Here is a 116,796-nt window from a genome sequence, read left to right on the forward strand (position 1 = left end):
AAAAGGCCCAGTGTGTCTGCCAGTGTGTCTGAAGCCTGGTGGGTAAGTAAGAGATGGGTAGGAAAGAATTTGGAAGAGGCAGTTGAGGGCCAACTCAAATAAGGATTTCTAATGACCTAGGATTTTATTTTAACTGCAGTGGGAGACCCTTGAGTTTTCTGAGCAGAGAAGCAAGAGAGATGATCTAATACATACTCTGAGAAGATTGCTTTAGCTTTGATGACGAGGGTGGGCTGGAGTTGGAGGTGAAGGCTACACAGAGAAGCAGGAAGAGTAGGTAGAAGGCTGTTGCAATTTTCCTGGAAAGAAATGAACAGATAGATACTCACCCTTTTCCTTGGGTCAAGAACTTATCTAGGTATAAGAACAGAAGGAATCCTTTTATAATGCAACTCAAAGTAGAGAAGAAAAGACAGACTTACAGGATAATGCTACTCCTAAGAGATATAAGAGGTATTAGTGGCTGTGTAGTAGTCCCTTAATTCAGAAGCCAGATATTTGGGAATTTGCTTCCTTCTTCCCCAAACTCATGAGCATGGTGTCTTAGTCAGCTTGGGCTACTACAACAAATTACCATAGACTGAGTGACTTAAACAACAGACATTTATTTCTCACTGTTCTAGAAGCTAGGAAGTCCAAGAGGAAGACATCAACAGATCTATTGTCTTGTAATGGCCTGCTTCCTGGTTTGCAGGATCTGTCTCGTATCTTCTCATGATGGAGAGCATATGTCTCATCTTATACTGGCACTAATTTTATCATACGGACTCCACCCCCATGACCTAATTACCTCCCAAATGCTCCACTTCCAAATACCATCCTACTGGGGATTAAAAGTTTCAACACCTGAATTTTGAGGGGACACAAACATTTGGCCCATAGCACATTGATCTCAGTCTGTCTCCTGCTAATTCCAGGGGGAAATCAGATAGAACTGAATGAGTGATACCCCTAACACAGAAGTGATGGAAGCTAAAACCAACTCATTTTAGCTTTAATAATGGAATATTAATAATGACTTTCTTGTTCAAGAATTGTATTTACAATAGAAACATTGTCAACCTATCAGCAGATAGAAACTAGATCTTTTAACTCATAAACAGTATTTTGTTTAGCAACACAGACTTTCATATTAATGCATTCAAGGAATGCTTTCACTGAAAAGTGAGCCAGAAAAGAGAAAATAAAGTAATGCAAAGTTTAGATAATTGTTTTAAGTTTGCATTTTTATTTAGTCTTAGGTATAGGCTTAATGGTCCAAAACCCACTGGTAACTCTATTCCATTGACACATAGCACAGGGAACTATATTCAATATCCTGTAGTAACCTCTAATGAAAAAGAATATGAAAAAGAGTATGTGTATATATGTATGACTGAAACATTATGCTGTACAACAGAAATTGACACAACATTGCAGACTGATTATACTTCAATTAAAAAATATATATGGTTCTATTAAAAAAAAAAACTAGTCACTCTATCCTACTGACTGAAACTTCTCTTGCATATCCCACAAATATCTTCATGTTCGTCTTACTGAGTCACTATGTTCTTCTTATTGAGCTACTACTACACACTATGGTCAACCATGCCATATATACCTACTGCTTTGCCCCTTTCACCATTTACCACCTAGCAGGGCAAAACCACAAACTTGCAAACACCCCACTCTCCAACTTTCTAGTGCATGGATCTTAGTTACTGACTGTAGCTGGAGAAAAATACACATCATGATGACTAGTCTCACTTTAAAATTATGATCACAAACATCAAATATGTTCTTAGTACTTCCTGAAAATCCTTCTATACTTTCCTTGTCAAAACTGGCTCTCATTCTCCTAAATTATTCATTCGCATCTTCTCTCCTCTCCTTAATGCCAACAGTTTCTTTTCACACTCAGCTGATAATTTTGCTCATTATTTCACCAAGAAAACAGAAGGAATCAGGTGAGAGTTTCTGTTAGTGCTTACCATAAAAATTTGTCAAACTACTTCCTTCTTGAAAGGTAGTATCGGTAAGTGAACTCAAGTTAAACTACTTGTGTTCAAATCCTAGCTTTGTCACTTACTAGATGTGTGATCTTGGGCAAATTATTCGACATCACTGTGTCTCTGTTTCCTTAATGTAACATGGGGACAAGAACAGTATCTACTTCATGGTGTTGTTACGGAGTTTTGAAGGAGTTAACAAATGTACAATGCCTTAAAGCACATAGCAAATGCAAGATTGGTGTTAGCCACTATTGTCACCTGTCTTTCCTTTTGTCACAATGGATCAACTATTGAATCAACACCACTCTAAGGCCAAACTCTGCACTTATGAAAAGATCCTTTCTCAAGGACTTTGTTCCTGTTGCTGTCACCTATCCCTCCTATATCATAATCTTACCCTTTCTACCGGATCATTTTCATAGACACAGTAATTATACAGTATTTCTCAGATAAGAACAGTTTTTTTTTTTCCAATCCTACATCTTCCTGCCACATTTCTCTGCAAACATGGTTGAAAGTATTGTCTCCATTTATTTTCTTTCTCATTTCTCTTAAACTCACTCCAATCAGGATGTTGTTTCAGAAACTCCTCCAAAACCACATTTGTCAAGGTCACCAATAAGCTCTGTGTTGCCAACTCCAATGCTAAATTCTCAATCCTCTTCTTAAGTAAGAATATCAATAATATTAAAAGCATTTAGTACTGTTGATCATTCTCTATTAAAACTCTTTACTTGGCTTCCACAAAAAAAGCCACTTTTTTCGGTCATCTTTCTATGTTGACGGCTATTTCTTTTCAGTCTCTTTTGCTGGCTATTCTACATCTTCCTAAAATCTAAATGTTGGAGTTTCCCAGGACTCAAACCACAGATCTCTACTCTTTTCTACTTACACTCATGCCCTAATGGTCTTCTCCAGTCCAATACTCTCAATACCAACTATCTGCTGACAACTCCCAAACATTTTAACTTTAGCTCTGACTTCTCCCTGCACCTTCAGTGGCAAACATCTAAAATTTCCAATTGAGGATCTAATATGCAATTTATATTAGTATGTCAAAACAGAATTTTCACCTTTCCTCAGTCTTTCACATAACCCCCAAATGGCCCTGGAATCATCCTGGGGAATATATATTTAAAATATCATCCTTTGTTATTTTAATTACCATATTTTGTATAGGATTTACAACTGGACTAGGAAAGCTCTATCGTACTTACCTTTGGAAATGCCTGGATATTTGGCTTTGAATCTTGGATGAAATAAGGTCAGTGGGATTTATGTGAGGTTTAAAGCCTGAAACTTTCCTGTCAACCCCTGAGCCAGTTTGATTACTGATCCTAATTACCTCCCCTCAAAATTAAAAAACAACAAAAAAAGAAATCTTCACTAGATGACGCAATTTGAGCACAATTTCTATTCCAAGACATTACAAACTAGCTTTCTGGCCATTGTGCCAGATGTTTTGTTAAATACCTTAAGTACTGCCTGCTAGTGACAGAGGTAAAGTAGGTTTGTTACTGGTTTTCACTTTTCATGATTTCAGTGCAAGAGGAGGTTTCAGAAGAAGCTATTTTTGTAATATTTTAATAGTGGTGTGTCAAGCACATTTCAGATTTGCAGTTTATAGTGGTTAATTAAAGGATTCCAGAAAAGACAATTATATGTTATTATAATATGTTGTTTTCCCTACAATTATTATGCTTAATTATGAAAATAAAATCATTGCATCATGCTTTCCTATGTTGTTTCCTCAATAAATTTAATTCTCTTCACTTGGAGTTTTGTCACGGTTTACACTCATGGTTGAATAAACCAAACTTTATTTTAATTAAATATGAGTATATATCACAAAAGAATTCCATTGGTTCTATCTTTGGTTTCATAGGTTTATGCTCTTTAAGTCAGATTTATCTCATTTAATAAAAAAAAATTTTCAACAAGGCAGAAATCTCCAGCCAGGGTAATGAGAGATTGTCCCCCTATTTTCCTTCCCAACCATTTGATGAAAGACAAGGGATTAAAGGGCATCAAACTGAGCCATGATCAGAGCAGGTACAAGGTCTTAATAATCAGGAAGTCTAGGAGCACCTCTCTCTTCTGCTTAAAATCCTACTCCACCCCTCTTCGTCTCAATAACCTTACAGAATAAAACCTAAACTCTTTATTATGATTTACAAATCCATAAAAAGCTTGACTCACTCTTCCAACTCATTTGTCAAGACAAACCTCAGGTGTTACCTCTTACCAGGAAGACTTTCCTGACATCCCCAGACTAGTGTTCCAGATAGCCCCAGGCATTCACCTATTACTGCATTTTCTACAACATGTAAACATTATCTGTTTTGGCATCTGAATGTCCTACTAGACCGAACTTCTCATGGGCTCTTTTCTGTCGCTGTGTTCCCAGACCAGTGGCTGGTTCAATGGAGGTAATAATCCTGTCCAACTGAATAAAACTGAAGTGCACTGTTAAGATCTGGCTGCTCCATGCATCGCTGTTTTTCTCTCCCATCGTTTCCTCGCGTTTAACCTGTGCTCCAATCACACTATTATCTGAAACGTGCTATCTGGAGCCTTTCAAATGGTGTACTCCTTGTCTAGAATGTCCTTCTCTGATATATTTTTTTTTTCTGGTAAACTCCTACCATCTTTTAAAAATTAACCCACAACTTTATGAAACTTAATCCACTGTGTCCTCATGGATTTTGTGCTTATTGTCATCAAGCCATCATCTCATCCTGGAAAGTTCTACAAAGCCAATACTTAATTTTTAGCCAGTATTAATTTGACCCTAATCCCTGAGAACCTGTATTTTATTGCCAATTCCTCCTTTTTCCCTCTACTCAGATCCGTATCAAAGATAAATTTTTATTTCATTTCAACAAGTATATTTAAAATGTTTAATTATATTAGCAATGGATTAATACATTATCCTTGTGAAAATAATAAACCCATTATAGATCAGGCTAAAATTTCTTTAGTCATCATTTTCAATTCTGGTCTCTTTTCTTCTCCTTGAGGGTAAGCATTGTTTTGGATTTTTTTTTTTTTTTACAATTCCTTTTTATTTGGGGGGGGGGTAGGTTTTTTTTTAATGGAGGTACTGGAAATTGAAGCAGGCACTCTACTACCAAGCTATATCCTCCCCCTTTAAGCACTGTTTTGAAATCCTTCCAGATCTTTTTTATATATTTATGTATCTCTTCATACATAAATATACAGATTTAAGTGCATATATTAGCACCCATTAAAATGTAAAGTATTATTTACTCTTTTAATTATTAATGATGTCATATTGAATTATTATTCTGCATCTCTAATTCTTCTTACAGTTTTTCTATATGCATCTATAACTGTATCAGTCAGAGTTCAGAGTAGAAAAGGCATTTTTAAGCAGAAAGAAATTTGAAGTAGGAAATCAGCATACTTCAAAAATTGTCAGAGTGCTGGTTGTGCAGGCCCTGGGCTGAGCTTCAAGGATGATCCACAGAACACTACAGAACCAAAGCCCAGGGGAAGAGACTGCACCTGGCAATGCTGAAGTCAATCCAGGGACCAGTAAGACACCAGCACCAGTGATATTACTACCAAAGCCTCCTGACATCCATGAACTGCTCTGGTCTCTGCCTACTCTAAAACTGTTTCTTAGCCCCCGGAAGCCGGAGAATGGAAACTGGAATGTTGTTGCAGAACAGAATACCCTCATGACCTATTACCAGCATAAATCCCAAAGCAGCCTCATTTCTGCCTTAAACGACATTCTTCCTTTCAAGTTTCATATGAGTACATCCAGCTGGCAGGATCTATTTTGCATTCAGAATCCTAAAGGCATGGCAGTCTTGGAGATGTCATTTTTAGCTTTCTAATCCCTACAGCATAGAAGGGGACCTGAGAATGATCAGTGGGGCCAACTCATCGCATCTATTATTACCTCGTTTCTTTCAACAGCTGAATAATATTCCACTATACCAGTATAATATAGTTTAACTGTTCCTCTGCCAATTAACATTTTGTTTCCATTTTGTTTTTGCTATTGAAAACATTATAATAAACATCCTTATATATTTCTGTTCAAGTACATGTGCCAGGATGAATATCTACATATGTATTTAGAAGTGAAATTGCTTAGTTATAGGAGATAGTTTTAAAATTAAATAGTTGATGCCAAGCTGCCCTCTAAAGTTGCTGACTCAATTATGATTCCTACTGCCAACATATGAGAGTCTATTTCCCCACACACTTACCAAATAATGAAATACTATCTTTAACTTTTAATTTTAGTAGTGTTATATTATTTTAATGTATGTTTTTATAATTGCTAATGGATGATATTAAGCATCTTTTTATATATTAATTTCCATCTCTGTTTCTTCTGCGAATACTCTATTAAAATCCTACCTACATTTCATAATGCATTTTTAATATATTTTACTGACTTTTGGGAGGTCTATGTGTATTTGGATGGTAATCATTTTATTGAAGCATATAACTTATTTGCTGAACATCTACTGGATACTAAAACTCTGATGGTCATTATGAAAAACAATGAAAAAGAAGGTATAGTTTGTGCCTTCGGGTTCAACCAGCTTACACTTTCACTGATGTGACAGGACCATCCACAAAACAGTTTTAAGTAGAAACCAATATAATATAGCAGATTATTAAATCCAAAATGAGTACTGATGACAGTAAATATTAGAGGCCAAAAAAAAAAAAAAGATCAAAGAGGATAATGCTTTACAAAGAAGGCTTTATGAAGGAAGTGGCAATTAGGTTGGACCATGAAGAATGAATAAACATTGGATGGTAGAAATGGCAGTCCTGGGAGAATTAAATGACATGAATAAAAAGTTGGAGTTAGGAAAGCACTTGCCATCCAAGGAACAGAACTGTGAGAAATGACTCAAGTAAATTCAAGCTTTAGGTAAAGTCATTGTTAGGGTAACACAATGTCCTGGGCATTGTGCCAAGCACTTAGCATACATGGTCTCAGCTGAGACATACCTTACATATACAATCTTGTTAGACACCATTTTTACCTGTGAGAAAGTTGAAGTTCAGAGAGGTTTGTGTCAAACAGCTAGTACTAGTGGGCCTGGCATTGGGGTAGAGGCCATGCCCTTTCTGTTACACCATGTTACACCATGCTATTATGGGGCAATAAAGAAAGAAAGAAATGGCATTCTAAAAGGCCTTGAATATCAACCAGAGAAGTTTGTATTTTATCCTGAAAGCAACTGAGAGTTTTGATGATTTTTTGAATGAAGAAATGTCATGAATATGTGTTTTAGGAAGATGTATCTTGCCAATTAATATCATCATCAGTTCTGCATTCAGAAGCCTCCTCCTCAGAGAGACCTCTCCTGACCCTCTTAAAGAGAGGACCCCCACTTTCTACCCAATTATTCTGCTTTATTTTCTTCATAGCATGTATAAATATCTCATATTAAATGAAATATTTACTATTTTTTGAGTGTTTGTCTGTCTTTTCCATTAGTGTGTCAGCTCCATAAAGGCAGGAATTTTATTATATCCATTGTTGTATTTCCACTACTAGGAACAATGGATAGTCGCAGGAAGTACATGGCAAATATTTATTAAATGAGTGAATGGAGAAATTGGATGGTTAAAGATATGAAATATGATGCCACGACTCTAGATATTTGTATCCAAAATATCTAAACAATGTCCTGATTTTTTGTTTTCATAAGAATTTGGTGTGTCATCCAAAAACATAATGCATACTCAGTAAAACAACTCGACTGGATTGATTAGTTCCATTTCCTTTAAAGAATCACCAAAATAGAACCGATATTTCTTATACCATAACCTACCTCCATCAGTAAATCCATTTCTACAAAAGTATGCAGAGTCCCTGGGAGAATGTTTAGATTAAGCATGTTTCAAATGAGTAATGCTATGGCAGAATTATTGTATTAAGAAAACAATGTATATTGAAGTCATTTGTCCGAGACTGCTCTGGTGGGTATAGCTAGTTTCACTGGGGAGGAGCTCTGTGAAAGGGGTGGGTGGAATCTGAGTCAGAACACTGGTTCACCAATTTGTGGTGATATTTCTTGGGTGGACCTGTCAGGCAACCAATCCAGCTTATGTCTAGTGTCTTTTTTTAAGTATTCACTCAAAGAGAATTTTCATGTCTTCCTTTAAGCCACAGATCCACAGCTGTCATCAACACTTGTTAAACAAGTTTCCTTTTAATTGCTTTCTGCTATTGCACCCAGCCCTTAAAATCCCAAGTATCACTGTGGTTAGTACATTTACCTGAGAACCACTGATCAGGACAAAAGAAGTGCAGAAGTTTCCTTTATCATTATTAACATCAACAGCCATTATATCAGCACATTATGTATAGGTAAGTGGAGATTTGCTTGCCTCAATTTCTGACCTAAATAGAATTAGCACTGTTTCCCCACTATGACTCCCATCCAAAGGTTGTAGTAAAACAACTGAGTTTGGGGGGAACTTGCAGTTTTCTCACAGCATTTTGGATTTCAGCCTTATCACATACATGCATTTGTATCTGGGATCTATAGTTTCATTAAATGATTTGAGGAGTGCTTCAGAAAGGTAACATGCAGCTTTACATCCTATGAATGAAAAGTAATATGCATGTGTGGCTGTCTCAAAGGAGAGAGAAAGAAGCGGAGAGAGAATTTTCTTCTCTCATAAAGCAAATGTTATATTGTTATTGGTGGTGGTGATTCTTATGACTCCCTTGTTTTTGTTTCACATCGTGTTCTTTCAAAAGTGCTTTCATGAAAATTGTCTTGAATCTCATCGTACCATTGTTTCATAGTTGTTCTCTGTAGAACAATATATAAAACCATAAATTTTTATCTGTAAAATGTTCATGACCTAGAATAGTATAACTATGTACAGATGTGCTATTCATTTTTAAGTATCTAACTAGATAGTTACCATGTTCATTAATACCAACCTTTTAAAAACATGCTTTTGGCTCCTAAGGAGTTTTCTTCACAATGTATGCAATATATTAGCAAAATAAACTAAACCTAATTTAAAATATCTAATGTCCCAAGAATTGAAATATAAATTCATACCTTACGCAAATATTCCTCTGAAAATGTACATCTTGAGTCAACAGTTGGACCCTCAAGACATATTCATATATTTTTTCATAATAGCCACATCCATATAAAAATGTTAGAAAGAGTATGCTCACTGTGATAGAACATACTAAGAACATTTTTTCTTGAACTAAAGTAAATATTGTGTGACTTCTTTTTTATTAAAGATGTTATATTATTTGTAACCCTGATATCTTATTAGTGACACATCTGGTCTATCAGTAAAGGAAAGAGTAATCACATACATTTAAAAGTGGAGAGAAAACAGATTGTTTTGTTTTGTTTTGTTTTGCGTGTAAGATGGTCATCACCTTATGATGGGTGGATAATTTTTTTTATTTATAGGGCACCTCCTCCTTCTGCTTCATCATTTTGACACTTATGTGAAGCCCTAACCTGAAAGATTTTCAAGAATTAATCCATTGTTTCTAAGCACTCCTAGTCACCCAGGAAAGGTTCATGCCTAATTCAGTGGGTAGCTTCTCAGGGAGGCATTAATCTGATTGCCCAGGAGAGCCTGGAGGGATCTGGACACATGGTCGATTCTGCAGGTGCATTTGAAGAGATTTTGTTAATCTTGTGGTTGCATATGGGTGTCTGATGTACAGACACCAGGTAGGAAAGAAGCAATAAAAGTGGAAGTAAAGACTTCAAAACTATATTTTATCAATTTCCTTTTTTTGTAGGGTAGTCCTATAAGATGGTATGGGAAAAATCTCAGAAAAAAAGCTGTGTTTTAAATCCTTGCCAAGGTAGTATTTAGAGTTCATGGCTAGCAGAGATGGACATTGCTCTGATCCAATATAGCACTTCATATTTGTGTGTGTTCTTTATATATAAGGATGTAATAAATAATATAGGATCATGACCATAATTTTTAAAATTATGATAAGCGTAGACATCGAGAACTTCTAAGACACTTCTATTCTCCTCCCCTCCTCTCCAGCCCCATCTGGCAAGGTCTTTACTTGATACTAACTCTGTAACTAACCACTGATCATGGGAGGGACTTAGGTTCTAAGTATAGATAACCTGGGACCAACCATCATATTTCTGAATAATAATTCCATAGCACAGATCCAGAGGGGTTTAATCATAAGCTTTAAGATAAGCTCATTGGCTCGTCTGCCCTCCTTCCTTCCTTCCTCCCTCCCTTTCTTCCTTCCTTCTTTCCTTCCTTCTTTCTTTTTCTGTCTTCAAATGTCTATTGCTACTACTGTGCCTAAATTGTGAAGCCTCTAGGGGTGAGTAAGAGGAAAGAAAGAAAGATTTGGAATGACTGTGATTTTTCTAACATATCTTTCTTACTCACATCCTTTACTTGCAGACCAGTCACAGCTTCGCGTACATCTTTGCCGCTATGGATGATTGCCCTCATTGTGTTTGGAGTGTTGGCAATCCTGGGAACTACCATAGGTCTCCTGGTTCATTTTCTGGCAGTAGGTTGGTAAAGAATACATTTTTAAAAAAATACAGTTTGTTGTAATCTTCATTTCTATTTCTACAAGACAAAGAAACGACTGCAAACAATGAATAATCTCCTTTTGGAATGTCCACTAATGACCCAAGATCCCAGAAATTAGCATTGTTAACATTTGCCAAACATTATATTACAGACATGTTTTTGAATATACACAGGTAAAAAAAGAATGTATGTCATATAGAGATGTGAATGCACAGATAGACAGGGAGAAAAAGTAATCTACTGAGATGGAATATGTGTGTTATTTTATAATTAAAATACCACACTCATTGTATGTGATGAAGAGAAACCAAAGAATATGGAATTTTAACTATTTGTTTCTTCATAACAGACATTAATATTAAAGTCTTCTCAACATAGATTTTTAAAAAAGACTTTGAAAAACATAAGGAAAGCTGCAATCATTTTTAGAAAATCATATGTTTTAACTTTAAACATTATCTTATTTGTAGCCTGCTATGAAAGGTAAGAAAATAGGCACACTTATACTTCTCATTTTTCTCCCACAATTCCCAGTAGTTTGTTACCAGTATTATTTTTACATTGTCAACAGTTATAACATTCCATTTTGATTTGTAATCATAATCATAACTACTAGTTGTTTAGTTTTGAATGAAAATATATGTACACATATATTCAAATGGGGAGTATGCTCACCATTAATCACTTTGTCATGCTTGGACTTTTTTTTCCTCCAAAGCTACATGTACTCATAATTTAAACAGTCAGATCATCAAAGCTTTGTATGAGAAATGCAGCTTCTCCTCCACTACCTTTATTTCCCATTTCTCAGAGGCAACCACTTTCACTCTGTAAGTTGATTCTTAACATTGCCAGACCTTAAATTTTCAGTTATTGGTATTATGTATTCACTTTCTGCTATGGATTTCGTACTCATTCTCACCCTGACCACATAGCTGTTGATTTGGGATTTCCCTTTAGCAACATCCTGGGTATTACTTTCAACTGTCTGTTGGGTTTGGTCCCCTAATGCCTAGATTCCATATTTCGTTTTTAATTATTTTATTCGCTCAGTTGTGGTGGACTGTATGCTCCAGAAGCTTTCAGGGAAGTTTACACTTTCAACAATTCACATGTCTGAAAATGTCTCAGCTACTCTTAACCTCAACTAATGGCACAGAATTCTGGGCTGAAAAAACTTTTCCCTCTGAATTTTGAAACTAAAGCTCTACTTGTCTTGCTTTCATAATGTCTGTCAAGAAGTCTGATGACATTTTGATTCTAGAGCTTTTGAATGAAATCTCTTCTCCTACTCCCCCACCTTCTGAAACCTTATTGAATTTTTTTCTTTGTCCCAGTATTTTGCAATTTTATAGTTAAGGTGCTATAATGTAGATATTATTTTTAATCATTGTGCTAGCATTTAGTGGGTCCTTTTAATCTAGAAATTCATGTACTTTAGTGCCTGAAAATTTTCTTAGATTATTTCTTTGATAATTTTCTACCCTCTTCACTCTCTTTCTGGAGCTCCTGTAATATGGGCATTAGGCCTCCTAAATGTAGTCTTTAATTTTCTTATCTTTTTCTCTGTATTTTCCATCCCTTATTATTTTTAAAAATCACTTTCTTGGTCATTTTCTGAAGTTTATTTTCCAATCTTTCTACTGAATTCTTCATTTCTGCAGTGATATATTCAATAGCTAAGATATTCTTTTTATTATCTAGATATTCCTTTATATAACATGTTAATATTATTTCTTACAAAATCTTCTCTGAATATAGTAATTTATTTTAATTTTTAGTCTCTTTTTTTCCAAGATTTTCTCTGCGTATTTTGGAAGTATTTCATATTAGATACTTTTCTCAAACATATGTTGATCTTTTAGCTTAGTGTCTGCTAATGTTTAAGAATGAGGATTAAAGAGCTGCCTGGAAGTCTATAAAAGAAATGCATGTTAACAAATGGCTTTAACCATAGGCTGTTCTATCTAGGTTGTTTTGTTAAGAGAAGCCAATTTACCAATATACTTGGGTATTTTCTGTTGAATTGGTCAGAATTCCTAGATGGAATGCATGAGTATATTCTGGACTACTAGCTTTCTGTAGTCAAGTTGAGGGAAAAATTCAGCACATTGATTTTTAGTATGGTGCACCTGTTTTCAACTGTGTCTCAACTTCCCTAATCTAAAAACTTTAGAAGTTGGGGAAAAAAACATTGGGATCTAGATGTTTCAACCAATCTTCTTGGTTTTAATCACATTTCCACTCCTATGTCCAAAAGTGTCAGTGCCTTTTAGGATTCTTTTAATTAAGCCTTTCACACTTGTTTTTTTTTACCTTTTTCTGGGCATAGAGAAGGAGAATTTAGAAGTGCTTTTGCTCTACTGGTTTTAAATATAAGTGCTCCCATAAATCATGCTTAAATCCTGTTTTTGCACCCAGATACCTAGTATAAAAAAAAATCCCCAAACTCAAAACTATGAAAAATGTATGTGTGTAAATTGTAGGTTTTCTTTACGGGAATAAGTTGTAAGTAATCAAATGATGAAAAAGTTGCAAAACAATTCTTTCTGCCCCTTTATTATCTTTCTCAATTCATATTTGCATTTGGACTACTTATGGAGATGGGAATGTTCATCATAAGGTATAAGAATGCCTTATAGAGTTTTCATCCATAAGGGGTTACTTTCATCTCATCAGGTACCAACAGAGTACCATAGATGTATTCACAGTGACCTCAGCATGGTGAGCAACCTCAGAGGTGTTATTAGGCTTGTTGCATAGAATTAAATTGAGAATAGGATACTCAAGAATGCATTTCCTTATTCTAGGGTATGGTTTCTTAGTCTTAAATGTCTTAGACATTAAATGTTCAGTTTATCCACTAGCTCAGCGGAAGTTCTTAATGCAGTTGTAATAAAAACCCTGTATCTTGCCAATTTATTAATTTATACTGAGGAATATTGATGGCTGCTTAATTACTTTAATAGGTAGAAATATTTAGAAATCTAAATAAAAACTGAAGTATGCATTGTGAATACTAAATTATGAAAAATAGAGTTGAACAGTTTTAAAGTCTATTTTTGCTATTTATGGTAAACCCTTATATACCACCATTGCAAAGCCTCATCTCTATGGTAGTGATCCATGAACCACAGACAAGCTAACTACAATTAACAATGTTCATTCCAAATTATTATTTATAAACAACACATTTTCAGCATTTTGTTTAAAAGTTTCTGACTTCTTTTTCCATCACCTTTCTGTAGAATATTTCACCACATTTATAATGATAAATCATATTTTATTTTAATTATGGTGCCTCCCTTCTCTGCACTCATACAGAACTTCTAGTTGAACAATTAACTTTGTCATTTAATTATATCCTTATTAGTATCTCACATAATGATTTTATCCATATGGAGCCCATCTCTTCCACAAGATGGTCTTCAAAGGCAATGCTCATATTACAAAATAATGTTAACATTTATTTACTGCTTACTACATGCTAGGTGCTATTATACAGTGTTTCTAGCATATTCCTAGATGCTTAATATCTACCACAAATTAGGAGTAAGATGTATCATATGTCAAACAGCTTAGTATCTATGAAAATTTAGGAATAAAATGTAATGAATTAGAATTGGGCTTCAGAGTCAGTCAGAGCAAGTTTTTAGCCTTGGCTCTTTTTAGTAGCTGAACGGTACTAGGTGAATTACTGAATATCTTTGAGACCACATTTCTCCTGAAAAATGGGTATACTTTACATGGTTTTTACAAAGTAACTTCATATAGGATATGTAATAAATGGTAACTATTTTTTATTTATAGTTTGACATTTGGTTATTGTAGACAAAAATATCATTTATAGTCTATTCTATCTGTCTCAATCAAGATGTTACTCTTCTTTTTGACCTTTGTCTGATACATATTTGCTCCATTATTGGTCTTATGCTTTCCACAATGCTCGGTTTATCTAATCAACTGTGCCAGAAAAATTCACAGAGTTTAGCAATATCTAATATGAGCACAATATTTACTAGCTGGTATTACTATGTAATCTATGTCTGGATTTGAAATCAACTTCATTTAAATAATTATTGGATCACTTCTTTATCTCACAGAAAACACGACCTACTATTACAAAGGCAGCTTCACAGTGCTGGATATCCCATATAATAGCAATTATGAAAGGGAGACATCACCAGAAAATAACTATCTTAGCAAAATTCTCGAGACTAAGGTAAATTAGAATTTTCTTATATTTATCTCATTGTTAATTCTCAGAAACAAAAATGTATTATTGGAATTTGATGTTTGACTTTGTGTTCTCTTTAACAGATGGTTGATGCATTTCAAAGTTCTAGCATTTACAGACAATACATCAATTCTCAAGTCATCACACTAGTGTAAGTAACAATAACAGAAAAGATATCAACCTATCAAACATAATATTGTATTTCAAGTGCCACTGTAAAAAGCGTCTATTGTTATGTTATAGTCATTAGTCAGTAAGTTAATAATAAACATTATCCTAAGCTAAATGTCAGGATAATTATTCAGTAAAAAATTGAAGCAAAGTTTGAGCTATTTTGTTGAATTCATTAGCTCTATTGAGAATGGATTATTCCTTAAATTACAGATGACTCATCTCTATAGTTTTTAAAGTTTTCATGTCCAGCAAATACTAGATAGTCCCTTAGACCAATGTTTAATGGCCTAACATTTTTATTTAACTGTAGCATAAGCATATATCCTGTTTTTTCACGTCCTTTTACTTCAAGTCAGCTAAACACCTTGGCAAACTGCCCTAGAGTTCTTTTAGGGTAGAAAAGAGCATATCTACATGAGGCTTTGACATCAGGGAAATCATTCTAGTGACCATAACAAGAACTGAAATAGCTATGTTGTGGTCTTTGCACGTGTGTTTGCAGCAGCACGGACTTGCTGAGGGAGACCTAGAATAGCAGTTAGACAACCCAAGCCCAGTCTTTGCCACTTAGTAGTCCTAGACTTTTGGGTGAATCAGCATAACGTTTTGAGTCTGCTTTCCTGTCTGTGAAATAGTGATAACAACACCTACGCCACCTCCCTCATAAAACTGTATTCAAGATCAAAGAGGACAATGTATGTGCAAATATTTGCAAATAAACACATTACTAATGAAGGCAATTATTGCTTTTACCTTCATCAATGCCACCAAACCATGTCTGCCCTTCTCCTGCTCCTGGAACTCACAGGGACTCCTGGAATTGCAGAATGGATTAAGATCTCAGCTAGAATTAACCTGGAGGGTGGTGATTTTAGTACTGGAAAGAAACACGAGGCTAAAATTAAAGGGCCCAGCTATCTCTCAAAGATGACAACAACCACCCAAAGGCTTCTGCTTTGTTTTTCCATGCATGTAACTTCAGGTATCTATAGGAAGTGTGGACCCACTGGAAGTGATGGAGAGGCTGCAGGACAGAGGTTTTCATTTTGGCTCACCTTGTTATGAAAATCAAACTTGTATGAGCTGAGTGCTACCTAGAAATATTTATTTATATGCTAAAAGGTAATCATCCATTAGAAAGATCCAAAGCGTAATAATGCCACTTCAGACACTAGCCTCAGAGCTGCTTGACAATTCCTACATGTCCATTAGCCAGCCTCTTGGGCTACATACCCATATTCCAAAACCAACCAAATCTGCCCTGAACACTACAAGTCAGGTTAATCTTCCTTAGGTTCGGTTTTATTCAACAATTCCTTTTTACTGCTACTCATTGGCTAGCATTAAAATCCACGTCCATCTGAGCACAATCTCCTAGGCACTGTTACACTGGCTGACAAGACTTGGAGGGACAGAGTGCGTAGTGTAAAGAGTCTGGATTAGGCAGTCAATTGTACTGAATCTGAATCCTAATTTAATAGCTGTGTAACCTTGAGCACATTAGGTAGCCTCTCAGAGCATCAATTTCTTCTTGCCTATAAAATGAAGACAATGACGCCCATGCTGCTGGGCTGCTGTTGAGACTAAGCGTGATAATAAATGTGGTAACATACTACCTGGAACACAGCAGATACCCAATAAGTGTTAATTAATATTATTACTATCAGTTATTCTAGAGCACTAGTGTGTATGTCACCTCTTCCATGAAAATTTCTCTGATCCTTTAAGTAAAATACAATTTGTCTATCTTCTACTTGCAGATAAGATCAGTATCTTATTGCTTCTGCCTCATTTATTATAGTCATTTGTATACATGCTTTATCTCTCCTATAGATCTGGAAATTTCTTGAGAGTAGAAGCCATGCTACAGTCACTTTTGCATCACTCAGTAGCATCTAGCCCAGTCACTTGTCTGGGCTGACGGTGCCCAGATGAATGATTGATGAATACATGAATAAATGACCCCACTTCTTATGTGATACTTCTACCCTGTGCCTCAGGCTTTTCCTGTTTTTTCAGATGTGTAAAACTACTTGTTCCCTAAACTGAATAGCTGTATACAAACTGTCACCAAGTAAACATAGGCAGATGGATGGTCCTGTGATTAACCTAAAGTGAAGGTACTGCACAAACTCACAAAGGAGCAGGAAAAGATAAAGATATAAAAGTTCAGGGAATAAAGAGGAATATGCTATTTTTTTAACCATGTTTTCAGTCCTGATCACAACAGCGTGACAGCAAATATATGGCTGATATTCAAGGCTCCCAGATCAATGAAGGAAAACACAAGAAGAAGAATTGAAAGCATCTTACGTCAAATGCTAAGGAACCACTCAGGATCCTTGACTACAGATCCTGATTCTCTTAGACTCGAGGGTAAGCTCATGTATTAGTTGGAAGTAGTACTACTTCCATCTTTTTATTCCTAACATATAGCACAAGCACCAGGCACAAAACTTATCCTTAATTTTTTTTTAATGAATAAGTCATTTTACTTCAGAGCAATAATTTGCATCCTTACCATTTAAACACATTGAAATCATTATAGTGCCATACCTTAAGATTCTGGGGGAAAGTTCTGGGAGAAAAAATCTGCTGCTCATTCTAAAGAAAATAGTAAGTCTTTGAAAAATCTTTATGAGTAATGATGTATTCTTGTATTCTTTTCATAATCTCCCATAACTTTCAAAAACAGGATATGATCTGCCATTATGAGACAGGTCACTTTTTAAAAGTTATTTTTGTGTATTACCAGGAGTCAGGTTCACCTGGGGTCTTCCTGGTCTTCAAAGGAAAGATTCTAGGAATTTTCCCCTTTAGAAGACATACAGTGCAATTCAAATTAAATAAAAAGAAGTCTCTAACATGGAACCATGAAGATGGTATTTCCATATCACACATTCATATGTAGTAAAAGAGCAATTCGAATAAACCAATATTCTCTCCTTTCTATCAACATCTTATCCTGAGATTCAAAATTATTTCTAGACCCTCCTGCTCTGGTGGACCTACCATCTTACTTCATTAGCTCCAGGGTCAGTGGACAAATGCCAGGCATTAAATTTACTATGGGCTTTTTCTTCTATTTCAGAAATCAGTAAGGTCAATGCTGAAAAGATTATCAACAATCGTAAGTTCAGATATTTTTTAATTAAAATGTGAGATGATTTAAAACACAGCAGTCAAGGTTTCTCACTCTTAGCCAAGCACAGTTCAAATTGCTTTACATGTAACTCATTTAATCCTCACAACAATCCTAGAAATAGGTATTATTATAATCCCATTTTAGAGATGGGAAACCTGAAGGACAAAGAAGTAAAATAATTTCCCCAAATTCATGTAGCTTGTAAATTTATGCAGTTTGTAAATTCATGTAGCTTGTAAATGATGGGCCAAACCAGGGAGTCTAGTCTGGTTGCAGAGCCCACAGACTTAACTGGGACATTATCTGCCTTGCACAGCTTTCATATTCTTCAAGTGCTGGAGTGTCCTGGAGATACTAGGCTGGGTATGGGGGTGATCCAGGGGCTGCTGGGGACTCTTGTGCAGATTACATTCTGTTCCTTTCAGTAACAGTGTCAGACTGAACCCCACAAGAATAACTCAGCTTATTCTTGGCTTTGTAATCAAACAGTGTCTTCCTATTCTTAATGGAGCAAAACTGACTTTCTGACAGGCTGCGGGAGACGAGCAAGGATGTCAGCTACATATGATAGAATCAAGGGAGGTTCCACTGCTCAGGAGGGAGAGTGGCCCTGGCAAGCAAGTCTCCAACAGAATGGCCGACACTACTGTGGGGCATCTTTGATCGGTGAAAGATACCTGGTGACTGCAGCTCACTGCTTTCGAAAGTAAGTTCATCATGTTGCCCACGGCTAGGGAGACAACAGCTCCAGTTTACACCTTATCCCCAGCTAATCATCAGCGCCATTCCCTTTCGTTCTCAAGTGTCCTGGTTTGAAAGACAAATTACATGACAAGCCAATCTAAGGTTTTCCTACTTTATCAGTAATAATGGGAAAAGTCATTCATTCCTGATGCTGTATTTCTCAACATGATTCTTCTCTCATCACCTTATACTCCAGACATCCCAAACTACTTATAGTCACTGAAACATATCATCCTGTTTCATATTCTTTTTCTGCTCTGCATCTGCCTGTCTCCCTCTCATTGTCTTTTAGGCAAATATGGCTCAGCTCCAAAGTCTCATCAAAAAGCTACTTCTCCTAAGAAATCTTCCATTCCCTAGGGTATGCAGATTTAAGTCCTTCTGTTTTGTGGTACCACTAATTATATACATAACCATTTAAGCAATTATAGCTGCCTGTGTTTATGTCCATCCTTCATTACATTTAAATTTCTTGAAAGCATGGACTATTTTTATTTCTACATTCTCATTGCCTTATGCAAGCATATGGTGTACAGGCTCAAACAAGAGTTTTTAAATGAGTTAAAAAATCAGATTGTATTCCTGCTAATGGGTTATAAAGCAAGGAAATACCACTAATGTCATGAAAAGACTATAATAGATGCAAGCTCTATTTCTATTCCTCTGAAATAAATACAAAGCACATTATTTTTGTTTCCTTAGGACAGAAGATCCAAAAAACTATACTGTCAGCTTTGGCACCAAAGTAAGTCCTCCCTACATGCAACATCATATTCAACGAATTATTATTCATGAAGACTACATCAAGGGTGAACATCATGATGATATTGCAGTTATACTGCTCACTGAAAAAGTTTTATTTAAGAACGATGTACATCGAGTTTGTCTTCCTGAAGCCACACAGATTTTTCCACCAGGTGAAGGAGTAGTTGTTACAGGATGGGGAGCACTTTCATATGATGGTAAGTCAAGTGAACACTTACCACATAAGGCAGAAAAGCAACAAGAAAAATTAGTGATCTAGGCACAGAATGAAAGGCATCATTTACCCCTAGATGACCAGTACTCTCAGGAAACTATTCAGGGAATGGTGCATATGAACTTATGACTTTGCAAATCGCCTTGGTTTGAAACATTACAAGGGAACCAATTTTGCTGTAGAAACTCCTTAACTTGAAGAACTTAATTGAGAAGTTTCTGGTGCAAAGATGTAAGAAGAGAGAGGACACAGAAAAGCAGCATTAGAAAGATGTTTCAAACTGTTAAGTATTTCTTTTTCATTGGTTTGAGTGAGGGTGGGCTTTTTCATCCTAATAATATGCAAATACAGGTCTTACACACAGAGGGCAAAACAAGTTTTCCATCCTGCTTTGTTACAGAGGAGCTCTTTTGCTGATAATGTTTACTTCCTTTAGGTGAATACCCAGTGTTACTTCAGAAGGCACCTGTGAAGATTATTGATACAAACACTTGTAACGCTAAGGAAGCATATAATGGTATGGTACAAGACACAATGCTGTGTGCTGGGTACATGGAAGGAAATATTGATGCGTGCCAGGTAAGGCTGGACATTATTCACACTGACCATATAGTATATAAGTAACTGCTATTATTTTTTATGTAAATCATCAACATAGAAATGATTCTATGCTTCAACTAATTTGCACTTTTACAATCCTGTCAAACTCCCTCTTGGCTCTGGCACTAAAGTAATTCTCCCCTAAGTACAACATTTGTTTATAACTGTTTAATAAACACATGTTGGACTTACTCTGAGTCAAGCACTGACTGAAGTCTTTTACAAATATTAATCCATTTAATTGTCATCACAACCTTGTGATATAGGTGCTATCGTTACCATCACTTTACAGATGAGGAAACTGAAGCAAAGGAAGGTAAATAATTTGCACAAGGTTACACAGCTAGTATGTGGGAGAACTGGCATGTAAGCCAAGGTAGGCTAGCAACACAGTCCGTACTCTTAACCACATTTCAGGCTCAGAAATTTTTAAAATACGTCTAGCCTATTTCTTTTATCTTCCTAGCCACTTATGGCCACAGTTTTGTTACTTTTCTCAGATATAAAGAATTGTACTCCAAAAATATCCCTAATACAGGTCTCCCAAAGCTTTCTGATAGAACTAGACCTTGAAACTTATGAGCTCTTGCCTTTAAGGTTCAAGTTAATCCCAAAGAGCCCCAGGAAATACATTCTGGTCAGCCACAGTTGAGGTTAAGGGAGGTGCAGGGATTTACATCACATACCTTCCTATGGTCTCTATGAAGCATGAATCACGAACTTCATCTGGGCTTATCAGTGAGTGTAAGTAAAGTATCTGGAAGTAAATTCTCATAATGATAAATACATTTTTTTAATTTAGGGTGACTCTGGAGGACCACTGGTTCATCCCAATTCTCGAAACATTTGGTACCTTGTTGGAATAGTAAGTTGGGGAGTAGAATGTGGTACAATCAACAAGCCAGGTGTCTACACGCGAGTGACTGCCTACCGCAACTGGATTGCCTCCAAGACTGGTATCTAAGGGAAACACATCTTGTAGCCATTCTTTTATCTCATTTTTGCCTACTACTCCTAAGCCTTATTTAATATTCATTTTAAATTGGTATGTATAATGGCTGTTTTGAAAGAATTGTGGTCCTAAGGGAATATTGATGAACTTTAACTTTAAGCAGACTCTACAAGACAAGAAATCTCATATTTAGTTGACAAAAGCCTAAGTAAAGAAAGTGCTCCTATCAGTCATGTACTATTACTATTTGTTTTCTATTTCATGAACCCACATCATGGTTATCTCACCACAGCATAAAGCTCATGGTTTTAGTCATTCAGACTTTCTGTAATTACGAAAGTAAATCCTTGTCTGTTGCAAGTTAAAAGGCAGCACTTGAGAGACCAGAACCAATTACCTTCCGAGGGTTGGTTTGGAACATGCTGTATCTGCCTTCATTTCATAGCTTTTGCGGAAGGCGTGTATTTGTGAACTGAATCTGGTCTGAATTTAGGCACTGACTTAGCCTCCTATTTGTAGTGGGGTCTTGATCAACTCTTGTAATCACTGAAAGAATTTCACCATCAGCAAAACAACATGTTTTCTTGCAGAGATCAGGTACGCTAATTCTTCAGTGTTGATACACTGTAGAGAATCTGTGGAGATTCTTTATTTGTAAGATACAAAAAGATATAGCTATGAACCATGAAAATGTACTTTAATTAAAACGAATTTAAAAGCAACCTATCTTTCTTCAATATGAAAATTTTCTTTTCATTTCTTTGTTTTGTTTTTGTTTGTTATTTTCTTGAGTCGTTTGCAGATGGCTTTTTCTCTGTTATTTTTTCCACTTGGTCCATGGCTTGGGAGAGGGGTCCACGGTGATTAAAAAGCTACCTCGAAGCTAGAGAGAGGCACTCAGGCAGGCCAGGGGGAAGCAGCGGGTGGGTCCTCAAAGGCCACTGGGCGTGGGAGGCTACTACTGACACTTGAGGACGATAGGTTGGGGCCCAACAGCCTGTGGGGTTTGGTCAGGTGGTCGCCCATCTTCTGGAGGAGTTTCAGCTCTGGGCCTAGGAAATGGCTCTCTAGGAAGCCACAGAGGTGGCAGGCAGAGCCCAGGAATGCTTGTCTCCCAGGCCAAGGCAGCTTCCACAGCTGGCAGGTTGCCGCCCCGCGCATCCCCACGCATGGCTCCTGGTCTTCCTGGACGAGGGCTCGGTTGCTGCGCAGGTTTTCCGTCTTCCAGAGACGCGGGGCGGCTGTGCGCTTTTCCTCGGCCAACTCGCGTTAGCAGCCATCAGGGCTTGTCCTGCATTGGGTATGGAGCACCAGAGGGAGGGAAGGAGGAGGGTAAGCTAGGTCCCCAGGTGCCGGTTGACCAGGCGCTGACAGCGGCCTCCAACCTTGGAGGAGTACGTCTACTTGATGTAGCTCATGGTTCGTTGGAGCCAACTACACACAGAATGGTATTAGCGGGTCTCAGAGGTGGACGATGGAATGGCCGAGACGATGGTTCCAGAAACAGCGGCTGGGGGCTGAGGAGGAAGTTGAGGGTGTTCAAAGTCTGGCGGGATGGTTCCGTCCTAGCAGGAGACATATCCACACCCTGTCCTTATAGCTGGCTGTTTTATAGGGAGAAATATTATTTGCCATATTCTTGGACTCACAATTTGTGGACGTGAGCATAGTGTCCTGTTTTATGAACCGTACAGTCCTCACAAGTTAAGTAACTTCAGTTTGTAATATTAATTTTTTTAACTCAAATTTACTGAAAATCTGCCTTAGAGTCTTCACAATAGTCCTTACACAGAGGATTTAAATTTTACATAATTTCCAATTACCTGGATTGTACAAAGATAAAATAATTTACCTACTGAATTTTCTCCACTCAGAAAATATGAATTTTACTCAGTCTACTGATAATCATTTTTCTATCAAATATCTGAAAAAGTAAGTACCTATCATGTGCAGCCATATAATGGAGTTGTCCTAAATTTCACAAATTTGTTTTTAAATGGTATTTTTCAGTTCTTTTCTATCATGTGTAATCCTAGTTTCCTAAAATTTTCAAAGACCAACATCTCTTAAAGAAGTCTCAGCATATTAAATTCTAGTTAACTGCCTTGATATTTAACCCACTGTCATAATTAACATCAAATACTGCATCACCATCATCAATTAAACGATAAAGCTTAACATTTAGTGAGTCCTTACTATATGCGATTCTAATAATTTTACATGTATTGTCCCAATCAATCCGTATGTCCTATGAAGTACCCTACTATTATCCTAAATTTACAGGTGAAGGAATTGAGACAGGAAGACATTAAAAACCTTGCGGAAAACTCAGAATAACATCCGCTGTACATCATTCTGCCTCAGTCCATCACAGAAATTCATAATAAGGAAGTGACTTTGACCAGAGATGTTAAGAGTTTACATTTTTGTGTGCCTTTTTATACTGGGGTAACCTTCCTGACAACTGCTCCTGTGAGCCATCTAAGAAAGAGGAAAAATAACACAAGCAATAAAACTACCTTCTTTCAGGAGGATGATGAAGGGTTTAAGTAGAAACTGGGTATCTACTCATCCGGAGGGGGCATAAAGATTTCAAAGATTTGGTTTTTGAAGTGTAGGTGGAATTATAAGTGGAGAAGAGTGATACTAGTGACCATTAAGGTTTTTATTAATTCTGTAATTACATGTTTCTAAGACTTCAGATGCAGCTTCCGCAATAGTTGAATTGTTTAACGTGAACCCTTGTCAGAACCCCATTTTGGACTTAAAATCTTCTTTGCTCCCTGTGTTTAATGAGGGCTAGAGTTTATTAATGTGGAATAATAAATTTCATTTTTTGTGAAAAAATCAATTTATTACAAATAAATGTGCATCTCAATTTTTAATGCAAAATGAAAAGAGCTTTATGGAGCCTAACTGACAAATCATTTCAGCTTTTAAATACATGTTACTTATACTATATTCCATATTTTATTAAATATAAGTTTGTTAATGACAAACTTTGTAATGGGAAGTAACAATGCAGAAGCAGCTGCTTTATATATAAAATTTTATTGGCTATTTTTTTAAGTCAAGTGCTGCCAGTCAGCATAATTTCAACTCATACTGTATTCAAAACAGATGGAAAATTCTGTGAATATTTTTAAATGATGGAGTTACCATAAACAAAAAGTTACAACTTAAAGTATATTCTAATTAATTATATAAACTGGTAACTTTAGAAAAAGAACTACTAATTTGGTTCCTTTATCTATGAAATGATAATTTAAAATTTGTTTTCTGATAGTCTTGATGTTATCATTATGTTAAGAATAGTGCAAAATTTGGCACAGGTAGTTTTGATTAGAAACATTTACCTTAAATATTTCATATAAATTAATTAAATGTGCATAACAACACTCATGCAGTTAATGTATAATAAAAAGGAAGTTTCAAATGTAAGTGTTTTGAACATTTATGGCAATGTATATTATGTATTACACACTAAAATATTGTACTTTCAAGATATGAGATTAAGAAAAGGAAACCAATGATGACTTGAAAGGATTATGCCTGGTATTCATTCAGTTTGTGCCAGAAGAACTCAAACCTCAGAGAGTTCATTGTCTGCCAAGTCTGGAAACTTGATGTCTGGTCAATAATCATCACACACTTTTTGAAAGTGTGTGTGAAAAATACAGTGATACAGTTGACTCCTGATAAAGTTTCATTCCACTGCCTTGCTAAGGTGCTAGCAGTTTTCACCACCACTACTTTTACACCATTGGTTTGATTTCACAGACCTCTTTGAAAGGGTCTTAGAGACTCTCTAGGGTCAGTAGACCACACTTTTAAAACCTCTGATCTGTGCTAATTGTTGTAAAGGGAAGTGTACATAACCAATACCCACAAAATAATCTTATCAATACATAAATAACCAAGAATAATTCATTCATATACCTATATATGACAGAAGCACGTGGAAGAGGCAACTAACTCAGAAAGGAGGTGTGGCAATCAAAGATTTATTAGAGAAAGTGCCCCGAGGATAAGCCCTATAAAATGAACAAGAGGGTAAGACTTCTTGGTAAAGGCGTGGAGGTACATGGGAAAGACATCCCAAACAGAGAAGACACACTGTCAAACACCGTAACTGAACAGAGCATCCGTGCATTAGTCAGGACAGGCTAGACTGTACCCTGCTAGCACACACCTGAATCTCCACAGTTTAACACATCAAAATTGACTTCTCCCTCATAGACTATTTCCAGTAGGATGACTCTCCAAGGCAGCTGGATCAGCAACCCGGGCTGCTTTTGCCTTGTGGCTGTGCCACGTGAACATGTGGCCTGCATGCTCCATGGCAGAGAAGAGAGAGCTGCTAGTAGCTCCACTAACAGAACTGAACAGATACCCACTAATGCTCCTGGACCAGTAACCATAACCCCTCAAACGGCCCCTTCTAACTTAAAGGGGCTGAAAAATGTGAGCGAACACTTGGATATTTTGAGACCCATATATTTCTCTGGCCTAGCCTAGTTATTTAAAACAGACCCCTGGCACTAATTTCTACTCCTGCCAAGAACAGAGAGTTTCTAAGAGTAAGTTAAGGGCTCTGTTAATCAACCAGAATGATGACTAATAGGAAGATTCATGCTGTAGCTTCTGATCAAAAATGAGTAGAAGGAGAGGTGGAGACCTCAAAGAAGGGAAAGAGAAGCAGGTACTATACAGAGAGAAGACAAGAATTACACAAATTTATTTTATTTTATTTTTAGGATGGAAGTAATTAGGTTTTTATTTATTTTTAATGGGGGTTGAACCCAGGACCCTGTGCATGTTAGACACATGGTATACCACTGAGCTATATCCTCCCCCCAGAATCAAACAAATTTATATCATAATGTTAAGAGAAAAAAGTTATACAAAACTACTATGTAGTTTGTCTCTACTGTATAAAATATGCACAAAAAAGACTAAAAGGAAATACAGGACGATTTCAACAGTTAATTCTGGTGATTTTTAAATTTTCCATAATGAGCATGGTTACTTTATAACCAAAGGAAAAGCTTTGTTAAAAATGCCAACCTAAATGGTTAATTTTAAGTCACAAGTCTGATATTGAGATGAGATATTCATTAATATGAATTCATTAGTATGAATATACTTTCCCCTACCTTAAATTGGGATGTATGGCTTGATACAAAATTTGACAAGATTGAAAATTTTGCATCAAACAGTCCTAAAAAATCATATGACTGCACAGCCACAAAGAAATGAAAAGCTATAATTATGTTTCTTTAAGCTCAAATGGGACATATTTATATGTGATACATACAATATACAGTCTTGCCCTCCACAATGTGTTACTGAAATTTATGTTAATCCAGTTTTTATAAACTGAATGTTTTAAATTACCAAAATAGCTTAGTATTTGAATAATGAATTATTTTGAATTATTTTTCTGTATAAACTATGTCTACACACATACATTTGCTTAAAAGATAGTAAGTATTTAATTTTTACCTCTGAAATCTGGACTTTTTTTTTTTTTTCTTTTGCGAGCAGAACACCTATGTTTTATCATTTCTCCCAGCAGAGGGCGTTACAACCCAAGTATCAGGCCTCACAAATTTTCCATTATTGTCAAACTTGCATAGTTACTTGACAGTTCTCATTAAGGGACAAAGTATAGTCCCACCAGGAGATAAGATAATATACAAAGGAAAAACTTCCCTTTCAATCCTTATTTCGGGTAAACAAGGAGTATAAACTGAGATGATGTGTGCATATTCTTATCAATTTGGACCAGGTATCAAAATGTATGGAGATAACTAACAGCCCAGAGGACAATTTTTAATGAGCGTGGTATCACATCTAAAGGAGGTTAAAAATGGGAAGACGCACAGATTAAGTTCTACTTTTAAAATTCACTTCTGCAAAGGACAGTATCAAGTTCCATGATAAATGTATATGTATTAAGTAATGGATTCCACTGTAGAAAACATATGATCTAGTGAAGTATAAGTGAAAGTATAAATGCACAGCAAACTCAGATGCAAGATAACTGGAGTAAGTGCCAGTTTTAGATGTTTAAACTCCATTTCACATCACTGGGTGCCCAGGAGGCAGATGTCCCTGAGGGAGAAGTCAGGGCACATCCCTGTGAGTTTCTTCTTGCACTTTGCACCCAGTGGGGTCCTGTAGGACAGCAGCTGTTACTGCAAATCCCCTGAAGCAGGGGTAGCACTCTCCACAGTTGCACCTGTCCAAGAGGTTGTAGTAAATGTAACACTCCTCCTGCTGCTGCTGCTTCTGCCTGGCCTGCCGGTGGATGGCCGCACTGCACTGGAGGGCCTGGCTGGCCAGGGAGCAGCTACAGCTGCTGGTAGGGTCCAACCCATCTGTGTGCAGGAGGGGCCTACTTGTCCCCACTGCAGGTGGACCACCAAGTATTTTCTGAATTTACATTATGTTCAGAACCATACTTATTTTTATTGAATCTGCTCAAGAAGTACAAAATATGCTCCTTGCCTACAAACTTGGGAAGTATACACTAAGAATATGAAATACTAGTGGACAAACAAGCCAGGACCAAGTTAGGAAGAGAACTTTCTGTAAGCATTCTAAGATGGTGAGATCATATCGAGATGGAATCATTGTCTCTGAATGGTGTAAATCATGGACATCATAATTGTCAGACCTGAGCTGGAATCTGACGTTGCTGTGCCCATCTGTATGACAAGTTTCTTCTTCTTTTTTTTTTTTTTTTTACTTTTTTTATTGAGTTATAGTCATTTTACAATGTTGAGTCAATTTCCAGTGTAGAGCACAATTTTTCAGATATACATGACATACACATATTCATCATTGCATTCTTTTTCGCTGTGAGCTACCTCAAGATCTCGTATATATTTCCCTGTGCTATACAGTATAATCTTGTTTATCTATTCTACACATGCCTGTCAGTATCTATAAATTTCAAACTCCCAGTCTGTCTCTACCCACCCCCCGCCCCCTTGGCAACCACAAGTTTGTATTCTATGTCTATGAGTCTGTTTCTGTTTTGTATTTATGTTTTTTTTTAGATTCCACATATGAGAGATCTCATATGGTATTTTTCTTTCTCTTTCTGGCTTACTTCACTTAGAATGACATTCTCCAGGAACATCCATGTTGCTGCAAATGGTGTTATGTTGTCAGTTTTTATGGCTGAGTAGTATTCCATTGTATAAATATACCACCTCTTCTTTATCCAGTCATCTGTTGATGGACGTTTAGGCTGTTTCCATGACTTGGCTATTGTAAATAGTGCTGCTATGAACATTGGGGTGCAGGTGTCTTTTTGAAGTAGGGTTCCTTCTGGATATATGTCCAGGCATGGGATTATGGGTCTTATGGTAAGTCTATTCCTAGTCTTTTGAGGAATCTCCATACTGTTTTCCACAATGGCTGCACCAAAGTGCATTCCCACCAGCAGTGTAGGAGGGTTCCCTTTTCTCCACAGCCTCTCCAGCATTTGTCATTTGTGGACTTTTGAATGATGGCCATTCTGACTGGTGTGAGGTGATACCTCATTGTAGTTTTGATTTGCATTTCTCTGATAATTAGTGATATTGAGCATTTTCTCATGTGCGTATTGATCATTTGTATTTCTTCCTTGGAGAATTGCTTGCTTTAGGTCTTCTGCCCATTTTCGGACTGGGCTGTTTGCTTTTTTCTCATTAAGTCGTATGAGCTGCTTATATATTTTGGAGATCAAGCCCTTGTCGGTTTCATCTTTTGCAAAAATTATCTCCCATTCTGTAGGTTGTCATTTTGTTTTGCTTATGGTTTCCTTTGCTGTGCAGAAGCTTGTAAGTTTCATTAGGTCCTATTTGTTTATTCTTGCTTTTATTTCTATTGCTTGAGTAGACTGTCCTAGGAGAACATTTTTGAGATGTATGTCAGATAATGTTTTGCCTATATTTTCTTCTAGGAGGTTTACTGTATCTTGTCTTATGTTTAAGTCTTTGATCCATTCTGAGTTGATTTTTGTATATGGTGTAAGGGAGTGTTCTAGCTTCACTGATTTACATGCAGCTGTCCAGTTTTCCCAACAGCACTTGCTGAAGAGACTGTCTTTATTCCATTGTATATTCTTGCCTCCTTTGTTGAAGATGAGTTGATCAGAAGTTTGTGGGTTCATTTCTGGGCTCTCTATTCTGTTCCATTGGTCCATATGTCTGTTTCTGTACCAATACCATGCTGTCTTCATGACTGTAGCTCTATAGTATTTTCTGAAGTCTTAGAGAGTTATTCCTCCAGCCTCTTTCTTTTTCTTCAGTAATGCTTTGGCAATTCAAGGTCTTTGAGGGTTCCATATAAATTTTATTATGATTTGTTCTAGTTCTGTGAAATATGTCCTGGGTAATTTGATAGGGATTTCATTAAATCTGTAGATTGCCTTGAGCAGTATGACCATTTTAACAATATTGATTCTTCCAATCCAGGAGCATGGGATATCTTTCCATTTTTTAAAGTCTTCTTTAATTTTCCTTAATCAATGTTTTATAGTTCTCCGTGTATAAGTCTTTCACCTCCTTGGTAAGATTTATTCCTAGGTATTTTATTACTTCAGGTGCTATTTTAAAGGGGATTGTTTCTTTACTTTCTTTTACAGTTGATTCATCGTTAGTGTAAAGAAATGCAACTGATTTTTGTACATTAATCTTGTAACCTGCTACCTTGCTGAATTCTACAATTAGTTCTAGTAGTTTTTGTGTGGACCTTTTAGGGTTTTCTATATATAGTATCATGTCAGCTGCATATAGTGACACTTTTATGTCTTCTTTTACAATTTGGATCCCTTTTATTTCTCTCTCTACTTAGGCAAGTTTCTTAAACTCCCCAAGACCTCATGTCCTTGTCTACAAAGTAGGAATGCTAATAGTACCAAGGCTTATACATACTATAACAAACATAAAGTATTAAATACAGTGCCTAGTAGATAGTACCCCCTACGCACCCAAACTATGATGTATCATTAGAGAAGCTTTCAAGGGGTTTAGGCCTTGATGGGAAGGGAGAATTTGGTCAGGTAGACAGTGTGGGTAAAGGCTGGCATTTCAGGCGAGGGGAATAATGAACTTGAACAAAGCAATGAAGGTGGCACATTTGAGCAATCTAGGAAAGAAATACACATTAAGGAGCAGAGGGATAGGACGGGGCATATGGGGTTAATTTAGAGAAGTGCTTCCCAGCTTTGGAGCCCTAAATGAAGGAGTGTGTGCACAGTTATCATAAGGAACCCTCAAATCCGTTAGTGCTCCAAACAATGCCTTATAGTGAATATCTATTACTTTCCACCTCCAAACGTGTAAAGCTGCTGTTGAAATTCATAAAATATAAATTTATTTAAAAGAGCTGTTGAATTAAAAATGGTTTAATATTTATCAAAGAATTCCATTCTTCAGGTCTCAACTTAAATCTCACTTGCCCAGAGAGATTTCTCTCATTCCACTACTTGAAGTAGTGCCCAGGCCCTCTTCACTTCCTAGCCCTCATTCTGCTTTAATTTGTTTCATAGTACCAAAAGCAATCTGGAATTATATTATGTATTTATTTGTTTACTCCCTGTCTCCTCTCTTTGACTACCTCTCAAGCTACCATGAAGGCAAGGACTTTTGTTGTATTCAGTACCAAAACACCAGCACCTAGAACAGTGCCTCTAGATGGTAGGCCTCCAGTAAATATTTGCTGAATAAATAAACAAGTCTACAAAGTACCAGTTTCAAATGCATACTACAAGGCAAATGAACTGATTACCTTATATTCAGTGATCTTTGTCTTCTTAGTGAATAATTTAAGTTAAAATAGCAACAGATTTTTTTACTTCTTCTTTACAATCATCCACTGGTCCTTTGCCTGAAATGAGAATTTCTTTTTTTTTTTCTTTTGAGAATTTCTTATTAATATTAGAGATGCCACAGAAGAATTGGCCCAATTATGACACACATAAGAGGGAAACGAGTCTTTATTCTAAAAGACTGCAGCTTAATCCGGTGAAAGAACATTGCTTTTGAGATATAAGACTATGACATGACTCTTCATTTCAGTGCTCAAATGATTAAGACATTAATCAGAGTTTCCCCTAACCTCAGACAGGTTAAACCTCTAACGTATTATTTAGAATTAGGCCATGTGTGTTGTCACTTGGATGACCAGTCATCCATTACCAGTGCATCTGAACTCCTGCAGCCTCAGCCACCACAAGAAAATGATCAAGTGTCATGAAATTGCTTAAGTGTAACAGAAACAAGCTCTGTGCATATACATTAAGCAAGCAGGCCATCAAAGGATATGTTTGATAGGAAGTTTGGTGTGATCCAAAAGACTCAATATATAGTATTATGTCAGGAGACATCTGATTTTTTAATATCGTCACATTATTTGATCCCTTGTCATGTTTATTCGTTTCTCTTTATTCTGACGTATAAATTAGATTACTACTAATTGTAGGGCACAAGTTGATAGCTCCATTAAAGTATTTTACGTCACTGAATTTCCTCTCCCAAGGATTTGACAGGGTTGTCTTAACCCATGAGAGGAGTGTGGAAATAGTGGTCATGCTGTGCTCTTCTTCTCTCAAGTCTGGTTGTTATTATTTAAACACATTACTTGGATAAATTTGCTCTGGCTATTTGGCCATGAATGAAGAGTATGCATTAATATAAATCACAGTAGTAAGCAAGCAAGCAAACAATTACACATGGAATAACTTGTTTATCCATATACTCACCTATTACTACATCAGTTATTTCTGATATGTCTGTCACTGAAAATCCTGAACACCACCTCTTACAAATCAAGATTTTTTTCAGTACTAAAGCCTTGAATAGTCGCATGTGCAACTGCTTTCCACTCACCATACTGTCTGTAAACCTGTGAAATTTGTCATGGTTCTCCTAGTAATGCAACTTCCTCTACTTTCTTAGAGCCCAGTAGATAGGATTCTTCTGTCCCACTTTTATCTCTCAATCAGTTAACTGTTAAGTTCACAAAGATTTTGTTTTTACAATTTAAAGCTATTGCTGATCTTTTTCAATAAGGTGAATAGGATTTGACTCTTGGCAGAAAGGGGATCTTAGGATCACTAACTATCTCAGTCTGGATTTCCTAGAAAACAGAACTTCGGCGAAAACTTTACGTTGGTGGGGCATGTAATTCTAGGGAAGGAGTGAGGGAAAGGGGCCAATGAGCAGGAAGGAATGAAAAGCAAAAGCAATGAGGTAGCTTACCAGTCTGGCCAGAGCCTTATACAAAGTGATTGTAGTATCTTCAGAAAGTCTGTATAAGCTACTTTGTTTCTGAATAGTCTGACCAGTGAGAGAGAGAAGAGTTCAACTACCTTCTCCTGTTTGCCTCTGAACAAAGTTCACCATATGGTGAACCAACAGTGACACATTTTTAGGTTGTACCACCACCTGGTCCTTCCAGCAGCCATGAGGAAGCTAAATCCCAAGACAGCAGTGACAGCATTCATAGCACCTACCACAGTGCATGAGGTAAGCTAGTGAACAGAAACAAGCCAGTGATACTATACTTCCCACCAGTCCATGTATAGACTTAAGTCTCACAGACCTAGCTGGGCAATCCAGTGCACCTCCAGTGTGTCTCACAAGCAAAGGAAAAGCCCAGGTGGTAAGCAAGAGGTGCAGAGTAAAGAATGAGATAACATGCTGTCAGGACTTGCTTGAGAATCCCATGAGGGACTGAGAGCAGCCACCTCAATGGGACTGGCTGGCCAAGCAGGTAGAATGTCATAAAAACATGGTTCCCACCATGAAGACATCAACAAGCTTTTCTCCAACAAAGTCTGAAATCCCTCCTCTATGGTCTGTGCTGATGTGCTAGGCCAGGTATGCCAGGAGATCGTCTAGAGGATTATCAGGACCATCCTGCAGAGAAAATTATGGTCTAAAATCAAGAGTTAAACAAAAGCTGGCTCCAGGCATAACCCAACAGAGCTGGAAGGGAATGAGCTCATGATATAGGATTGTAGTCATTATAAGAAAAAACTGGAAGCTAAACTTGTAAAAGAGGTAGGGGAACAAGTCATTCTTAATTCTTACCTGTTCAAACTATGTTTGTTAAAGATATCCAATCATTTTGCAATATGCATTAAAGTGAGGAAATGTTAACCAAAGCAAATAGTACCCCAGAGATGACATACAGATGGCCAACAGACACATGAAAAGATGCTCAACATCACTAATCATCAGAGAAATGCAAATCAAAACCCACAATGGGATATCACCTTACACCTGTCAGAATGGCTATCATAAATAAAGGCCACAACTAATAACTGTTGGTGAGGATGTGAAGAAAAGGGAACCCAGGATTGTACACTGCTGGTGGGAATGAAAACTGGTGCAGCCACTGTGGAAAACAGTCTGGCAGTTCCTCAAAAAACTAAATAGAACTACCATATGATCCAGCAATTCCACTCCTGGGTATATATTCAAAGAAAACTGAAAACATTAATTCAGAAGGATATATGCACCCTGATGCTCATAACAGCATTATTTACAATAGCCAAGATATGGAAGCAACCTAAGTGTCAATCAACAGATGGACAGATAAAGATGTGGTACAATGGAAAACCACTCAGCCATAAAAAAGAATGAAATTTTGCCATCTGCAAGGACACGGAGGAACTTGGAGGGTATTATGCTTAGTGAAGTAAGTCAGGCAGAGAAAGACAAATACTGTATGATATTACTTATATGTGAAACCTAAAGAATAAAAAAAACTAGTGAATATAACAAAAAAGAAACAGACTCACAGATCTAGAGAACACACTACTGGTTATTAGTGGGGACAGAGTAGGGGGAGGGACAAGATAGGGATAGGTATTAAGAGGTACACACTACTATATATAAAATAAACTACAAGGATACAGCACAGGGAATATAGCCAATATTTTACAATAACAATAAATGGAGTATAACCTTTAAAAATTGTGAATTACTATGTTCTACATATGAAACTTACATTAACATTGTGAATCAACTATACCTTTATTAAAAAAAATGAAAATAGTACATGTACCATGGGAAATGTGAGGTGATGAAAACTACCTGGAAGTAAGAAACAGTGAGTTCCCTTCCCGATTCTGTTACTCATATTGTGGTCTGAAAAGTTTACTCCACTTGCCTGATCTCAGTCTGCTTTCAGCTTTGTGCTGTACACGTCACAGCACTGTGAGGATTAAAGGAAACAAAGTACTGAAAATGTTCGTTACAGCAACAGGAAATCAGCAAATCTTGTTCAAAGCAGAAGCTGTTCCTGAACTGTATTTTGCCACACCTTTTTTCCTTCTCAAATATTTAATTTTACATGCAAATATGTATGCCAGTATCTCCCACCAGCTATGTAACACCAATTGGTTGGGTCTTAAAGTGGCTTTGCTCCCAATTAGTTAAAAATTCAACTGAGGTATTACAGATGTTCTCTGAAGAATGATTTTTCGTGGGCATCAAAATCTGGGCATTGACAATAACTCCTCAGTAACAATACTTACTGTTAACTGAGCATTTCCTACGTAGCAGGTGGTAAGCTAAGTGCTTAACATAAATGATCTCATTTAACTTCCTAAAAGCCCTATGATGTAGAAATAAGTGATGCTACATAATTTGTGGGGCCTAGTGAAATGTGAAAATTTGAGGTCCCTATTAAGCTTTGTCCTCTAAAAATATTTAACTACTTGTAAAACATAATAGGGATATCGATGGTACATGAGTAAGATTATAAACCAATAAACTGCAAAAATACAACTATTTCTCTCACAATAAACAGTAACAATTTATAATATAATACCTTGGTTTATTATAAAACATTTGGTGTACATTTATGGAAACTCATTTGTTAGGTTATCAAAATTTATACTTTTACTAATCTAGTTTTCAATTGGTGTAATTAAAATTAATGTCAGTGGCTCTTGGCGAGATCACAATTCCTTTTTCCTTTTTTAAAAGGCAAATGTTTTGGTTAAAAGTTTTTAAATAAACTTTTAATTTTAGACAGTTTTAGGTTTACAGAAAAGTGCAGTGTCTATACACCCGTACTGTTCTCTGTTGTTAACATCTTACATTAATATGGCTTATTTGTTATAATTAATGAACCAATATTAGTACACTATTATTAAATGAAGTCCTTACTTACATTTCTTCAGTTTTTTCCCCTAATGTCCTTTTTCTGTTCTAGGACACCATTCCAGCTACTGTATTATATTTAGTTCTCATGTCTCCTTAGGATCATTTTGTCTGTGACAGTTTCTCAAACTTATCTTATTTTGATGACCTTGATAATTTTGAGGAATACTGGACAGGTATTTTGGAGAATGTCCTTCAATTAAGGTTTGTCTAATGTTTTTCTGATGATTAGACTGCTGTCACAGGTTTTGGGGAGGAAGACCCTAGAGGTAAAGTGCCATTTTCATTACACTATTATGTGCCATCAACATGGTTTATTACTGGTAATGTTGATCTTGGTCACCTGGCTGAGGCAGTGTTTATGACACTTCTCTACTGTAAAGTTACTCTTCTTCCTCCCCTTCCCATACCATACTCTTTGGAAGGAAATTACTATTTGCAGCCTGCCTTTAAGAAATGGAGAATTATATCCCACTTTCTTGAGAATGGAGTATCTACATAAATTATTTGGAATTCTTCTGCATGAGAGACTTGGCTCTTTTCTGTCACTTTTTTTTTTTAAGCATTTACTTATATCGGTATATGCTCATGGATATTTATTTTATACTTTAAATTATAATCCAATACTTTGTTTCTCAAATTGTTCCAAATTTGACCTTTGGAGCTCTTTCAGTTGCCCTCTGTGTCCGAACTAGTTGGCATACCACCATCATTTTCTTTGTTTGCTTTTTAGTACTTTCTTTACAGAACTATAAGATATTGTGGGTGCATCTTGTGTATTTCCTGCTCTAGTCCTAAAATCAGCCATTTCTGCATGGATCTCTGGTTTCTTTTATGGGAGAATGGTATTAGAAACCAAGATCTGGGAGCTAAGTGTGCTTCTGACTATTTGGTTTCCTTGCTTCTAAACCTTCTCAGCTGAAAGAGGGAGGAAATATGTCTACATGTGTATATTACATAATAAATATGTCTGTATACATATATGTGTTATACACTATGTATACATATAATTTACTGGCAAAGTTTTTTGATGGAATGCTTGCAGTCTTTCTGACAAATCTCAGGCTGGAGAGTTAATATTTGTGCAGACTTTGCAGGGACAGCTCTGGAACAGTTGGATGAGCTGGTTTCAGCCCGGCATCCATGTGGAGACCTTTCCTGGGCCATGGTCACTGCCATTGCTACTGCTACCTGTATTGCTGCTGCCACAACTGCCACTACCAATCCAGACCAAGGTCCCATTCTGGTGACCTGCTCAGGCATGCACACATACTCCAGACAATGAGGCTAACTGCTTGTCATCTATGCTGCCCACTGTGCTGTGGGACTTGAGCCTACAGGTGTGGGCACTGCTGCTTGACAACAACCATATACAGTCACTGTTACCCAGTGTATTGCCTCTGCTCCATTTGAAGTCATCTCAATTTCATCTCTTTCTCCACACACACACACACACACACACTCATAACAATACATATCCAGAGATATATATTCACAGATGAATCATTCACTTTGGGATAGAGTTAGTTACCAGATTTAGTAAATAAAAAGATAGGAAACTTTTAAATTTGAATTTAAGTAAGTGAAAATTTAGTTTTTTTGTATAAATGTATTTCAAATATAGCTTGTCCTTGCAAATAAATAGCTCAGCTGGGTTTCAAATCTGGGCAGTACAGCTGTGAAATGTGGGAAGATGTCAAATATTGCATAGAGTATACTTACAGTAAAAAAAATTATTTATTATTTATATGAAATTCAAATTTAACCAGGCATCCTGCATTTTATCTGGGAGCTTAACTTCTTAGACCCCATTGATAGATTAATGCTAATTTCCCCCACTTTTTTCCTAAGCAGATCTATATATAATCAATGGGATGAATTTTTTTTTCAAATCTTTTGATCAAGGTTGGTAGTTCAATATCCCTCAACAAAAATAAAACAAAATGCTTCAAGATTCAAACATGTAATTTTTCCTCTGCCTCCAGTCCTAGGTTCTTGTTCTATCATATACACAAACACATACAAAACCATATACTCGGGAACATTTCCCTCCCTCCCCACCACCTCGTCATCTCATCTCTTCATCATAATGACCCACCATCTTCTTTCTTGTGGTCTGTAACATTTGTTTAAAAGGAGTGAAAAAAAAAAAAACAAAACAGAACTAAACACCACACTAAGGAAGTAAAGTAAAATAGTGTGAATCAGAGTAACATAACCTGTTTTTCTTGTCCCCTTAGATCTGTGAGGTGTCTTTTCAATATGAGTCATGGTCTTTCCTATGCTTTGTTGAACCACAGATAGTCCTTGGGCAAATGCTCTGGTATCAGTCGTTATACTGACAGAGATTTTTTCTCCAGAGCTAAATTAGCCTTAAATTGAGTCCTCCATTCCTTTGCTGCTTGCTTCTTATTATTTATTGGTTTCTTTTCAGTTGGGGGCTCAGCCTACTTGGGTATTCAAGATTGTGACTTGCAACTTATCCCTGCTGTCCAAACTACTTATCTTGATTGTATTTCATTTTAAATTGTCCATTAGATCTTTGCCATTTGAGTTTCTACACTGTCTTCTTCGCAACCTTACCTTTCTATGACATTTCCTCTTTATAGATAAGAGCGTCATACGAACTTTAGAAAATTGCCTTTCAGAAAAAGCTGGCCAGGCCAAGAATGAGTCAAACATTTTCATCAGGAAGTCAGCCAGACAGAGCCTGTGAGGCCCCCTATTCACTAGCTAGGATTTGACAGTTCTTATACCTGTGAAAATAGAGGCAAGGGTGAGGTCAGCAGTCACTGACCCCACCTCTTCACAGCCCTTGCTTAAATTTTGGAGAGGACTCATGTAGAAAACTTTTGTACAGAGGAGGCCAACAACATCTATCAACATCTCTCCCCAGGTTAATAACTGACTTAGTATAATGGAGAAAACAAATCTTTGTAAGTTAAAATCTTGGCTCTACCACTTGGCTTTACCATCTTTGTGACTTTGAGTTTGTTTATTAACCTCTCTGAGCACTGATTTCTTAATCTTTTAAAAGAGGATAGTAATACTTACCTCCAAGTGCTCTTGTATGGATTAGAGATTGGATAATAAAGCCCTTGACACATGATAGAAACTCAGTAAATAGCTTTTATCTTGGTTATTATGATCTCCTAATTGGAGATTTAAGGTTGAAAGTTGTTAATATAATATTTTCTTATACAAGTGGAAGTATCATTGCATGTTTAAATTTCAACTCTTCTCATATTTTGAATGTGTGCAATAAAATTGTTCTATGAGAAAATTAATGAAATAATGACGTGTCCTCTAAATATTCCAATAAGGCTATAAGTTATATATAATTCCATCACAAAAGAACTGCTAAAAAGATACACTGAAGAATCTTTCAGTGTTACTTAAGATCCTAGTCAGGGAAAAACCCAAAGGTATATATGTTAGCCTTACTTTGTTTTCTCATATTGATCTTCCTTGTAGCTTAACTAAGGTATTAATTAATCACATTCATAGTGTGGTAACTGTTTCATACTATAATCATTTAAAGATATTCCATGTGTGTGATTTTTGAATGCAGACTTTTAATTTTATAAATTACATAAATAAAAAAATCTAAATCTAAAGTGGTAAAAAAACAAATGAGAGTTCATGATTTAAGAAAAAATTCTGAAGAGTATGAGAATGAACGATCTTTATACCAGAACACTCTATTTCCAGTAAACTTCTTGATTGGAATTCCCTGTAAGTACAGTGATATGTCAAAGGGTAAATCACACTTGAACATGGAAATATAGGTTTAAGGAAGTCAAAGAACATCAAGCTGAGGTTCCAGATAGGGTGGGGGCAGCAAAAAAGGGAGAATAAAACAAGTGACTAGAAAAATCATACTTTTTATACTTTAGGAAAAATAGGAGATAGCGTTACTCTCCAGAAGATTCAATTCAGTATACTATAAAAAGTGCAGTATTGTGGGAAGTCAAAGATGGTAAAGTATATGTAATAATATTTTTAAAATTATGTTAAAGAGCTTTTCTCTTTTGCATTTTGTGTGTGTGTGTGTGTGTATGTGTGTGCCTGAACAACCCCTTATCATGCCAAGGACATCCATTTGCCCTGGGGTTAGAATTTTACAGGGGAAATTTTGAAAGAGAAAAATGAAGTTTTTACAATCCAAAGTAGGATTTGTTTTTAGTTGAGAGAAAACAGGAATTTTGAAACCAAAGCCTCATCAAGAAAGGAAAATAGATTCCAAATTCTTTTAGCTCCAATTACCTTTTTAGAGCCAGGCCTGGACAAGATCATTAAATTCCTTCCATATTGTAGACAGGATATTCCTTCCTTTTTAAAAATCAAACTTTAAGATTTACTGCCTCAGGGAAGGAGGTTATTTAGCAAATTGAATCTGTATTGGAGAAAAGGACGAAGTGAACACTCCATTCTTCTGACTGGGTAAATCGTGGGCCAAAAGAGACAGAGATGGGGAAAAGAAGTTAGATGTACATGTTCTCCCGTTCTGTCTTGAGGCAGAACTATAGGATGAGTGGAGAAGCAATAAAAATAGGAATGGGTGAGCCCAAGAATGCCAGGACTGTGGCAGCGAGGGGAAGCTATGAGGTTCTAGGAGAAGCCTTGTATGTGGCCTTGCTGAGCTTGATCTGGGAGGGATGTTACACAGTCGACAGAGCAAGGTAGCTGTATAGATAAATCTGAGGCTTATTTCCCATGGCCCATTCTATGGATACAAGGAGAAAGGCTGATCCCATGGACTCCAGTGATGAAAGGAGGAGGTGATGAGAGGGCCCTGGGACTGACAGAGACCTGCACTTAAGCTGGCTACAGAAAGAAGGGAGTCAGAGACCTAGAGCAAATGGCCAGGACCAGACTACAGTGGTAGGTGCCATCAGGGTGTCACTTGCTTCATAAGACAAGTAACACCTCAGATTTGATCTGTCCACGGACCAAACCAGAAAAAATCAGGGGTCAAGAGAATGCCCCATGACTCAGGTCCTCACTGCTCAGCTGCCTTAGGTCACAAACACTATTTACTCATACCTAACATACTATCTTGGAGAGGAGCAGGGAAGGAGTAAGAAACCAAGAAAAAATTATAATAAAAATGGACATTTACCTGAAGAGCACCCTTTAAACCAGCCTAATAAGAAGTTGAACTTTGATTTCAGGAAACTAATCAATTTCAGTTAGGGAGTGAAATGATGAAAGAATTTAAATGAAAAGACATAGGTATTCAACTGCTATTGCACACCACCCAGGGCAAAGGAGCATCAGGGCAAAGACGCCATCTTTGACAGAAAAGAAAATTAACCATATTTCTTTGCATATCTATATGTAGGGAGTAACTGTTGATCTCAGTACGTCTTCTAAAATAGATAAATGAAGAATGGAGGAAAATACCTAGAGTTGAATCTCAAGCCACAGTCTCTCCTTGCACCTGCCATCTCTATTCAATTATATTTATGACATATCTCTAAGTTAATACTAGCACCATCTACTAGATAGAACAAAATCAAGGACAATAATGAGTAGATACACATAGAACTCAATATTGTATAAGCATCATTTCTCAATGGGAAATTAGTCCACATCTTTTGATCATGAACACAGAAAAAACAAACAGAAAGAAATAATTTCAGATCTAAGAAAGCAAGCATCTAAAATATGAATGAAGAGGATTAGTAACTATTTTGAACCATTTTTGATTTTTATTTTAATTTTTCATAAACATTAAAATAATTATAACAATATCACTTGATCATAAATTTTCTTTATAAACCCAAAAGTCTTGAGATAGCCATTTTACAAAACAAATATTATTTTGTAAATAAGGTTTTTTATATACTTAGAAAAAGCACAATTATACCTGATTTAGACTAATTATTATTTTAGTATCTGTTTTATAGGTTATAGAATCTAAACTACAGAAGAAATAAAGAAGATAAATGATTTAACAGGATGTAAGGAAAATTGAAATAAGATTTTCAAACTTGCAGCTATAAGTTCTAGAAATCTAATATAGTTATTAACTAAATTATGAAATAGATATTTATCTGTAAGTATTAGCATAGCCAGAATTATCCAAGAATATTTATTATGTTCTAATAGACACAAAATTGTGCCAACTGCTATTTAAAGTTAATTTGAATAGACACAATTTCAACAAACCCAGCCAAGTGGATTCCTTTCCCTGAACTTCAGATGATTATCTGTCTTTCCTTTCTGTTACGGAAAATTATATGAGGACTGTGGTTTTCTCTCTGGTGTCACCTTCATTAGGATTTTATTTTCTCTTTTCTTTTAAAAAATATGTTCAAAATTAGAAGTTGCAAGAATATTAAAAGAACTTTCTTTTCTCTGTACCATTTGTAACATGCAGTCATCATGTCCAATCACCCCAATGTACGTACTGTAACGTGTATTTCCTACAAACCAGGGCATTGTTCTGGTACAGTAAAACCACCAACATCAGGAAACTAACATCAATACATTACTACCTCTCAATCCAAATATCCCATTCAAGTCTCAATTATCCTAACCACATTCATTATAGCCAAGGTACCCAGAATCACATGCTGCATTTAGTTATTTAGACTCATTCAATCTAGAAGAGTTCTCTAGTTTTTCTTTGACTTTCATGATCTTGACATTTTTGAAGACTATAGGTCACCTTTTTTCACAGGCTATTTCTCCATGTTAGCTTTTGCTTTTTTGAATATTATGAACAACTGATCACACATCCACAAAAGGGGGAAGAGGGTAGAATGTGTGGATTCAGATGAAGGCAAGTTACTAGATAAGTGTGGAAAATTCACTTCTGATTCACTTCTATTTCTTCAGTAAAATAAGTAATAAGACCAACAGCTGAGTGAGAATGAGGAGGAGGTATTTGGAAAGAACAGGTCTGAAATAATTCTGAGAAGAGTGAATAGGAATTAAATAGAGGCATATAGTATGATTATTAAACAGCACTCTGGGGCCATGTGAAGATAGCATCATGAATTTAAAGAGAGAAGAGAGTAGAGAATGTATGCAGGAGAGTGCTTATAAAGAAGGACCATGTAATCTAAACTGGGTGACAGAGGAAATGTGGACTTGATATGGGTGAGAAACCATGAAAAGGGAACAGAATCAATGGATTAGTGGGACCCTAGTGGGATCCAAGAAGTGTTGGACTCAAATAATTAGAGAGAGTGAACTGGACAGAGGTAGTAAATGCTTGATAATGTCTTCATTTCTCTCTCCTCCTTAAATAATCATATATATAGAAAATGGAGTTCTAGTTTCTACCTAATTTTCTTATATTCTTGAAGATATTGCTCTATTCTCTTTTTACAACCTCTGTTTAGAAAGGGTAAGCTGTATTTTTATATGTTTGATTTGTTAATTTTCCCCCTACTTATTGGTATTGAAATATTTGACAGATGAGGACTTTTAAAAACTCTTTATCCTATTTTAAACTCTTTAGGTCCTCCAAACTGCAGATTCATATCTTCAGTTCTTAGAAATTCTTGGTTATTATTTATTCCAATGTTGTCTCATTCCATTATTTTCTTTTAAGACTCCTATGGAGTATGTTTTTCATCTTTTTCTGTGCTTTTATAGGTGTTTCATAAGAGCATAAAGATAATAATCTTGCCATTTGTAAATAAGAAATCCTTGGACAGAGAACTTTATCATTGTTAAATGAGCCTGTTTGTTCTAGGTATTTATCAGTAGCAATAGATGGAGGTATTCTTTAGGGATGTTTTAAAGACACAAAAATTACTTAATAAGGCTAGTTTTTTAAATTACTATTATAAAATATTTTTATAATATATAATGAATTATATTTAGCTCATTAAAAGTTACCTAGTCAGAGGTTCAATATACAAACAGGCAATGGCTAGATCATATATGAAGGTGTAACTCTGACCCATTGCCTTCAGGAACTATCCCAGAAAGCCAACGCACTATCTATAACAACCAGTCCGAGAGTCCAAACAACAAGTAATCAGCCCCAAATGACTAGGACTTGATTAATAATTTGATTATTAACTGATAACTTTCTTAATATTTCCCTCCGCTTTCAACTTAGGACTAATCAGAGAAACCTAAATATATGCATGCCCTATCCAACCAAATATTATGCTTTGCTTCTAGCTAGCCCTCCTACAGCTTTCCCATGCTAACAGCCTCCAATCAGGGTATACCTGAAGACTTTTTTTTTTTTTTAACTATAAAGCTTTCCCCCTTTCTGCCTACCTTTGAGTTCCTGCCAAATACAAATGATAGTGGCTAACTCCCTTGCTATATAGCAAGCTTTGAATAAACAGCCATTATTTGTTGTCACTTGGTTGGCCTTTGTTTAATTGTATACTAGAGTTTTATATATACATATATATATATAGATGTATATATACACACATATATATATAAAAATATAAATTTACAAATATTATGTAGTATAGTTCCAGCAGTAAATTCCACTGCTTTATTATTAAAGAATTGCTTAAACATTGGTCACTAATAGAGCTAGTGAAACTGTCTCAAAAATTAGATATTATATGCAGTGTTTATGTACAAGATCTTTATGAATGAATAATTGATTAACTCATTACATCAACAATATTCACAAGTATATGCTAAGGACTGTTGTTAGCACTAGAAAGGCAATAATCCACATTTTCATTCTACTAATAAATTGATAATTTAATATATATGTATGTACACATATGTATAATACATACATAGAGGGAAACATAGATAACAAGCTATAAATGCTAAGAAAAAGAAGTAGAGGTTGAAGATAGAAGGTGATGGGGTCACTATTTTAGACAACATGGTCAGAGAAGGCCCTTCTGAGCAGAAATGTGAAAGAAATGAAAGAGCAAAACTTGAAAGTATTTGCAGCAAGAGTTTCAAAGGGGAGAGAATAGAAATTACAAACATTGAGGACAACATGGCTGGAACTGAGTGAAGGTGCAGTTGGAAATATCAGAGAAGGGCAAGATTGCATATGATCTGTATGCCAAGATAAGACTTTGAATTTAATTCTGACTGTGCTGAAAAGGCATTTGAGGTTTTTATGCAGCAACATAATCTGACTAATATTTCCATAATACCACTCTGATTGTTGTATACAGAATGGGGTCAGTTATGGAACCAGTGATGAAGTTAGGAGATAATGCAGTATTTCAGATGACTGATTATCTGATCATTGATTAGGTGGTATTAGTGAAGATGGTGACAAGTGGTTAGATGTGAATATATATTTTCATGGTAGAGACTGTAGGATTTTCTAATGGATTGGATGTAAAGTGGAGTCTAGGGTGACTTCAAGGTTTTTGTCATGACCAACTGGGTGGAGAATGGTGCAATTTACTGAGATTAGGAAGACTTAGAAGAAGCAGCTATGAGGGTTAGGGAGATTAACTGTTAAATTTTGAACATGTTAAGCATAAAATGCTTACGTGAAATACAAGTGAGTATGCTGAGTAGAGATTTAGATATGTAAGTCTGGTGTTCAGAGAAGAGGTAAGGATTGGAAGTGTAAGTTTGAGAATTATGAACATACAGTGTATCTGAAATGAAGTAGCTGAGTCAGAAAGTAAGTGAGATAGCGAAGATATCTGAGGGCTGAGCCCTGAGAACGTGCAAAATTTAGTAGCTGGGAAGAGGCAGAGGATTCAGCAAACAGTTTCTGAGTTGTTGTCCTCTAATGAGCATTTTTAAGGAGTCATGTAACTCTTGGTTGACTCATGTTTCAAGTATTAGATACAATCTACTACTACCGAATTGCACTAGTAGCTGCACTATTAGCGTAGTACACAGTAGTTTGAACATATCTCCTTTGTTAATTAGCAACAGTGTAAAGCCAAATGTAGCTACAAATTAATTACTTGGAGGTATTTACTCAATAACCTTTTGAATTAGATGTTTTAATCAAGTACTAAAGATACTATGAATAATTTAATTTATGTAATGATAAATGTCTGCTCAATCCTTCAATTCTTGAGTGCCTAAAAGCATGTCCTGCAAAAGTAGGAACTGAATAAATATTAGTTCCATGCTGTAATGTTTTATCAGTAGATACTTAATAATCACAAAGCCACTTTATGTACTAGCAAAGGACATAAAATTATTACTAAAAATATTACTAAAAACTATCTAAAAATTATTACTGTAGGGTATATTTTCCATTCATTTTCTCCAGCAGCATAAAGTGATACACATGATTAAAAACAGGTATTTCTTGAAATAAGGGTCCCACGTCCAAGCTCTTTCATCAGTATTTTTAGTTCTGACTTACTATAAGGCTTTGGTCAAACTGCATTATCCTTGTATAGAGTAGGCACAATATTTTCTTTCTACATGTTGGAAGCTGTAGGACCTGATGGGATATATGCTGTCCTCAGAGCTCTCTGGAAGAGAGTCAGGGATAATGATAGTGATGATTATAGGTGTGTTAGAAAATACCTCAATTGACCAACTGTTGTTTTTAGCATCACCTTATGATTGGCTAAAGAAAGATGGCACGTGATTAGCTTCAGACTGTCAAGAACTCTTTTGAAACCGTGGCCCATGCCTGAGTCAGATTTAAAAGCCAGGTCCTGGGAAAAGGAGGTTAACTCTGCACTGTCTGTCATGTATTTTGGATTTCAGAAGAAAGATTCCAGAGTTTCATTCTCAAATCATTTTCAATAGCTGCTAGCCAAAGAAGCAGATGCCAGTGATCACTTCAAGATCATAAACTACAAGGTATGGAAGACAATATTTAGTGGGATTAATGCATACTTTAAAATCTATGTTTTCCTCCTTATGCTCTGTTATAGTTTCCTATGCATGATCTTTCTTAAATTTACTTCTGTGTTTACATCTTAAATCTGTCCTGTTCAAATTTTATTTTCTCTACTTGAAACTTGAATGTTGAGGCATTTTCAATGTATTGCTTAGAAGTGTACTTCTAGTCAATTAAAAAATATCTTTGGAGGTTTATAATGACATCTGTTTGGTTTGAAAAGGTTAATTCAGTGTTTCTTAAAGTGCATACCAAGGATTCTTGGGTATCCCTGAGATTCTAATGGACTATTGACTTCAAAATTAAGTATCACTGTGGTTTCTCTGTGTTGACATTCGTACTGATAAAGTAAAAGCAATAATGATTAAAACTATTAACACCTTAGTGCTAATCAAGGCACTGGCACCAAACTGTACCAGGAGACATTATAATTTTTGCTTTTAAGCACTCTGGAAAAAAAAATTTCCAGTTTCACTTAAGAATGTTCTTGATAAAACAATAAAAATTAATTTTATTATATCTTGACCATTGGGTATAGATGTTCCTTAATATGCTAGGTAACAAAATGAAAAGCATACATAAACACATGCTGCATACTAAAGGACAATGGTGGTCTTGAGGAAAGTTCTTGGACATTTGAGTTGAAAGCTGAAATAGCTGCTATCTAACACATGGCACCATTTTTACTTGAAAGAGCAAGTGACATACAAAATCATGGTTATTTAGACTTAGTTCTTTTGCAGACAATTTATTAAAATTAGTAAAGTAAGCCTGTTACTTCAAGGAAAATAATAATGTGTTTGTGATAAAATTCAAACTCTCAAGTGAAAATTAGAATTTTGGAAAACTTACATAATCCCCTAAAAACTGAGTTTCACAATACTTAATACTTTTTATAATGAAGTTGGTGTTGATATTGTATAATGGAATATGTCAGCATTTGGGAGATCTGCATGACTAGGTGAACTAAGTGAATCAATACTTTATAAATAGCCAACGCATGATATTACAAAATCATACACATGAAAAGATCCACTTGTCAGGTGACAGAGATAGATGGATTTTAACATCACAAAGTACAACAATTTCATCCATATGGCTTCAGATTCTACATTGCAACAACTAACCTCTAAGAAACTACCACTTTTCCAGATTTGGTGAAGAATCAAAGAATATCCACAATTATTTGAAAAGGCTATCAAAATACTCCTTCTTCTTTCCAACTATATCTCTGTGTGAGACAGAATTTTCCTAAAACACTTCAATCAAAACAATCCATTGCAATGCAGCAAGTTCAAAGCAGATAGACATGAGAGTCACAATTTTTAAAATATAATTTAAAAAATTAAAATTTTATTTTAAATAGCTGGTTATTTTTATTTTATATTAATAAATAAATATTTTAATTTTCTTAGTTTTAATTTTAATACAGCAAATACTGATAGACCGCCCAGATAAACAGTATCTGTTTAGCATTCTCAGTCATTTTAAAGGGTATTTAGGGGTCATGAGAACAAAATGTCTTGAGTACCTTTGGTTTAATTCCTTGCAAGGGAGAAGTCAGCCATAACAGAACCATGTAATGATAGGGTGTTAATTTACTAGCCTTGAAGCTAGATTTAAAAAATATATAAACCCGTAAAAAATGTTATCTGGTATTTTACTAGTTTAGTGACTCAGTACATCACACATTTAACATAGTGATTATGCATCTGATGACTGTGCAGGTCAGAAGCTTTAAAAAGTATAATGCTAGTGCTCTAGGTAGTATTTTTTGTTTGTTTGTTTGTTTTAATGCTTATCTCCTGGTCCCAGGCATGTAACACAATCATTTCCACAATCACACTGAGGATCTCTAAAATACACATGTATTTTGATGATCCGAACTGTGTGTGACCCTGCTACAAATCCTCTTAGGTTTGTCATAGGTCACATGATTGAAATCATGGAAGCATAATTGTTTTGGAATATAAAGAGACATCAAAGATGATATAGTTCAAACTTTTTTTGGCAGAGATGGAAACAGGCCCCGAGATGGTTAGATAGCAAACAAGGTTATAATGTGACTAATTCTGGAACTAAAATCTGGTTTCCTAGTTGAATACTCTTTTCACTATATTGCTATTTATTCTATCCAGATCTACACTTTCTGATATGTGAAATCTTTGATCTTGAGTACAAAATATTGAATTACAATGTTGCAACAATTTCATAGACCTAAACTGGTGACCTTTGAAACTTTCACCCATTCCTTCAGTCCACTAGGAGGACTCAATTTTATTATTACTGTTTCAAGGTATTAAGTAAGAGGTGTGGAAGATTCAAAGTTGAAAATTCAATTTGGAACTTCAGCTTAATTTTCCAGGTAGTACTGTCCTAGTTGCTGCTACCCTATCTGTTTAAAAAAAAAATTTTTTTTTTCACTGTGCTTATTTGGGTAACATTGCTAAACTGGAGCCTCTAAGAGCTATAGATAAAAAGCATTTGAAGAGCTGTGATCTGAGGACATTCTGAAGTTTATACCTAAAGGAACATTTGAGCATTGTAATCTTCAGAATTTCCTATTTTCCTTCTCTCATTTTCTTTCTTTTTTTTATTGTTTTCTGCCCATTTTTTTCTCTTCTCTACTCCTTCCCTTCCCCATCCACAAACCTAAAATGAATTAACAATTTAAAAAATTGTTACATTTATTCAATAGCTGTATGTTGCCAGTTTTCACATATTAAAATCATCTTAGTCTGATATAAATGTATCTCTTTTGTAATATTTTTGTGCATATCTTTGCAGTAATTTTTCTTTAAAATGTATATAGCTTTCTCTACAAGGATCTTGCACATTTCTTAAGCCTATTACTAGTTATATTGCAGAATCTTTGCTTTTGTAAAAGAAATAATTTTATTATTATTTACAGGTGACTAATACTGATAGATGGATTTATTAATTTTGGTATATTTATGTTTTGAATCAAGTCACTTTGAAATCTTTTATTAATTTAGCAATTTTCCACAGCCTTAGCTTAGATTTTTCTACATAGAAATGGTATTCTTACCTACTAGCCTTTCAATAGTTAAATGTCCTTTTACAATTTCCTGCCATATTATATCATGAACATATAGAAAACTGTCAAATAATATTTAAATCCTTCATTTTAACAATAAGAAAAATCCTGACTCATAGGAAATAATAACCTATGTTAATACTAGCTCATAAAGTAGTATGCATGTTAATCTGTAATCAGTTCCTGTAATTTCTATTGAAATAGGTTTAAGGTCATCTTCTCACTTGCTACAAAATAACTGAATTCATGTAGAACTAAGAATAAATCATCCTCTTTTAAATCTTTATCAGTATATTTGATAAAATTTTAGTTATTTATAACACACTTCTGGAAATGTATAATAATGATTAAATCCTCATTTACAACTGGTCTCTATCCTAAACCAGGGTAAATAAGAAAGAATAATTTGTAATCTTTGAGATATGTCATTAAGCATAAACTTCTAATCTTGCAGTTAATGAGGCATCTAATTATAGATTTCATGAGGAAATCCTGGCCAGTCAATATTGCATCATGACTGATTGCATTCATAAATTATAGGCATAAAGAAGCTCTTCCAGTAAGAAGTACCTGAATAATGCATAGTGAGAGAGATAACTAAGGGAGTAGTACACTCACTAGAAAGGAATGAAGCAAAACACATGGTTTAGAAAGATGTGGAGGTTAATAAGCTTCAGTATTCTGTGAATTTGGAATGAAATAAGAAATTGGCCAGAGCTGAATGAGAAAAATTAGGGTATATTATTAGATGAGGAGTAAGAGTTGGGCAGAAATTGAGAAATGTTACTCAGATCAGGGCCAGACTTGGGAATAGAATCTTCAAGGAGAAAAAGTGAGGAGTCTTTAGGTGATACCCACCCCTCAGCCTGGATACTGGCTTTGATGTACCATTATCCCTGTTCTCTGTGACTAATAGTGTAGAGGCCAAAAAAGGTAAATCAGCTCCTTAAATTTTATTTTCACCCATCAATGTCACAAGTCTAGTTTAGCTCCAATTTTATATTATATCTAGTTCACAGGACCCCAGGGGAGCTACTGAATTCATTCTAGAACAGTTCCTTGGTAGTTCTAATTTGGATAGCTAAGGATCAAATTGGAGAGATATTTTTCAAAATCAGTGCCATTACCTGTTAGTAGTAAAGATGACTGTTTAGTGAAACATATGTATGTGTGTGGGTACTTTGCTGTCATATAAAATGTATTTTTACTATAGAACATATTAAAAATTTGGCAAGGGGGAAGCTGCACTAAAATGTATCAGAATCCTCATTATTGACCAGGAAAAAATTTAATGTCTACAAAGATAACTTTAGAACATGATGTAAGAGGTACAGTAGGGTGGAGGCATTAGTGGGAGTAGTCAACCCTCCAGTAGGGAGGAATATTTTTATCAATGATGTTGCTTAGATTTTGTGGTGCATGGTGACAATAATAACCACACCAACTTTAATCAGTTTTCTATTGTTTTAAAATTCATTATTAGACAATGCACCCCCCCTCATTTCCTGTATGCAGAATAGACAGCTTCTACAACCCTGATTCCAACCTTGCTGTACCACTGCTCAAACAGCAATGGAAGTTCCAAGTTATTATATACCAGAGTCAGAGTCTTACCAAGTTATCAATAAAAATTATAAGCCACTTATGAATAAGATGTATTCACTGCAAAACCTAAATCAGCCAAGAAAGTGTTTAGAGGAAATGGCTATCTGGATTTTCTCTTAAGTATAACTTATTAGAATATTCCAGTTAAGGAAGACAGGGAGTTATTAGAGTTCTGGAAAGCTAACATTTTTCATGCACACAGTATTTTTTACTTTCACCTTCGAAGTAAAAAGAGAAAAATGATCGCAGTTCCAACTCCCAGGAGTAATGTAGAAGGTAAAAACGAATTGTAGTTTGGAATGGAATGAGACAAATCAGTCAGTGAGTGTTAACTGACCACCTACTATGGGCCTATACCAAAGACCAGAAGATATCACAGAAGCAAAAGATCCAGGTTTTGGTCTTTAGGGGTTAATATCCAAAATATATCAACAGCTTATATAACTCAGTATCAAAAAAACAAACAACCCAATTAAAAAATGAGCAGAAGATCTCAGTAGCAGATCTCAGCAGACATTTTTCCAAAGAAGACATACATATGGCCACAGGCACATGAAAATATGCTGAGCATTGCAAATCCTCAGGGAGATGCAAATCAAAACCTCAATGAATAGCACAGCTAACTATATTCAATATCTTGTAGTAACTTATGGTGAAAAAGAAAATGAAAATGAATAAATGTTATGTTCATGTATGACTGAAGCATTATGCTGTACACCAGAAATTGACACATTATAAACTGACTATACTGCAATAAAAAAGGGTGTGTGTGTCTATATATATATATATATATATAATACTACAATAAAAAAGTGTGTGTGTCTATATTTATATATATATAAAAAACCTTAATGAGATATCATCTCACACCTGTCAGAATGGCTATCATCAAAAAGAACAAATAACAAATGGTGAAGAAAGGCAGAGAGGGGCAAAATAGGGGTAGGGGATTAAGAGGTACAAATTACTATGTATAAAATAAATAAGCTACAATAAGCTACAAGAATATATCGTACAGCACAGGAAATATATAGCCAATACTTTATAATAACTTTAAATAGAATATAACCTATAAAATATTGAATCATTCTGCTGTAATCTGAAACTAGTATTATAATTCAATTATACTACAATAAAAATAAAATAACATGAAAGTTAGAGGCTATTTTCATTTCTCTTTTATAGGTGAAGAAATTGAGGCACAAGAGAGAATAAGTGCCTTAATCAAGGTCACAAAGTTAGTGGTAGAACAAAATTCAGAATCAAAGTAGTCAGCACCCAGGAACTGCATCTTAAACTATCTTAAACTGTTAGAGATTTGATTAAGGAGGTAGTAATTGGGCTGGGCTTTTACAAGGTGTTCATCTTTAAGTCAGAGACAAGAATAGGGTGAACACCCCAGTGGGAAGGAGGGTGTGATGATAGAAGAGAAACTACAAAGTCATGATGTGATATATTACAGAAATAAAGTTGGGATGAATTTGATTCTTAGAGGATTTTGAATTTCATTGAGTAAATTCTTCATGAGATGGAAAATAGGGAGCCATTAAAAGATTTTTTTTAATAGTCACATGATGAAAGCCATATTTATAGACAATTAGTCTTTAATGAGCATGAAGGTGAACTGAAAGGTGAAAAGACTAAGAGTCATGGAGTTCAGTTGGAAAGCTGTTGTAACAGTCTAAGTAAGCTAGGCTAGGAAGAGAAAGGAATATACAGGCCAAAGAAACAATTTGAAAGAATAATTTTCAAAATCATTAGCTGGATACAGAGAATGGAATTGAGTCAAGGATACATTTCAAATTTTTAGTGTAGACTATTGAGGCATTGTGTTGTGTCACTGAAAAAGACAAAGAAGTTTGGAGGCACAAAGATTTGTTGAGTTTGAGATGACTGACTAGACTGTAAAACTCTCTGAGAGCAAGATAGTGTTAATTATTTTGTCTTAGCCTTACCAACATGATAGGCACAGTGCCTAGCACATAGCAGATTGTTAATAAGTATTTTTTAAATATATGATTGCATGTGGTCATGTAAGATAATGAAACAAAACTTAGTAGGCATCTATAAGACTACAATTTCAGCAAGGGAATAAAGTGGAGATACAGATTTAGGTGTTGACTGAATAGAGGAGAGTTCTATAAAGTCATGAGAATAGACTAATTCTTGAAAGAGAGATTTTTTTTTTGAAAAACAAAATTCAGAAGACCTAGTATAGGAACCTTCTACTTGAGGTCTTAAAGGACTTCCTTCAACTTAAAAATTAAGGAAAAAAATGCTTATTTATTGTTTGTGTCACAAGTCTTTTTGGATTAAATTCTGCCTGTGGAGCTTATGGTATGTTGATTAGTTTGACACATTTTTTCTTTCAGTGTAAGCCACTGAGGTACAGCTAATATGTAAGAATGTAAAGTGGGCTAGTCTGTTTTACTCAGATCCAGTATCATTTGATAAAGAACATCTCAGCCTGCTTTGTTTCAAATGAGAAACACCTAATGATTACTTCATTATACTATTACATAGCTGGAAAACAGAAACCTCCAAAACCATGAGGAGACCACCTAAAGAATGCTCTGTAAGGTAGTTTTTGAAGTCTCACTGCACTACTTAAAACTGATCAATTGTTTTAGCTACCAACAGAATATTTATCAGCAAGCACAGTATTGTGGTAATTTATATCTGAATGATAATAGACTATGTATACAACTTTGAAGCTGGTTATAATGAAGTAATTAAACTATTTGTATTGAAATACAATAATTTATCCTATTTCTAAAATATGTATTTTGCCTAAAAGTTTTTCAAACAAAACAATTAGGATCTGAGAAAAAAAATTACTGACTTGAACATTGGTGTGAACAACTCTAAGATCTACTCTTTGAGATTAAAAAAATAAACATATATTATGTTTTGATCTTCTCAGTTCCATAATTTAACGAGTACATGGAAATGATCCATGGAGATGAGTTGATCTTAGAGTGAGTGTTCCCAGTTTTTGTCCTAAGTTGTCTGGATAAATAATGTCTACTAATTCTTATGCTGTATTAGAGAAAGGCTACTGAATTTGGTCTCCTTTTCCTTCAGCCAGTGATGCATTTATTCTAACCCACAGGACTTGTTATCTCCCTTGAGGTGGTCTCTTTCTTCCATGTTATCACTCTTTGGTAGTGCTTGCACTTGGCAAGGTGTGATCCTCCACTAAATCCCCTTTATGCTCTTTCTTCAATGGTAAAGTAATACATTGATTGCCTTAGTAAGTGCAAGGTAAAACTTAAGGTCAGCCCTCAAACCCTAGGCTATTAGTAAGTATGAGGTTAAATTATTTATTTGCAATGACTTTATTTATTAAGTTCATAAATTTAATTAATTTATTTTAAAATCTGAAATTACAGAGAAATGTACACAAATCTTTTATAGAATCTATTCTAAATCTAATCTATTTTTTTATTTTTTTATTTTGGACACTGAAGAAACATGATCAATTTGGGAGTATCTTAACTTTCTCCTTGATGTCTTGGTGTAATATCCTATTGTTAATTTTTCCTGTTGATGCTTTGCCTCATACACTCGTTGTCTTTTGACTGATAATAAATCAATCAACAGCACAGTAATAGAAACAAGTGTGGTGCCTGCCCACATGAAGCAACGTGCGCTAAGGTGCTGAGAAAGCAATGAGATCAAATTCATATGTAGTAATTCACTTTTATAGTGCATGTTACTAATGCCTGCCAGCCTTCCGAATTAGCTGATAGAGTTATTCAGCCTTAGAATGAACATTCATTGAAAAATCTTCATATGCTACATTAATTAGAACCTAATACATAAATGTCTTTATTTAATACAATTAAAGCAAAGAACTAGAGAATTATGTTGCTAAAATGAGAACCATACAGACAAAAGAGTTTGGAAAACACCCCTTTTGAACTCTATTGAAAACAATTAGCAATACAGTGCTAATCCTAGGGAAAAAAATGGATTTGAGAGAAAGTACAATACTTAATACTTCTGGGCTTTATTATGGGCCAGACACTTTGTTCAGTCGCTTATACTTATTATCTTGTTTAAACTATGTACAAGTATTATCCTATTTTCTGGGGTGGGAGGGGGTGGGGACTGGGATATAGAAAGGTTAAGAATGTTCCCAAGTTCACATGGTTAGTTGATAGACACAGCATACTGGTGTACCGCCATCCACCATGAGAAAGTCATTACCTCAGAGAATAAAGGGATTCTTTTACATATTCACTAAAAGCAGAAGGGAAAAAATAAAAATAATCAAAGAAACAGAACTTTTAAAATCAAACAGATGATAATTTGAGAGAATGGTGTAGCAGGAAAGGTTCCTGAGAAAGACAATTAAATGTCTATTTTTGAGCTTTTAAAAATAAGATAGCTTCTATTGTGATCTCTGACTGTTTAAATATTACTCTATCTCTTAATTCTCACCCCCAAGTCCTATAATTCAATATGAAAATGCTGATTTTCTTAAAATAAGAAATATGTACATACTGCATGTTTCATTCCAGAACCCTCAAAGCTGGTTCTTAACTTACTTGGACATGCTTTTTGTAAGGCAAAATTTCCTCCACTTAAGCCAAAGAGTTTATTTTCTACTGTATTATTATTTATAAATATAAAGAGCTGAGAATATTTTTATGAATTTAAACAAATATCAATTATTAAAATATTAATTCATTAGTGAGAAATATTTTAATGTAAACATTAAAATCATTTAAAAGCATATTTGTACAATGTTAATTTCAAGTTAGCACAGTATTACCATATAGAAAATCAAAATAATAATGTTATAGCAGATACTAAAATTAAGAAAATTTTTCTATACCAGTTTTGTTAGATTTAAAAAATTTTTCCTTTTGGAAAAAATCACATCCCCAGAGAATGAAAGTTATTATTCCTAAGTTAAGCTATAATTTTCAATATAGTTAAAGTGACTTGATAAGTTCCTGTGAACTATTTATTCAGAATTCTTTATTCCTTCTCAAAATTATATTGTCACATGTCTCTTTGTCACATTGTTTATAACTATACAAACTGACAATCTACCTCAGTTCTTCTATTTGTAAAATGTCATGGGAAATGTATTTTATATTAATGTCTTAGTGGAATATTATAATGATAGTGTTAAGATAAGATTCATATTGTTATTTGTAGCATCTTAGATAAATGTATTCTGTATGAATAACAAAGATGCATGTTTAAATCTTTTTTTTCCCCTTTAATATCTCCTGGCTCTGATCCTTTAAAAACAGCTCTTAAAATTGTAATATTCTTCCTGCAACTTTACTTATCTTCATTACAAGTTCATGTATTCAGATTAAAAGCTCTGTGGATGAATTATCTAAAGTGACTATTTATAAATATTGAGGAATTCACATGCACTAAAATAGACTAAACTATTCCTAATGATAAGAAAGGAGAAAAAGTTTTTTTAAAATTTTTTTGGATCTTTTTGGTGGTAAATAAATTATATCAATAAAATCTGTTATCTTTAGAGCTCAAATGGACAGTATTAGAAAAGGTAATGCAGTCCCAACACTTTACTTATGAGGAAAATAAATCCCAATGAGCTAAACAGCAAGCCCATTATCATACCACCGAAGCAAAGACAAGCATCTTGGCACAGAGCCCAGGTCTGTTCCACATCGCCACACCTGATGATTCCCTCAAAGGGGAGAAGATATAATCATTTTAATGAAGTACAGAGCACCCAATGTACTCTAATGTTTTGCTGGTTTATTTTTTTTAAAACAAATTGAGGCCACACCTCAATGCTGATCATACCTTCCCAATCGGAAAAGTGTGGCCCTCTGAATCATCACCAGTTGCATGTGGTCTGCCCTCTCTGCTTGGAGCTTCTCTACAAAGGTATTGACAATTCCTCCACCTGCGGAACCAGCAGGCACAAAGTTGATCATATTCTTATCAGGCTATTTCCAGGCTGCAGACCTCGGTCATTAAACCAGTCAGACTTGTTTCTTTTCTTGTTGCCAATGACTCTCATTATTTTCCAGCCTCCCAGCTCTGACCTGGCTGATAAAGATCAGATGGTGCCTGAATAGAAGGTGCCCCAGTTCTGGGTCCATGATGTACGGGTAAGTACTCAGCTTTTCTTGGTCAAAGTTACCAGTGGTGATAGAGGTTTATGATTCCTGAGACAGGCAGGACAGATGTTGGCAGGTGGAGACTGCTTTAAAAATAAGAATTTCTCATGTGTGTTATTGTATTTTGTGTTAAAGTTTTCTTTTGTTGTTGTCTTTAAACGTTAAGAATTTTTTTAAACAAAGGTGGTCTTTTCTTTCTAAATGGTAGAAATAGAAATAACGTGCAGTAATATATTATATTACACATAAACATTTAGAAAAATCTATGCTTCAAAATTAAAATATTTAATATGGTTTATTTAGTTTCTTTAGAATGATCAATAGCTTGGTATAAATTTTTGTCTTACTTTGCTCATTGAAGTATATTCTGGAAAAAGTTGAAATATAAATGTAAGATGAGAGTCTATTAGAGTTTTTATTTCTTTAACTCTAAATAATATAAAGTATCATAGCAATAGGATTATTGCATCTATCATATGAATGAAATGATGAAATTAAAAATTATTGAATTAACAAAATCCAGACTCTATATGACATTTGAAATAATTGAACTCCAAAATAATTAATTAATGAATTTAAGGTAAATAAATTGTATTTATATTTATGTTTAGGTAACTTCAGGCTATTGTTTTTTACAGACTCAGAAATGAATAACTGATATTTGATGAGAGTGATTTAGTTCAAATTCCTATTTAGTCTAACCTTGCTTCTCAGAGGTTCTTAATCTCTCTACAGACACCAATTTCCTAAATGTTCTGCACTGACTAATGTTTCAAACTTAATCATGATTTTGTGATAATTATAATTGTGCAATCATTTGATTTTTGTCTTCAATTAAATATAGTACTTTAAGCCTGTAGGCATTAATACTGAAACAATGAGTGTTCTTGCCCTCCCTAATTTACTGTTAAATAATAGCACGAGCCTGAGGAAGACTGTCCATTTCATTCATTTAGCTTATCCCAGTGGACCCTTTCACAACAGCATGATGTAGCATATCCTCTGTATTTCTTATTAAATATGAAAAAGTGTATTTCTTATTTACCAAGATAAAGTTAGGATAAGACAAAATGTACAGGAGAAAAAACTTACTTTGATATTTAACAAGCTTCCTATAAATATATGTTAACAATTTCAGTTTTAAAAAATTAGCAAAGGGCTTGAAGTTCTCTCATTCTTTTTTTTTTTTTTTTTCCAGAAGTCTGTGGTATAGCTTTTCTATCAGCCTGGTTCTCTTCTTCCCAATTTTTGGCCTTGTTCTACTCACTCACTTTTCCAATCTGAAAGTATTGTTGCAGACATGAAACTTCTGTATTGAAGCCTCATCAGCTTTGATCCAGAGCTTATTGTTCTGGGGATTTAAAGTATCTTTCTAATTGGGATCCCAGATCAGTATTATTTTCAACACAGATATTTTAGACAGAATTCTAAAAATACAAATTGTGCCATAGAAGTAAGATAAGAAGGTTAGGCAGTGGTTCATTTAATTCATTTGTAAAGGTATTTTGTGCAAGGGATCTAGTCTCTCAAAGAGTGAATAAGCTAAATATATGATGGCTTCTTAGCAGAAGTTCTTTGTCATTGATGTGGTGGAAAGAATACTAGCATGAACTTTAGATGTGTTCTAGATCCAGCTTTGTGCTTATTTGTCTGGAAAAGTCACTTACCTCTCAAGACCTCACTTTTATCCATAAACTATAGGGAGAGTTTACACTAAAATAGATGGGTAGAGTGCTATCACTATTAATGGGACTTGAAATATTTTTTGTGGATAAGCATGAAGCTATTTTTGGTTTATTGATTCATAATTTGAGTATTTTGGTAGTAAGTTCACTTTGATTTTTTTCTTTGTTGTATTAAAAAATAAATAATATCTGATATATTGTTTTACTATATCATATATAGTAAGTGTATTATATTGTGGAGCTGTTATTTTAAATATATGATTGTGTATCACACCCCATTGTGATGTAGAACATTTCTTACATGGGTCATGGTCAAAAATATTTTTAAAAACACCCCATTACATAGCCGTAAAGTCTTTTTGAATACTTAAATTCTATGATTTCAAAAAGTTAATAGCTAATTAATATGGAGAATGTTAACCTTCTGAAGGCCTTAGAGAACCACTTAAATTATCCTAGAGTGCTGATTATTTTTTCCCTAGTCCCTATATCCGGTGTGTCTACAAGTGAGACAGGGATAAGAGATGTTACTGGCAAGTAGGCTTAGAGGCAAGAGGCAAATCAACATGCCACACACTGATGGCGTAATCTGATAAATGTTTTTTAAAAAAGTATAAACAAGGTATTATGGGGGTTCCCAGTCAACCTCATAAAAGCTTCTCTGAGTATACAGTGATTGAGTTTTCTTTTTAAAATCAAGTAAGAATTAGCTGTAGGAGAAAGAAGGAGGTATTTCTGGGATGAGAGAACACAGCCCTTGTAAAAACCCAAGACTTGACATACACTCACAAATAGATGCTGGAAGTTATCAAATGAAACTGATTAGTCAGACTATGAAGGGCCTTTTATACCAGATTAAAATCTTTGAACTTTATTGAAGAGTTGAGTAAAGACTGAAATAAGAGAAAGAAATGATGACATTTGCAATTTAGAAATGTTACAGTAGAACACCAAAGCAGTGTGGTTCTACTATCTTTTTGGTACAGTTGCAGAACTAAATGAAAGGAGTGCCAAGGAGACCATCTATGGGCATGTTGTTTCTCCTGCCAATAATCAGTGTTCCTTCTCACATTAGGTGAGACCCTATAGCCTTCCTGCCATTGTGTCTTACACCTTATTTACTCCTGAAGCACAGCAATCCTATCTAAACTTGCATAATATATGGTATATACTTCCTCCTTTTGCACTTCTCTGTATGATTATTTGTTTACAATCATGTCTCCTTAGTTAAACAGAGCTGTCTGTATTCCCAGTGACAAACACATTGCTTGGCCCATTGTAGACTGTTAATAGTCTACAATGTGGTGACTTACATACATCTAAAGTCAAAGAACAGATACTAAGAATGTAGGAAAGGCCAGGAGTAAACAAAAATTTCAAATTTGCTTTTCATTATATATTTATTCAAGAAGAGCTATGAGATACTTGAGATATACTAATTCAGAAGGTAAATAAAAAGCTGAACAATAAAAAGAATTCATTCCAAGAAAACTTACGTTGTTGGTGCTAATGAGGATTTACTGTTGAAGACGGGAAAGCATCAGACACATGCTTATGGAATAGATTTTATAGTTGCATTTATTTGGTAATTCAACAAATACTTATGATTTTAGCTTATAGTGTACTAGTGGTACACTATATATACATGCTGTATGTGCATATCTGCATACACTATTTACATTATATATACATGATATGTGTTGTGCATATGTATCATGTGTAGATACATACACATACCACATGCACATAAACAAATGCACACATAGACACATATATGAATGAAACAAACATATTCTCTCCTTTTATGGTGTTCACAATCTAAAAGAGGAGACCGGATAAAGTTGAGGTAAAGGTTTTGTATTTTTTTCCAATAATTTTCTCTAATCACTTCATTTATCTTATAATTCCTGGATTTGATGATAATGCTGATGATAATAATTGCCAGCTCTTTTAAAAAATAGATTTTCAATTCATACGATAACACTCTACAGTCGACTTTTGTGTATATTTAGATAAATGAAAGCTAAATTTGTGAAGTACATTTTGAAAACAATAAATATTGAAAAAAAATTCCTATTGTGCTTAAAGAAGCCTTGTAAAGATCTAAATTGGATCTCTCAAAATTATTCAACAAATGTAGGAAGACAACACGGAAACCAATATCTTGACCAAGAAGACAAGTCTGTGTTGCATTGGGCAGTTATTTGCAGTAGTCTTTGAAAAGGATATTGTGTCATTGGAATTCTATGGGTTTGGGTTAGAGTAATGGGTAAATATTTAGGAATGAGAAAGTTTTTCATACTCTTGAATCATGTAATCATTATATGGTCTCATTATTTATTGTAAGGCATTTGAACCTTTAGCATTTCAGGAAGCTTAATATTCAAAATCCAGCTTCAAAAGCCAATTCAAAGACAAATCAGAAATGTTTGCGTTTGTTGTTTTAGATTCTGTACAATATATTTTCTTCTAATAGTGTATAAGACTAAACTCTGACTCTTAACTGATTTCCTGTAGTTGCCAGCATTTAAAATGTACTGACTTTTCTTTAAATTATTTTATAAAGTTCTTAAGACTTTATAATTAATTGTTTATTACTGCTCAGAATTGAAAACAGGGCACTTTGAGTCATTCAACAATTTGTATTATCATTGGGTGAAGAGAGCAGCCCACATTTTAGGTATTTTATACAAAATAAAAAATGAATTAATCTAAAATATAAATTAGAAAATGTACAGTAGTATGATCTACTAGTGGAAACCATATGAAATTGCCCTTTTTATAGGTTAAAAATGACTGAATACCAGAAATTTCTTATGGTTAAAATTTGTCTAATCTATTCCAGGTCTTGTTTTACTTATCCTAGAATGTAGTAAATGGAATGACTAAATGCAACTTTAAAAGCTTTTATAAACTATCACGGCAATGTTTGAAAAATCCTTCATACTACCTAAAAAATACTGGCTTAAATACTAGAATGTCAAATACTCTTGAGCCACACATCTCCACAGGTGAGATAAAATGAGCAAGTTGGCAAGAATTAAGGTCTGAAAATAGAAAAAGTAAAATCTAGTGCAAAACAGAGTGTAAGGTTTGTCTAGAACCTATGGTAAACAAAAAAGGGAAAATAGCCCAGATAATCATTTAATCTACAAAATGTGAAATAGTTGCCTTAAGTCTTGTATCTCCCCTTCTCACACCTATTGACAAATTTTTGTACTTGCTCTGCCCTGCTTCTTCTCATAATCAACTAAACTTGAATAGGCAGAAGGACCTAAAGTGAATGAGGCCTTTGTATAATATGGCAGTGTCAAATCATAAGAGAAGCTATACAAAGTAAGAACTGACAGTTGCATCTTTGTTAAATGTTTTTAAAAATAGATTTAACAATCAAGTCAGTTATGTTACTCCCATACTGAACTCACTGGTACTTTCACACATACTTTCACACTGAACTCATGATTTCAGCCATATGTATAGACCTGAATAAGTTGTAGGGGCCTGTTAAGGATTGAGCTTGAAATATTAGCATAGATACCACCTTGAAAGGTATCTTAGCTCTCCTGTCTACTAAGTCAGTGAGGCATTATGACCCTACTACCTCTTTTCCCTTTTATCATTCATCCTTCCATAGTCATCTTTCTTCTTGGTGGTTACTACCCTCTGTTTATACCTTTATTTCTAATCTCAAACTTCAGTTGCTTTAGGTGGTACTGTTCACCATTTCTGTTATTGGTAAGGTAGAGGAAAGATCAATTCATTTTTTCTTTACTTATGTATCATATCACTTTTAAGAACATATTAACTCATGGGATAAAATGCTTGAGACAAGTACCTTCACCTTTTCACATTTTCAGTTAAGTTAACTCAAGAAATATGTCCTAAATTTTTTTTTCTCTTTGAAGGAAAGCAGACTTAGATCCCTTGCCTTTTATGACTAATCTTTTTGGGGGCAACTGCTTCTTGCTTAGGACTGTTCCTATGTTCTTTACCCTTTGGCCCAATAAGAACAGCAAAAATTAAGTGAGTATTTAATATTTCTTTTAAGTTGGTAAAACCATTCATTTCTCTTTGTTTGAATTTATTTAGCTGGTCAACTGCCATCTCCTTCTCACTGACAACAGCTTTTAAAAGAATATTAAATATTCCTCATAACTGCTCTATGTCAATATGGAAGATATGACTTATTAGCCAAGAGCTTACTCATTCACAAATTTATGGACTTCAGATTTTTTAATAGTGTTATGTATATCTATTTGTGTTGTGGGGATCTCTTTGTCTTGACTCTCTCAGGACCCTCCATTAGTTGGAAATTTGGATGGCTGATGTAGAGCTGCAGTTTATTATCAAGGGACATAGTAAGGCCAGCTGTTAGTATATTCTTACCTTACTCGAATAAGCTGAGTCAGGTACTACTGCTGATATTTGTAAGCCAGAGTTCAGATTTAAGCATCAATCTACATTCCCTCAAATTTAAAAAAAAAAAGTTTAATTCTTCCCAATTTTTTAAGTGGATTAGTAATCAAGAGTACTAATGTGCATATCTCTAAACTAATGAGGATAAAAGTTACTCTATACAACATTGTCTTTCTGGAAGTGATCTAATAAATTTTAAATGAGATTAACTTTCATTCAACAGGCTATGTACTAAGATTTGTTCTAGATGCTTGAAACCGGATTATCTACTTTAATTACATGTTTTCCATTCATTAGAATAAGTGAAATAAACATTATTTAAAATGGATTCTCCATATTAGAATTGTATTTTCTTTGATTCATGTTGCATTTGCTAATGCTAATGTTACATTTATAATGCATAACTGCTTAATTACATAGGAGAAACTACATGGAAACTAGATTTCAAATGCTGCAGATATACTTAATGAAATATGACTATTATTATGCATATAGCTATGCAATAAGCTTTTTTTCCCTGGATATAATTCCTTTTCAGAGTTTTCTCTATAGTCAGATATAATATTATAATAAGTTAATTAATGAATTTTTATGCAAATATAGAAGCAAATCTATTTATGAAAATAAAAGTAGGATCTATCAGCATATGAAATTCAACAACAGAACTCTGATCATTCTTACAAAGACAAAATTTGGTACTTACATTGTTTAAGTTATACACACAGTTTGTCAGTTTTCTTTAAAAGCTCAGAAGATAAAATTTAATCATTCTTTGTAATTTCATAGCTATGAAGTATATCTTTTTAAACTTCTGGGTATTATATGAATTTTCTATGGCAAATAATTATCAATTAACCACTTAATATATTCCTAGAACTTAAAAAAATTAAAAATAGCTACTTGAAAAAATTATATCTAATGAAATAGCATTTGGGTTGTATATTTTTAGGTCATTTGTCAATGATAAGGCAGCTCAGCATTTGAGGGGAAAATTCCAAGAATGAGAAGCTCTAAAATGTCTTCGTATGCAACACTCTAACCTACCCATTACCTCTTTCACAGATGACCTTTCAGAAATGTGACAGAAAGATTCTGGGGCATGTTAATTTTGTTTATTTAACATGTAGATTATATTGTAGATGAGAACACTGTTGATCTTCCTTATCTAGGACATTTATATCTTAATCACAGCTCCTCCCTCTGAACTGGATTGCAAAATACCACTGAAATACAGACCTTTACACCAGTCAATCAAACAGAAAGCTAAGTAAAGAACACTGGCTGCTCACTATTTATAATAGACAAGACATGGAAACAACCTAAATGTCCATCAACAGATGACTGGATAAAGAAGATGTGATATATAGATAGATAGATAGATAGATAGATAGATAGATAGATAGATAAGATATTATACTTATATATAATGGGAAATTACTCAGCTATAAAAAAGAATGAAATAATGCCACTTGCAGCAACATGGATGGACCTGGAGATTATCATAGAGTGAAGTAAGTCAAACAGAGAAAGATAGATATCATATGGTATCACATACGTGGAATCTAAAAAAAAAAAAGAAACACATTCTATTTACAAACCAAAAACAGACTCATGGACATAGAAAACAAACTATGGTTACCAAAGGGGAAAGGATGAGGAGAGAGAAATTAAGAGCTTGGGGATTAAGATACACATTACTATATATAAAATAGATAAACAACAAGGACCTACTGTATAGCACAGAGAACTGTATTCCGTTTCTTGTGATAACATATAATGAAAGAGAATCTGAAAAGAAAATATAAATATGTATCTGTATGTATAACTGAATCACTTTGCTTTATATCTGAAACTAACATTGTAAATCAACTACACTTCAATAAAAAATTTTTAAAAAAAGAACACTGGTTGCTTATTGACTTGACCTTCCCTGATTCCCTACTCTACTGTTTTCATTTAAAATTTTTATTGAAGTATATACTTGGTTGACAATATTATATTAGTTTCTGATGTACAGCATAGTGATTCAGTATTTTTACAAATTATATCTCATTAAAAGTTATTACAAGATAATGGCTATAATTTTCATGGCTGTTAATGCTATTATATATAGTACAGGCATATCTCATTTTATTTCACTTCATTATATTGTGTTTGGCAGATACCGTTTTACAAATTGAAGCTTTGTGGCAATCTTGATTCTAGCAAGTCTATTGGTGCCATGTTCCAACAGCATTTGCTCACTTCATGTCTCACTGTCACATTGCTAGTACCCACAATATTTCAAACTTTTCATTATTATTATATGTGTCATGGTGGTTTGTGATCAGTGACCTTGGATGTTACTATTGTAATTGTTCTGAGGCACCATGAACTGTGCCCATGTAAGACAGAGAGCTTGGCTGATAAATGCTTTGTGTGTTCTGACTGCTCCATTGACTGGCTGTTTCCCCTTCTCTCTCCTTTTCCTCAGGCTTCCCTATTCCCTGAAACACAACAATATTGAAATTAGGCCAGTTAGTAACCCTACAATAGCTTCTAAGTATTCAAGTAAAGGGAAGAGTTGCATGTCTCTCATTTTAAATAAAAAGCTAGAAATAATGAAGCTTAGTGAGGAAGGCATGTCGAAAGCTGAGACATGCTGAAAGCTAGGCCTCTTACACCAGCTAGCCAAGTTGTGAATGTAAAGGAACAGTTCTTGGAGGAAACTTAAAGTGCTATTCCAGTGAACACACAAACGATAAGAAAGCAAAACAGCCTTATCGCTGATACAAAGAAAGCTTTACTGGTCTGGATAGAAGATCAAACCAGCCACAACATTCCCTTAGGCCAAAGTCTAATCCAGGACAAGGCCCTAACTCTCTTTAATTCTATGAAGGCTGGAGAGAGGTGAGGAAGCTACAGAAGAAAAGTTTGAAGCTAGCAGATGTTGACTTATGAGGTTTAAGAAAAGAATCTGTCTCTAGAACATAAAGGTGCAGAGTGAAGCAGCAAGTGCTGATGTAGAAGCTGTAGCAGATTACCTAGAGGCTCTAAAATAATTCATGAAGGTGACTACACTAAACCACAGATTTTCAATATAGATGCAATTGCCTTATATTGGAACAAGATGCCATCTAGAACTTTCATAGCTAGAGAGAAGTCAATTCCTGACTTCAAAGATTCGGAGGACAGACTGAGTCTCTTTTTAGGGACTAATGCAGCTGGTGACTCTAAATTGAAGCCAATGCTCATTAACCATTCCAAAAATTCTAGAGCCCTTAAGAATCATGCTATATCTTCTCTGTCTGTGCTCTATAAATGAAAGAACAAAGCCGGGGTAACAGCATATCTGTTTACAATATGGTTTACTGAATATTTTAAGCCCACTGTTGAGATCTACTGCTCAGAAAAAAGATCCCTTTCAAAATATTACTGCTCATTGACAAGGCATCAGTCATTCAAGAGCACTGATGAGTAAAATTTATTATTATTAACACATTTTATTTTATTATCATTTATTAACACAGTATCCATTCTTCAGCTCATGGATCAAGGAGTAATTTCAACTTTCAAGCCTTATTATTTAAGAAATCCATTTTGTAAGGCTATCACTGCCATAGATAGTGATTCCTCTGATAACAAAGTAAATTAAAAACCTTCTGGAAAGGATTCACCATTCTAGATACTATTAAGAATATTTGTGATTCATGAAAAGAGGTCATAATACCAACATTAATGGGAGCTTTGAAGAACTGATTCCAAACCACATGGATCACTTTGAGGGGTTCAAGACCTCACTGGAGGAAGGAACTGCAGATGCGGTGGAAACAGCAAAGAGAACTAGAATCATAAGTGGATCCTGAAGATGTGATTGAATTGCGGCAATCTCAGGATAAAACTTTAACAGACGAAGAGTTCCTTTTTATGGAGGGGTAAAGAAAGTGGTTTCTTGACATGGAAACTACACCTGTTGAAGATGCCATGAAGATTGTTGAAATGACAACAAAGGACTTACAATGTTACACAAACAGGTGATAGAGCAAAGGCAGGGTTTGAGAGGACTGACTCCAGCTTTGAAAGATCTACTGTGAGTAAAATGCTATCAAACCACATTGCATACTACAGAGAAATCATTTGTCAAAGAAAGAGTCAGTGTGACAAACTTCATTGTTGTCTTATTTTAAGACATGGCCTCAGCCACCCCAGCCTTCAGCAACCACTACCCTGATCAGTCAGCAGTCATCAATACCAAGGCAAAATGATGTGTCAGCAAAAAGATTACAACTCACTGAAGGTTAATATGATGGTTAGCATTTTTTAGCAATAAAATATTTTTCAATTAAGATATGTTATTTTTTTCGTCACAATACTATTGCATACTTAATAGACTACAGTATAGTGTCAACATAGCTTTCATATGCACTGAGAAACCAAAAAAGTTGTGTGACTTTACTGCGATATTTGCTTTATTGCAGTCATCTGGAACTGAACCTGTAATATCTCCAAGGTATAACTGTACTGTTTATAATTTCAATATTCATTTGTTCAATGCTAATATATGGAAATGCACGTTGATTTTCATATGTAATGTGCTATCCTGTGGCCTCTGTAAGTTTACATCATAGTACCTTTCAGATTGATAGAGATTTTCTATATAATATGTTAATAAAGGCAGTTTATTCCTTTTCATTCTATATGTTCTTAATTTCTTTTTCTTGCTTTACTGAACTGTTTAGGACTTCCAGTATGAATGGAAGTGATGATAGCAGACATCTTTGCTTTGATCCAAATCTTAGGAGAAAGCATTCAGGTCAATACTCAAATGTGTGTGTGCTTTGTTAAATATGTAATTTCTAGGTACACAGACTTCTTTTAAATATCAAAAGTTGCTACAACATCTGATCATTACATTGCCATGACTCTGTTTTTAATAATGAAATGGAAGTGTTTCTGAAACAGACTGAAGTGACATTACCCCTTTAATAATTATTCTAAGTCTATAGAATAGGTTTTGAAAGAATGAGTTTTCAATATGTTCAATGTTATTTCAAACTAATAATTTACTGTATCAGAAATTTTACTAAAATGCTCATCAATGCAATAGTTTTATTACCAGTCTTATTTACCCTTTACACTAGATTTTTAAAAATTTAAATGCAAATGAATGGTGACCAAAGCTATGTTGGAAAGGTCTCCCTGTGAAGGAGCCTTTCATGTGTTGTGACTACCACTCATTGGGATTATTCCAGTGCCAACTAAAGGTTGTGATGTAGGTACTCTATGAACTGCTTCCAGTTAAATTTTTAGAGTTAAAATATATGTCTGTGTAAATTTAGTAGGGCAGTTATTTCCCTTGGATGCTGATTCACTGTGTTCAACGACAAAAACAATGAGTTTTAAGTCAATGAGACAGAATGTCTTACCTTAAGAAATTCATACTATGCAGCTACGTGTCTCTTGTTTAGCTGTATGAATATTTGAAAAATAATTGCAAACAACTTAACGTATCTTTGACACAAATTTGCTGTTCAACCTGATAAACAGGTTTATGTTATAAAATACTGGAAGAGCAATAAATGATTCTTTATAGGAAGCAACTGTTAAGTTAAATGTTAAGTTCACTTATTCATCAAATAGTTAATTGATGTCTATCATTGTCTGGTATCAATATATTTTAATGGAGGATATGGAAATTAAGCAAATATATATCATAATTTTGGTAATGATTAAATGCAACAAAGACTAATGAAAAAGAATAAAAGGATAGAAAGTGAGATGGGCTATTTTAATATAATCAGAGAGTCCTTAAAGTGAGACCTGTAAATATCTGGGGAGGACTATTTCAAGCAAATAAGCAAAAGAAGAACTCTTCAATGCAAAAATGTAGACAAAGTTTTTTAATTATCAGAGTAGAATATTGCCAGGCCAACATAACTGAGAAATAAGATAGCTTGAATTATGTAATTTTTGAAAATGTAATTATACATATACATAATATCTAGAACTAGGCCACCAAGATAGCTCTCATGCATGTAAATTTAACGTAGTGGTAAGGATGGGACTAAATTATTTCTTAACTGTTTAAGAAAACAAACTTCTTAATTTAAAAAAAAGTTTATTCAAAGTAAAACTTCAGCAAGATTAGAAGAATTTGACTGAGACTTTCTGAGTTGGTTTTTATACAAATCAACATGCTTATGCAACTGCAAACCTTTATTCCATTATGGTCTAATTCCTGGGATTATCTGTTATTCCTATTGGCATTTGTAAATTCGCAGCAAACAGTATTTCATAAAATATTGACCGGTGCAACCCCAGTTTATTATCTAGAAGCAGTCATCTAGGTTAATTTTCTTTAAAGTATAAGAATATAGCTGTATAATATTTAACTTAGTGCATAGTATTAAAAATATAAATATTCTGAAATTTTATTTTCTATAGAGCAAACTTTGTAAAGGGAAGATTTATTAATGTACTTAGCACATATTTATGAACTCAGTGAGTGATATAAAGAAGAATGTCACAGTATCTGCTCTTAGAAAATCATAACCTAGGAGAGGATGCAGGTAATTAAATAAAGTAGAATGTAGTATATACATACCTACTCAAAAATGTTTATTGAACAACTATTGTATACGGCACTGTGCTAGACACAGGAGCTACAACAATGAACAAGATAGGTACTATTCATGCCTTACAAGATTTTCAGCCTAGCAGGGTGAAAAAGACATTAAAATCGATACAAATAATATTTGATTGTTTATTATTAACTTAAAGTTGGAGAAGTATAGGACACTATGGAAACAAACGTGCAGTAGGGAGAGCACAACGTGTAATAGAGAACTATTAACCCTGAAGACGTTTGGAAGTATGAAAATAGGGATCACTTTTAGCTAGAGATTCAGAAAACTTCCATGGAAACAAAATAGTTGAGTTGGATCTTGAAGGGTGGATAGGATTTGGGTGTGGCGAAGAGGTAGGAAAGAGTATCACTGATGGAGGCCACAGCTTGAGCAGAGTCATTAAAGTGTGGGAGCATGTTCAAGGGATCAAAGTTAGTCCAGTAGGCAAACTACTGGGAACTTTAATGAAAATAGCCATCAACTGGCTGAAAAGGTAGGTTTAGACCTATGAGTGAATGTCTAGCCTTGATTCAGTGGACAGCAGGCAGCTGAAGACATTTAAGCAAAAGAAACACCATCAGAAAAGGGCTTTCCAAAATATTTCTGTTCACTGGTGTTAGATTGCTGGGGAGAAAAAGTGAAAACAAGGAGACTAGCTAAGACTCCACTGTGATAGTTCAGTTAGGACACACTGAAGTAGGACTTAACCCAAATCTTTGGGTTTATTTTTGGGTTAATTATCAAAGGACAAGATATGTAGGACACAGAAATGATTTGAGATTTAGAATCACAGTCCTAAATTTAAATTCTTGTCCCAATTCTTGTCAATCTTACCTTGCCCAAATTAATCTAAGTCTTAGTTAATTTTAATAATATGACAAAATTGTTGGATGAATTTGAGATAAAATGTATCAACTGTTCAGCACCATGATTGACGAGGAGAGGTTCCAAAGTGGAAATCACACAAATATGCTTCCCCGATGATGGCATTTGTGGTACCATTGAATAAATTACAGTTTCAAGTTGATAAATAATAATTATAATACCTTCCTTTCATTGACTGCTTATTATCTGTCAGGCACTATGCTCAGCACTTAATTTATATTTTCTCATAATACAGTCCAGAATATTAGAGTCATTAATGTCAGTAAAGCCCCTATTTTTTTAGATATGGAACTGAAAGTTATCAAAAAGTCTTAAAGCTAACAATAAATAGTAGAACCTACTGCCATGGGCAAGTTTTAGGCAATCTATTTCATGGCCTCGTAATATAGCAAGCAAGAATGTCTGAGTGGTTATAATAGTCATAAAAATTTTATAAAGAGAAAGTGTTTATTCAGAGAGTCAATGTAAGAGAAAGAATAATTTCAGAAATACTGAACTGAGATGAGTGAAAATTGTGATGGCAGATGTGTAAGCTTCAGCTGTAAGAAGCAGACTAGGCAAACAAGGTAAAATGAGGAGAAGAGCTGGGTTCTGGGGTTATGGTGCTGGGGTTCAATTATGTCAGCGTCATGCTTAATACAATACAGAATTTATATAGAAACCACCTCTAACTGGTGAGCTTCAACCTTAATAAGGCATAAAAGAAAAATGGGATCAAAATGCACAGCGCCTTGATTATTCTGAGGGGGCTTAATACCATGTCTTTGACAAATGACTGAAGAGTTGTTAGTCTTCATTCCCATCGTTGGACTTCTACTAGAACCATTTTATTTTCAAGGCAAGAAAGTCAGATAAGAGTGGAAAATATATTCTATTGAAGTGAGAACCAGAATAAAATGGCTACAGAGAAAAAGAGGAAAGACAATTGAATTCAGTTATTCCTGGGAAAACAATGGATTTTTATAAAGATCAGTTAGTGGCATTTTAATAACAGCAAAAACCTTTATAGTACTTATGGCATTTTACATACATTATCTCACTTTATTTTCATAAGAAACCTATGAATTAGATACAATTATATCCATTTCGCTGATTAAAAAAATTAAAGCACAGAGAAGTTACACATCATGCCTAAAGTCACACAGCTGTTAAGCATTACAGTGGGAATTTAAAAGGGATCAGCTGGACTCCTTAGGGTGCTTTTAATCACTATGGGATTATACTTCATCTCAACTCAAAACAAACTTTATGTCTTTCGACTGACCATAGAGCAGACCATAATAAAAGATAGTTCATTGCTGGTGATTTAATTCCACTGTGTCTCATATTCAAGGCAAAACACTGGGGAGGAAGTTTCTGAGTCTGTGGATATTGCTGAGGTTCAAAAAGGTTCCTTTGTGTACTCAAAATTTCATTTACAGTGAATGAATATTGTGTTAGTTTTCTGTTGCTGCTTCTCTACATTAACATGTGTGTGTCACTGTGTTTGTGTGTGTTTTAAGGAAGGCTGTTAACCTCAGGTAACCTGTGTCATTAAAGAAGTACTACTAAGCATCAGCATTCCCAGAAATGAATGCTTTTTGGCAAGAAGTAGAGAGGACTGTGCCCAGACAGAATATCTAATTTGTATCTATGCTGCAAGTTGAGTACAAGTGTGTTAAGACATGTGTAAAGTATAAAAAGAATTCCCCTTAGGGCTGCTGTCCTGAGAACACCTGATTAGCACATAAATATTGATGCTGTACATGGAGGAGTATAACTTAAGCTGGTTATTCACATTTCTTTGGTATCAAGAATAGTCATGTATTTAAATTCTCATCTTGATGGCATCAGCTATATAAATGGATTCACGTCATCAAGTTCAAATTAATTGTACAGCGTTTCCTGGTAACATTTTATAACGTTAAGGACAAACATAGAAATATGCCTAAAGAGAAGTCATAGAAGAGTGATTATAAAGATTTCAATAATATTGGTCACACTTTATTAAAAATGTTTATACAGTCTTCACAAAATAACTTATTTTGTACTTAAACCCTTGGCCAACTCATCCTCCTTTCCTTTGTGTTGCTGAGTCAAATTAATATACAACTTTATTTAACATAAACTCTTGGGTCTCTTTCTAATTTTGAGTTGGTTGATTTGAAAACAAGGCCAAAGCCTTCAATTCTGAATGTAAAAAGCATACTTAGAAAATTCTCAGGGAGCTGCGCTTTCATCATTTATATTCATCTGTTAAATGATTCCTATTAATATTTCTCAATTGTTGAAAGATGTTTGGGACATTTTTTCTCAATATGTCCCTAATTGTTTCCCCAAGGCAGTGAGGGGATTTGGCTCACTGGTGAAAAGAATTGGATATGTTTACCTGATTTTAATTCATGTAACAGCAGGGACCTAGGTTTGTTGATCAGTGAATACCAGTGCCTATAACAGTGCTGGGCACGCTCTAGGTTTTCAACCAGAACTTGTTGAATGAATTACATGTGACAGAAGGATTAGATCCATTTTGTGTGATCCTAAGGAAATATAACTCGCGTAATGGATATAAAGTTTAGGAATGCATTCTTTAAAACCACCATCAGGTTATTCAAAGGTGAAAGGAGTTTCCTTGGGAAGTTAGGAAGGAAGGATTTCAAGGATAGGCTGGCCAACATTATAGTAGTGATACGATAAAGGAGATTATAGCACTGGTGATTTAAGTGGGTTAATTATAACATGTTTAACTATGAATTTTGAGATTCTATTTGGCTTCCCGGATAAAACCAAGAAAGGAGTCTTCAAATTCCTACTCTCAGATGTATAAATACACTTGTGTCTACAACAGTCTCAGAGAAAGGAGATCCCTCTAAGACTATTTCTTTAGATCCCAGACTTTCCTAGTTCTTCTAAGTCCTGGTACAGCAGGGAATAAATGGCTCATGTTTATATCTGCTACATGTCTACTGGTTCCTTTCTTATAGGATTTTCCTATGTTGAACAGACTTTATAGAGGTGACACTTGAAAAGTGATAAGGCCCTCCTGGGTGTATAGCAGGTAAAGGCTGGTGAATCAAATGTGAGATGAGAAGGTGCTGTATGGGAGATCAGGATGCCAAGGGCTCCATCAAGGTCACGCTAAAGAATTTGTGTGTCGCTTGGATCTATGAATGATTCCAGCCTTCACTTTGTGCATATCTCTGCTTAGATGTCACCTTTGCAAAAAGGTCTCCCCTGATCTCTAATCTCAACCCACCTCCATTCATTCTCTATCCTCTTACCTGACACTTTACATTTATGTATAGATTTATTTCTTGCTGTCTTCCCCTCAGGAGATGTGAAGGCAGAGAACATATTCTCAGTCCTGCTATATCCCTACTATATAAAATAGTGTCTGAAATAAGTAGGTGCTCAATGAACATACATTGAATCAACGAATAAAATCAGGTGTCTTATTAACAGTATGTTTGATAATCATAGTAATCAGAAAGTCTTCTTGAGGCAGAAAATGTGATCGTTCTAATGCAACTTTTGTAGTCAACCAGAAAATAAATGATCTTGAAATGTCTGCCATATTTTTTAAGGATATGGGGAAACCATAGAAATGTTACTCATATTTGCAAGAATTAAATTAAATTACTAAATATTGTTGTTTGTGGAGCTGCTTTCAGAGGCAGAGCTGACCTTGCTGATGTCATAGCATGGGAGGAGGTTGCTTCTGGGTGCTTACATGATAGCGATCATTATTTTGAAGGTCAGCTATAAAGGGGTAAAGATCTTATGCCAGATCTAGAACTCAAAGGTCTTAAAAGATGTTTAAGGAATTTTTGGAAAACACATGAGATTTTTGTCACTGATATCCTGAAATGTTTTACATACTTCCATATTATATTGTACTAGATAAATAAGAATTAACAAGACTAACATCCTGCCTCCCCCCACCCCCACCCCACCTATAGAGCTATTACACATTCTAGTAAAGGAACAGGATGCTGTGCAATTTCTGCCCACACTCTGCAGCTTTGCCTTCTCCAGTGCCTGCCAAACCAGTCATATCTGGCTGATAGGGAAGCAAATTTTGATGACTAACTCATGCTTGAAATTCCCCGATTTTTCCACCACTTCATCAGTTCCTTGTGCTTCTGCAGTCACTTATTTATCATGGCATTTACAGAATATGACCATGTGTGTCTTTTCGACAAAACTAAGGACAATTTCTTGCCAGAGTCTTTTGATTTGTTTATCTTTGAAATTCTTATGAAGTCCAGAGCAGATTTTGCCTTGTCATGAATATACCAGTGTCACTACTTAGGTAGCTGGATCATTTAAGTGCTGCAACAATACAATCAGTTCTTCTTCTTCTTTTTTTTTTTTACTACCTATCATTTTGCCAATGTTTCTGACCCATGTTTTCTAGTATTGCCAACAGTCTTCCCATAGGAAGAAATCTCCCAAAGTATTGCATTGTTATAAGCCTAAGTAAATTAAACTGTTTAAACCATTAAAATGGCTTCCCAGATATTCTTAAACTCTTTTTACTTCTTCTCACCTTTTATCTGAAATAATGTGAATTATTTCTTTTGTCAATTTCATTAATTTTTCCTTGAAGTGGTAGTGGAAAATGCTACTAATCAGGGAGTTTTCTTTCACTTCCGAATAAATTCTATGGTCATATTTCTGTTTTAAAAGGTGCTTTCATGATAATGAGAAATTGTTCTGCTTGTAAGCAAGGAGTACAAGGGGCAGGATGTATTTAACCAGTATCCCATGCTGGAGAACTCCCTTTATTCTTCAAGGGCTGGCTCAGCTGTCATATTATCTGAGAACTCCTTCCTGTACCCATTTCTGTTCCTTTCTCAAACAACTTTTAGTGTTCAATCCTGTATGTTTTCTTATCACAATACTTGGTAAGTTTATGATTTTCCTATGACACTAAATGATTTTATTATTTTATTCCTTTCTACTGTACCATAAACCCTTTGAATATAAAGTCTATATTGTTGTGATTTTGTTTTTAAATTTTTTTATCCCCAGTGTTTGGAATATATTAGGCACATAATAAAGGTTCTTAAAAAGAACTGAAATAACTGTAACAAAAGGACATGTAACAATCCTGCCAACCAGATCATGCCTCATGTGCCTTTGGATATATTCCAAGTTCAGTACTAGAGACCTTTACCTGAAAACACTTGACATATTTTACATGAATAAACCAAGTCTAATTATTAATATGTAGTTTGGGAGCCTTTACTATGAACTCATAGTCACGAAGTAAGACTTTGGGAGAGAAAAGTACTGGAAAAACTTATAACCTATTTGGAGTTCAGAGAAAGTAGACAATATTCGAGTTTAAAAGGCTTAGAACAAGCTTTTCCTCTAAATCCACAAATAAAATACTATAGTTTACATATCTTAAATGTCTCTATTATTACAAACTAAATGTGAAATATAAATGTATGTATTTTCCCTGGAAAGTCGTGTATTACAAGTAGCTCAGAGAAGATGTGAAGCAGTCAGTCGACACTAAACCAACAAATAATTACTCAGTAATAGCATAGATGTTTTCTGGTGATACAACCTTAGAAAATCATACACACACTGATTGTATTATTAAATCTAGAAATGGGAAAAGTGATGCCAGCACTTATATTTCAGTAAAGAGCTGGTTCATATCCCCATTTTTTAGCTGAATAAATTAAACCATGGGATTAAATTTTTTAAAGGGCAGAGTACTTTGCCAAACCACATGCTATAAAGTATCTCAAATTAGTGGCTTAGGTCATATCAAGAAAAAAAAGACAGGTACAAAAGCAATCCTAAATATAAATGTTAAATGTAACCCTTTTGTCATCTGACAAATCTTTACCATCCAGAGAACACCTGGCAGTGATGTTAGTGATTAATGAAGTTTTACTCTAGCCTGGGGATATCTCTCTCATCGTGAGTGTCCTCTTGCGACTTGCACAATCCACCTGAACCTTGTATGCTTACAAATATTTCAATTTAACTCTTTAAAAGGAAACAAATGGATTAACTTTGAAAAATTCTGAAATAATAACTTAGGCACTAATAGGCTATCTTACACATCTTCATTATCATGACTTATTTGTAACTCATTGTTCTTTAATCTGGTCAAAATTACTATGACTTTTCCATGTAACTTCATATTTCATTGGATTTTGAACAACTTTTATTCCATGGATTCTCACATTAAATCAAGAATCTAAAAGATTTACCTACGTTGAGACTTGAGGGGCTAGAATATGTCTTAATTATATAACAATTGTCCCAATGTGCCTGACATAAAAGACACGCCGTTTAATGTAATATATAATGAAGGTGGCCTACTTCTGCACAGTGCTACTTGAATAACTCGTTAGAAAATCAATTAATTTTGTCATAAAAGCCTCCATTTTGAGAAAAGTTCTATAAAGGAAACTATGGAAAAGCAGGTCTGTTTCAATTGCTTAAATAAACTTCTTAAAAGTTCAAGACTGAACTAGCTATAAGCTCTCTCTAATAAGCAACTGTCATACATCCAATCATCAGCTATCTCTGATACACTAATTATACAGCTTGTTACAACTGGTGATTGGGAAGGGGCAAGCTTTCTCACCAGTTTATTTAGGCATGATTATAGTGATTATCACCCAAGAGCTGCCTCTAAAACAGGATATAACTCTTGGGCTTAATTGCTAATCTACACAGGTGGCATTTTGGGGGGTGGTTGGCAGTCACAGAGGTTATATTTGCTCTCTTGATCAAAACATTTGTGAGACTGTCTAGAAAGAAAGGTGTAAGACAGAGTTTTTTTTTTCTACATGTTATCTTTTAGCTCTCTGATAATGTAGCTTGTCTACTATATCTAGCTGAGTTAAGTCATAAGAATGAAATAGCAGCATAGGCTAAGACAGGAAAATATAAACAGGGGTTACCTCTGCAGTAATATAAAAGGAATTTCTTCTGCTAAAGAAACTGAAATGTTTCTTTTATTAACAATATTTAAAGCCAGGAAATGTTCATTGGTTTATAATTGCTTCTCCATAATAATTTTAATGGCCAAGTTGATAAGATTAATGGCCAATAATTCCAACTCCAAGTTATTTTCTAATGCAGGCACTTCGCACACTTTCTATCCACCAGAAACAGACTTGCAACAATTCTACACGTGGAAGATCTCCTCGTAGTCACGTCTCAGCATAAATACTATCTTCCCAAAGAGGTCTCCCTTACTCCCTCTTTCAAGTAGTTTCCCTCTCCCCGCCCCGTCTATATACTCTTATTTTCAGTCACAGTCATCTTATTCATATTCTTCTTAGCTATTATCACAACTTTAAGGCTCTCTATGCTTACTAGTTTTATCTTTCTCTCCTTCTAGACTACAAACACTACAACAGCAAGGATCATATATTTTCATTTTATTCACTGTGTATTCAATAATTATTAGTGCCTAAAATATGGTTGGTGTTTATAAAATAATTGGTAAGTATTGATAATAATACTTTTATTTTAGAATTTTTTAGCTTTTGTATGCAAATTATTTTTCTAGATGTAGAATCTAAGAGTGTAATTCTTTCATTCATCATTCATTCATTCATTCAAAGAGCAACAATATTTATGTCAGTAATCATGCTAGTTATGGTTAGATACAGAGCAGTAGAATAATCTTATTTTTCTCAAAGAAGCTTATGGCTTCTGACAATTTCTATTCATATAGTTATTCAGAAATTATGAAATAGCTCATACATAACTTAAAGTCTTCACAACCTCTTTGAAAGTTGGGGGGGGATATTATCACCCTAATTTAATCAGCAAGGGATTCTTAAAATCAGATACATCAAGATAAAAAGGTTAATATATGACCAAAGACTTGAACTTTGGATTTCTGATGCTGAATTTCATGCTTTTTCTAATAATGTTTACATGGGTACTTCATTTGTGTAACCACTCTAGTTTTATTTTTATTCAAATTACTGAAAGACTTTAGTTCCTTTATTTTGTTCATTTTAATGGACTTTTTTTAAAGAACAAGTTTACGCTTAATTCTCTCTTTTAAACAGATGCAATACTAGTTAGCATAAAAGGCTTTTATCAAAAGTTCCATTTATCATTAGACTCATATTCAGATTAAATGAATAAATAATTATAATGTACAAATCAGAAGAAACATATAGAAATATATAAAGGGATTTTAAGTGTGATCAAATTAAAATAATCTTTTTTCAAAGTCTGAATCAATTGTACATTAAAAAGATATTTCTAATCTATCATAGCCAAGTTCTCAAAGTTCATTGCACACTTAACACTGCTTTGAATGTGTTTTATCTATTATGCTCATCACAGACATTTCACAACAGCCTAACTAACAAATTACTTTAAATTTTCTGAGTACTTTGTTAGGTTTTTATGACCTTTTTTCCCATCTAAGGGAAACATCACTTCCTTTGCAGTTAGCTGGTACCTGCATATTGTTCCCTACAACTCTACTTCAAGATACAGAAATGAGTTTTTGGCAAAACTTATTTCAACTTTGACATGAGATAAAGTCAATATTACAGTTATATCAGACTGAGAGTAGCAGATTACCAGACAAAACTCATTTTAAAATTAAATATGGCTATGATTTTTAAAAATCTCCTTTACCATGATACAGTGTTATCATGATGTAATATAACATCCTTCCCATAAATGTGAGAGAATTTGATTTTTGTCATTTCTTGCTTATTGAAGGGCTCAGGATACTGAAACCAAACTGACGAAACTTAGGGGGAAAGGAAGTGAATTAAAAAGAAAAAACCTACAGCAACGAAAATATCCATACACTAAATAATCAAGACTACTTAATGCCTGGATTTTGGAAATGGAGACTTCAGTTGTGAATTAGGAGGAGGGCATTGTACATGGGAATATAAGTAACTTTTTTTTGTTTTTTTCTGGGTTGTGTGGTACCAACTTGAATAGCTACTTTTATTAGAGTCATGCAAACAGGTGTTAGTGACACAATTAAAATAAAATGAGTCAACGGGAAGATATAAAAAATGGATACTTTCCACTTGGCTCAGACCAAGTGTGAAGACAGCACACTGCTCATTATTAACAACTTTGACGTCTATGTTGGAAACATTTTCTCTTCATTTAATTTTCAGCATCTTAACTGGAGACACATTACATGAACATGGAAACAAAGGAGCCATTAATCTTTTCCTTGTCTCACAGCTAAGCCGGGAACAAAGCTCCAGGACTAGAGCTAAATCATCTCCTCCTCTCCACCCCACTGCCTCAGCCTTAGTTCAGGCCCTCACCCTGTCTCTCCTGGACCTTCAAAATTACTTCTAAACTGGTCTTCCTAGCTGCACTCTTGCTCTAATTCTCATTCACACCTCTGTGATTGTTCTAAATTCTAGCCTAATTAAAACTTTCATTGGTTGCCCACCCCCTGCAGAGTCAATTTCAAGCTCTTTCCTTTGAGTTATAAGACTCCTCATAAGCTTGTCCAGCCCACCAGCCTTACCATATCCTCTTTCTAGCATAGCAATACTGTGAAAGACTTGCAATCATGGATATACTTTGGGAGACCATAAATTCTTTGAGGGCAAAAGCCGCATTTTACGTGTATATTTTCCCCAGTATTAATTATTAGGGATAAATGCTGTTTCACACTTTTAGATTTTTTGAGGTTTTTTGTTTGTTTGTTTGCACATGCTATTTTTCTGTTCTTTTCTCCTTTTTTATACCTGGAGAACTTCTCTCACTCAAAGTTTTAATTGTGTTGTTTTCTTGATAAAATTCCTGACACAGCCTTCCAAGAGGTTAATTGTTTTCTCTTCTTGTACAAAGTTCTATTTTGGCACATTTCACACTATATTAATTACTTGTTTCTGTGTCTGTATCCCCTTTTAAAGTGTGAGTGTCCTGGAGGCAAAGAGTGTATTTTAGAATCTTTATACCTCTTTGGCTCTAGGATAGTTTCTGAAGCATTATCATAATATGGTAGATACTATGCTCAAGATTATCTCATTTAATGAGTAAAATTTAAATAAATATTTGCTAGATAAAATTAAAACGTAAAAACTTTTACAAAAATATCTCATTTGCAAATATTAAATATTGAATCCTATTTGGGGATTCAGAAAACGAAGTAAATAAATACCAGCTCTCAGATTGGAGGAAGATAATTTAAATGGTTTAAGATATTTTACGTGGGGAGGTAGTACATGAGTTGGGACAGGTAAGTGTCACATGGAAAAGCATCCAGTCATGGGGACTGGAGTCTTATCAAGTACAATTCACAATTTGTGGTTTCACTGGGAGGTGCTAATAAAAATGTGAGGAATCAGTTCAGGACTTTAAGATTAATGTTGCTACTTTAAGAACAAGCCATTAAGAAATTTTTAAGGTCTTTAAAAAATTATACATATTAAAATCTTCTACATTTAATCAAGTAAAACTGATGAATTATATAACTTTATTGCTAAAAAGTCCCTTATTAAAATACGAAAATGTTATTTATAAATTACCTTTTTATTAAGTGAGTCTTTATACCTCACCACTCAAAATTCACATTGCCTATATGTCAGACAAAATGTAGCAGGAAGATATCCTCACTTGAATGTCAACATCAGGAGAGTTTTAACTAAAACTTACACTGTGATTAAGGTGTTGGGGGAAGGTATACACATTAAAACCTTGTGTTCTTTAAAAATCTAAGTATCTTATTATTAATTAACAGTAAAAACTATTCTCATAGAGGAAAAGAGCAAGTGAACACAGAGTAGAACCATACTGAAATTTGTCTTAATGTTTTTCTTTCCATTATCACAGACCAGTTGAATTTTCAGAAGCTGATTACCCACAAGTTGAATATCAAAGAAAACAACAATTTTGGGACCCAATAAGGCTAGCTCTTTACACTGTGGCAATTGTAGCAATCATAGGAATCGCAACTGGCATTGTTACTCATTTTGTTGTTGAGGGTAAGTATCCAGGTCACATTTCTATTGCCTGAGTGCTCCATGACTTAACATCGTAAAAATCTCTGTTGTATAAAAAATGTTATTTGCATGCTATTAGCATTCTAATGACTAACTCTTTATTGATGTTAAATTTTAGTTTGCTCATATATTGAGCCCTGTGGTGCTTATTTCCAGCCACTGAATCTTGCAATATGCACTATTATATAGATAGACACATGTAAAAGAGATGTATATTTAAAAAGAGAAAGAATGAAAAGATTATCTTTAGAATAAAGATGTCATTGTTGAGTTTAATATACTTTTTTAAAAATCAATATATTAATAAATTTCCCCAAGAAAAGCTGATATGAGAAAAGTTATCTTAAAAGAAATCTTTAAAGGGCTAAAGATTAAACATTATTTTTGAAGGAAAAAGAGATTGTTTCATGACTGGGGGGAGAAGAGAAAACTCAGAATTAATTCAGCATTATGTGCAAAAATGGATAGTCAGGACCACAGTTCAACCAAATGACAACCAACCAAGGTCAGTTACCTTTGTCATTGGTATGTGTATTTATAATCACATGTGACTGAGACTTTTCTTAGAATTTTATAGAATCCCATGACTCAACAGTAAAACCATACTTGAAAGACTTCCCAGGAAAAAATGAAATATTGTCCAACATGCTCAGTTTACCTTGCTATCCACTTTACCGGGGGATTGATGATACCTATTTCTTAGACTCTCGTGAAATAAAAGGATAAACCACATTAACCCCTGCAGGTGTATCTTTCTTGTTAATATTTTCTTTGGGTTAAAAGGTAGTGAAGTAGTTTTGTGTTTAAAATCCCTTTATCTTCAATACTGCGTGTGTTCAAAAAAGAAAAAAGTAAACTGATATTAAAAATAATGGTTTAAAAATATTTTTAAAATATCATAGAGGTTGTGTTAGGCTGAATAACGTTCCCACACTCCCAAGACATGTGCCTGCATCTTTGTAACCTATGAGTTTTCCCTTATATGTCAAAAGGGACTTTCCAGGCGTGATTACATTAAAGATTTCGAAGAGAGATCTTTCTGGATTTTCCAGGTAGGCCCTAAATGTAATCCCAGTGTCTATAAAAGAGAGGCAAAAAGGTCAAAGGAAGAAGACTACATAGTGACAAGAAGCAAGCAAACAATGTGATGCCTCAGCATAGGCTAAGGATGAGGACAGCCTCTAGAAGCCAAAAAAGGCCAGGAAAAATATTCTCCCCTTAGATCCTTCAGAAAAAACAGGTCTTGATTTTAGCCCTATAAAACTCATTTCAGACTTTTAACCTTCAGAACTGTGAGAGAATAAATTTGTGTTGTTTTAATGCACTGAATTGGTGGTGATTGGTTATAGCAACAAAAGGAAACTAATACAGAGGTTAACAATCAAGAACTTAATAAATTGATCACATGGACTTTTCATGAAGCTCATTGAGATTAGCCTGAAAAGGATGGCAATTTAGTAAAACAAAAGAGAAGATAGTCTCTCTCAGATGATAAACAAGTAGAAGAGGTAAGACAGAAGCAACTAAGATGACACACATTTCAGAAAAGTAATGTACTTTTTTTATAGCATAAAGAAATAAAGTCAGCAAACAAAACAGAACAAAAAAACACACATGGTAGTAACTAGAATAACACCAAGAAGAAGAAAATTTATTTTTAAAATACTAATATTAAAGAACAGAAATAAATGGATCTGAAAAGGAGGAAGTTAAAAAGAATGAAATATGTGAAATAACCAAAACAGAAGTAAGGATTTTAGCAAACTTAAGGGTAAAATTTACATCTCCAGGATTGAAGTGTGTTTGATGAAGTTATTTTTATCCTAAGGATTTCAATAATTATAAGTGACCAGTTTTTACTTTATTATAAACCTGACTAGTTATCTCCCCTAGCTCCTGTTGGTGAAGTGCTCCTAACCCACTTTTGGTTTGGTGCTGCCAGATCTGAATCTATGTATGCTCAAATAAAGTCTTGAAAATCCAAACATGCCTCAGTTTACCTTTTAACATCAACAAATCGTTTGTGGTTGAGGGCATTATAGTTAGGATAAACCTAAGAAATTATTTAACATGACCAGGCCAACTTTAGGTCATTGAATGGCTAAGGATAGATGTAGAAATAAAGAGTCCTCCAAAGTAACTGAGGAGTGACCAGGAGGAAGGAAGAAAATTATAAAATGGCTTCATAAAACTAAAGACTAGATTTCAAGGAACATGATTAAGACCACAAAGAAATCAAGATGATTTAAAAAAAAAAAAAAGCAAAGCAAAGGTGGCTATTAGTTATGACAACCGTTGTTGTTGACAATGGCAGCTTCAGTAGTGTGTTAGGAGTAAATTACAGAGACTTGAGAACTGAATGGGCAAAAAGAAAGTGAAAACAATAAATACAGGTTTCTATCTAACTAAGCTTATCAGTAGCATAGAAAAAAGTGATACCTTGTTCAATGTACCTTCATAATACAGTTTAACTATGATATATCTATATTATAATTCTTTAAGGAAATTGATCATTTTTACATGACTGTAAGCAATTGCCTTCAATATGTGACTTTTCATTGTATGTTGTTTATCTAATTCTATAAAAATTTCTATGTGGGTAAGCACTATAAATGAGTGTTCTGAAAGTATACTTTGAGATCTGAATTTTCTACTTTAGCTGGGTGCAATAATGAAATCATAAAATATTTGAAAACTGACTATAATGTATTTTGTACTAAGAAGAAATAAGCTGCATTATAGTAAACCTATTTCCTGGAGATGGGGGACAAGTACTGATAATATCTAAGCATAGATATTTTATTTTTACCTTTCAGATGATAAGTCATTCTATTATCTTGCCTCTTTTAAAGTTACAAATATAAAATACAAAGAAAATTATGGAATGAGAACCTCAAGAGAGTTTATGGAAAGAAGTCATCAGATTGAGAGAATGGTAAGTCCAATAGAAACTTTGAAAGTTTATGAATGTTATTTTTCTGCCTTACTTTGTGGTTGTTGTAGGAACTTAGCTGCTCCAAGCTCGATTTCTTCTTCTGTAAAATGAGGATAATAATATAGTATGTAGGTCATATGGCTGTGAGGATGAAATAACTTAATGTATGTAAAATATTTAGGATAATGTCATGTACATTTAATGTATGTAGATTAGAGTAGGCAACTAATTAGTACCGGAGGAAATTACTGGCTGAAACAGATATTCTTTCTATTTTTAAACTCTTGATTTTCTTTCTTGGTTCATTTTCCTGAAACATTTTAACATAAGAATATATGATTGCTATCTTTGCCTTATCATTTTGTTTATTTTACTTTTAAAAGCACATAAAGGGTCACATACAAGGATGTGTGCTCTGATTCTTATCAATCTCAAACTTAGTCATGCCCCTCAAATATTTTGGTTTTCCTTGAAAACTGAGGCACTTATCAAGGCATTTCTAATTTTTAAAAGTATATTAGGCAAGTTAAATCCTTACGTATCATAGCAGAAACTCAACTAGAACAGTCTTTCATTTTCTGTTCAATGAAAATCATGTCTATGGAGACCACAGATTTCTTTAGCAGAACCCAGGGTGTTAGCCTAGAGTGTACTTTTTTAAGCTTAGGAGTTATTCTGGAACAAAGAAGAAATGGGTCTATAGAAAAGGGAGTGAATTAGTGTGATTCTTTATGATTAGCTACTGACACTACCTCAATTAAAGGATGAGGAGCTAAGCACTCCCACTCTTTACTCACTGCACTCTCCTTTCTCTGAATTATTAACAACGTAGAAGGGCATATGCATTTTATTTGGCTATTTATCACTATACAAGTTGATTCTAAATGTTGAAAACCAGCAGAGTATTTTCATTTCCTTAGCTATTTAAATGGTGTTTGTCATTTAACAGAATAGTATTTTTTACAAGTCTGTTGCCATAGTTCTTTCCTTTTTTTCTTTTTATTGGGAGGTAGCTTTATTCAGAATTATGTTTAGATTATTTTATTTTTAAATTGAAATATAATTGATAGATAACATTATATTAGTTTCAGTTTTACAACATAATGTTCAATATTTTTATGTACTGAAAAATGATCACCACCATAAGTCTAGTTAATATGCAACAACACATAGTTTTATATAATTTTTTGTATAGTGAAAACTTTTAAGATTACTCCCTTGACAACTTTCAAATGTACAATAGAGTATTATTAACTATAGTCATTATGTTATACATTACATCCCAGGTCTCATTTACTCCATAATTGGAAGTTAGTACCTTTTGACCACCTTCACCTTTTTGCCTATCTCCCACCCCTCATCTCTGGCAACCACCAACCAATCTGTTCTCTATCTGTGAGTTTGGGTTTTTTCCTTTGTTTGTTTGCTCATTAAGGTTCCAAACAAGTGAGATTAAATGGTATTTATCTTTCTCTGTCTGACTTACTTCACTTAGCATAATGCCCTCATGGTCCATCAATGTTGTCACAAATGACAAGATTTCATTCTTTTTATGGCTGAATAATATTCCACTGTATGTATATGTCACACTTTCTTTACCCATTCATTCATCAGTGAACACTTAGGTTTGCTTGCATGTCATGGCTGTTGTAAATACTGCAGCAGTGAGCATGGGGGTAAAGATATCTTTTTGAGTTAATGTTTTCATTTTTTTCAAATAAATACCAGAAGTGGAATTGCTAGATCATATGGTAGCTCTAGTTTTAATTTTTTGAGGAACCTCTGTACTATTTTCTAGAGTGTAGAGGATCAATTCACATTCCCACCAACAATGTATGAAAGTTCCCTTTTCTCCACATCTTCACCAACACTTTTTATTTGTTACTGCACTTCTTGGGCCATTCAAGGAATAATGCGCCAAGAAACAAGTTTGAATAGATAGACTCACTCTTTTTTTAAGCCATTTTATAGTATCTTCAGATATTTCCAAGGTCTCAATATTTCTTTATTTTTTTAATTCTTCTTTCTTAAAACTTTGTGCTCCCTGCTTTAGTTTGAATTGGTTGCTTTCTACCCCTTCACAGAGATAAATGTGGGTCATAACAGGACTGCTCTGGTGTGTGAGACCCAGTACTTCTTGCATCCCATGTTTTCCTTGATGTTGTTGGTGGGTTATGTACTCAAGTACCTTCCGTAAGAAAAAGAGCATGAGAAGTAATATTTCTGACTTACTTATGCCAAGAGAATCCTTTATTCTGTATTCCATTCAGCTGATAGTTTGAATGTAAAACTTCAAATTAAAAATAATTTCTCATCAGACCATCCAAGGCCTTGCTTCATTTTTATTACTCTGTTACATGTGGCTGAGGAGAAAGTATGTTTTTAGGTGATCTGTTCTTTCTCTAGACACTTTATACTCTACTTTTTAGTCTTCTAAAATTTTGTAATGATGTGTCTTGGTATTTTGTATTTTTTCCTTTCGTTCATTTTTTAAATCCTTACTTTCTGTTTAATTTGTTTTGCCAAACACAGTGAAAACTTCAGTTTGACTAATTGTACAGAAAATAGTATATTGTGCAATTTGACTCTCTTTATGTAAATGGAAATATATTATATCCTTCTATGAATTTATTCTTTCACTCAACATTGTGTTTTTCACGAATTTTTCATTTTGTTGCATGCAGCTCTAGGCTCATTTATTTTCACTTCTGTGTAGAATGCCCTAGAAAGAATATACCACTTAATTCATTTTATGATTGCAAACATTTGGAATGTTTTTACTTCTTATACTTATGAACAATGCAGGTAATGCATATCCTTACATGCCTCCTATTCCATGTGCTAGAGCCTCTCTAGATCATAAACCAAGCACAGAGTTTCCTGGGTCACAGGCTATACTCAGACTCAACTTTAGATTATGATCAGTGGTTTTCCAAGGGGTTTGTAGACATCTGCATGACCACCAGTCGTGATAGTGTTTTTGAGTTAGGCATTTAATTTCATTTTTTCCCCTATGCAAATAAGCATTTCTTTGAGCGCCACTGATTGAACAGTCAGTCCTTTCCTGGCTAATCTGCCATGCCATCACCGCCCAAATTCCAATTTCCATGTACAACGTGGGATGTTACTGGGCTCTCTAATCTGTTCCATTGCTCAGCTTGCTTTTCACTGTGTTGATATCACAAGTCTTCAACCTCTACAGTTTGAAATGTGTTGATACATGTTGTATTAGTTTCCTAGTGCTTCTGTAGCAAATTACCAAAAATTAGCAAGCTAAAACAACAGAAATTTATTTCCTCACAGTTATGGAGACCAGAAATCTGAAATCAAGATGTTAGCAGCCTTGGGAGGCTCTAGGGAAGAACCCCTCTTTGCCTCTTCCAGCTTCCAGTAGCTTCAGGCATTTCATGACAGTGACTACATAAATCTAATCTCTGTCTCCATCTTCATCTGGCCTCCTCCTCTGTGTTTTTGTGCTTCTCTGCTCTGAGGAGGGCACTTATAATTGGATTCAGGGTGTTTCTGGATGATTTCTCCACAATGTTTTCATCTTAACTACATCTGCAAAGACCCTCTGTCAAGTAAGGACACATTTACGTATTTCCAGAGTTAGACATATCTTTGGGGGCCACCATTCAACCCATACACCTGGATTTATCATCATCTTCTTCAGGAATATAGTGATTATTCTTGTTCTTTTTCTTTTCCATACCAAGTAACACACACACACACGCACACACACACACTTCATATTGAGATTTTGACTTAACTAAATAATTGACATCACTTACTTATACTTATTTACTGTATTTCAATAATACCACAGTGTTTTTCTAAAAGGTCCAGTTAACCTTTCTTTAGATTTATTGTTGTCGTTATTTGGTTTTTTTTGGTGTTCGTGTGTGTATGTACTCAGTCATTGTTAACTGATATCTTTTCAAAGTACACTTTTTTAACTGGTTTTTACTAGTGTATAGAAATGTGACTAGCTTTTGTAATTTCTCTTTTCACCCCTTCTTCTTTTTTGTATTTAATGTTTCCAAGTGCTGAGTCTCTCCTGGAGTTTTTTTAGAGCAGATGGACTCCCCTTCTGGCTGAGTTCTCTTGATCCATAATCTGGCCCAGTGGTTCTCAATTGAGGGCAATCTTGTTTCCCAAAAGATATTTGGCAATTCCTGGGGACACTTTTTGGTTGTCACACTGAGAGGAGGAGTGCTATGGCATCTAGTATCTAGAGGCTCTGACTATTTCTCCAACTTCTATACTCCCCTCCTTGCTTACTGTCCTCTGCCCACAACAGTCCTCTTTGGGATTATCTACAAATTCTCTTCCTTCTGCCTGGAATTTCCTCATGATCCTACTTTTTGTTGCTTACTTCTTATGATCCTTCAGATGTCATGTTACCCCCCTGGAAGTAATTATAGACCCCTGGCCATTATCCTATAATACCTTCCCATACTAGTTGCATTTTGTATTTAATTCTTTTTATTCATCACCATCTGTCTCTCTATTCTATGAGCCCAAGGACCACAACTTTTTGTTCATACTCTTTATCAGGTATTGTCACAGTGCCTGAAACATAGGACATTCCTAATCAATTGTGTTGAATGAATAAATACATGAGAAAAAGGGGACGTGACAGGATACAGTCAAAAAGTCTTGAAGCAATGCAAAAGCCAGCATTTTTTTCTTCACACCATTGTTTAAGATTAACCATAGCTGGAGAGTTAATCAGTTTATCAAAATATTGTTGTGCACCTCCTTTGTGCAAAACTGTGAAAAATGCCAAGGTCTACATAATACAGTCCTTTCCCTATCTGGAGTCTATAATATGATTTACACATGGAAATTTATGCATGTAAAATAATACAAAAAGAAACTTGAGATAACAAGATGACATGACATATGAGATTTTATAAATATAAGTGTTGCCACATTGCAGAATATAATTGTCAAATATATGACTCAAACAATAAGTATTTTAGGGGGTTTGAGGAAGTAAAAATCCCTTTGAGCTAGCAGGAAGCCTTCTTGGAGAGAAAAGAGAAAAGCAATCTGGTTTTTTCAGGTATATTTGCCCGCTGCTGGTACATATTCCCGACAGGAGCAGGAAATCTGCAGAACTTGTCTGGCTTACTTTCTTGGGTGGACCCAGAAGGGATTTCTTAGCTGTCATCCAGTAACTACTGATCCTCCATGAGGGCTTAATTTGCATGCAGTTCCCAGCCAGAGGGAACATACAAGCTCAAATTTGCCAAAGACAGTAACTGGGTGTACTATTAGTCAGAGCCATACATATTGTTTCAAATGTGTTATTTTGTTTTTTGATGCTGGAGTTCAAGCCAAGGACTGCAACTGGTATCTGATTTTAAAGTGAACCTTTAATTTTTCATTTTACCATGGGCTTAGTCGCAATCTTGTTTTAAATGGAATAATCTCTAGTAAAATAATCTATTCTTAGATTTGGGCTATAAAATGGGAAGGGTACAATTAATTTTTGTAATCTGGATGAACTATAACATTACTGAGATCCCAGTAGAAAAATATAAACACGAATTAAACTTCTCCAGAAACTGGTTACAACAAGGATTATGTGTCTGAAGAGAAGTAGTCCCCTCAGCCCTATTTAGCTAGAAGCAAAAAGGAAGCAACCTCCCAAGTGGTTATCTTTTATGAGGTTTAGATTCAGGAAATAAAAGGTATTTGGAGGCCTTCTTTAAGAGTTTCCTGCCCCAAGACCTGTCTACCCTCAACAATCTAAACATCTGTCATCAGGCATGTAAGTAACTCAGGGCTGTCAGTGTCACTTAATGTACTTAGGAACACAAGCTCTAGAGCCAAGTATCCACCACTTCCTATGCCACCTTAGACGAGTTAAGTTTCTGAGCCTCAGTTTCTTCATCTATAAAATGGAACTGATGATAATAAAGAAAATACTCTCTTCATGAGATGGTATGAAGTTGACAAAGGAATTGGTCCAATGCTTACCATGTAGTATGGGCTTAACACGTGTAAGCTGTTATTAGTGGTTACACCAATACTGTACTGTATCAGAATCTACCCATTTTTTAAATAGAGGTTGACTCCTCAGGGAAGCATGGTCTTATTAATATCATATTTTGGTTTGAATAGACTCTTGATTTTTTTTATACTCTGATATGACAGAATCCTGATCCTTTCCCAAAGTGCTATTATGTACACAGAATTTCAGGGGACATTTATATTAAGTGCTGGAGATCTTAAAAACAGATTTTCTCCTTGTTCCTTGAGAAATGGAAATAAAATGAACTCAGAAAAGCTTAGTGAAATCATAAGTGACTTAACTCAGAACTGATCCAAACCCCTGGAATGACCATCCATGGTGGGGGGGTCACCACTGAGGTCACCTCCAGGCTTCCATCTTGCTTTAGATTCCCATGGATTTCTAGTTACCCTTGACAACATGATTTACAGACAAAACAAAAACAATGCGTCATTATCTTCTTCCCTTTACCGTATTGTTGATTCTTAATTACTCATTAATTCATTCATGTATTTATCTGTCAAACATGCACTGAGTGTTGCCTATGGAAGGCAATATGCTAAACACTGAGGATACAAAGATGAATCAGACACACTCCCTGCTGTCACACAGCTCACAGTCCAGAGTGGGAACGACAACTGTACACCAGTGTGATAATCGCTACAACAGAATCATGTGCAAGATGCAGGGGTGGCCCAAATAAAGAAGTGTTCAACTCTGAGGAAGGCAAGTCAAAGATAACTTTAGCTGTCATTGGAGAATAAGAGAATTGTCATTGAAGAAATTTGCCCAAGAAAAAAGTGTACTGTAGGAAGAGGGAAATGAATGTACAAAGTTGTAGAGGTGTCAACCAATCCAGCAGGGTTAGGAAAGAGTAGATAATTTAGAAGATAAGATAATTAGCCTTGAAGGTAGGGGTGAGGTGAGGCCAATGAAGGGATAAAATTGTGGAATTCACACAGAGAGAGACATTGGGTTTGAAGCAGGAGTGTAATATACTCAGATTTGTACTTTAGAGCTACCATCCTGACTGCTTGTGTTGTGGGGAAGCACGTAAGGGGAGGAAAGATAGAGTAGAACCACATACACGTGCCAGGGAGGGGACCACTGCAAAGGCCCAGGCACAAGTTTTGAAGGAGCCGATTTTCAACCATAGCAGTGGGACTGAAGGATGGGAGGTAGATTCAGTATTTAGGAGCTAAAATCTACTGAGCATTGTCACTAGAGGGGTCAGGGAGAGGGAGGCAATATTCCGTCTTCCCAGAGGATGTAGTAATTTGGGGGCAAGATATACTATGGAAGTAAACCTGTATGGACCTGCAGTTTCTGACTTCTGACTCTCAGTCCAGTGCTTTCTCTTTTCTTTTCTTTTCTTTTTTTTTTTCTTTTGTCTCTTAAGACTGTGCCTCAGCAGTCTTCTTGGAATCAGGTCCCTTTAGGAAATCAGTTCTCTGGACATTCAAAATCCTTCAGTGATTCAGACTGGAAAAGCTGAGTAATAGAATGATGACAGTATGGAGTGTGGTGAAACATTCTGCCTGCCAGAGAGATGACTACCAAGTGAGGGTGTCAGAGTCACAGATGTTTACACAGTGTGTCAAGTGCTCTCCCAATGGAATAATCACTTAAGACGTCAACAAGTTGATAGCAATAGTGGACTAGATGCCATATTCAAGAATAAGGCAAATGTAGGATGGGTTTTCTGAAAAGTGAGGAATGCTGCCTTAAAAAACAGCACAGATAAACCGAAAGGAACATTATCAATAGTTTTTAACATGCCAGGCAGGGTGTGAAATGTATGACATCCATTATTTCACTTATTCTTTAAAACAACTCTGAAGCAGTTAATGCCACTATCCCATTTTACAGAGGTTTAGGAGAATCAAACAATTTTGGTAAGGTTGTTCATTTTATAAGGATTAGAACCCAGTTTAGTCTTACCAATGCAAATCACCATTTCACAAGCCTGTGAATAAACCGAAATCCTTGTCTTTGCCTCAAGACTCTAGCTAAGATGAGAAGAAACACTTTTCTTAAGACTAATATTTACTTTTAAAATGTTTTCTATCCAGATGTCTAGGATATTTCGACGTTCTGGAGACGGTCGGTTTATCAAGTCTCATGTTATCAAATTACGGTATGTAAATTTGGTTTGCAACTTCAAGTCAGTACAGCAAAGAGGCATTTGATCATCACGATTGCTCTGCATCCCTGAGCAAATCTCTGCAAGAACACAAAGGTTTCATAAATCCTCAGCAGCCCAGCTTATGCTGCCTAGCCACTTCCCACTCACGACAGAAGTGCTCTATGACAAGAGACAATGTCAGTTATTAGATTTTTAAAAAGGGTACTCTCCAAGAGAAAAAAATACAGGAAGAGGAGGGATGGTGCTGCTGACACACCCTGCTCCTTAAACTCGGGGCTAAGTAGAACTTAGGCCAGTTATTTTTGATTGTCCTCACGTTAAGCCTGCCCGAGAATCAGACTATGACTTTTTCTGCAGTAAGGTTTTCCTTTAATGCTACTGCATTTTTATTATCAATTCTAATTCCTTCTCGTGTTTATGCTCTGATAAAGGGCAATATACATAAATTGAACATACACTTGTTGTCAGAGACTAAAATAAATTACTAGCATTCATCCTGAATATGCTGTTTATAGAATGTCCAAAAGGCTTGGCATTTATTGGAGTAATATATCTTGTTTTCTATTTTGATGGAAGTTTTAAAACTTTTTTGGATATCATTCAATATACAGATATACATATATCTATAATATTTATTTGTCTGCTTTACTTCTTGATGGTAAAGTAAATATATACAGATATATGATTAAGGAGCCCGTGCCTCTTCTTTCCCTCTCTTCCTGCCTACTTTTGTTTCTTCCTTCTTTTCCTTCCTCCTACCCTTCTTCCCTTCCTCTCTTCCTTCCTCCTTTCTTTTTTTCCTTCCTTCCTTCCTTCTCTTTATATATTTCAAATTAAATTCATTCTCAAAAGGCAACTAGACCTACACATTACAGTGTGACTTTATATATCTGAACTTATCAAATGATTTCCCTTTACAACTGCTTTCTCCAATCATCCATGTATCAAACACATATTAACTGACTACCAAACCCCAAAATACCAATTGCTTGACACAATAAAAGTCGACTTTATTTCTGTGGTACAGTCCAAGGAGTTGGAAGTGACAGTGGGGGATGTGAGTGCTGGTTGGAGTTGTGGAAAGGAACTGCCCACCAGGTCTTCTGCATCCGGTTGGCAAATAAAGGAAGAGTACAAGTGTGGAGTTTGGCACAGAAGGTCTTCAGGGGCAAGGCCAGAAAGTGGGGTACATCATTTATGCCCACATTCTGCTGTCCAGAATTCACTAGAGAGTTTCAATAAACCTCATGGGAGGATAGGAAGTAAAATCTAGCTGTTGTTCAGGAGGCAAAGGCAACCGGGTTTGGTGAACACAAATCTTGTCTCAGCCTTAGCACAACTGAAGAATAATGACCTTGGTTACAACACTGGCTCAGAATGCCTTAAAAAGCAAATCGTTTAAGTGCATGTAAAGCATGATTTCATGAACAGCTCCTCCTCCCACAGCCTCCTCTGGACTATGAGCTAAGTAAGAGGAGAGAACAATTTTTTCTAGCTGTGAATCTTAGCCAATATTTCTAGAGATAATTTAGAAATTTGATATATATATGCCATTCATTATGTTTCTTTAAATTTAGTGTGAATCTTAGTATGTAAAAGTAGTTAATGGTTGGAAACTGGCTTTATTGTGATTATCTTTATTTATCTGCGTTTTTTGCTCTTCAGACCAGATGAAAATGGTGTGAATATTCTTATAGTGCTCATGTTTCGATACCCATCTACTGATAGTGCTGAGCGAATCAAGAAAAAAATTGAAAGGATTTTATATCAAAGTCTGAAGACAAAACAGTTGCCTTTGACTATAAACAAACCATCATTTACACTCACATGTAAGTCCTTTTACATCTTTGTGGCTCCCTCCCTTTGCAGTCCTCTTTATTTTTCATAAGAATTTAGGTCGATGTGTTCTTTCATTTCAAGAATTCACCCCTGATGTACATGTACCAGTGTGGAATAAAACTAAATTGAAAATTCACATAAGGCAAAGTTTAGTTTTATAATTTTTTTTCATATTTGACTTGAGGATTGCTATGGTTTTAAAAATTTCCCCCATCTATTAATTATCATGTTGGATCTTTCCAAAGCATGAAAGGGTAGGTATTGTTTTCACCATTTTAAGGAAGCTAGACTCAAGGAAGATGTCAGACAAGGGACTAGCAAGCACTGGGGTCAGAACTAAAGCACAGGTACCCTGACTCTCAGGGTCTTTACAGGTCAGTTCTGGGGGTTAGTTTCTATAGTATCAAAGAAACAGACGTCTTTATGAAGGTTGACCCCTGTTGGAAGAACCACTGACATGAACTATAAAGAGGTTTTCTAGATTATTTCCAATTTAAAACAGGTTTTTTTTTTCCATCTCCTCATTGATTCCTCACAACATAAACTCAGGAAAGTTGTCATTTTATTTTCCCCTCAAAGTGGAAGAAAATGAAGTTTAAAAAGGTTATGAAACTAAAACTACCTCACAGCTACTTGGAATCCAAACTGAGAGGCCTTTCTATTTTTCTGTGCCAACACACAATTAGAGAAAGTAAAATAATGTGTTTCAAGTAAGACTTCAAGTGCCAAGGTCAGGGATTGTGTCTTTTTATTTTCTTACACCTCTCCCTAAACTCTAGCATGTGTTTCACAGGCAATAGGTGTTCCAGCTCTATTCACTGCTCCCAATTAAGTATTTCCAAGTGCAGTTACTTCTGACTTAACATCAAAAAATGAGGCTTGCCCTTTGGACCTAGAGTCTTTTCCCCTCCCAGCCGCCATGAATTTAAGAAACAGATTGTCTAAAGTTAATTTCTCTGTCATTAGAAATCAGGAATATCCTTTGAATACATTTTGAGATAGAATCCCCACACACAATAGTCTTCTTCAATGAAGGAATCCGAAATAGTGAAGAGTATGGTATCCACCTTTATTATTAATCAATTATATTCCAAAGGAAAATGTGATATTTTCCAGCACTCTATAAATGGTAATCTCAAACTAAATCTCGATCCTGAGAATATAATTGCCCCTAAGGCAATTACATAAGCTAAATATAAGCATGATTATGTGAGCTAAAGTAAAATATTCACTATAAAAAAGACATTAAAATTGTAGAGTTCCTTATTTTATAATTGTTAAAAGTAATTTTTCAGCATTTTTAGTGATGTATACTGACTTTTTATTATAAAGGTTGTTTTAATATCAAAAAAACCCTGTATTTTCTGACTCTCCCCAATAACTAAAATTCTACTGCATATATTTTCTTCTGTCTCATACATAGCTCTTACTAAATAAAGAGAAGTGAAATGTCCAGGAAACTTCTTATAGGATTTGGGGCTCATATCCCTCTCATGGGAAAGTCAGTATTCTTGAGAAAATCATTATATATTTTTCTACTTTCTTTCTAACAAATAAAACAAAGCAAACACCAAACCACCCAACATCCAATGAAACTGAGCTTAAACGAACACTAAGATATGTTTGAAGGGAAAAAGATGTCACACAGGGAGGCATAAAATGGAGGGAGAGACTGTGGGCTTGGCTGTATATGAGAGTTTCAAGCCTCCAGTGCCTGCTGCCTGAGCTACAGTCTTCTCATATTCACCATGAGGAAGAGTCCTCCATGAGAGAAGGCCATCGACCTGCAGTTACTGAATTCCCACCCTTTGTAGACAAGGGCCTGGAAATTGGGCTGGGAGGGGTCTGGGATGCCTTTAGCTCCCTACAGTTACCCTATCAACAATGGCTGCCAGGCATATGCCTAGCACACATAGGCCAGTACACCTGATACAGTGAACACGGATTATGACGGGAATTGGAGATTGCTTCCTTGAGTTATACTGGAGCTCCCAAAGAATGAAATCAGGGACATTTATCTTTATCATTCTTTCCTAATCCTAATTTCTTTCTCTGACTTCTTAGCAAAAATCAGAAAATAAAATGCTCTCTTTTTATTTTAAAGTAAAATTATACATTTTGGACCAAATCAGAGAAGAGGGATATTTATATGTTACTTGGTTATGAAAAATACCTTGAAATTTGGATGCTATGGATAATAAGTATTTCTTACAGTAACCATTTGAACATCACATGAAAATAAGAACATATTCTTCTACCAACTGATTTATGCTTTGTTTATTCCAGCTATTGACAGCAAAAAGATGCAAAATCTTCTCAACAGCCGTAAGTCGCAAAGCTCACACTTAACTGACCATTTCACAGCCAAGAAAATGAATAAAAGCCACAGAAAGTTAGAAGTAGAATTTACCAAGTTTTTTTGAGGAAGTATAATGGGTTTAACATTATATAAGTTTCAGATGTACAACATAATGATTTGATATTTGTTTATGTTGCAAAATAATCACCACAGTAATACCAAGCTTTTAATTCTGTTTCTAAACCACTTAGTCTTTTAATTCTTTTATTATTGTTAATATTTAAGACATATAATTTATAAATTTACATCAAATACAATTTTTAGTTTTGTGACTTACAGAATGTAAGTCGTAAAATGATTGCATAGTATTCTTGATATTATGACACGTTTTTAACATTCTATTTTAATATTTTATTCAAATATTTATATTTGCATATCTCTCATAATTCAGGAGTGTATTTAAGGTGTTAATCAGTTAGACTTCTTCCTTTTAGACTTTTCAATTTTCTTGTATTTTTGTTGAAATGTCTGGTATGTACATTTTCTGCACTCTTTCCAACCCCACTTTTGTACATATTTATGGTCTTTTGTGGACAAATATATGTCTATTAAAAATGTAAGGACACTGGAAAACAATGAATATTCTCTATATGTAACATGCAGCATTTAACATATTTCCCAATATAGTTAACGCTCATATATTTGTTATTTTCATTTGTTTTCTGGTTTTTGGTAAATATTTTTCTTCCATTGCACCTGTCTTTTTCTGTAATACACATTTTGTTGTTTATATCTTCTTGCTTGCCTTTATGTTTGTTAAATCCACAAATGAACTTTTATTTCTTAGTTATCAAACTAAAGGTTAAAGTAAGAACTATGCATAATTAAGAATTCACATTCTAAATTTTTCTTCTCAACTTCACTAGATCTTCCAGTCTTTATTAAATAACTTCACAATTTTACTTATCACTGATTTTTACCTACTCTAGTAATATTCTTTTTCAAAATATCATGTTCCATTTTATCCCAAGTTATAATTATTTACCCACCACTAAAGTCTCCTGTTATACTTTTACTATTTCTCATTCTTGAGCCTTGATTTAGAGACACCTTTTTGCTTGTTAACCTATCTTCAAGTTATTTTTGAACAAGAAAATCATACAGATGGTATATTTTCTGAGAAATTGCAGGAATCTTTCCATTCCTTTATCTCAATGTTTTATAGGATTATTGGACCATAAACTTTCCTGAATAATTGTAAACACATTAGTCCACTTTCTTCTAGTGTTTTTGTTATAGAGCAGAAGTCTAGGGCTGGTGTGACTTTTCTTCTTATGTAGGTTATCTTTTTGGTTCTTGGATAAAGGTAGGAAATCTTTATTCTGTAAGTTTTTTTGTTTTTGTTTTTTTTGTGAAGAGCTCTAGATATGGTTGCATTTGCCACTGAATTTTGGCTGGGACAGTGAGCATTTTCAATCTGTACATTATTTTTTTCTCATTCTGGAAAAAAGTTCTTCCACTGTAAATTTGATGACTGATTCTGTTCTTATTTTTTCCCCTTCCTCAGGAACATGAACAATATCATAGACTAAAATTTTTCATCTGCAATATGAAGTTAATAACACCTAGCATAGAGAATTGTTGTGAAAATTAGGGAAAATATATGTAACACTGTACAGAGCCTGGCTCATAACTAATAGATATTATTTTTATTATTATTACCTTTATTCTTATCTTAAGGAGAAGTTTGGAGAGGAAGTATTACACATTATTGTTATGGCACCATATTAACCTAGAAACTCTGTTCAATTTGATGGCCACTTTAAGCTGAATCTATTAAATTAACTCTGAGGGAATTATGATTAATTTGTAAATACAGTTTCAGGCAATTATTTTTTAACCTGTTTCTGAAAAAACTCCTTTATTAGAAGAATCTTATATTATTAATAAAAATATACATAATTAAAAGGTATATTAATAAAGTGTACTGATATACTTTCAAGTCTTATTTAAGACTTGATTTGAAGTCTAATAAATTGAGGATTTGTTATCAGGGAATCAGAACTTTTTTAAAAACTGTAGTCTGTAAAATTTTAGAAAGGCAAAAAAGTCATTATTGTTTAAGACTTAAAATTCAAAGCTTTTCAAATATAGTGTACAGATCCATGTCAGTGCAGAATCATGACCTACATACAGTTCTGGGCTTATTCTCGGTAGTAAGAATACAAGCTTTGACGTCGATCCTTCTAATTTTATGTTCAACTCTTTCACTTACCAGCTGGCTGGCCTCCAGCAATTTATGTTCTCACTACAAGGCTGAGTTTTCCCATATGAAAAATGTTTTGATGTAAATGTATCTAAAACTCTTAGCAGAGGATCTATACATTTTTGATGCTCAATCAATTATCTATCTATTCATTCATCTATATATGCTTTATGTAGAGACAGAAGTTAATTCTTGGATTGGATGACTTGAAATATTAGTAAATATTTCTTCTGAATCTCAGTAGGAGAATTAGGACCCCTACAGCATAACCCCAGAGACTGAGTGCTTGGAATGGGTTAAAGAATAGCAGGTGCAATGGATGGTCCAAGCATCTGTACCCAGTGCAAGACAGGATGTGCTTTTCTCCCTCCTCCTTTTCATGAAAATAACCTAACATATATTTCTGTGACAGGCTGTGGAATAAGGATGACCTCTTCATACATGCCATTACCAGCATCCTCTTCTACTGAAAGGATTGTCCAAGGAATGGAAACAGCTATGGAAGGGGAGTGGCCATGGCAGGCCAGCCTGCAGCTCAAAGGGGCGGGACATCAGTGTGGAGCCAGCCTCATCAGTAACACTTGGCTGCTCACAGCAGCTCACTGCTTCCGCAAGTAAGTTTACTAGAGCTGTTGTGTGTCTTCTTTTCTCAGCTGGTATTACCATCAATTTAATGCTTGAGAAGAGTCCAATCTCACCAGCTTATCCTCTGCTCCATTATGGATGGACTCTGTCCCCTAAATGCATTGTGGTTGCTCTATGACCCCATCATCCCCTCACCCTTCTCTCACTATCTATCATGTTTGGTTTGCATTAATCTTGTGCCTCTTAGCATATATTTTCTTGTAGCATCGTGATACTAATGTGGTCTTTCCTACTATATCATAAATTATTTTAGTATAAAGACTGCCTATTATATATGTAACATGTTTAAACTCCTCCATATATTCAAGGAGAAAATTCAGCCACTTCCATTCTGATTTTTTTAAAAAAAGTTAATCTCTCTATCCTCCAGCTATCAACATCCACCATCACTTTATAAATAAGAAAAAGAAATCAGAAGGATCACTCTTAAGGCTCTCCCTTCCAACTGCATTATCCAAGAACCAGGTGGGCTTATACGGACCAGAGAGGTGTGTGGATGGTGGGAGAGACCTGCCGGCCTATCTCACTGCCCTCACAGAGTGGAAAACTGGTCATACGCACAATGCAACAAGTGATTTCTGCTTGGGCTTTCACAGTTACTGCTCTTAAAACTCAGCTGCATCACTTCACATTCACAGACATGCACAAGCGTGCTACTGCCCCAGGAGATCAGGCATACACTATCTTTCCTCCTTGAGGTTTCACCAGCAAGATACAGAAAGTTTCTCCTTTTAAATCCAAAAAGACCAAAAGCTCTGAATAAAGCCCTGGCCAGTGGCACTGCTCACAAACCCTTTCAGAGGAAGCTATCCTTGGTGAGTCTAGGAGGCACTTGATCATCCTTGTAAGGGTAACACCCAAATGGTTCCAATATGCCTACACCTGTATTTGTGGAGTAGATGTGTAATGAGAATGACCTAATGAATTTAAGGTGATTGTCACTCTCTCATCAAAGAAGAGAAAAGGAACTCAGTTATACCTATTTACAACCCTCCCAAATACCCAGCATCATGCATTAGGTGAACTCGAGTCACACTAATTTTTCATGACTTTCTGATTTTTTTCATGTTCATAGTCCACCAGTCTTCATACTTTTTTTGAGGAGTGTCGTCTATTTTAGTTTATAACTCATATTAGCTCATATAAATTAAAAATAAGTAAGCCTAGAATGTCAACACATTAATATTTAGTGAAGATAAGCTATAATGATTGAGATACATGTTTTGGCAGGTCCAGTGCAATCTCTGTGTGCTGGCAGACCTATATGGGGATTGGTCATTAAATCTGATAAAACAGAGATAACTTATGAACTTGATAAAAGAAATTGTGACATGATGGGGATGGGAATGAATTGAAGGGATAAAAGGAGAAGGACTGGATGCAGTGAGTTTAAATGCCACTTTCAAGGAGTTTTTTTAATGAATGGAAGGAGAGAAATTTGCCGGTTGTGGGTGGCTGTAGACTCAAAGGAAGAGTTTTTTTTTTTAATCTGAGAGATGTAATAGCATATTTTATGCCAATAAAAATAGTAATACTAATATAAAAGAGTTGGGAAGGGTAATAATCCTGGAGAGAAAGGGTTCAATTTTGGGGGTGATATAATTTCATGTAATTGCATAATGCAGTGTACTGTTCTGAAGGGAAAATACAGGTACTTTGAAACAATATTACAGTTATCCAGTGGTTTTAAAATGTTTGTGTTTTTTCCCCTATAGAAATAGTGTATTTTAAAAAATCATGTTTAAGACAAATCTTATACCTTTATGTCTATGAAAAGTTATTCTAGTCTTTATGGAACAAGTGTGAGTGGGGGGAGGTGAGGAATCATGAGACCAGGGCCATCTCTCTGACACTAACCAGCTGGATCTGTCACTTATCTGCGCAAGCCATTCAACTTCTGAGTCAGTGTTCTTATCGACAAAGCATGCTGAACTAAACCTATTACTTGAGTCTTCCTTTCTGGTTGAAAATACATAAAGCAATGGGTATTTCTGTTTTGTCTACTCGGTTACACTCCTTAAAGACTGAAGTCACATATGTCTTCATAGCTCCCAGAATTCTAGTATTCAAATGAGTACTTCAGCCCTAAGATTTCTATTTTGAATCAAACCTTTCTTTAAAGTGTAAATAAGTAAAACAATTGAGGTTGGAGCCCTCCCCCACCACCTCCTGGTCCCTCCACCCGGAGGCTCTGACTGCTTATCCCTGGGGCAGTGCAGAGTACTTTGAAAACCACTAATCTTTCAGGTTTTTCAATACATGTAAAAGTTTATGATTCACCAACATACTAATCCTACATGAACAAGGAAATTATCTTTTGAATTCCCTTCTGTGTGATTTCCTTCTACATAATTTTCTACAAAATTCTACAAAGAGAATTTCAGGTTTCTATATTTTTCTAGGCATTCTTGATGGGGATGATTAGATAAAGAGGGAACTGGGCTTTGGAGAATAGGGAGGTAAAAAGATAGTAAGAGTAAACAGAACTTGCTTGTGATGTAACTTTGTGGTAGAGAAAAGCATTTGCGTGAAGGGAGAACCTCAAAAATAGCAAAAGGGACTGACCAGGCCAGATTAAAAGGCAGTGGGAGCTTTAACAACATGACATTGAGTTAGGGCTGCTTAGTCCTTGAGTACTGGGGAAGGGCATGGGCATTTCGTGGAAAAACAATCCTGTGTGCACATGAGGGTTTGTGAACAGACAAGTTACACTTTGTCTCAAAGATCAAGGTAAGACTCAGTAAACAAGAGCCAAAAGGTGAGTGATAAAATAAGAATGGATGGAGTGTCTGATATACAGGAAAAATGCCTCTTAGGGTGCATAATATCCAAAACAAATCAAGATTAATTTCTACATATTTCATTGAAGTTACAGAAGAAATGAAATTTGAAGAGTTTCTAATAAATAAGGAATTAAAATACTACAAATTAATTGTATAGCACACATTACTATTATTATTGCAAATACAGCATGGAATTCCACTTAGTTACTGTAATCTTTTTAATTTTAGAGTATGTAAAATACTTTAAGGGCTTTCATACTCTCTCTTGTATCATCAATATTTTTAACTTACTTTTTCTGTAAGGTCATCAATTGCAAATTCTCTCACCATAGGGATTTTTCAGGAGCATAATCCCAGTAGTTGGGGAGAATCTAGCATCAATTTTTTTTAAAGGATAAAGTTAAGCATCACAAATATGACCTTTTCATTTTTTTTGCAGAAATAAAGACCCAAGTCAATGGATTGTTACTTTTGGTACAACTATAACACCACCTGCAGTGCAACGAAATCTGGGGAAAATTATCATCCATGAAAATTACCATAGAGAAACAAATGACAATGACATTGCTTTGGCTCAGCTTGCTACTCAAGTTGAGTTTTCAAATACAGTTCAGAGAGTTTGCCTCCCAGATTCATCCATAAAGTTGCCACCTAAAACAAGTGTATTTGTCACAGGATTTGGATCCACTGTAGATGATGGTGAGTTGTTCAACCTAATTTACATAGTACAAATTTATCTTGGAATCTAACAAGCTGTCTTGGAGAACATCTCTTTGGACTTTTCATAAAAATAATGTTGATGCTTCTAATGTGTACAGATCTGAGGAGGACAGTAGATTAAAAAGTAAAAGGAATCAGATCCTTATTCTAGAGCAGTACACAAGTAATTGAAGCAGTGGTGAGAAAGAGGAGAGGCTAACAATAAAAAAGAAAAGAACAGACTGTTTCAGGTACTATAAGAAGGAATAAAATGCTGCAGGAGTACAAGGGAGTAAATGATTACAAATTGTGTATTTGCCCAATGTAAATACACCTGGTTAGCATATGCTTCATATACTTTTTTTTGTCTAAGTTCTTCCTAATTTTAATGAGGATGTATGATGATCACAAACAGGAAAGTGTTTTGTGAATGTTTTGGGACTCAGTTGTGAAGTATTCTGTCTTCCTAATCCCCACCTTGCCCTCTGCTGGTGTCATATTGTTGCTGTATCTTGGGCATTTGTTTTATTTCCCATGCTTCGAGATACCCCAAAATAACACACTACAGCACAGAGCAGGACAAAGAGACCTGTGCAGCTCGTATCCTGGTTTCCACCTGAATAGCATTTGGAAAATTGATGACCTTCTCTGAGCCTCAATTTCTTTGTATGGAAGAATGTGAAGTTGGACAAGATCAGCATGGTGAACCCTCTCCTCATGAAAAAAAGGCATCCACACACACAAAATACTGCATGTAGTTTTGAAGGTTCTAATAGCTTTTAAAGATCCACAAATATAATACTGGCTTAGATACAGTTATACTTGAAGAACGTTTGTTTGTTTGTGTAATAGGACCTACACAAAATAGACTTCGGCAAGCCAGGGTGGAAACCATAAGCACAGCTGTGTGCAACAGAAAGGATGTGTATGATGGCCTGATAACCTCAGGAATGTTATGTGCAGGGTTCATGGATGGAAAAGTAGATGCATGTAAGGTAAGTCCAAAGTCAAAGTCAAAATTCTAAAAGGAAAGTTTCCATTAATTATTTCTAACTTTGGCATATATTTTACCTGGGAGAAAAAAAAATGGCATCTATTTTACCAAAGACTCAGTTTACTTAAATATAACATAATCACAAAATTATTGTATTGAGTGTTCACTATGCCAAGACAATGCTAAGCACTTTCTATACATTATTTCATTTAATGTAATGAGACTGAAGCAGTACCATAATTATTCCTATTTCACAACTTGGGAAATTAAAGTCCGATGCTCCCTATTTCTTGTTCAGGCAATCACTCTTATGCTCTATTGTTATTTTCTTAAACACAATTGTAATCAAAAGATAGAGAACCTCTCCTCTGAAGACCACTTTATTTAGCTCTATCATCATCTCTCCTGTAGCTTGTTTTCATCCTCCAGCCTCTAAGTCTCTCTGCTTTGTCCCTTTTATTCTTTCATGACACTGACACCTGAAATAGATTTCGTCTCCATCCCAAGCCCTGCAATATTAACACCGACTCATTTAAATGCTGGATTCTTAGTTCCTAGACCCCCTCACCTCTGGTGATCTTCACTCCTCCTTAGCCACTTATTTCTAGGGCCACAACTTGAACCCTATCACCAAAACTGTTCTGTCTCCAACAACACTAATTCCCCAAATACTTCTTTTTAACAAGCATCCTCAGTCCTTTCTGGCTGCTTTTCAACCACTTCTGTTTGTTTAGCCACACTCTTCTGTTACACCTCAGCTTACCAACCCTCACCCACCAACATACACAACCTACACATATATTCTTTGTGTCCCTTCTCGGTTTCATTTTTATCTCTAGCTCTTACATCATCCAATACACAGTATGTTATTTAACTGGTTTACTGTCTATCTCTCTCACTAAAATAGAATGTAAGCTCCAAGCAGGGACACACTTTGAAGCGCCTGTTTTATTTACTGCTGTATTAGCAGCTCCTAAAACAATACCTGCACAAATATTTGTTGCCTAAATATCATCTTTATTCAGTTTCGTAGAGACCTGTAGACCATTGCTCCTCTGCTATCTCACATTCCGTTAATCCTTTCCTTTCTTCCATCATCGACTTGTCCAGCTCAGATCTCAATGGGATCTAAGAGATCTTAGACCTCACTTTTGCTAAGACCACTAGATGCTCTCTCTTTCCAGTGTTTCTGACAAAGTCCCAAACCTGGAAGAACTCAATCATCCAGTTGCTCTCTTTACCTGCATCTGAGCAGTCAAATGCTCCTGGAAAAAATACAACAGAACATGTGGTTCCACTGAAGGTTCCAAATAACAAAACTGACAACCTTACTATTTTTGTTAGTTTGTTTGTTCCTATGTCTACATTTTTCTGCATCTGTCAACATTTTCCACTTTCCTTTTTCCTTAACTGCTGGTTTTTCCTGCCCCTTGATTCTCAACTGATGATCTTGTTTCCCAATATTCAAAGAAAAATAGTCCTAAGAGGGGAATTTCCTCATCTTCCTAGTACCAAGCATACAGATCTGCCTTCATGCATTTCATATGCCTTCAGCTTAGGTCACACAGAGAAGCTGCCTCCTTGCTAAAGCTGATCTGTCTCCACTGCTCAAATTCCTCTGGTTGTCAGCCCTCTGGGGAAGTTTACACTAGCAACTAGGTCCTCTGTCTCTTTTCAGAGTCAACATTTTTCTTGTAACTAGATCCTGTCCTACTCAGATCTCTCAAGTTAGGGATAAAAAGAAAAAGCTAATTCTTTCTTGACCCATTTTGCCTCCAGCTAGCATCTTGTCTTATATCTTTACCATCAAATGTTTGGGAAAATGTCTATACCCATTGTCTTAATTTTCTCACCTACCACTAACTCCGCAAACCATTTCAGTATGGTTTCTATTGCTTCATCAAAATCTCTATTGCTTCATCAAAATCTCTCTTCCTAATGTTTTCAGTGAACAGCTAGTGACCTTCAACAAAATTTTTTTGTCTTTTTTTTTTTTCTTCTTAGCAGCATTTAATAATGCTTACCTCTCCCTCTTTCCTGAAATAGTCTTCCCTTGGCTTGTAATGATTTTCATCCTACACCTCTCTCTACTCCTTCTCTGTGTCCTTTTCAGACTCATTCTCTTAATCACAGCCATCACACGTTAATCTATCCTATGCCTGTTTCTCTTTTTACTCTATACTTTCTCTCCAGAGAATCTAATTCTCTTTCATAACTTCAATTATCATCTTTTTGTAGATGTATTATAAATTTATACTTTTGATCCAAATCTTAGTTTTGATCTCCAGACATATATTCTATTCCTACTTGGCTGCTCCACTTGGATATTTCAAAGGCATTTCAAATTCATCTATTGCACCTGATTCTACTCTATTCCCCTCCCCACCTGATCTTCTTCCTATGTTTTGTATCTCTGTAAATGGCATCCCCTTTGATTCTGTTAAACAAGCCAGAAGGCTAGAAACATTCTAGTTTCTCTCTTTATTCCATATCCAATTGATATGGGATCCCATGGATTTTACCTCCTTAACTCTCTCTCCACCATCTCTTACCTTTCTCTCCTCTCTCAACCTCTCTCTCCTCCTCCTTCCACTCCCTCAACTGCATTAGCCATCTAGTTTGTTTTCTTATATTCACCCTTAAGCTCCTTTGGTGCATTCGTCAAATGAATGCCAGGATGGTTTCTAACAAGATGTAATCTGATCATTTCAACTCCTTCCTTAAAACACTTAAAACTTTAATGGTTTACCTTTGTTGTTCTTAAGATAAAAACCAAAAACGTCTTAAAAAGACCCACAGGGCTCCACATGGACTGACTAGTCACTTCCAACCTCCTACTACCAGTCATTATGTATCATTTGCCCCTTGCTGTCTTCTCTCCAGTACCTCCCCCCCTTTTTTAACAGGCCCTTGCATATACCAAGCTCCTTCATGCCATGGGGCATTTGTCATGCTGTTCATTCTGTCTAGAACACATTTCATGTACACCTTTCTTTTCATGATTTACTCCTCTTCTTTAGATATTAGCTCAATTACATCTCACCAAGGGAAACATTCCTGACCTCCTTCACCAGTTGAATTCCCCCATTTTATGTTTCCATAGCACTTACCACAGTTGTCATTTTGCATTTATTTGCAGGCTTATTTAATATTTTTTAACCTACCCGTCAATCTCTATGAGCATAAGGACTGTACATTTTTGGTCATCATTTTATCCTCAGTGCCCATCAAAATGCCAGGGACAGATAGTAGGAACTAAACAAAGAGTTGATAAAAGAAAAAAATTAATAAATGAAGAAGGTGGAAGCGGTGCAAAGAGGTTACCCTGTGTATCTCACCCTGGGTCACACAACCACTAATTATTAGAGCTGGACCTGAAAGTTGGGCATTTCAACTACTGAGACCACACTATTAACCTCTACATTTGTATCTGTTAATTTACTTAATCTTTCTTGTTCCAAAAGAGATTTAAGGGGGCTTATATAAAATTCAGAAAGCAAATCTAAATTAGAATTAAGTGAGTAAAAGTAAAAGAGGCCAAATGTAGGTCCATAAAATACAGTAAGCTAACACATTCAGAAGAGATCATAGGATATTTTCACCAATGCATAAATACTAACCTCACATTAAGTATTTTATATAAATGCTTAGTAAACCATGCATGCATAAAGTGTCTAATCAAACTAGCGAGAAAAAAATCCAGGGATGCTGAACCAGAAATAGTTCATATGAGTGAGTGTTAATCTTTCTAGAAAACAATTCACTTTAAAGTTTAGCACAACATTTTAACTCAGCTGATAGAAACATTTTATAATCTATCTCTAGTCTGGCTGTATATTCTATGTATTGATTTCCTTTTTTTTCCCTGTGGAAGAGAGATGATTGTAATGACCCTCCTATTGAATTAAATTAGAGTTAATTTTAATTTTCTTTTTCTCTAGGGAGATTCTGGTGGACCTCTGGTTTATGATAATCATGACATCTGGTACCTTGTCGGTATAGTAAGCTGGGGACAATCATGTGCACTTCCCAAAAAACCTGGAGTCTACACAAGAGTGACTCAGTATCGAGACTGGATCGCCTCAAAGACTGGTATCTAGTGTGAACTGTCCATGAATTATATCCATGGCACACAGAGCTAAAGCTCCTGCATATTGTATATTTATATTCTTGGGGTTTGGATCAGTGCTTTTGCTGGATGTCAAGAAGTCCTTCAGACTTGAACTAATCTCATATCATTAGGTGGACTTTGTGTACATGTGACAGAACTCTTCCCTACCCTAAGGGAAGAAGACAGCGAATGACAAGTAGCACTGACTCCTCACTCACACGGTAAACTGTGATCTTATTCATCAGATGCATGTTTACAATTGGTTTCCCCCAAGTGAAGATGGGAAACATCATTTTCCACAGGATATAAAGAGCTGCCAGGGCTGCCAAAATCTTACCACATACAGTACCAGGAGCACTTGGGATTCTTCTAGTAAAAAATCAAACAGCAATCCTCTCTAAGGATTCAAGGCTTCAACCTTCCAGGACTGATGACTGAACACTCAATGGCTAGAATGGAGAAGCATGGGATTTGCAATGTACCTTGAACTCTAACTTGGGTTTATAAATAATAATACAGAGCATTATCACTAACCACAAGAGTTGCCACTTAAAAGATGTTGAAATGTATCTGAACTTGGTATTAACATTGTGTTATACACACAAGCACTAGCTTCAGGATGTATGTTGTACTGTTAATAAGCATTTCTGATTTATTCTTTAACAGCATCTTGCTATCCATACATCAGTTGGAGTTAGACCACAAGGGAGAATAAAGAAGAATCTTGGGAGCACTTTTCCATGGGTACAAGGAGAATAAAATAAACCAATGGGACCCAGGCTAGCAGAGTTGGTTTCAAATGATTAATGATAAAAGAAGCACACTTTAGATTTTTGGTAGAATGAGACATCCAGTTATTTATTTAGAAATATCTACATATGGTAACTGGTACTTTTGCAAGTCTTCAGTTCTCTGACAAATCAGATGTCTATCAGAATGTCAGGGTGGGAGAGCTGATCTGTGCAAAGCACTTAGGACAGGGCCTGGCATATATTATACACTACATAAATGTTTGCTATAATGGAAAGAAATGCCTCTGTGAGTTTTAAGGTAAATTAAGGTAAATTAACTTAAATTAGCCCTCAGGTCTGGTGGTGGAGAGCACAGTCTTTGGAACCAGGCTGCTCGAGCTTGACTGTTGGCTCTGCCACATATCAACTGTGTGCCATTAACATCCCTGTGCCTTAGCTCTTTCATCTCTACAATGAGAATAAAAATGGTACCTACTTTGTATCATTATGAGGATTAAATACACTACTTTAGTAAAGCTCTTAGAAGAGTGGCCACAGTAGGCTCTCAATATGGACTAGCTGCTATTAATTATTATTGTGTTTTGGACTGAATACAGCAATCTATTTTTTAAAAACTGTACCTTCTTTAAAACCATGTAATTGATTTCAGAACACCTCAAATGACATTGTAATAAAATTAGGTGAATTACTAGATTTTCTGAAATCACTTCTTATGTCTCATGAATATATTTTGAATAAAGTCTGCTTTATACACAAGTCGTCATAGGATGCCTGGTCATCTGTCACCAGGATTATGACTACAGAAATGCAGCAGTATTCACATCTAGGCCTCACATGTGAGACCTCAAGTGCTAGATGTGTTGCTCTGATTTATTAGAGAAAAAATCTAGCCTCTTAGTTTCTCTGATGACTGAAAGTTTTAATTTACATGTATGTGTGTTTATATGTAATATATGTAAACAATATAACTAAAAAACTCCTAGTTATTATTTAATATCACAATATCATAAACAGAAAAGGGTCATCCAATGCACACCTTCCTCTGGAAAAGAAAATGTCCCCAAATTTCTGAGTTGATAATGACTACTAACAACTGAATATCAACAGAAAAAGCAGAATAAAAATGTAAAGCCCTGTACTTTTTTTTATACGTAGAGAAACAGCCAAAGCTTTCTGGAGATTTAGCATATTCCAGATGTGCCTGACAAAGGACATGCCTTTTTTACATAAAAGCCTACAGAGCCTTTGTAGAAATAAGAAAACAAACCTGTCTACAAGAAAATTATTTTCTACTATGTAAGTTATATAAAAATGGATATCTGCTTTTGTGTACCTATATTTATATTTCAGGAGACTGTGACACCTTTCTGCATATCAATGTCCGTGAAACTATATATACTCATTTAAATAATTATATGCTTGATTTAATTCAACTCAATGACATTTTAACACAAGTAAGAGAAATAAGTGCAAAAGGCTATAGAAAACTCTAAGAAATGGAAAAGTGGATTTTTCAAATAGGATTTACTTGTCCTATTTCTACTTTGATGTCTGACCTACTGAGTGGTGTTGCAGGAATCACGCAGTAGCTTTCGCCTCATATTTTCCATCTACCATATGAGATGTTAAGCTATCTATCTCATGGCATTGTGAGGCTTCCCTGTTCAATAATAAAGTTGAAAAGTCAAAGAATGTTTAAAAACTGTTCGAAAAATGCAAGGTATATTATTGCAAACTGATATCCATACATATGATGCTGTAAATGCATTAAGATTGAAAAGAAGGTGCTTTTTTTTTTCTTTACAGTGTTATTTATCAATAGTATTGCTTTGTGAAGTTTGCAAATATATTGTGGTTAAAAAAACTGGACTTTGTCTCTTCTGCTGTGAATGCTATAATAATGCTCACATCTTTTCACAGGAAAAAAGAAAACCCTACAGTTTGACTCATTTTAAAAGACAGGTCAAATCTATTAGGGTAACAGTAAACAATACAGCACATAATCCATGTGGAATCTGGATAGAATTTTGGGTGCCGTGAGGACAAAAGGGTTAGTTTTTAATACCAGCACAAAATTGAACCAAGGTTTTTGCAGTGCTTAACCATCTCCCAGTGAAATCTTAATGATTCCATGACAAGAAGAACAAAAATATATTATTAGGAATCGCCCCTTTTCAACTGAATGAACTTGTTGCTTTGTTTGTATATTTATGTGACAGAGAGGGGATGTGTACAAGACATCCTTCATGTGATCATGGAAATAAAAAATAAACTTGTTACAAATGACTGAAATTAATGCTAGAATTATAGCTGTCAGAGCTGCGAAGGACCTACAAGATTGATTATCTAAATCAACCTTCTTTTTTGATTGATGTGAAATCAAAGCCAAGAGAATTTCCCCCAAGGAATATAGTAGTTTACAGCCAACAGAGGAACAGAATTCAGGAGCCCTTTCATCCAGCTCAGTCTTCTCTCCACTACTCTGATTTGAGTTATGCACGTTCACCACTAGCCAGGACTACTGCAGTTCTAGTGGTCACTGGAATTACATGATTATTACCAAACCAACGTTTCTCCTTGGAAAAAATGTAAGTTAAACTCCCATGGTGTTTAGCAAAGTATATTATTGGACCAAACCAATTTTATGGTTAAGACAAACAGTATCACTTAAAACTATATCCAACTATACCTAAGGAGATGAAGGATAATTTTAATGTAGGCAAAGATGCAGTCAGTTAAAACTGGCAGGTCAGAACACTCCACCGAAAGTTCATCCTCCAAATCTGTACCCTAACTCATTCTTTTCTCAGCCTCCACATTAAGCTTTATAATGTGAAGTAATTTGGAGCCTTAATACGTTATAAGTTAAAAATCTATACCATATTTTAGAATGAAGAACAGCAAAAGATTTCAAACCCTGCTATGCTAAAACAACAAAAGTTTATTTTGAAATTTGCTCATTTTAATGCGTCGCTAGAAAATCTGTTTTATAAACAAAACTACAGAAGTGTACTATGCAGCAAACTAAAAACTTTTGATTAATATTATTTTGTAATTGGTTACAATGAACATTCTTTCACAGGTTTCAATATTCTCCTTGCCAGAAAGTTTTAACTATGACTAATAAGAAGTGAGAGAAATGTAATCATTTCACACAATTAAGAAAAGAAATGTATCTTTGCTCCAAACTGCCCTTAACTAGTTAAATGGAATATTATTCTATCTCATGATGTTGTGAGGATTTCTTGTTGAATAATAAAGTACAAAAGTCAATGTTTCAAACTGTTTGAAAAGTGCAAAGTACGTTATTGTAAACTGATATCAGCCCAGCTGGTGCTGAACATGCACTAAGATTATCATTAGGGTTTTACAGTGTCAGCATTTTCATTTATGATTACGTTGCTTTATGTATTTTGCAAATAACATTGTTTTGTTGAAATTATATTTAGCATTTCCTTAAAGAGAAATAATATATAATACAGCTCATGTGGTTAATATTACTTTATCAAAAAATAATAAGGCAAATTTGAGGCAAATCAAGTTAATTGTTGTTCACTTGATATGAGGCAAATCAAGTTAATTGTTGTTCACTTGATAGCTTTGAGGATGAATATAATCTCAATTCATTTTATTTACAACATATTTTACAATAGCTTATGTTGAAGAATTTTCTAATCAATCAACTGGGAACACCGTTAAAGCTATTGTATAGCTAATGGTGGAAAATATCAAAATTATTCCAAAATCAGAATTTAACAAAGTATATTTTAAAGACTCTGCTTAATAATATTTCAGTCTACATTCTCAATTACTAAAGATTCTTTAAGTAACAGAGCTATGTAATAGTGAATATGCTAACCAAATATCATAGGTTTCCTGTGAAGTTCTATTTTTATGTTTTGTTCCGTTGTCAGAATTTCTGCCCAACTTTTATTTAAAAAACATAGTCCTGGAGTTGAGGGGATTATCCTGTTAGATCTTTCTTCTCTTTCTACTCTCAAACATCAGTATTCTCCATAAAAGATATTGAGATGTCCCCTTTTAAGTATTTCCAGGAGGAGAAATTTAAGAAATGCTTAGGATTACCTTTCTAATGGTTTTAACTACCTTTATTTGTATTCAAAACAAGTACCTTCTGCTGAACCTGTATCTTCCTATTTAAGTCTAGGTGGAGATAACTGAATTATTGGGATAATTTTTTAAATCCACTAGTATTTGTCCTACAAGTAATAATCCTTAGGGAAAGAGCATTAGGAAGTTGAGTAAATAGGTTAAAGTATACTATGAAGAAAAGGTGAATTTAAAAATAGAGAGGAGAAATAATTAGAACCTGAAAGTGAAAAAGAAGCCATTGGAAAGACAAATAGAAAGCTGTAGCCACTTGATAAAATTAAAAAAATTAAAAAAAGAATAAAAGGGTTTTTTTTTCAATTAAAGGAAATGAATAATTGATTTAGCCTGCTTAAAAAAAAAAAACCCAAAGAAACTTTATAACTAATACACTTTGAAAGAGAGAGGGTACACAATTTTATCAGCTTAACACAACTATTTTTTATCTTCCAATTCTTGTATATATGCATATGTATATTTTGTAACACTGACATAACAGCACATACATAAAATATTTCTCCATCTGAGATTATATATTTTTCAATGACCACATGTTTGGTATAATCATCATTTTTAATGGCTACCCATGAGTTAAATTAAACCACATAGAACCTTGCCTAGAACATTCGGCTAGCTGGTATCAACTAATTATTTTATATCAAGGTCAGGAACCATGGCAACCTCCCCTTCCTCAATCCATGAACCCTCTTGTGATGTACCAAACGAAGACCCTGTGATCACCTATCCTTTCCTCTGCTTTGCTTCTTTCTCACAACGCCTGTGGTTTCTTCTCTTTCTCCCGACACTGCTTTTTGTCTTCCGCAATGTTTTAACATCTCACTCTACCATCTTTCTCAGCTGATTCCACCGAGTCTTCCTTGCTTCTTTTTATCAAAATGTTCCTATACCTTCAACCTTTCACAGAATGCTCCCTCATCATCTTACTAAAGTCTGGATGTCCCTATCTAATACATCCCTTCATTGAAATCCATAATAATACTGAGTCAGAATTCTTCCAACTCCCAATTAAAAGCTTCCTAACATTTGTGTAGTCTTCCAACAATTACTACTGCACAATAGTATAAAAACATTACACTATTTTTAGTATATAGGCTCATGTCTCTACCTATACCACATATTGCCCCTCCTAATTCTAGCCTCTAGGTACTCCCCACCTTAATTGAGGTACTAGGCACCTGCTCAAAATAGACCTCTCTACCCGACTCCTATCTTTATTGTGGTCAATTTCAACATCCAAGTGGATAATCCACATCTAGCCTCAATTCTTCAAACTCATAAATCCAAATGACTTTAACTTCTACTCCACTCCCATTATCTCCTATCTGGACTGTTGGAAGAACCTCAAAATGATCTTCTTTCTCCAATATTGATGTCCTCTAGTCCATACTCCTGCACCTCTAAGTTCAAATATCTCTAATTTTCCACACCCTACAGAAGAGGTACTTAATCTACAGCCTAACAACTTGGATAGAAAAAAAAAATAGTCTTTATTTCCACTAACTTTTAACAGAAACTTACTATTTCTTTCCATTATAAAATAGGCAAAACAATAATAACCCAGTAACATAAGCTGTATCAGTGACTGTCACTAAGAGAAATAACAGATTTTTAAATTTCATTTAACAGCTGTTATATATGTTACAAAATATATTCATACTCACTACAACTTTGAAATTCTGTTCATAGACTCATTGCTATATCCTGTTATTTAATACGTTAAAAGAGAAGCACATTTATTACTACTTACAAATTTCAAAATATTTTGATACATATGTCGGTTCCTGTATAATTATATGTATTTTGTTTTATGCATCTAAAAACATTATGAGAAGTTCATAGCCTTTACCAAAGAGCCAAAGATGGCCATAGGCATGGCATAAAAAGAAATTAAGAGCCCTTCACCTGTAGGGTAAAGACAAAATCTATTTTCTAGATGTAAAAAAAATTTCATGATTATCTTCTATTTTCCATTTTAATCTCTCATCTTGGGTTCTTTTTGTTATTCTTCATTTTAGTTTTTTTAAAAGGTGCTTTTAGTGCTCTAAACGTTACAGTGCTCTAAACACACTGTAATGTTGCATGCACAAGTGAATCCCTCTGCAGGGAAGTTCTTCCCTCCTTATCACTTCAGCAAGTTTCCATTCTTGAAAACTGTTTTACCAACTGAGCATATTCTCAGTTTGTGCATACTGAATTTTCACTAAAATCTACTCTCATTGTTAAATATATAGTTTAAAAAATATAAAACAATACTTTTTTTCAGTATTGTGGCAGGCAGAATTCTAAAGTGGTCCTTCAACATCTTCTGCTCTAATCTCACTGTGAATACAATAAGATATTATACCCATGCTTATGGAACATTACATGGTTAAAGGAATTTTGAAGACATGATTAAGGTTACTAATCACATGACTTTGAGTTAATCAAAAAGGAGAATTTTTTTTTCCAGGTGGGTCTAAATCTACTCCTTTAGAAGTAGAGCATAGTCTCTTCTTTATAGCAGAAAAATCAAAGAGATTCCAAGTGTTAAAAAATGCAGTACTCCTGGCTTGAAGATGGAGAGGACCATTTGTCAAGAATGCAGGTAGCCTCTAGAAATTGAGGGTAATCCAAGCTGACAGGTAGCAAAGAAACACAGATCTTAGCCCTTCTGCAGTGAACTTAATTCTACCAACAGCCTGAATGAGCAGGCAAGTGACTCTTCACCACAGTCTCCAGATAGGAGCCCAGCCAAGTCCACACCTTGCTTTTAGCCTTTAAATACAAAGCCGAGAACAAAGCTAAGCCCACCTGAACTTCTAATCAACAGAATAAAAACAGATAAAAAATGGCTGTTGTTTTAAGTGATTAAGTTTGTAGTAATTTGTTATACGTTAACAGAAAATTGACAAACGTATAGAAATTTTGTTTATAAGCCATTTTGAACAATCTCCCATGCTCATTTTTTTAAACATTTTTTATTGATTTATAATCATTTTACAATGTTGTGTCACATTCCAGTGTAGAGCACAATTTTTCAGTTATACATGAACATATATATAGTCACATTTTTTTCTATATGAGCTACCATAAGATCTTGTGTATATATATCCCTATGCTATACAGTATTATCTTGTTTACCTATTCTACAATTTTGAAATCCCATCTATTCCTTCCCACCCTCCGCCCCCTTGGCAACCACAAGTTTGTATTCTATGTCTATGAGTCTGTTTCTGTTTTGTATTTATGCTTTGCTTGTTTTTTTTTTTAGATTCTACATATAAGCGATCTCATATGGTATTTTTCTTTCTCTTATTGGCTTATTTCACTTAGAATGACATTCTCCAGGAGCATCCATGTTGCTGTAAATGGCATTATGTTGTTGGTTTTTATGGCTGAGTAGTATTCCATTGTATAAATATACCACTTCTTCTTTATCCAGTCATCCGTTGATGGACATTTAGGCTGTCTCCATGTCTTGGCTATTGTA

General features: G+C 34.9%; 2 protein-coding genes and 1 long non-coding RNA gene across 8 annotated transcripts; 2 read left to right on the forward strand and 1 right to left on the reverse strand.

The window, feature by feature from the left end:
• Positions 1 to 8,215: 8,215 nt before the first annotated feature.
• LOC102523908 (transmembrane protease serine 11B-like protein) lies at positions 8,216 to 22,121 on the forward strand. Its single transcript, XM_006194933.2, has 10 exons — positions 8,216 to 8,367; positions 10,431 to 10,546; positions 14,672 to 14,790; positions 14,889 to 14,956; positions 17,195 to 17,355; positions 18,071 to 18,109; positions 18,656 to 18,830; positions 19,571 to 19,830; positions 20,284 to 20,426; positions 21,250 to 22,121. Exons 1-10 carry the CDS (start codon positions 8,360 to 8,362, stop codon positions 21,409 to 21,411), a joined length of 1,251 nt encoding a protein of 416 aa, XP_006194995.1. The 5' UTR covers positions 8,216 to 8,359; the 3' UTR covers positions 21,412 to 22,121.
• Positions 22,122 to 37,311: 15,190 nt separating this feature from the next.
• On the reverse strand, positions 37,312 to 40,706 carry LOC116667154. Its single transcript, XR_004323936.1, has 3 exons — positions 40,696 to 40,706; positions 39,255 to 39,257; positions 37,312 to 37,411 (listed from the first exon to the last, which is right to left on the reverse strand). It is a non-coding gene; the product is annotated as an uncharacterized LOC116667154 (long non-coding RNA).
• Positions 40,707 to 45,829: 5,123 nt separating this feature from the next.
• LOC102509889 (transmembrane protease serine 11F) lies at positions 45,830 to 112,432 on the forward strand. 6 transcript variants are annotated; one of them, XM_032459070.1, is made up of 12 exons: positions 45,830 to 46,319; positions 57,055 to 57,135; positions 78,093 to 78,196; positions 81,536 to 81,687; positions 84,522 to 84,640; positions 92,735 to 92,799; positions 94,474 to 94,637; positions 96,934 to 96,972; positions 99,625 to 99,826; positions 103,080 to 103,339; positions 104,192 to 104,334; positions 108,275 to 112,432. In XM_032459070.1, exons 5-12 carry the CDS (start codon positions 84,590 to 84,592, stop codon positions 108,431 to 108,433), a joined length of 1,083 nt encoding a protein of 360 aa, XP_032314961.1. In that variant the 5' UTR covers positions 45,830 to 46,319; positions 57,055 to 57,135; positions 78,093 to 78,196; positions 81,536 to 81,687; positions 84,522 to 84,589; the 3' UTR covers positions 108,434 to 112,432. The 6 variants fall into 6 exon arrangements, with proteins under 6 accessions (XP_032314961.1, XP_006194091.1, XP_032314950.1 ...); XM_006194029.3 differs by lacking the exon at positions 78,093 to 78,196; XM_032459059.1 differs by lacking the exon at positions 78,093 to 78,196 and having other exon boundaries at positions 84,558 to 84,640.
• Positions 112,433 to 116,796: the final 4,364 nt, after the last annotated feature.

The sequence above is a fragment of the Camelus ferus genome, chromosome 2 (assembly GCF_009834535.1).
Source record: "Camelus ferus isolate YT-003-E chromosome 2, BCGSAC_Cfer_1.0, whole genome shotgun sequence".
In the NCBI taxonomy this organism is placed as follows: Eukaryota; Metazoa; Chordata; class Mammalia; order Artiodactyla; family Camelidae; genus Camelus; species Camelus ferus.

What these genes read in the sequence shown, in the direction of transcription:
- LOC102523908 (XM_006194933.2), top strand. An exon ending in GGGAGCACTTTCATATGATG is followed by an intron (nt 19,831 to 20,283) that starts GTAAGTCAAGTG and finishes TACTTCCTTTAG; the next exon opens with GTGAATACCCAGTGTTACTT. An exon ending in GAAATATTGATGCGTGCCAG is followed by an intron (nt 20,427 to 21,249) that starts GTAAGGCTGGAC and finishes TTTTTAATTTAG; the next exon opens with GGTGACTCTGGAGGACCACT.
- LOC102509889 (XM_006194029.3), top strand. An exon ending in GCAAAATCTTCTCAACAGCC is followed by an intron (nt 96,973 to 99,624) that starts GTAAGTCGCAAA and finishes TTTCTGTGACAG; the next exon opens with GCTGTGGAATAAGGATGACC. An exon ending in TGGATCCACTGTAGATGATG is followed by an intron (nt 103,340 to 104,191) that starts GTGAGTTGTTCA and finishes TTTGTGTAATAG; the next exon opens with GACCTACACAAAATAGACTT.